Below are 132,139 nucleotides of genomic sequence, written 5' to 3'. Positions count from 1 at the left end.
TTTGTTGAATGACATCTTTAATTTTTTTCCACATAACTATCATCCCTTAACAACGAATTATTGAATTTCCAGTAACCTCGACCTACCATACAATGATTTAAATTCAAAGATAGCTTGACCAGGGAATGATCGGTTCTGTACCCAGGTAAAATTTCTATTTTATTAACGAGTGACAGTAGTTCAGTGGAGACCAAAAAATAATCCAATCTAGCCGCCTTAAAGGGAGTAGGTTGCCGCCATGTAAACATTTTTTCCAGGACATGTAATTCTCTTCATGGGTCTATCAAATCTAAATCATTCTTCATTTGATCGACTTTTTTCTTGGCATTAGGATTATTAAGGCGAATATAGTTATATGTATCTTTATCAAAATCTTGAACCAAGTTCCAATCTCCGCATAAAATTGTTAATGGATTATCAAAATCCTAAGCAAGTCTTTCAATATCTGCATAAGAACTAACACTATCGTGATTAGGACCATACAAGGATATTAATGTTATGTCTGGCGGTGGTGGGTCCGGTAGTAGTTCCGGTGAAGTCACTGGTAGTGCCAATGGTAGTGGAACCGGTAGTGGTTTAAGTGGTACAGCCGGTAATTGCTCTGGTGGCATCGGTAGTACTGCTTCTGGTAGTGACGCCGGCAGTTCTACTTGTGGTGATGCCAGAAGTGCTACTGGCAGTGGAGCCCGTAGTGGTTCCCGTGATTGAGCTGGTAGTGGTACTGGTGGTGTAGTCAGCGGCAATGTTGGCGGTGGTGGTGAAAAATACTTAGCAGTCACATCCTGGGAAGAGGGGAAAGTAAGATTAACTAATTAACTACTATTCAATCGCATTTTCAAATAGATTTCTTAACAATTTGATAGTGAAACCATTTCGATATGTTTTGAACTTATTTTACATGAAAATAAGCAAAATCAAAATGAAACCGATGAAAGGAAACAAAGAAGGACAACTAAGATATTATGTTGTTCAATGTTTAAAAATCGTAAAGTTAATGCTTTTAGAAAATACCGATATGCTTACGGCAAAAATGTCGCTGATATAAAGTTCAACCTCTCGATCAAACCTGGCCTCTCGGACGATAGTCTGAAAAACAGAAAACATGATATTATAAAAGGGCTGGTTTACGACAATGAAAAGGAAATTATATACACAAAATATTGTCATTTTAATTAATTTAAATAAAAATGAATTGTACACTGTCGCTCATATAGTTGGAATATTTTTGTTTTTACCTAATTTATGGAATTATTTTAAAATAATGTATTTCTAATTGATCTAGATAATACTATACATTCTCAGATTTTATTAAATAATAATTTGCCAATGTGTGTTTTGCGTGACTGCTAAAGCATGTGTATGCTACTATGCTTATCAACTTGGGGACCTACGCCCTTCAGTCATAAATGATAGTAATTAGGATTCATGCCCCACAAAAGGGCACTAATATAGCACATCGACACGGTTTTGATCATGGGGCCTCACAGTTACGAGGCCATTGCTTTGTCACTGAACCATGACTGTACGCAGCGGGGGCTAGGGTAGGGGGCAGTTTCCATAAAATAAAAAAACAAAGAAAATGCAAGAAATTTTTAATAATTTATTGCATTTTACCACGGTCCCCAACATAAAAAAAATTCTCTGGACGGCCATGCATTATGGCTTAAGGCATGGGCACACAGAGGAATACAAAATCCGGCTAAAGACGGAAGTAAGATCCATCAAAATGCGATACAATTTAAACTTTAAATAATCGACTTTAAAATCTTATAATCAATCAGAAAATGCTGATTTTTTTTTTTTTTTTGCTTACGGAAAATATTCCATTCAGGTTGTCCTTGATATCATGCTCGAGAACTGCATCTTGGGCAATAGTCTGCAGAAATAAAAATATAGGAAAGCTGGTTTATGATAATGAAATAGAGAAGAGTATTCTGATTTAGTTTGGGATACAAGATTGGAAAAGCACAAAAATAAGGATGTAGCTACTTCAATAAACGGCTTGATCTGGTGTTCTTTGCACAGCAATTCATCGATCACATTGTATTAAGGAAGAACAAGATGTGAGCTTTAAATTCCTAAATGAACAATTTTGATCAAATAGTCGCTGTTTTTTGTTGTCAAAATAAAAGTTAAAATTTGAAGACAGAGTTTCAGTATAATTATGCTAAATTCGATATTTACTCAGATTTGGTTATTTATTCAAATTAAAAGGTTGATAATGATTTAAAGTAGAGATTGTAATGAACGATTCCCATGAATATTTAGAGGAGGTATAAATAATTTAAATAATTAAAATCGATAAATCTGCCCCCTCTCGACCTTCCTGCAATAAAGTCCGAAAACAAAATCACACAAAAGATGGAAGTAAGATATATCAAATTGCGATATAATTTACTTTGTTTGAATACTCGAAATTTAAAATCTTGTAATGAAATTCAAAATGTTTTATTTTTGTTTGCTTACGGAACAGATTGTATTGAGGTACTCCTCGATCTCCAGGTCAAGAACTGCGTCTTGGACGATAATCTGTAGAAAAAAAAGAAAATAACAAACCAGCCTTATGGCAATGAACAAAAGTGACAAAAATCCACTCTTTTAGAGATCACTTTGATTTGGAGTGGAAATTAACGGCTCAAAAAGGAGTTCAATCCACCATTAAACGAGTGCTCCAAATTCCTACTTTTAAGTGGATCCCAATATTTTTAGCGTGGATTTCCTCTCCCAAATGAAGCGATCTCTATTATGTCACCCTAAAGAGTGTATTTTCACTCCTCTGCACTTAGATAATTTAGGAGAAGCAAGACTGGTTGAAGTACTTTATGAAAATAAACTGCACAGGGCAATTTAAATTTAAATTTAAAATTCAAAAATAGGCAAAAAGATGAATCAATTATTTGTATATAGATACCTGGATATATTGCTTGACATTAAGTAATGTGTTCAAGTCTCCAGAAACATCCTAAGGGATAAAAGAAACAGTTATTCCACAAAATGGTCTCCATTTCAATCTATTTCATATATAGCTTCAAGTTCTTAATTGTATTTATTAGTTTTACTTTCATGTGTAACATTTAGCAACCAATATGCTTCGTTAAATGTCCCAGTTTTACATTGATTAAATCATAACAGAAGAATACATTCATTCATATTCAGATGTTTACCTTGTTGACGGCTTGAGCTGGGAGTCATCTTTGATTGCTGGTTCAGGGTCTAAAACTGTTTCAAGAACAGCCTCTTGGACGATAGTCTGTAGCAAAGAGAATAATAACAAACCAGCCTTATGACAATGAACAAGAGGCATATTAGAGATTACTTTGCTTTGGAGTGAAAATCAATGGCTCAAAAACAAATGGAATCCATTCTCGAAAGAGTGCTCCAAATCACTACTTTTAAGTAGATCCCAATACTTTAAGCGTGCATTTCCTCTCCCAAATGAAGTGATCTCTATTATGTCACCTTAAAGAGTGAATTTCCGCTCCTCTGCACTAAGATGATTTACGAGAAGCTTATTTGGTTTGGAATCCAAGCATGATACATTTTTAAAATAATAATGCACTATTACTAATACTACTACTACCACTACTACAACTAATAACAATAACGATACAAAAATATTAAAAATAATTGTAATAATTATAATAATGATGAAAATAATTATTAAAAACATAATGAATACAGTTATAATGATAAGCCTACCTCAATGTAAGGCTTGACTTGATTATGTTCTTTTTTGAGCAAATCTTCAGTCACAGTCTGAAATAAAAAGAAAGAAAAACATTATAATGAAAGTTCTTTACTTAAATGTGTATTTCCTATTCATTGCTAATTGTGTTTGGGTGGAAAACAATTATGAATGAGCTCGGAGCTTGACTTGACGTACCGCTGTACTTTCGATTTCATGAGGATTCCGACATATAACAATTTTGTTTTAAAGGGATCCGGTAACTTTGTCTCAGATTCTGAAACAAAATTTTGGATTTAGCTCACGATGCAATGATAATTATAAACCTTTAGGTCAGTCAGGAACCCCATGACTTTTACAAGCCGATAGCCTGTCTGGTAATCAAGATATTTATGATTGGAATTACAGATTTTGAAAACCGTTCGCCTGACGGTTTTCATAACACTACAGTCTATTGGGGAAAACGAGTATGGTAAAACCGGTCACTCAAAGATTTTTACTTTATTGAGGCACTTCTTGATCATTTTGAAGCGCAATTTTTTTAGGGCTTCAATATTACACCATATCACAGACACTGATAACACGTAGGGCCGTGTATCTCAGATTTAACATTGTTAAACGATCCCTTTAAATTTTATTATATATTTATTGATGAATTCGAAAGCATGTGGCAAATTGCCTACAAGTATTTATACAAAATAAACTGGATACTTTTTTTTAGACAAGATTGATTTATTAGTACTATAACAACTACTTAGATTAAGACTTACACTGTAAATAATATCACAAAGATGTTAAGAGGCTTACATCGAAGATGTCATTGATGAAATTATCAATTTCCTGCTCGTAAGCTACGCCATGGACTAGGGTCTGAAAAAAAAACATTTTATTCATTCAATTTCATTTCATTTCCTGTTTATTTATACATAGACGGAAATAGGATATAAACCATTGATACATGTTTTTAAAAACGAAATAATATACACAAGAACTAGTTCCTGTTTTCTGTTTGGCTTATTTTGTTACCCTACACTAAACAAAAATATGTAATTTAACTGTATACCTATAAATACCATGAGGCCATAAACATAGAAATTTCAAGTCCTAAACTATACTGATTTAAATCAGAATCAATAAATCCATAAGATAAACATGAAAATGCTGAATTTTTGTTTAGCTCGTGTGATTGGCAAAAGTCAATAGCAAGGCTGGTTGAACTAATTTATGAAAATGAAATGCACAGGGTCATTTAAGACTGTCACAAATAAAGGCAAAAAGGAATGAATTGTTTTTATATAGATACCTGGATATATTGCTTGACATTAAGTAATGTGTTCAATTCTCCGGAAACATCCTAAGGGATAAAAGAAACAGTTATTCCACAAAATCCATTTCAATCTATTTCGAATATAGCTTCAATTTCTTAATTGCATTTTAATTAGTTTTACATTCATACATGTATGTAACATGAAGCAACCACTATGCTTTGTTAAATGTCATTGATTCATTGATTAAGTCATAACAGAGGAATGCATTCATTGATATTCAGATGTTTACCTTTTTGACGGCTTGAGCTTGGGAGACATCTTTGATTGCTGGTTCAGGGTCTGTGACTGTTTCCTTAAGAAACATAATATATTATAATGGTCAATTACCCACGGTTATCAACACAAAGAGCATGCATTTAACAATAAAAAGAAAAAACATGCAACCTCGCTCTAACAATTTATAATATTACAGCCATTTATTTAGTTTGCAAACAATATTATTAGCAAAAGAGGGATCGCTTTGCCATTATAGAATTTCATGATAATTTCGGTGCGAAAAGAAGATTAGATGGAAAATTTTAAGATGAATAAAAAGAAAGGACAACAAAAGTAAAAGAAAAGAAAATTTTACATATCTGATCAATGAATTCAAAGATAATTGAACTTTGAAAGAAGTAACAAAAGCAAAAATAAACGTTTGACTTACTTTGAGGGTTTCTGGCTGAGAACGAATCTCAACTTTGCATCTGCGAACACCAAAACAAAAGTACAAAAATGTTAGATCAATGATGACGTTTAAATATAACTGAACGTAGGAGGAAACAATAGATATTTTCTAATGCCTTTAGGAAAAGTATATGTTAAATTATTTCAATGTTGAAAATCAAAATTGAGGAAATTGTGAGGCATTTTTGTAGAAAATTTTTTCTCTTTAATTCCGAATCAAATAAGAGTAGGATTATCAAATAGTGGACATGGTGCAGGAAAATCAAATTTGATAAATAAATGGATTCAATGTAAAGACAGCTTATATCATTTTTATATAAAGTAAACGTACTCATCATCTAAGGTAATAGAATACGCATAGTCATCTGTGTCTGTGTCGGGTTGTGTTCTTAATCCCTTGTTCACGAAGGAAGGGAAGAAACAAACAAAAAATAGAAATACATGTATTATTACTATTCATGTGTATAAAGTAATATGATTTGTTACTTTTATTACAACATGCAATTAAATCATTAATACCCTTATCAAGTTGTGTAACTTTTTGTTTAGTTTCCGGTAACTATGTTCAAAATTAATTATTCATGATAAAAGTCTCTTGAAAATGGTAAAGCTTATATCTAAAAGTATCCAACAAAGGCCCTAATTCAACCAGTTCGCCTATCATGCTCAAGTTACGAAAAACACCAAAAAACATCCAATTGATAAGGGGTATGAATAATTTAGTTCCTAACTTTATAAGGAAAAATAAGACTAGATCTACAAATCATAACAACAACAAACATTATCGCAATAGCAATAGGTTGAATAGAAGAAATCAACATTTACACATCACATGAAAGAAACACTTTCACTTCTGAGAAGCTCTATTCCAGTTCATCCACCTTTCACAGAGACTGGTTGTTCCACTTAGGCTAGAGAATATTTAAAACAAAGAGCCATATACCGGTAGCTACTTATTTAAATAGTGAAAGTGTAGATATTTTACCTTTTTGTGAACGGCAACAGCACAAAGGGCTTACTTTCGTAAGAAGATTTCCCATTTTACGTTCGTAGTTTCTAAGTCTACGAAAAGTATGGTAAGGTTTGGTTAGAACCGCTATGATTATGGTGCATCGCGAAGAGGCAAGATAGAGGTCGGGGTCAAAGCATTGTGACGTAACGACGCGCAATTCATTTTTGTTCTGATAGGTTGAAAATTACTCGTGATGCGCACATGCATTGCAGCTAGCATGCATTAGGCGGTGTCACACAAGGCGATGTCACACAGAGGCCAAAAATCCGAATTTTTGTTATCCGGATTATTCGTAGCCTGTCTGTCACCAGTCTGTCACCGACGTACATGAAAAAACTAGATTGTTAAAATGTGTTTTTTTTTTCAAGATGGGAAGGGATTTTTCTGTGTAACACCGCCTATTCTGGATCAGCAAACGGTTAGACGGCATATTTTGTTTTCCACATTATTTTCATTTGTGGGGATCTTGAAGGTGGATGGGATATGTGACTGCAATGTCAATATTAGAATGTTACACATCAAAATACATAAAATGTCAACATCACTCAACACTCCCGGGATGTTGGGTTGGGGGCCCGGGGGTTGGGGGCGTGGAATTGAGAATTTACATTCAAGTTTTGTTTGGATATCGCAAGAATCTTAACTGCTTTAAAACTTATTTTGGATTTGTAATGTAACGTTCAATGTATATTAAAAAAATAATGTATTTACGTAATATGATTGTGCAGAATGTTACACCCCCCCCCCCCCGACCCTAAGACATACGAAATGCCCCAAACCATTCAAACCTGTCTATTGAGGCTACTCAAGTGAAACCGAGAAAGTGGCCACTGCTGATAGGTGGCCAGGCTACACATCTAAACAAAAAGAGTGGGTGCAGTGGCGCACAGGAAGGGACACTCGATCGATCGAGAGAGAGAGAGAGAGAGAGAAAGAGAGAGAGAGAGAGAGAGAGAGAGAGGGGCATAATGGAATAAAAACAAGAAGAGAAATCGAAACACAGAGAGGGAGAGAGATGGCTAAAGTGACTGATGAAAACCCCGAATGAAAACAAAATGAGGGGCGCAGTGATACCTATTAAAGGCTTTCCTGAGAACTCTGCTTATTATCCAATCATATTTTATCTTTCTATCCTCCATTTAATACGTTGATTAAGCAAAACAAGGTTCACCACCTACTCCTCTCTCCCTCAATCGTCCTCCCTACAAGTAAGTTGTTTTCTCACTTTTGCCATTACGGTGGATGATATAATTAGTATCGAGGCACTTCACTGAGACGTATGCATTAAACTTGGTTCAATTAGGAGGATGGCCTATTGAGAAAGGTACTTATTTACTAGTGTTGCAATTCGCACTCTGACTACTGAAATGCAAGTATTCATAACAGGTGGATGAAATAATTCGTATCGAGTCACTTCACAAAGACGTATGCCATAAACTTGGTTCAAATACGAAGACGGCCTATTGAGCAAGAAAGGCACTTATATGTAATGCAGTATCCACCAAAGCCTTACAAAGATTCTTGAAGAAGAGATTCTTGTTCTATTTTTACCACTGTATACGAAATGAAGGATAACAATAGCATGAAATAACTTTTTCGGTTTTAAATGTTAGAGGAAAAGATAATGGCAATTCTATTTATATCTACAAATCAATCCAATTACATATTCTAAAATCATGAAAATTATAGATGTAAATCGAATAACATATGAAGATAAAATATATGAGAGAGGATACCCGTGATTGACAACAGTAGTGGAGGGTCTGATTTTGTTAAAGTCAATCGTATAATACTATGATATCAGCTGTCATAGACCTATGAAAAGTTTAAATATATATTTTCCCCGTCTATTTAACAACTTTTCAAATTATCATCGCCCATAGAAAAACCTTTAAAAGAAAGGCTGTATGCCTCGGTCGTAAGTGACAAAGCGTGTATGAATACTTCTTAAATTTTGAAGACAGATGATTAGTTCAGGCACTTCCATTAGCACTTAGAGATCAATTCCAATTTTGCGTGGGCATTAGAAAATCTTAAGTATTCGATGTAATTGTCATAAAAGCTATATCATGTCTATTGATTGCCCAGCCAAAGAAGAAAGTTCCAAAAAAATTACCACCGTTGAAAAGACCTTGAAAACAAGGTGATGCTTTACAATGTATGAGTATTTCATAACAGGCCTGTGTTTAATACATGCGAAGGTTGTATCATTGCAACTTTTCAATAGAAAGCATGTGAATAATTCCGCTTTGTGTTGAATAATTTGAGGCATAAAGAGGTTTTTGACCTTGCGGTTCAGCCATTGAAATTTATTTAATGGTCTGTAAGTAATATATACGAGAGGGGAAAAGATGCCTTCAAGGTTAACAATTAACAAAAAAAAGTTTACATAATTTATTGGGGAAAGAGGATCATCCGCACGCTCTGCTGATATATATCACTAATTGTAGCTGGTGAGTTATATCGAACTTTTCCAAGATGATGTAAAGCGCTAATTGTATTTTTTTATTTTTTTATTTGCTGGACGGCCGGACGGCGGTCTGAATCTCGCGACTGCTGCCGATTGACTTGTATATATATATATATATATATATATATATATATATATATAGGTCTATACGCCAACATTTATTTTATATTTATATTACTTCATGTTCTCTCTCTCGGAGAAGAAGGAAGGGATTAAACTTTGTATTAATACTCGGACTCTGTTCGAGGTCGACACATAAATAATTGCGCACACCATCGATTGAACGTTCACAACGAACGATAGGAAGCTGTGAAACTCAGTGACGACCATTCGAGGAGCAATAGTGAAGAAAATAAAACACTAATATGACTGAATCAATATTTGAGTCAGAGAAAAAGAAACAGCGCTATCTATAATCCTCATTGATGAATAACTCGAAGAACAGTATAGCCAGGCGGAAATAATATTTTCAGATGGGACAACCTTAAATCCCAACAACAGCAACAAGCTACGCATTTAAGGGTGGGGAGTCTTTCACGCGGGCCGCTCGATATTTTGGCCTGCGGCCCGTTTGAATTGTACATGTATGATGATAGGGTCCGTACAAAATTTTCCAACCGAATTTCATTCTCACTCTGCCCTTGGTTGCAACCGTAGGTTATTGACTATATTATTTTAGATTTCTGAATTTAAAATAAATTTGATCCTTGGAAAATTATTTTCCCCCCCATTTAATAGCTCATATACTTTATTATTGGACTTTGGAGGTGGCTGTTCACTTGTAACGTTATTATAACGATTACTATTACTTTATCTGTCATATTGTTCTTTGAAATAACTGTTTTGATGTTACGAATCATTAAGGTGTTAAAGCCTGTAGTGTAGGATCTGCCTCTTTTATAAAATAAATTCCTACACCAGTTATAACTGATATTTTCCCCCTATTATGAGGGGGGGGGGGTTAAGAATGAATGTAATTTAATTAGGATAATGGCCATGTAGAATGTATTTTTGATGATAGTTGATGCATGTGCCGTTTCTTTGGGCAATTAGTTTTGGCGCGCCTAATAGGTCCCTATTGTATCAACAGCTCTAGCTTCAACGCTTGATTGCTTTATTCATATTCATGGTCACGAACGGGGAGACATTTCGCAAACGACAACTATCAATTACATTTCCCTTTGAGTCGCTTTCTTTCTCTATACCCATCACTCTCTCTCCTTTATGGAAATTAAAAAAAAAAAAAATCCGCATGAAACGTAGTACGTATTTTAGAGGTATAATTATGTCCCACTTGGAGCCAACATCAAATTCCTTAAAATTTAGCAGGAATTATGAATATGTCATGTATGTCCTATCTGTGAAATGTACACGTTAGCAGTGTCCTAGAAATATTGTTCAAATTATACAAAGAAACCCGTTTACCTTCTAGACTTCACTGTCAGACACTATTGAGTGACTGACTGACCCTTTTTTCCTTTTGAAATATCATACACAAAAAGAGCTGTAAAGGTACATAAGCATTTGTCTACATCAATAACCCACTTCTTGTAATAGCCACAATTTAACTGAATGAATCTTTGCGCAGCACAAAACGTACGACCATTCGGTACAAGGGTGTGATAATCAGACTATTACTAAAATGATTGCAATCACTAAAGTCGATTAAACAGCTAATGCTCGTTATTTTCCCACTAAAAGACATTTTCAAGCACTTTCGTTTTGAGGGAAGTTCTAAATAAGTATTATCTTTCAAATGCCGTTGGAATATAACCTATCCATTTTTATGGCCTGCTAATGGGACATGGGACAGAATATATCATGGAAGACGACGTAAATATTATGTGGATCAATAAGAAGCAAAATATAAAATGGAAGTGTAGCCTATCACAATCTGATATCTAATCGTCAAACTAAATTACTTCTTGCATAATCAAATAATTACTTCTACAGACTTATTAACTACTTGCATAATGAAAAAAAAACCGCCAAAATTAAAGAGATGTCACAATATTTAGTTTCAGAGAGTTTTGGAAAACCGTTTTACATATGCGATGCAGGCGAGAAAAGACTCATTTGAGAAATGTATTTTAATTAGAAATGCCACGATTACCATAGGTCAAGCTTTCTCTTGCCATTGGTTTGAGTCGAGAAAAAAATACACCGTTCATCATTATAAATAGGTGTCCATCAACAAGTAGTCCATCAACTCTTCTTTTGATTACAAGATGCACTAATAGGTCAGTTTCGAATAAATAACCATTACAAATATTATATAATTACTAGAACTGTCAATCAGTCAACAATCCAGAGCCTCGGGGAGAGGAAAGGTGCATTTGGACTTTTATTTTGTTAACAAGTCACAAACGACCAATCGATTTGTGATATCTCTTTAGCAAGGTTTGGGCCAATACTTGAGAAATAGCCATTAAAACTTTTGGCTATAGCATAATTATTCTCATTATGAAACCGCATTGTTAATTTCCATTTGAGCTCATGCTATTGCGATTTTTATTTTTTATTTAAAACGTTGTTTATTATTTTCAAAGTTTCCCTTATATTCGCTTTATTCAAATCAACGTGGGAACAGTAAAACCTCTTTTTTCCAAATCTTAAAAGGGTTGTTAAAATGCTTTTATATTTGACGCATTCACACATATCCCACCCGTTGTTCAACAAATTATCACTTAGAAAATCCTAAAATAATTTTAGCCCAAAAGTCAGCAAGACATCATGGGCCAGATGTTTGGAACTCCTTACCAAATTCAATGAGGCATTGTTCATCTCTCTATTCTTTTAAAGCATCTCTTAAAAATCTCTTATATCGAAATACCTACATAATTGATTTCAACATGCAGTAGGCAATTATCATACATATCTCAAATATTGGTCACATTATTTGCAACTCATGTTTGCAAATTTCGTATTCTATTTCGTATTCTTGGTTTCCTTTATTGAAAAGGCTACATTTTGTTTCCACTCCACCATCCAACAGAGAGTTACGTGCACATTCACTATTCGCAACACATACCAACACGCACGCTTGCGCGCATAGGCACACACACACACACACACACGCGCGCGCGCGCGCGCGCACGCGATCACACACACACACACACACACACACACAATACACACTCGCACAGCACACTCACAAACTCATACACAAAGAACGTTTAAACACTTTTTCATTTTAAGTTTTACCTTAAGATTATTTTTTTTTTCTTTTTGAGGCCGCCATCCTAGTCAAGCTTCGCTGATTGCGGTCTCCTGCACTTTTTCAACTGATAGTTTGGATAATACTTTAAATTTATAATAATATGTTATAGAAATATTAAGTTTCGTTATTATATGTACATATGTAAACAAAAAAAATTATAATTGGAAAAATGCAGAAATAAAATCAAATAAAAAAAATATATATATATATATTAGTCGGATTTGATCGATACTTTGATCGATAACAAAGATTAGTTTTTATATTAATGGATCTTAAAAGTGATCTACTAACCCAAGGATTGCCGGGTTGCTGTTTGTGATTGAGTTTAAAATGTTCAAGAAGGATACATTCATTCAATATACATACAGTTGTTGTAGGATATATTAGCATCGCTCTCAGCTAAAACTTCTGCCCAGCTAAATGAATTAAGTTTATTCTTTAATCTTCTAATTTTATCAGGAGTGATTTTCCTCACCATCCTAACTTGGGGAGGATGGGAATTAGCACCAATGTAAGATGTTATTTTGGCGAATATTGAACAACGATCAGAAATATCAGAAAGAATGTGCCCCCCCCCCCCCCCCGTCCTCTCGGGATCGCCGCCCCTGGTATTCATTCCGATGCTTGTCCCTGACAGGCTGACCACCAGTCAACGACCGGGAAAATAATTAGCGTGACTGGGAGACAATACGGGGCTTATTATGTGACAAACGGAATGTTAAATCTTAAGTTGGTTTCAATAGAAGAAGAAAAATGAGAGAAAGTGGTCAGTGAAAGTTTGAGCAAACATCGCTTAAAATAAAAAAAAGTTATGATATTTTTGAAGGCTCGATCAACCAAACCACAAATCGACAAGTCTGTGACGTATCTTGCGAGGTCTCCTCCCATTTCCCCTGTACTAAAAATCTTTCAATCATACAATCACCCTCAATATATTTATTGCGAATATTTTGTTTGCGTGTATACAATCCCTGTATGAGAAAGTCTATTCCGTCATCTATAACTAAGAAAAAGAAAGTTTATGATAGTTTCTGTACAGAGCAAATTGGAGATGTGGTCGCAAGATACGTCACAGTGTTGCAAATTTTTGTGTTTCAATGATGATAACTTAAGAAATGTACAACTTTCCTATTTTTAATCAGCTATTGCTCAAAATTTCACTTGTTTATCTCATTTTCTGCCTTCATTTAACCCAAGATATTATCTGGGTGTACTTCCCCTTTCATCGTGATAGACGAAAAAATATTCGGCGTTATACATTCACCAAATCCAGAGAATGAGGTCAAGCGTTTGGGTCAGAACATTACGAATTTTGTATATATTATATAATTTCCCAAAGTTGGTTAGATATAATTATGACTGAGACTATGTTGGGAATTTTCCTACCCAGTATTTTTTTTTAAAGTCTTCATTAAAGCGGTGGATCAAGGATTCTCTGACCGCTGGGGGGGGGGGGGGTACAGGCCTAACAAATGGAAGACAATCAAAAGGAAGGTAAGGGGGGTCACATAACCCAGTTCTCTCTGGAACGACATGCATATCTATGGCACTCATATTAAGTTTGGACGTCTGGTCTGCACCCCTGTCCCCTTAACTGAAAGCCCTGGCCCCGCCAAAGAAATTATGTACACCCAACATTATCAAAACCGTCAATGTCAGTGTAAATTTACTTCATTGACCATAATGAGACATCCACCGAACACCTGATGCAGTCCTATCAATCAGTAAGAAATTGAAATTAGTTCATTGATTTTTTTTGTTGACGTTGTTGCTTGGTTACATATGTTTTCCTTGTGTGTGTAATCATTTTTGCTCTCACCCGTGCTCTCCACGATGCATTTAGCAATTTGGTATCGCAATTCAAGATGACGTGCAATTTCAAGGCGTTATCCGTCCGTTACTAGTAGTCCAGTATACTATATATAGGACTACAAATATATTTGAAAGTTCACTTTCCATCGTTTCATTTCTTTGAGAGCTTTTCATTACGACTGATCATAGATGATGACTGTTATCAACAAGATGAATCTTGTATTGATATATGCTGTTATTGGTGCAACGATTTATCATTTGGTCGACGGGGATGCCTCAGAGCAAAATTCTAACCTCAATTCTTGCACCGCTAGCGAAGGTAAGGAACAATTAAGAATATATAGAAATATTAATTCATCAAGTCAGGTTTTTAAATATTTTTTTTTTAAATACTAATTTGGAACAATCCTCGTTTTTTCTACTTTTCACACAGGACATTTTCAAAATAGTCCATAGTCTAATTTCGCATTTATATAGAGAAGAGAAGTTAAATATTTGTAGCAAACGAAATTGGGATTAATTTGACAAACAGTTTCGATGGACGTTCACCATCTGATAAAAGGGTTTTTTAACAATTTCTATCTGACAAAATCCAGGACCAAGTCCCTCCCCGATATATAAGGTATCCTATTTTATCTTAAAATATACAACTCCTATACAATACTTTACATCGTAAACATTATATTGTGTGTGATATCGATTCCGTTGTATTTTTTTTTTCATTGAAAACGTTTGCATCCTCTTGTCTGCATCGGAAACCTTGGGAATTACAGGCTTTATAAGACAACTACCGATTGCAAAAATATTTGTGATACATTATTTCCCATTCCTTTCTTCTCAATTTGTTTGGTCTCCTAAAAACGTTTTTAAAGTCTTTATAAGAAAAAACATGTTTATCTTTTAATCATTCAAACATATTTGGCGTTACCGATTTATGTTTAAGAAATTCAGTGTACATTTTTTTGGATACAATATCATTCATTGATATAAAGTTTTTTTTTAGTACAAACGCAATTCCTTTTACACCATGAACCATATCACTGTCTTTTCTCATATTTTTTTTCCAGCTATTAAACTGGAAGCGTTTCATAAATTTTTTGTATTATTCATAAATCAATTATATTTAATCCCATCTGTTGAAAATATGCAAAGGATCTTAAAGAGAAGGTTGAGTGATGGGAAGAGGTGAAACATAATTGTGAGCGTTATCATTGTTATTATGCAAGTGTGGAAGAACATCGGATAAAAAATGTTCCCTAAAAAGCATGGCTCTTCAAATGCTTTCATATTTTAAATAAGGGATGTAACAACATCAAAATCGGGACGGATTTTTATGCCACATGTCCGTTTAGCCCCATATACATATTTCTATGTACAGTGCTTGTAAGTTTTACGTTTCATTAAATTATTAGAGAAAGAAGACGATTCGTTGTACCGTTCTCGACTCTTAATCCTTGCGTAAATTCAGTTTCTTTTGACGTTTCATTAAATTATCAGAGAAAGAAGTCGATTCGTTGTACCATTTTCGACTCTTAATCCTTGCGTAAATTCAGTTTCTTTTGACGTTTCATTAAATTATTAGAGAAAGAAGACGATTCGTTGTACCGTCCTCGACTCTTAATCCTTGTTTGAATCAAGTTCCCCCATCCTCCGCGCCTATCGCGGAAGCTCTGACGTTTCATTGAAATATTAAAGAAAGAAGACGATTTGTTGTACCATTCTCGACTCATAATCCTTGTCTGACTTCAGTTTCCCCCCCCCCCCCTCCCGCGCGAAGCACGATAGTTTTGACGATTTTTTATGAATTATTACAGAAAGAAGACGATACGTTGTACCGTTCTCGACTCTTAATCCTTGTCTAAAATCAGTTTCTTTTCACATTTCATTTAATTATTAGAGACAGAAGACGATTTGTTGTACCGTTCTCGACTCTTAATCCTTTTTTCTTCCTATGTCCTCTTCCTTTCTTCTTTCTCTCTCTTTTTTTTTGGGGGGGGGGGGCACCGCCCCGCCCCCTGTGTACGCGCCTGTATCCTCTCTGTCTCTCATTATCTCTCTCTCCCACTCTCTACCTCTCTTTTTGCACTTTTGCGCTTCGCGCTTAACATTTAGCTCGTTGCTTTTTAACGCTGCGGCTTTGCATTTGGCGCACTGCATTTCTATGATGCTGTTGATTGAATAAATTGAATAAATTCATCATTTCCTTATAAAGCCATTTGAGCGAGAATTCAATTTATTCTTGTCTCATATACGGTTGTCTTATTTACTTCGTTTTTTATTTATATATGTATGTATTATGAAAATGACATAGCAAAATGTGTATATTGATGGTCATCTTGTGAGTAATAACCATTAACTACTCTTATCGGGCTCTCATCATTAATTTTTCTCTTTATTTTTTTTATTTTTTGACGGTGACTTATTGGGGGGGGTGGGGTAATTGTACAGGTCACCCCCTCCCCATCCCCCCGGGATCGACACCCATGCTTGTAACTTTACCAAGACTGGGCAAAGTTTCTTATTATTTTGATGATTCCAGAACCTTGCAGGACACACCAATACTTATATGCTAGATGATCAACCGTTTCTGATCGATTCCACACCGTTTCTTTCACAATGCAATTGCATGACCAGAACTCAACTTTATCCTTAAGTTTCCACTTTGGTCTATATTATGTTTTATTTTATATATATTTTTATCGAATAAGTTTTTGTAAAATATGCACTTCCTTTTTACTTGTATGAATCTCTTATTAAAAATTATCTCATTTCCTTTATATGGTTCATATTTCATCTGAAAATCTCTCGTATCCATCCAAACTTCCAATAAATTAATATAAAATTGTGGCAACGTTACCTTCAATAGTCCAAGGATAAAGTCACATGAAAATATGAACTTACCTCCTAAGTGTTCTGGGGCATAATTGAAAAACTGCTTCCATTTCATTTCATTATGTTATCAAAAATCTCATTTCATTCTAACCCATAACCCTCTGTGCTTTAAACAACTATTCAAAATTCATATTACATTTTGGGCATACATCGTCATTGGATATTCCCCATTTGAAAAGATTACTTCTTACTGGCAATAGTAATTTCAAGTTAAACTCTAGTAATTTGCTTTCTCGTGCAAGATTACGCTTGAATACCGTAGACCAATCAATATCTACATTAAGTTGTTTTTTTCCCAATAAAGGCAACCTGTATTAGTTAATACAGTTCTCGAAGGAATAACTTTATAAAAAACGATTGCTACTTATATCAGTAACATGTTTTACCTTATTTGCAACCAACAGATAAAGAACTTTGTTTTCATTTTCTTGTCTATGCATAAATTCTTCATTTAAACTATTGACCCATACAGGTGGTATCGCTCGTTTAAGTGTTGCATAGTCAAACATTGAATCGCATTTTCATCTGGAATGCACCTGCAATTTAATATATTCTGTTGACCGAAAGCCATCTCTCGTAAAAAGGTCTCCTAAAAATACTAGACCACTGTCGTACCAGCCTTTATTATACCCCATTCACAGTGGTTTTGAAATTTGTAGCGGCGTTGTAGCGGAGCGGCGACACCGCCATAACACCGCCACAAATGCATTCACAGTAGAAAAGTTATCCCGCTGCAGCAGCGGGATAAATATCATGTACCCATTCACGCTGCAGCGGGTGATTTTTATTACCTCCGTAACAAACACGTGTATGCATGGCTCATGACCCGCGAGTGACCCCGATATGACCGGAAATACTTCAGCGCGGGGTTTTCGATTGCTTGAAATTGCGCGCGCTAGCTGTACTTTACAAAAGGTAAACATGTCAAGTTGCTTTTTGTATCCTCGATCATATTACTTTTTAAAAACTAGCATTTTTATTGCTTCCAGTCAGAATATTTTAATTTTTTAAAGTGTGAAATATTTTTATTTGGATAATTATAATATCTACATAATAATAAAATCAATTTGAATCCACTGGTTACTTTATTTCTATTTCACTTTATGTTCCCCATTGCTGGAGAAAAGAGGTCAGTGATAGGTAAGTAAACAAATCACACGTGTTTGTCGCGGTGTTATAGCGGAGAGCCTTCACACTGAGTAAACACCGCGACAGCAGCGGGACTGTCCCGCTGCTGTAGCTAGGCGAACCTAGCGATAGTTTGTCGCGGCGTTATCGCGAGGCGGTGTTATCCCGCGATAGTTTATAACGGGTCCGAGTCTTCACACTGAAGACAACGCCGCGACAGCAGCGGGACAGTCCCGCTGCTGTCGCGGTGTTTGAGGCCACTGTGAATGGGGTATCGAGCGACTGATTATCATAGTATTTCTTTATGATTAAATTTGTCCTTAACTTCTACATTCAAGTGTCATAGCATCTGCATACATAACCTGCTTTACTTCAACCTCTCCAAAACCTATTCCTTTGACACCCTTATACCCCATTCACAGTGGTTTTGAAATTTGTAGCGGCGTTGTAGCGGAGCGGCGACACCGCCATAACACCGCTACAAATGCATTCACAGTAGAAAAGTTATCCCGCTGCAGCAGCGGGATAAATATCATGTACCCATTCACGCTGCAGCGGGTGATTTTTATTACCTCCGTAACAAACACGTGTATGCATGGCTCATGACCCGCGAGTGACCCCGATATGACCGGAAATACTTCAGCGCGGGGTTTTATCATATTACTTTTTAAAAAAACTAGCATTTTTATTGCTTCCAGTCAGAATATTTTAATTTTTTGAAGTGTGAAATATTTTTATTTGGATAATTATAATATCTACATAATAATAAAATCAATTTGAATCCACTGGTTACTTTATTTCTATTTCACTTTATGTTCCCCATTGCTGGAGAAAAGAGGTCAGTGATAGGTAAGTAAACAAATCACACGTGTTTGTCGCGGTGTTATAGCGGAGAGCCTTCACACTGAGTAAACACCGCGACAGCAGCGGGACTGTCCCGCTGCTGTAGCTAGGCGAACCTAGCGATAGTTTGTCGCGGCGTTATCGCGAGGCGGTGTTATCCCGCGATAGTTTATAACGGGTCCGAGCCTTCACACTGAAGACAACACCGCGACAGCAGCGGGACAGTCCCGCTGCTGTCGCGGTGTTTGAGGCCACTGTGAATGGGGTATTATTGTATCGTTTATTATGTGTCAAAGGCTTTTTTTCTCAAAGTCAATAGCTATGAGATACCCTGGCATGTTATTATGAGACGTATGAAAAACAACATCGTCAATTATTCTAATCGCTACTCCTACAGTTCTTCCCTTCATAAACCCTATTTGATCTGAACAATATCTTCCCAAGACCTCTTTTATTCTTGTGTCCATTACTTTAGAAACATTTTTATAGTCGATATTTAATAAGGATATTGACTTATAGTATTTTAGTAAATGTGGATCTCTCCCTTCTGTAGCTATTAAGATAATAATGGCCTGTTTCTGTGATGCCGAAAGCTGTTTCAAGACATAGGCTCCATTGAAGGCACTTATCAATATATCTTTTATGTCTGACCAAAATGTACTGTAAAATTCAAATGTTAGCCCATCATTCCCTGGTGACTTATTTTGTGTAATATCTTTCAGAGCCGCAAAACATTCCCTTTCAAAAATCTCACCTTCCCAATTTTCTATACACTCTTAAAAAGTTGGGTAAATTTAGTTGGGTAATTGTTGGTTGGTTAAAAAAATTCGTTATTCTGGGCTATTATTACCCATTTAAGCATTTAAGTGTTTTAACCAATATTGGGCAATTATTTTTACTTAATTATTGGGCGGATATTTACCAACAGTATTGGTAAATGAGGGTTGGGAACCAGTTGCCCCGTAGTTGTGTAATTTTGCCACATTTCCTTTGCGAGTTGGGTAAATTTTGTTGGGCAACTGATGGTTGGGTAGAAATTCGCCTAGAAATTTACCAACATTATTTTGCAAATTAGGATCGAGTAATTTTTGCCTGTAGTTGTGTAATTTTGGCACATTCCCACTGCGAGTTGGGTAAATTTCGTTGGGCAACTGATGGTTGGTCGAGAAATCGTTTCCAAAGTTGGGTAATTTTTATCCCAATCTATTTCAGGGCATTATATTTACCCAATTATTATACATTTAGCAACAACATCGTTCCAAGGAGTTGAGAGCAATTTACCAAGTAGTTGGGTAATTGTTAGATGCTGAGGAATATTACTCATCACCACTTACCCAATTTGACTTTGCTCAAATTTTGTTTGCTCATATTTGGGTAATAATTGACCACCGCCTCTTACCCAATTTTACTTTGCTCAAATTTTTGTTTGCTCATATATTGGGTAATAAATGACCACCGCCTCTTACCCAATTTTACTTTGCTCAAATTTTTGTTTGCTCATATATTGGGTAATATTTGACCACCGCCTCTTACCCAATTTTTCTTTGCTCAAATTTTTGTTTGCTCATAATTATGCTGAGTAATAATTACCCATCACCACTTACCCAATTTTACTTTGCTCAAATTTTTGTTTGCTCATATATTGGGTAATAAATGACCACCGCCTCTTACCCAATTTTACTTTGCCCAAATTTTTGTTTGCTCTTATGCTGAGTAATAATTACCCATCACCACTTACCCGATTTTACTTTGCTCAAATTTTTGTTTGCTCATATATTGGGTAATAAATGACCACCGCCTCTTACCCAATTTTACTTTGCCCAAATTTTTGTTTGCTCATATGCTGAGTAATAATTACCCATCACCACTTACCCGATTTTACTTTGCTCAAATTTTTGTTTGCTCATAATTGGGTAATAATTGACCACCGCCCCTTACCCAATTTATTTTGCCCATATTTGTGTTTGCTCATATGCTGAGTAATAATTACCCATCACCACTTACCGAATTTTACTTTGCTCAATTTTTGTTTGCTCATACATTGGGTACTATTTGACCAACGCCTGTTACCCAATTTCACTTTGCGCCTTTTTTTGTTTGCTTATATAGGGTAGTAATTGACCACCGCCTTTTACCAAATATATTTAGCTCAATTTTCTTTAGCTCACAATATGCTGTGTAAATATTGCTATGAAAAATTGAAATTATCTCTCCTGTAATTGTAACCATTTACTTCTATTTTAAAATTATAATAACAGAGTGTTGAAGCGACGATGAATTTGTGCGAGTTTGATGCTGAAAGAGTCCAAGATTTATCTTTTGTGAAAACTGAGCCATCTTAACCATGTAGGCCTATAGAGTTACATAATCTACGTTAATAATATTAATGGAACGTACACGCTATCATCGTCAATTATGCGCATGCGTAAATGGCAGTGGAAACCTTCGATGGGGACTAGACTTACGTTTAACCAGACTTGGGTAAAGTTTGCCTGGTATTGGTCTTGGGGTAGCGCGCACATGGCCTGGTCGCTCGCGATCAGCATGCCATGCGCAGTACTATTTCTATTTACTCGGTATAGCCGGCGCGGCCGTCCCGGCCCGGGAGCTCGAGCTATATGATACACCAACGTAACTAGCAGCCTGTACGTACGTACGTATACGCATCATATCGGAGTCTTGCATGCTAGAGCCTGAGGGTCTAAAAATGGAGCTCGACAACTGCTGCGGAGATAGTTCAAGTGAAGATGGGTTCATAGACCCTCTCACCAAAATCGTTCAAAGGTGGGGATGTCCGTCAGTGTTAAAGATACTAGAAGGTACGTTCACATCTTATTGAGATTAGAAGTTTAGAACATGATCAACAGGTACTTGCTGTAGACTTGTTCCCATATCCATAACACATGGGCAACATGTAGACTAGTTCTATATGCCTCAGCAATGGTTAATGAATACGCTTCAATTCAATTGGTCTATTAAACTTTGCCTCAAATTTGCTCTTTTAATGCATGTGTTACTAATCCAAACTAATATTTGATTGATATAGATATCAAATTCAAATTGTACTGTTTCCATGAATTTTAGATCACAAATGAATATTTAAAAATATTTTGTTCAAGATTTTACAAAACCCAAAGGCCAAAACCCGGATTTCTGTGCTGTTTCCTGCTACAATACATACATAACACAATACCCTCCATTTTCTATGGATCATGGGCTGTATGGGGTCCAATCACAGAACTCTTAAATACGTATTTAAGAGTTCTGTGGGTCCAATACATTGGACCACATACTTGTAGGTGTGTACCCAGATAGTATTACAGTACGTGGGACTGGTGTAATTTTGAACAATTATCTCTGTTATCTGAAATTGGTATTACTATTACTAGATCTAGTCTAGGTCTAGATCTAGATCTAGGCCTACTTATATTTAATAATCAACACTGAACTGAATGATTCATCAGAAAATTGAAGTTGTCAAATAATGTACAATTTTATGAACATTATTTTGTGGAAGATCATCTTTCATTTTCCTGTAGATCTAGAAGTCTAGATTTCAAAAAGTGAGACAATTTTTCTTGCCCATTGCCATGTTAAGGATTTTGCCCTTTCATTTTCTACAGGACTTTGAAATCCAAACACTCTAAAAAAATGTTGGGCAAGTGCCCAATTTTTACCCAACATGAGGGCACTTATGTGTCCGACTAACTATTGGGTAAATTAAAGATTTTGCATGATTTACCCAGTGTTGGATGAAAAGAAAATACCCAACTTTTAACCAACAAAATTTACCCCAATAGGAAATTCACCCAATTCTCACCATAATGTGTAGTATATTCGACACTAGTTGGGCAAATTATTTCATCAGTAATGTGACAGGTCGAAATGTTTCTTAATTCCATTTGTTGAGGAGGTCCCTGAATGAAGGGATCCATGTCTCTGAATAAGGAGATCCCTTTAAGTGTACTTCTGAGGTGGTCCCTAAAAGGGAACGTTCACTTTGACCTGAAGTCTGAGAGGGGTGATATGGGGTGATTTGGAGAGAAGAATGGTGGTCCCTGAAAGGGGAAGTTAACTTTGACCTTAAGTCAGAGAGGGTATGGGGTGATTTGGAGAGAAGAATAGATTTTTTGCCACATCATAGGGGAAGTGCACTTTGACCTTGAGTCAGAGAGGGTATAGGGTAAGGAGAGAAAGGATATTTTGCCAGATCACAGATTGAGAGGGATGAGCATAGACCATGCATCCACTCAGGACTTAGGAGGTTGGATTTGACAGAGAAGCTAACTCTGAGTAGAACTTCATACTTACCGTAATAGTATTTCTGCAGCATCTATGGTAAGTTCTAAGTGGAATTATAATATATTTGACATGCATCATTAGATTGAAACCGTATAGAGGAAACTTGATTTCATGTATAGTTGACAACTCTTGAGTGTCTTATTGAGTTGTGAGTTGTATCTCACATTCCTTTGCTGTTATTATGTGATACTACTAGAAGAATCTATAGAGAAACACTCTGTGTAGTACCCAAGTGAAATTATGTCAATATTTGGAGGCCTATCATTAATTGCTGTTCATAATGAGTTGGTTTAGAAAACCAAATATGATACGATCTGTGCTTCTCTGTATAAAGTATTGTGTATGCAAAAGAAGACCTGGTATACAGTAATAACTAGGTAAAGAGATAATTTGTATCATTAGTATTGGATATTTTGTTAAAGTAAAATATTTGTTATATATCAAAAGCTTGCAAGTTGCATGTCACTTTCTAAGAATTTGAAAGTTATAGAAGTTATCATTTAAGTTACCATTTATGTTACAGAGGTCTTACTTCATCACTTGGTTGGAGATGGCAGTTAGTTGGAGATGGTGCACTATCTACATGTAGTTGGTCTAATTCTAGTCTCGTTGTCTCGTTAGGAGTCTCTCCTCGAGAGCTCAAGAGGGGTGAGTCATTGTAATAGTAAAGAGAACTATACAAAAAGACAATTTATATTTCTGTACTCATGATTACTTATGCATATTTGGGCATTTTATTGTTATACCTTGCTTATTGCTCTTGGATGTTACAATGTTAACTATAAACCATATATGGAAAAGTATCCAAAATGTATAGTATTTCTATGGTGTGGGGAAAATGCCAAGTAGGGCAATAGTTATTATTGATGTATCTATTCCTATGAATGATCATAATAGTTATTGATGTATCTATTTCTATGAATGATCGTATAGTTTTGCTGATGTTCAATATGTGAAAGAAACAAAAACTAATCTGTTTGCCTGTTTCTTTTTGTCTCATTAAGGGTTGATTCATCCTCAAAATAAATACCACTTACAACTCTAAATGACTTCGTCGAGTGTCATATGTGCCTGCTGTTACAAAATGGCGTAATCGGCAGGATGTGGTTTTGAGAGTGGATAACCTGATTTTGCATTAGAACCCCCTCTTGAGGATGTCTTCACGTATTACTGGTGACAGATGAGACTGGTGACAGAGGAGACTGGACTACAGGTGAAGCATGCACGTACTACACTACAGTTGAAGCACGCACATACTACACTACAGGTGAAGCACTGATGGAGAAGGCATCTTCAGGGATTTCTGGCGCCCATACCATCCGGATGATATAACTTTCAGAAATGAACATTTAGGACTCTAGATCATTTTGAAGTAGTGGTGTAGTTTGTGAATATATTTTACTGTTTGTATTCAGTTCTGCATATATTTTTTTTCTAGTCAATAACCGAATCATGGCTGAGAGTGAAGGAAGTATTGAGGACAGCACTGCAAGACCTAGTAAGGACTCACTAGAGGTAGAACTTCAAAAACTACAGGAGGAGCTGCAGAAACTGAAATTACAGGGAGCAAGTCAAGCGTGCCACAATGAGAAGGTGCCACCAGTATTGTATGTGTCCGCAGATCGTCAGATAAGGAGATTTGGGGGGGACGATGGGATTGATGAATGGATATCAGACGTCCAGAGTTTGTTGGCAGACCGGGCCCACCAAACACCCAGGGAGAAGCTTCAAACAGTGATCAAATATACCAATGGGGCAGCCCGAATGGAGCTCGTCAGCCGGGAAGATATTGAGACTGCAGAGGACGCATTCCAAGTCCTGAGGGGTGTTTTTGGAGATGTGGGGAGTCAGGCGTCCCAAAAACGAAAATTCTTCAGCCGTGTTCAGAAAGGAGGGGAATCTTTAATAGAATATTCTCACGAACTCATTCGGTTGTTGCAAACGTGGAAGGGATTAGGGAAGACCGATAAGCAAGAGACCCTCATATCCCAATTCATTGAAGGGGTTGGGGATGTAGATCTGCGGCGGGAACTTCATCGCCGATCTCGTGAAGTCCCTGAGACGTTTGTATCCCTTCGTGACTGGGCAGTGCGATGGGAAAGACAGGGCACCAGCGGGAGGAAGACCGATAGCAGAGCTCAGAGGGCAGAGGTCCATGAACAGGGGGCGAGCGCTGCTAACAGCCCGAGCCTGTCATTAATCTTGGAAGCATTGCACAAACAAGGACAGCTGGTGACAACCCTCTTAACCCAGCAGGAAGAGCAGAACCGCACATTAAATAGGCTACTAGACAACCAAAGTCGCTCAGGACCACAGAGCCGCCAGCGCTGGTCTCCAGGTTGTTTTGTGTGCGGAGCTACAGACCATTTCAAAAGGAACTGCCCCCAGCTACAACGCCATTTAAACGAATAGAGCCCGCTACTAACCAAGAAGTAGTGGGCCAGACACCAATTTTCAGTCCAGAAAGAATCCTAAAAAAGGCAATAGGGAAATGCACTTATAGTGAGGTGCTGGTGCAAGGTGTAGCCATATCTTGTTTGATGGATTCAGGTTCGCAGGTTTCCACCATCACGGAGAGTTTCTTCCGTAAGAATTATGGCAGTCAGTGGCAAGATGTTCCATTCCTAAGGTTGACTGCAGCTAACGGACTTTCTATTCCATATTGTGGGTATGTGGAGCTAAACGTCACGATAGGTGAACACTGCCTGCCTGACATGGGATTACTGGTGGTTAGGGATTCAGAGGACAAAGAAACTCGCCGTAGGAAAGAGAAGCATCCGGGTGTTATAGGAAGCAATATAATAGATGTTTTGCGAGACTCCGTCCAATCAAGTCCAGTCAAGCCAAGTCACTTACAGAACCTTTTATCAACCCTGTCATACTATACAGAGGTAAATATGGCAGCTACAACCGCAACAGAGAGCCATTTTCAGGGACATACACGAGTATTGGGAAAGCAGCCTATACTTATTCCCAAAGAGAGTACGCGAACGATTGCAGCCTCGGCCCGAGGGCATGGGGAGACCATGCTAGTTGAAGAACTGGAAGGAGGCCCTGTTCCAAGCGGAATAAGGGTGCTGCCTGCAGTAGTGCGTTCAATGAATGGACAGATCCCAGTCAGAGTTACTAACTTTTCTAAAGAAGACAAATATTTGTACCCTCGCACCCTGATAGCTGGAGTTAGCTTTCCTCAAGTCGTTCAGAGTTTTCCGAAGCACAGAATTGAAACAGTCTCGGCTGAAGAAGTCATAGTACAGCCAGGTCGTATTCCGGACCCTGTAAAGCCAGAGGACTCTACAGAAATCTTCTCCAGGCTGGACATAGGGGACATAAGTGCAGAAGAGAGGAACCGGTTACAGTCGCTCATTACTCAGCATGATGAAGTGTTCAGTAGGGGAGATCATGACATGGGGTACTGTGACAAAATCAGACATTCGATTAAGACGGTGGACGACATTCCAATCAAGCTGCCTTACAGACGAGTTCCACCCAGCCAATGGGAAGAAGTTAAGAATTTCTTAGAAACGCAGTGTTCCATCGGAGTAATTCGTCCCAGTATTTCCCCTTATGCTGCTGCCATGGTTTTGGTAAAGAAGCCGAACGGAAAGATAAGAGTTTGTGGTGACTTCCGACTGTTGAATGCCAAGACCATCAAGGACGCTCACCCACTTCCAAGAGTAGATGAAGCATTGGAAGCTTTGAAGGGAGCCAAGTACTTTGCCACTGTAGATCTGGCACATGGGTTCTGGCAGTGTGCTATTGAAGAGACAGACATACCCAAAACGGCGTTTCGAGCTGGTCCTTGGGGTTTATTTGAATACACCAGAATGCCTATGGGTTTGTGCAATGCCCCAGCAACCTTTTCCAGGTTAATGCAAGCGTGTCTGGGAGATGTAAACTTGCAGAGTGTAATAGTCTACCTGGATGATGTTCTTGTGTTTGGCAGCACTTTTGAAGAAACTTTGGAGAGACTGGATATGGTCTTGCATCGCCTGCATGAATTTGGACTGAAGATAAAGCCTGAAAAATGTCACCTGATGAAGAGAGAAGTAAAGTACTTGGGCCATATCGTTTCTGAAGCTGGAATAAGCACTGATCCTGACAAGATAGCTGCTGTACAGTCGTGGAAAATCCCGGAGACTGAAACTCAGCTGAGGTCATTTCTTGGGCTGGCAAGCTATTATCGTCGCTTCATACAGGGATTTGCCTCTATCGCAAGGCCATTGCATGCCCTCCTAGGACCCACCAAAAAGCAAATGACCAAGAAGAAAAAGAAGCAACCAAAGACCCATGATAGCCGGCCATTCCAGGATAAGTGGACAGATGAGTGTACCGCGGCCTTCAAAGAAATGAAACGCTGCCTGACGTCTAGTCCCCTGTTAGGATACCCGGACTTCAAATCTCCCTTCATCATTGAGACTGATGCCAGTTTTAAGGGGCTTGGTGCTATTCTGTCGCAGAAACAGAACAACAGGACAGTAGTTGTAGCATATGCCAGCCGCTCCCTCCGTCCAGCAGAACGCAATGATGCCAATTACAGTGCCATGAAGTTAGAAATGTTGGGATTGAAATGGGCTGTCACTGAGAAGTTTCGGGATTACCTCCTGGGAAACGCTTTCACCGTGCTAACGGACAATAACCCCCTCGCCTACCTAGACACTGCCAAATTGGGAGCAACTGAAATGCGGTGGGTGGCCCAGCTAGCCCAGTTCAACTTCAAGGTGAAATATCGTTCTGGACGAACCAATCGCCATGCCGATGCTCTTAGCCGAAACCCTATTCCATTCAATGACAATGCAGTGGAACAAGACGAGATGGATGTCTTCTCTCATATAACCCTAAGCAGCGAGTTACCAACCGAGTTGAAGGTTAGGGTTGAAGAATTGATGACGGAAGCTACATCAACACAGATACATTCTACCGTGACAGTTGATGAAGTGAGAACCAGATCTTGCAACATCAACCCCGTGGGATGCTCATCCTCTCTTCCAGGTTTCAGTCAGGCAGATATCTGTCTGTTACAGGAAACTGATTCAGACATCAGTCACTTTCTTCAACTAAAGAAGTCAATGCAGAAACCAGGTGGGAAAGTTCTACATTCACTTTCAAGGAATGTAAAGCACTATGTTCGAGAGTGGGACCGCATTGTTTGCATTGGTAATGTGTGGTTTCGAGAGGTTCAGTTCCGGGAACAATTTGTTCAGCAACTTTTGCTGCCTACATCTCTTAAAGGAAGAGTCTTAGGAGAGTTACATGATAATCTTGGCCATCAGGGAGTAGACCGAACACTGTCCCTATGCAGGAGCCGCTTCTTCTGGCCAGGTATGTCAACAGATGTAGAGAGATACTGCCAAAACTGCCATCGTTGTCTGGTAGCCAAAACCAAGCCCAAGGTCCGCCCCACTATGGGGAGTATCATCGCCCAAAAGCCACAAGAGGTGGTGGCTATCGACTTCACTGTATTGGAGCGCTCATCCAATGGGTTTGAGAATGTCCTAGTGATTACAGACGTCTTCACTAAATTCTCTCAAGCCATACCAACTCGAGATCAAAAAGCACGGACGGTGGCTGAGGTTCTGGTGAAGGAATGGTTCGTGCGTTATGGGGTCCCACGACGCCTCCACAGTGACCAAGGGCGGTGTTTCGAAGCCGACATCGTAAAGGAACTCAGTCACATGTATGGAATCCGGAAAAGTCGCACAACTCCATACCACCCTGCCGGTAATGGACAAGCTGAACGTTTTAATAGGACCATGCATAATCTTCTCAGAACCTTGGAAGTAGACGAGAAGCGGAGATGGAATCAGCATATTGCAGAACTTGTCTTTGCCTACAATGCAACACCTCATGCCAGCACAGGTTATACCCCTTACTTCTTGTTCTTTGGTCGAGAGCCGCTACTGCCTGTTGACCAGCTCTTTAAACCACCAAGCGAAGGGGATAATTCCTCCAACCTAGATGAGTGGGTATCCAAGCATCACACTCAGTTAGTAGATGCCTGGGAGAGAGCTACCCGAAACTTAGAGAAGGAGGCGCGCCGACGTCAAGATGCCCAAAAGACAAGTCGAGATGTTGACTTGGAAGTAGGTCAGAGAGTGTTACTACGTCAGCAGGCTTGGACGGGAAGACACAAAATCCAAGACATCTGGCAAGGAAGGCCATACCTCATCAGGAAAAGAATGAGCCCAACAGGACATGTATATCAAATCGAACCGGTTGATGGTTCAAGGAAATTCAAAACGGTGAACCGAGCTGACTTGTTATTAGTTCCAGAGTCAATTCCGGAGTCAACTCCAGAGCCACCTAGTTCCGAGACTGGAACTCTTCATACTTCAAGGGGCAAGCAAGATAGATTTCAAGATGATGTATCTAATGCACAATGGGAGGCACGTGACATTGCCCAGGCACTAAACCAGCTAGAGGTAGAGAGTGTGCCATCAGCCCCACACGCATTGTCAGATAATGATGAAACCAACGATGGTAGGGAGGAGCACGTGTTGGAAAACGAAAATGAACTGTCACAGATGGAACATGAGGAGTTATCTTTAACTCCTGGCCCTCACACATTGCCGGACAATGAGGAGACCAATGATATGGAGGAACACATGATGGCCGGCGAGAATGAACTGCCCCAGATGGAACAAGAGGATATAGGGATTCCTGGACCTCGGAGGTCAACTCGACCGACTGCGGGAAGGAATACTAATCCATATAATTTACCAAAATCTGTGTTGAGTGAAGGGATGGATATGTCATTACAGGGTTCCCACCTGTTCAATGTATTTTGGTAGCTGGTAATATTTCACTAATGTCAAAATTACCTGAATTTATATATATGTTTCTGTAGGAAATACGAGTATAATACCTGAATTTATATATGTTTCTGTAGGAAATATGAGTATAATACACGATAAATATATGTATACATATCTAGATATTTGTTGCTGAGACAGCAACTATTTAGCATGGGAGAATGTGACAGGTCGAAATGTTTCTTAATATTTGTTGCTGAGACAGCAACTATTTAACATGGGAGAATGTGACAGGTCGAAATGTTTCTTAATTCCATTTGTTGAGGAGGTCCCTGAATGAAGGGATCCATGTCTCTGAATAAGGAGATCCCTTTAAGTGTACTTCTGAGGTGGTCCCTAAAAGGGAACGTTCACTTTGACCTGAAGTCTGAGAGGGGTGATATGGGGTGATTTGGAGAGAAGAATGGTGGTCCCTGAAAGGGGAAGTTAACTTTGACCTTAAGTCAGAGAGGGTATGGGGTGATTTGGAGAGAAGAATAGATTTTTTGCCACATCATAGGGGAAGTGCACTTTGACCTTGAGTCAGAGAGGGTATAGGGTAAGGAGAGAAAGGATATTTTGCCAGATCACAGATTGAGAGGGATGAGCATAGACCATGCATCCACTCAGGACTTAGGAGGTTGGATTTGACAGAGAAGCTAACTCTGAGTAGAACTTCATACTTACCGTAATAGTATTTCTGCAGCATCTATGGTAAGTTCTAAGTGGAATTATAATATATTTGACATGCATCATTAGATTGAAACCGTATAGAGGAAACTTGATTTCATGTATAGTTGACAACTCTTGAGTGTCTTATTGAGTTGTGAGTTGTATCTCACATTCCTTTGCTGTTATTATGTGATACTACTAGAAGAATCTATAGAGAAACACTCTGTGTAGTACCCAAGTGAAATTATGTCAATATTTGGAGGCCTATCATTAATTGCTGTTCATAATGAGTTGGTTTAGAAAACCAAATATGATACGATCTGTGCTTCTCTGTATAAAGTATTGTGTATGCAAAAGAAGACCTGGTATACAGTAATAACTAGGTAAAGAGATAATTTGTATCATTAGTATTGGATATTTTGTTAAAGTAAAATATTTGTTATATATCAAAAGCTTGCAAGTTGCATGTCACTTTCTAAGAATTTGAAAGTTATAGAAGTTATCATTTAAGTTACCATTTATGTTACAGAGGTCTTACTTCATCACTTGGTTGGAGATGGCAGTTAGTTGGAGATGGTGCACTATCTACATGTAGTTGGTCTAATTCTAGTCTCGTTGTCTCGTTAGGAGTCTCTCCTCGAGAGCTCAAGAGGGGTGAGTCATTGTAATAGTAAAGAGAACTATACAAAAAGACAATTTATATTTCTGTACTCATGATTACTTATGCATATTTGGGCATTTTATTGTTATACCTTGCTTATTGCTCTTGGATGTTACAATGTTACAATGTTACAATGTTAACTATAAACCATATATATATCTATTCCTATGAATGATCATAATAGTTATTGATGTATCTATTTCTATGAATGATCGTATAGTTTTGCTGATGTTCAATATGTGAAAGAAACAAAAACTAATCTGTTTGCCTGTTTCTTTTTGTCTCATTAAGGGTTGATTCATCCTCAAAATAAATACCACTTACAACTCTAAATGACTTCGTCGAGTGTCATATGTGCCTGCTGTTACAGTAACTACATGGTTGGTAGAAAATAACCCAATTATTGGACAAAAATGACCAACTTTAATTTGCCCAAAAATATTACCCAATTATTTCATCGGTAACTACATGGTTGGTAGAAAATAACCCAATTGTTGGACAAAATTTGCCCAACATCAGTTTTACCAAGTAACACCTACCCAACTTATTTCTGACCTTTTATTAGGTAACTTCATACAGTAAATGGTTGGGAGAAATTATTTGACAAAAACGCGCCAAACTTTGATTTGCCCAGTAACATCTGCCTAACTTTGTTTTACAGAGCATAGACTCTACATCCTCTTGGTTTTAAATGGGGCTATTAATTATGTGCTATTGCGATATTCCTTGTCACAACTAAAAGGCAGTTGACCCACATTTTAGCCCATATTAATAGCCTAATTCAAAACCAAGAGGCTGTGGTGGTTTTCGAAATTGCAGTGACCTCGCTGTAGTACACGAATGGGCACAATTTTTAACATGGGTACATTTTTTCTCATTTAAACAAATCTTTTTCTGAAAATAATTTTTAAATATGGAAAAATTACAGATGCTTAAGCCACCAAATTATGCCCACAAAATTGTACACTATTTTACTACATGTCCAGATTTCAATGAAATCATTAGAACCGATGGACGGATTACCATCCAAACTTGGGACATGTACATGTATCTTGCAAGTTGCAAAGCCAACGAACCGATTCGATTTTGGGATGGAGGTGCACATGGAGGAAGGACATTCGTTAGTACAGGATTAACTGTCCTATTTTGCTTCATATCAGTGAAATGTTCCAGCACATGCATTTTTTTTAATGTTTCACACCACTGAACAATAAGCTGTACAAAAGAATTATTAAACACCACAAATTATCTTTTCTAGGATAAACAATTGTCAGTTGCCTCTATTCAAGGTAACACACTATAATTTATATATGGTTGTATGGTACTGTAAGTGGCCTGTGAAAGGCTTGAGTGCTAGACTTTTTGAGAAACCCTGGTCAGATATAGCTAGGTTATTTGTCATACTAAAGCTGAGAAACATGGCTACTAATGCAGACAATATCATGGCAGCCGCAAAAGGTTGAAAAAAACAATTACCGGTATGGCAGTTTAAAGTTGAAGTAATAGGCATGACAGTGCACATGGAGAAGACACATATGATTATCAATGAATTAGTAATGTTAATTAACCAATCAGCATACATTGACCTCTATGCTAACTCTCAAATCATTCTGATTCATTTGGTAAGTTGAATGACTTTCTTTGAAATCAAATTCATTGCTGATGCAACTAATCTTTATACTTTAAATAGGCCCCTACATTGTTAAAAATTAGGCACAATTTGACTAAACTAAGGTGATTACTAGTATGACTTTAGAAAAGGTTTCCATTCTTAATTTGATTGTGTGGATGTTAATAACATCACCTGAAAATAAATAGCAATTAGTTGATACAATTCGCTAGTATGATCTAAAAGTAAGTTTTCTATACGAAGACCAAATTTTCGAGAAAATCGCATTTGAAAATTCAGATTTTCATAGACCCTTGTGGAATAAGAAAACATTGATTATGCGATTTATTCAAAATGGAAGATATTTTAGCTGGAACATGAGCAAATGTTTACAGCTTATCATTATCTAAAACATATACTTTTGTTTAATTTGCGCAACCATACGTGTGTTTGTGGTATTATATGAAAACAATCAGTTTATGCTGCACTAAGCCTTATTTATCAATCTCTCCCTCTTCTTCTCCAGAAAATGAAGTTGATGTGGAAACCCTTCCCCTTCTAAGTGAAAGTATAATCACATCCTTCATACCCAAGATTGGACCTCGATTGAAGTTTCTCGCTGGGTGGCGTGCAGAGGTAGGCCCTAGATGTGGCACAATATCTCACTATGGATAGTTACAGATGCTTTCAGTGTCTTGATTTAATTAGGGGGGATATTTCTTGCCTATTCCATCATTTAAAATACACACATACAACAACCAGGGGAAAAAATGTAAGTATAACATGCATGCAAGGGGCATGTAGACTAACATTTCGTACATTATCGGGATATAGAAAACATCTCATTTCAAAGCACGCTGCACGGATAAAGACGTCAAGCACAACTACAAAAGCAGTTCCAGATCACCAAAGTGAAACCTGTTATGAAGGATCTGTTCTAGGAAAGAATAACAACACTGAAGGGAATTTGGAACAACTGCACCAGGAAAAGGCATTGTTTGTTGGAGAAAGCAGTGAGCAGGAAGATGTCTCTTTTGAAACGCAAACAGAGAGACTACCTGATATTGCAGCAAAGTTTGTAGCAGAACTCAGGGCAAGGACTAATGTGCCTGCTTCACACACCAACAAGGTCATTCAAACCGCACAAGATTTGGTTATTTCTGTGTTACAAACTGTGCAACAGGATGTGATGGATATCTTAAGTGAGCCACAATATGCAGCTAACAGTGAGCTGAGATCTGATATACAAGATGTATTCGAGAATTCAAAGAATCCATTTTCAGAGCTCATGTCAGATACTCAACAGAAAAAATATTTCTCTGAGAAAGGTGATTTCATTCAGCCTTGTGAGGTGTTGTTGGGAACTTGCTTAAAACCAAAAATTGATCAAAAGACAGGTGATCCACTGCAAAGCACACAAAAAGAAACCTTTCAATATATACCACTAGCTGACACTATTAAACAATACTTAGAGCGACCAGGAGTAATGAACGCCATACTGTCTCAAAAAGGATCAAAAGATAATGATGTTTTGTATTCATTCAAAGATGGTCACTATTATAAAAGGCAGGAAGCTACTGCTAGACAAGACTGTGAATTCTTAGTGCCTCTGTTGTTGTACAATGATGAGTTTGAGACAGCCAATCCGCTTGGGTCAAAACGCGGCAAACACAAGGTAAGTGCCTTTTATACAAGTGCGTTATCCCTTCCCAGGAAATACCAGGCTAGGCTGGAAAATATCATGCTCACAGCTATGATCACATCTCCGCTTTTGAGTAAATATGGCATCTCAGAAGTTTTGAAGGTAATCAAGGATGATCTGCAGCAGATGTGGACTGATGGACTCACTATCAAGTGCAAAGAGTTTGAGGGTAGGGTCAAACCCTACTTATTCCAAGTTGTAGGGGACAATCTTGGCATTCATGCCATGCTGGGATGTACAACCTGTTTCCGTGCCAACTATTACTGTAGATTCTGTAGAGGCCATCGCTCGTTGCTTCAGAAACAGCCAAAAGAGGATGCCCAATATCTCCGTGATGAAATAAACTATGATACAGATCTTCAAAAGCCCTTGTCAGAATCTGGCTTGAAGCATGCAACAGTTTTGAATGAATTGCCTTACTACCATTCCACCCAAAACTTATGTCCAGATGTAATGCATGATTTTACAGAGGGAGTCTTGCCCCTGGAAATGCACCTTGTTTTGAGTAAACTTGTTCAGAAGGGTTTCATAACACTGGATGAGGTGAACAGTAGAATATCCTCATTCAATTTTGGCTTTGTGGACCGCAAAAACAGACCAAGCCCAATCAGGCAGGCATCACTGAAGAATCCATATTCTGCCAGTGGACAGACATCAGCACAGATGACGTGCCTTGCATACAACATCCCTCTCATGTTAGGAGACAAGATTGATGAGATGTGTGATGAGTGGGAACTCTTACTGTCAATCATTGACATCTTCAAAATCGTTATGAGTCCCAGTATCAGTAAGTCTGCCATCTATGTCCTGAAGGCAATGATTGATGATCACCACAGGCTCTTCATGCAGCTCTTCCCTGAAGCTAGTCTAACTCCGAAGCAGCACTTTCTTGTGCATTACCCACGTGCACTGAAACACCTTGGGCCACTGACCCAGTATTCAGCATTGCGTTTTGAAGCAATGCACAGACCTTTCAAGCAGATTGCCAGTGTATCTTGCAACTACCAAAACATTGTCAAAACATTGGCTAACAGATACCAAATGGCACGGTGCTACAGGTCAGTATCAAATCAGTCACTGGATAGCCAAGATATCAATGTGTCACAGCAAGCTGCAGCAATGCTTGGTGATCTACTTGATGATGAGGCACTTTGCAAAAAAATTAACTGTGGAAGGGGAACCGAAGTTACAGTTGCTGGGAAAGTGGACATTCATGGATATGAGTTCCGGGCAGGTGTTGATGTACTTCTATATTGGACTGATGATGATGGACCCACGTTTGGACGTGTTCAGCATATTGTAGTGGTGCAAGAAAAGTTGTATCTGCTCCTTCGGCTGTATCAGACCTTGTACTTCAACAGACATGTTGAAGCATTTGCAGTACAGGTGGGCAGAGAGGAAGCACAAGCTGCTGTTGAATGGTGTGACCTGTTTGATCACAGGCCAGTCAATGCTGTCCAGTCCTATAGTGGAAGAGGGCGCTGCTTGTATATTGTGGTGCACCATTCATTCATCTAGGAACAAGAAGGTACGTGTAGGCAACCCGTTGCAAGCAAGTGATATATTTTTACAACTAGACATTACAGGTGCACTTGCAAATTTTGTCTTAGAGAACAGAACCAAAACAAAGCAAAAGAAAGAAACTGTTATTCCAATTACAATTATATCTATGAATCAGTTCTTAGTGTATCATTCTACACATTTTGATTGAAAAAATAGCTAAGAAGCTAACCTTGATCGATCTGTACTGACTTGCTAACAAATTTTGATTATTCCAATGAAAATTTTACAGTAAATATCTGGTTTGAATTTTTTAACTCGTTATTAACTTCATTGTTTCTGTATCTGAAAATGTGTCTGTTATATTTGCATTCATTCATATTATGTTGTAATTTCTTAAATGTACCATGACTCATGCCAAGTTTTTCTAGCATATGTACTTCATTGAGGCCCCGGAAATGTGCTATTTTTTACCAATGCATGTTCCTGCCTAAAGTGAAAGTTCCTAACTGGATATTATTATATTATAGATGTACTGAAGAAGCTTCGGCTCATGAGTGACCACTTTTCAATTATGGGTTTGCTTTAAATAGGACAAGGGTACAGAAACAGTGAGAATGATTTTCCCCTTCAAGGAATAAACTTGATACTAAAGTCTAACCTGGGGCTGTTTGTGTCATTAATAATGTAAAAAATAATCAGTCATTTACATGTACATTGAAAGTTCAATTATTTTTCATTTATTTATTGTAGTATCATGCTGCAAATCAACAAAGCATGGAACAAGCATCAACGTCGACAAGAAGCCCATCAGTGTTCTCCTTAGATGACTGCTCAGATCTCTCTTGTGTAACAGGAAGTGAGTGGAGTCCCAGACAAAGCCCTTCCCAGCCCAGTTTGGATACGCCACTTTACGACTCCCCAGAATCCAAGAGTCCTGATCAACATCCTCCCCTGAAACGGGTCAAGAAAGTGCATTTCGTAAGTTTATGTATATAGTGGGCTGATACAATTGAAGAGTGGGCATGTCGAGTCACCATCATTCATCAGTTTTTATGCCTCCAACACATAAGGGTGCCGGAGGCATTATGTCTTGGAGTTATCTGTCTGTCAGTATTTCTGACAAGCAGCAGGGCTCAAAGGTGAAAGGTCAGTTCAAAGGTTATTCAAGTTTTTACTAAAAATACCATTTTATTTCTACATCTGCAGAATGGCTAGTGATATGATTTGGTAGGTACATTTTGGTATGAATGAATAAAGGAATGTTATGGAAAATGTTTGGTTGGGGTTATGGGTTTTAAGCTAGTCTAAGGTCAGTTTCAAGGTTTCATTGAAATTTTTTATCAGAACAAAGTTTGCAAGGAATGCCCAGTGAGTGATTTATGATGGGCTTATTGTAGGAGGTCGGACAGCCAGAGATATACCCACCGACTGCATGCTGTCACATTTCACTTGTTTATTCTGAATTTACTGATCTTTAAAAAAAAAATCCTTTATCTGTTGCAGAACATTGCTTGTATATTGAGAGAGACCACCATGGGAAGAGCAGCATTAAGGAACATCAATGCTACAAATCTCTGCAGCAAAAGGGACCGGCATACTGTTGTGGATATGTTGACTCAGTACCTGATACGGGAGTATGGTACCAAGCCAAGCTCATTTGTGAAGGCATCAATGGCCCATGCCATTGTGACAAGCTTTCCTTTCTTAAAAGATCCAGAATCTCCACTTGGCTATGTAAGTCCTGTCCATGAATTGCTTTCCTTAATATATGTGACCTCAGGTATGGCTCAGATCACCACTTTTTTCTGGACTGATTTATGGATTGATTCTTACCACAGCGGGCATTTATTACTTGGAGGTGCCTTAATTCTTAGGTTGTCCATCCATACCTCCATCTGTCCCTACCCCATAGACCCCATTTACAAGAAAGTGAAATTTTATGAGAAGTTTCTGTTTGAGCCAGAAGCAATAAGCTACTTTAAGGTCTAAATCAAATAAATTATGTGTTTATGCAATAACTTTTGGAATACTGGATCATATTATTTTGTGTAACTTGCTATGAAGCTTCCTCAATTTTGTTATTCTTGTATTTATTATATTGGAGATGCTCAATCAATTGCATGTTGTATCACATTATCACAAGCATTATAAGAGCATCTTTGGCAATAGTAAATTTGACAGTAGACAGGCCTGAAAAGCTTACAAATAATGAAAAGCTAATATGGCATCAATCACTAAATCGTGCAATATTTTTGTTTATTTTTACCACTTGTTTATAAGTTATATTATCCAGTAATGACACATCTCTTAATATTTAGACTTTTGTCTGCATGCCATTGAGTAATGGATATTCACAGAATTATCCATCATTCACTTTGTTTTTGCAATGACTTGATGACATTGCTGGAATATAACAGTGTGCAGTTAGAAATAGGTACTTAAGAGGACAAACCTTGTTATTGCAAACACTGACATATGTAACAAAATATGTAAATGTACAGTTTACACTGGAATTTTATTGTGCTTTTATTTGATTATTATTAATGTTTAACAAATGTTGTTGAGCATTACTGTTTTTGAAGTTGAATTATGAAGGAATTTTAATTTATTTGAGCAGGAGGCCTGGTACTGCGTGGGGGCCAAGGGACGGCCAGCAACAGGCTACCTGGAGGAGCATCTGAGGTATGTCAGAAAAAAGGAGAAGTCCCTGAGGGTACCAGTAGCTGAAGACGAGGCAGAGTCTCAAAAGCAAGGTATTCTGGCTACTTTTTCATATAGTTAAAGTTATGAGTTATTCAGATCCGTCTGATGAAGTCATGCTGTGCCATAACAAACTGGTGGGGCATGAGCAATGCCAACTAAAACCCCCCTTCCAATACAATCATCAAAAACTTGTTGATACATGCTAATTGTTGATTGTTCTGTTGCATTATATCCAGGAGATACTGATCTTGAGTCTGTGAACGATGATAACATCACGACAATGGAAGAATGGCTGCGTAACAACAAGGAGCCAGAGGACATGGTGAAGGACTACATGAAACAAACAGCAACAAAAAGACATGACTGGATCAAGAGAAGTGACTGTTGTGTGAAGAACATTCTTACCACATATCCCAGACTTCTCGATGCTGGAATGGTATGTGGACCTTGATTTTTCTTCTGCATGTGACAAGAAAGGACATTAAATTAAACTAGAGTCGCATGTTTTGAGAAGTAACTTTTTTGTTTTTTGGTTGCATGGGCAGGTTTACTTTAGCAGTCTCCTTAAAGGGATCGTTTAACAATCTGAGATACACGGTCCTACAGAAATCGTGCATCCCTATTGAACCGATAATTGTTAGTGTGTACCATTCAAATCCTTGCAAAATGGTAAAGAGAAGATGCAAATGAAAGATATCCTACCTTTCATCTGGCTTCTATAACTATCCTAACAATTACAGATTGAAGGAGATTTTGCAGAATTGTTCCCAGAGAAAGCAAACGCACTGTACCAGAAGTGGCCCACATTCTGTAACAAAGTAGTGGACTTCACCGAGAAAACTGGCAACTGGAGAAGTGCAAGAGCCGAATTCGAAAACATTCATGACCCTGGGAAACTCAGTCTTGGTATGTGGTGTCAGAATACACATTTGACAGTATTAGTGAAAATGACTTGAGAGAAAGTCAAAAGAATTTATTTCAATTACACTATATGATGTTTATTTTTGTGGCCAGGACCAAACATTGAGTCTAATATCCCCCCTGTAAGGAATTGAACTGAAATAAATAAAAGTGCTCTGAAACATATAATACATGTACAACATATGATAAAAACATGATTCCATGACAAAGGTTTAGCATACTTTTACTTGCTTGTTTTGTTTGTTTGCTTTTTGGGGTGGGGATGGTGGTTTAAAGCTCATTGGGAAGGCTATGCTGAAGTTTGTGCAATTTTGATTTCTTTACTAAGAAAGCTGAGCTCCAAATTACTGACTGACATTTACGTTGAGTGATTTTACCCATATTTGTAGAAAATAATTGTTGTATTCGACCGTTTTTTTTTAATTTGCTGTATATAACTGTACATTTTGTAAGATGTTCCATAATTGACCTGTTTGCTGTTGCACCTTTTCTTCATATGTAATTGGGACTTAATTACTTAACTCTTTCATTGTTTCCCTCTTTTTAGAGGAAAAGAGCAATCTTGGATTCTACATGCTCCCAGTCTTGTTCCGAGGAAGGAAAGATTCCAAGAGAGGAACGTACACCACTGCAGAAACATTGTCGTCCTTCATTGACGTTCAACCAGTAAGTATATGTGCTGGGGAGGTGGTAAAGTAATGACATGTAAGGCATATATTTTGGTTTGTGTTTAAAATCTTGCCATAGTAATCATATTTCATTACAAACAAATTCAATAGTTAATTTGTTAAGAGTTTCAAACCTAGGACAACTGATGAAATTGAGGTTGAAATGCAATACCTATGTTCTTACCAGATAAGGCATTGCCATAACATTTTATTTGTGTAAAACTTGAAAAGCAACCATTTTCAAGTTCCTAGTAATGGGCACGCTGGTCCCCAAGGAGGCCCTGCAGGGGCAACACTAGGCGCTTTAATCTTAATAAGTCAGTTCGTCATTATCTGTGGTACAACTACAAATGGCCTCAGATTTGTCATCACATCGCATTTCACTCATGAATGCAAGCAAGTCCTTTAACTTGCAAATGACATGTGAAAAATGCATGCTTATATTAACAGGCTGTATATGCCTTCCAGCTTAGTTGATGTAATGCTCTGAACGTGACCAGTTTGGGTACAGTTGACCTTTGCCGCAGGGATATTTAAGAATACCCAGTAATGTTTTGATGGGACAGGGATGAACATGCATAAACAAATTTGGGTGTCCTGTAGGTGATTGTGGATTCATAAGCAGAAGCATTCGACAAGCATCAAATATATATATATCAATCCATATAATTACAAATGATTTCTTCTTGATTTCTCTTTGGACTACAGGAGGTTCTCGACATCCAGACTTATGTTGATAACATTGATGAAGCAGTCAGGTCACAGCCATTTGTTGTTGTGCGTGGGAACATTCTCACACCAATACAGACGTACGTCGTAGTAGAGAGGAGGATACTTCCTGCCGCAACACTGCTTAAAGCAGTCGACTTGTGCTTTAAGGCACTTTATGTGATGGATATCGAATATCAGCCGCAAAGCTGTTCTGTTTGGAAATTTCTCCAGATTGTGGTGTTCCAGTTTACCGATGGGGAGCATCTTACACCAAAGCTGCGGGAGGTCCGAGCCTTCATGAACATGCCATAAGCCATCATGATGTGTTCACGCCAAGGATGATTACTGGTGATATATTTCCTACAGATGAAACTGACACATCATCGTTTAGCACATTTTGGCTACTTGAACCAGTTTATTTTGGGAGAAAAAAAACTGGAAAAAAGTATTATTTTGGACAAAATAACCTTAAAGACAAACTGTTATGAGTTGGATTCAGCACATTATTTTACATAATTTATACATGTTTGTGTAAGACTGAAGATTTGAGGGTGGGGTGAGGATCGCTGAATAATATTAAAAAAAGAGTGAATTTATACACAGCAGAAGTCTTTGTGTACATTTTAAAAATGATAAAGGCCTAATTGTTTTATCCCAATCATTGCTTAACATCCCCACCTTGAAAGTTTAAGAAAACAAATGAATATATGCCAAGTATAAATACAAAACATATTATTGGCTATAAATCTTTTGCACTGGCGTATACAAATGCTTATCGTGTTTGGTTTTAATCCCAAGAGTACTGTTTCATAACTCGTACATCAAAATGATATATTTCTTCATAAAACATGAGCTATGATATTTTCTGCGTTTAAAACAGCAAGTGGGGTATATGATTGTAAATTACATATACCATTAATTTTCATGTAATGTGTATCGTCCATTGACCCTACGCTGAACTCTCTGCTGAATGGACTGCATGCATTAATTTACATCGCGCAAAGCAGAAGTAGAGAAGTCAACATTTTCATCTACATTTTGCAAAATTGTATTGATATTATTGATAATATCAATAAAATCAATCAAACTGAGTATAGCAGGTAGGGTCAATTGATTTTTGTTGTCTTTAATCTAATCAAAAAGTTATAGTAGGCAGTGTGTATCCTTGTTATTTGATCAGTACCTGTTCACCATCACAGATAGCCAAACTTTCATGTGGTACTTCTGCACATGTAAAATAATCTAGAGGGATTTGAATTTATTTCCTCTTTTGTTTTCACTTCAAAAAAATGTGTGCATGTGTAACACTCTAAGGCAGAGTATTGGTGTGTCAGGATAAATGAACACTATGCCACACCCACAAAATATATATGATGCACATATTCATGTATGAAATCAAAGTACATGGGATACATACAGTGTACATCAAAGTTGTCATGCTGCACCAAAAGGGGCTATATTTGCATTTACTTTTTTTAAAAGATTGTATTTTTTTCACCAAAAATTGTAATGTTGTAGTTGATGTTAACAAGTTTTGTTTTTACGTTTCTGATGAAAACAACAACATGTGTTTACTGTGTATGTTATTTGTGTTTCAGTTAAGCAATTATTACCCTTTAGATGAGAAAAAGAGTTGAGCAAATAGATGTTATGGAAAAAATGTTGAGCAATGATTATCCAACAGACGAATTAAAGAGTTGGGCAAATGGATATTGTGGAGAAATAGTTGAGCAATTATTACCCAATAGATGGTTGTTTTGATAGTTGGGCAAATGGATATTGTGGAGAAATAGTTGAGCAATTATTACCCAATAGATGGGTGTTTTGATAGTTGGGCAAATGGATATTGTGGAGAAATAGTTGAGCAATTATTACCCAATAGATGGGTGTTTTGAGAGTTGGGCAAATGGATATTGCGGAGAAATTGTTGAGCAATTATTATCCAATAGATGGTTGTTTTGAGAGTTGGGCAAATGGATATTGCGGAGAAATTGTTGAGCAATTATTACCCAATAGATGGGTGTTTTGAGAGTTGGGCAACTGGATATTGCGAAGAAATTGTTGAGCAATTATTACCCAATAGATGGGTGTTTTGAGAGTTGGGCAAATGGATATTGTGGAGAAATAGTTGAGCAATTATTACCCAATAGATGGGTGTTTTGATAGTTGGGCAAATGGATATTGTGGAGAAATGTTGAGCAATTATTACCCAATAGATGGGTGTTTTGATAGTTGGGCAAATGGATATTGTGGAGAAATTGTTGAGCAATTATTACTCAATAGATGGGTGTTTTGAGAGTTGGGCAAATGGATGTTGCAGAGAAATTGTTGAGCAATTATTACCCAATAGATGGGTGTTTTGATAGTTGGGCAAACTGGGAGTTGGGTAAAAACTGGTTGGGCATTTAATTAACCAACATTAAACTTACTCAAAAGTTGGGCAAATAGAAGGTTGGGCAATATCTAACTGGGTAAAATTGGTTGGGCAAGAAATTACCCAACTGAAAATATAACCAACTGTTAGGCAATTGTAGAGTTGGGTAAAATATGATGGGTCACCAACTGATGGGCAATTTAATTTGCCCAACCACATAGCAAACTGATTACCCAACATCAGTTGGGCAGATTTTAACCAATAGTTGTGTGGACCGTATGTTGCTCAGTGTTGGTTAAAAGTTGGGCATTTTTTTGCCCAACTATTTTAAGTGTGTACTTTCCCTTTTTAATGTTGGTAGATCATCGAAAAAATCTCTATCGAATGCAAAGTTTTCTTCAAAATCTTCCTTGGAGTAAGGTTTGGTGTAAAACGTTTTTATTTGGTTTAGAATGTCTTTCTCAATATCGATAATTTCTCCTCCCTCATTGACTAATCTCTGAATGGTGCTTTTCCTTTTTATTTGCATGCAACAGCTGACTAAAGTATCTTGTGTCTTTTTCCCCACTTTCATTATATGATGCTGGGGATCGCATTAGTATGTCTTAATGAATATATTTATATCTGTCTGCGAGCTTTTTTTAAAAATAAAATTCCTTAACTTTTTTTCAGTTACTCCTTGAATAATATTATGTTCTAGCTTTTCAATTTCTTTTTCAAGAAATTCTCTTTACTCTCTTCGATCTCTGGCTAATCTTTTTGAAAAGGCTTATGAAAAGTTCCTTATTTTCATTTTTAATTCATACAGTCCCAGAGCACTCTCTTATCTTTAATTTCTAACTTTAGTTCCTCCTTTAATCGGATTATCTCTTCTTTCATGTGTTTAACATATTCTACGTTTGCACAAAGACTGTTGTTAGATTTGCAATAAGATCCTTTCTTCTTTTCTATATTCTTTTCTGTTTTATCATAGAGAACCTGAAAAATTGCTAAGTGGTCGGGTGCTAAATAAAGTATTACGTCGCACTTAATAACCCGCCCTTCCAGATCTTCAGATATAAGCCAATGATCTAAACGACTTTGTTTTTTCGTTGGGTTTCTTTCTCTCCAAATGTCTATCAAATGTAACTTTTCCATAATATTAGAAGATAGATTGCTCAAAAATGCTCTTCAAAGATTACAATATTATGTGACTCGGTAACGTGGTGACAACATAATACATCTTAAATCAAATCTGTTGTAAGAGGTGCATTAAACGATTCTCGAGAACTATTTTGGGGGGGATCCAATCTGCGTCCTTCGTGTCAGTGTAGCGTACAGCTGGAAAAATAAATGGACATAGGAGTGATAGATAGAAGACATATGGGGAAAACGACAGAGTGAATATTTATGTGTGTCCGTTCACTTAAAAATGCAAAAGTTTTCCCACTCTAAAAGGGCAAGGGATAAATCTTCTCCCAGCCTAGTCAATCCGCCCCTCAATTTTTACCATCCATTACAGCGTTTTCAACCGGGAGTCGCGAGGTTATTTTAGTTACAATAAAAATATATTTTGGAATGACGATATCGTAAAACTTAGAAACGGGATAATTTCAGGATGCGATGTCCATAAACATCCCCATATGATGATATCACGATACTCGGACATGTCGCTGCCCTAACATCATATCATGATTCCTGCAGATCGATGGCGCCCGAATATACTTTATATTGAAATAATGAAAATATAATGTGTGATTTATGAGACGCGGAATCCACTTGATTGGGTCGTTGTGGCATGCGCCTGTAATCCAGCTTATAATAAAAGTTACAAACTGATTCAGCTGAGGACGCAGGTGCGAAACTGAGTCGCGGCTTTAGGATGGTGACGTTAAAAGTCGGTCCTCACACGTAAATAATCATTCTGATTGATTGATTGATACACGTCTTTAAAAAAAAATCAATTACACAATTCAAATTCTCAAGGCGCACTTGTGAAAAAAGAGAGAGCATAAAAGTATCTGCATTATAAACGAAGGAGCAGAAGTAAGGTTGAACATACAAAAAACACAGAATAATTAATTAAATTCCGAATTAAACAGATACGCTTTAAGACAATTTTTAAACAATTCAACTAATCTGCTCTTACGAATCTCTCAAGGTAGATGATTCAACAGCAAAGCCGTGCATGAACAAATGTTCTCTCCCCATTTAAAGGTAATACAAAGTTTTGGGAATTTTGAAAATCGGATGGATAGTAATACTTAAAAATGTTGATATATTTGAATGCCCCTGTAGATGTGATATAAGCACCTAAAACGCTTTCGAGAAATTGAATAATCAAAAATTTACCGGTGCTCCCGGTAAATCTGAAATATTTCGAATAGCGCCTAAGGCCATTCCATGGTAGCTTCGACCATGTAAATCTCAGAATATGCAGTTCTGGTAAATAATTTCCAAACGGGAATAGCAAATTATCAGTCTTGAGAGGGAGTTATAAAACATAAAGAATTTATTATTCACAATTTCATCACTTTAGACTCGATTTCAACAGCGACAAGGATCATTGAATATTGTAAAATCGCATCCAATTTGTTAATTTGGATCAAATCCATGACCCCATACCAAAACTTTGTATTACCGTTAAGATGTCCGGAGCTTTAATTTCTTTATATAATTTTTTCATTCCTTATACTTCACAGTTCACGTATTGGCTTATATTTTGTATCAGACTGAAATGATGAGTCAATGCTCCCGAGGAAGACGAAGGGAAACGTCGAAAATTTGAGCTCTGACACTAAACCATGATTGGCTAAAATGCATTAAACCCAGTATTTTGCGACGTGACATTGCCGCCGAAAAAAAATAATTGAAAATATATCTACAATTTATGAGATTGTAAGGTCAATTTCATGGTCATTTACATTGCAATATGTCCTTGACGTGACATTGCCGTCGAGAAAAAAATTCAGAAAAAATATCTACAATTTATAAGATTGTAAGGTCAATTTCACGGTCATTTAACTTGCAATATTTATCACCCTAATTAAAATCTCTGGTGTTTTTTCTTTGCTGAAAATTTATCAGGGGGCACACTGCTCATTTCCACTTTTAATTACGCTAGTGACAGCCATTAAAGCGGCCTCGTAAAGCGAGTGCAGATGTGTCCCGTTCATTTGGGTAATCAGTTGTGCCTAGTTGCATTACCACCCTTGGCTAAAACCGTTGATTGCTTAACCTCATCATCGCCCTAACTCGATTAAAGGAATGCGGTTGTCAAGTTACACGAATCTCATAAGGAGCATTTACACTGTCTTCCAAACACGCCAAAAAATGCCAAACCGGAGCCTGGCCGCGATGTTACCAAGGGCAACTACGCTTTACCGGCAGAAACGCCAAGCCCCAAACATTCCAAAACGAAGTGTGATCTTTTGGCGTGTTTTGGCGTGTTTTGGCGTGTTTGGCAAGTATTAAACGCTCGCAGTTGTAACATCGCGATGTTACAGTAAAGTGACTTGAGGAGCGGGGCTAGATGTCGTCCTTTTGAAGACAATGATAGAACGATTAATACAAAGAATAACATAAGAGAAGGTGACAGAAGGAAGAAACTAAGAATAACATAAGGATAGACAGAAAGAGAAAGTGATAGAAGGAAGAAACAAAGAATAACATAAGGATAGACAGAAAGAGAAAGTAATAGAAGGAAGAAACAAAGAATAACATAATGAAAGACAGGAAGAGAAGGTGATAGAAGGAAGAAATAAAGAATAAAATAAGGAAAGACAGAAAGAGAAAGTGATAGAAGGAAGAAATAAAGAATAACATAAGGAAAGACAGAAAGAGAAAGTGATAGAAGGAAGAAACAAAGAATAACATAAGGAAAGACAGAAAGAGAAAGTAATAGAAGGACGAAATAAAGAATAACATAAGGAAAGACAGAAAGAGAAAGTGATAGAAGGAAGAAATAAAGAATAACATAAGGAAAGTGATAAAAGGAAGAAATAAAGAATAACATAAGGAAAGACAGAAAGAGAAAGTGATATAAGGAAGAAACAAAGAATAACATAAGACAAGGTGATAGAAGGAAGAAACGAAGAATAACATAAGGAAGGACAGAAAGCGAAGGTGATAGAAGGAAGAAACAAAGAATAACATAAGGAAAGACAGAAAGAGAAGGTGATAGAAGGAAGAAACAAAGAATAACATAAGGAAACACAGAAAGAGGAATTGATAGAATGATAAAAAAAACAAAGAATAACATAAGAGAAGGTGATAGAAGGAAGAAACAAAGAATAACATAAGGAAAGACAGAAAGAGAAAGTAATAGAAGGACGAAATAAAGAATAACATAAGGAAAGACAGAAAGAGAAAGTGATAGAAGGAAGAAATAAAGAATAACATAAGGAAAGTGATAAAAGGAAGAAATAAACAATAACATAAGGAAACACAGAAAGAGAAAGTGATAGAAGGAAGTGATAAAGAATAACATAAGAGAAGGTGATAGAAGGAAAAACAAAGAATAACAAGGAAAGATAGAAAGAGGAAAGTGTTTGCATCGGAGTGCCGCGCATGCGCATTACCAACTGAAACACGCCAAAACATCACTGAGCTTTTCAGTCGGTGATGTTTCCGCACAAGTGTAAACGGCTGCGCGAAACATCGCGACTTTTCAAAATGAGGTATTTGACAGTATAAATGCACCTTATTTTCTATTTAAGAATCGTCAGAAACTTTTCCAAAAACTTCAGGACTTTTTACAAAATGTCGACAGGAGGCTCCGGAGGAAATGCCAGCTTTGATATTTGATAAGATAAGCAAAGAATTAAAAAGTACCGAATTATACGACTTAAAGCTTGGCAACACATATCACACCCTAATCCCCCAAAGTAATTTACGTCTTGCATAATAAACGGCCTGTCAAATTTAAGAGATTTCTAAATATCTCAGATTTGTTTTGCCCTGGCGCGTTTAAAATTACTCATACACAGATCTCTCTTTGTAAATTCATGAGTTTTATACATCAAACCATCAATCACCTTTTAATTAAAAAAAATATAAATATATTTCTATCTCAATTATCATCAACAGTATTATCAGGTTGTAATAAACTGCCAACTCTGGATTAGCAAGTCAATAATTGAGAGAAATCGGAATTTACTTTTGGTTAATGAATCAGGTGTTGAATATATGTACTTTTCTTTGCTTTTCTTTACGTAAAAATGAGATAAACATTGTCAAAATGTAATACCTTTTATTCCTCTGAATGCTAAGAATCGAGTGTTGATCAACATAAGATTTGCAGAAAATGGTTTTCCCGATGTTAAGAAACAATATATTGAGACCTAATTCCAAACATCAAACTAAAGCCCCCATCACACCAAACTATAGTTCTCACTACGTTCTGGTAAAACTAGTTAATAACGGGTTTAAACTGATTACGAACTGGCTTGGACTGCTTGGAAATGAAATATTTACCCAATCTGAACTTGAGATGAACTGACTGTGGACGGGGTACAGACAAGATGGACGTATTGAAGACTATTTATGAACATACTAGAATCGTATTATAGACATTTTTTACACAATATACCCCGACCATTACCCGTTTTTATGATTTTCTAGGACGGTTCCAGAACGTAGTGCGAACTAGTTTGGTGTGATTGGGGTTTAGCTGCTGCTAATTGATGCTCGACCACAGCACGTTGTAAAACGTTCCTAGTAGGATCGAAGTACGGTAATTCGGTTCATAGTACGGCAATCAGTCCGTTTGTAGTACGTCCTCCTCGTTTTAAGTACGTTCTCACTCCGTCTAATTGCAGGACGGGGAAAATTTTGAACAGGCTCAAAGTTCTAGAGCACCCTTCCATATAGCCAGTCCGAGCCCGTCCCTGAAGTTCTAATACAGATCGTAAACAGTTGCTATTACGTTCAACTCCGTTCGACACATTTTGAGCTCGTTTGGCAACATTCCCGGCCCCCCCCCCCCACTCAGTGTCATTTAGGGTACGCATATGCTCGTACCCTCTTTTTGAAAGCACCCCCTATCTGAGGACTGCCAATATTTCCGACCCCCCCCCCCCCTTTCGCGGGCTTTTCGCGGGCTTTTCCTGCCTTGGAGACCCCCCTAAATCAGGAAAAATGCTCAATGTACCCCCCTAAATTCGGAATAATTTCTCAGGAGTCCAAAGATATGAGAGAAAAAAAGAAAAACACCCCCTTTTTAAAGAAATCTCCGGGTGAAAAGTCAAATACACCCCTTTTTTTCAATTCTCGGGCCGGACTTTGTCGCACAAAAAGTACCCCTTTACCGGACATTTTGGCAACACGCATGCGGTCATTCCGACCTCTGAGTGGGGGGCCGGGGCAACATTACAGGTCGTAGTGAGAACTAGTCCGGTGTGATGGAGGCTTAATCCGTGAATCCGACTTTTATTCTTATTTATTCATTTTATTACAGATAGGACCGTACGATTGGTAAACGGGACCGACTCGTCAGAAGGGATCGTAGAGGTTTGTGTAAACGGGACCCGGGGACACGTGTGCGGTTTCTCCTGGGACATTCCGGATGCCAATGTCGTCTGCACAAATCTTGGTTTTATCAGAGCGGTTCGATCATTTACTAGAAGACAAAGCGAACTAGGCTACAATGAGACAGTTCTCTATAAGCCGTTTTGCGAAGGGGACGAAGCCAGTCTGTTTAACTGCCCACATGACGTCACAGGTGATTGCATCATGGAAGAAGCGGGAGGAGTGGAGTGTTCAAATGGTAAATTTACACCCTTCCATCATGAAAATAAAAATTCATTGTGTAAAATCATCTAACCGTTCACTTCTGTAATGTTAATACCCCAGAGACACCTAACGAAACCGACTCAATGCCGATTACAGATGAAAGAAAAGCAGTACATTGATAGATATTTATCATTATGTGTGTCCGTTCACTTAAAAATGCAATAATGCAAGAATGGGTTCGATCTAGAGTAGATTTGAAGAAAATTTGCGTGTGTGACTAAAGTATACTGTGTTAAAATGACCTTATAAAAACACACGCCTGAAAAAAAACACTTAAAAGATAATCGTAATAACTAAAGCTTTTATAGCAACTGATATCATGAATGAATTTTAAACAATGATGATTTCACATACAGCCCAGTGGGAGAGTGACCATTTTCATTCCTTCCAGCCTCTTGCGATTGTATTCTTTTTATTCTCACAATAAATTGAAATAAAGAAAGATTAACTCAACTGAATATATCAATTTTAACGTCAAACAGTGATTCCATTAAAAAAAAAAATTTCAATGATTTTGAATGACTTCATCCGTCTATGGTGAAGGCAAATATCGGTTATGAGGTGAATAAAACGATTTATTCATAAATTTGATTTTTCTTTGGTTTCAGACGAGATCTGTATTCCGGGCGTGTGTGAAGGAGACCCAGAAATCGAAGGTATGTATAATGATTTCCTCTCGTACTTCACAAAGAGCAGCCATTTATTTCAAGGTACAATAATCAACTCATATTATTCAAATTGTCCGTAATCAAAGCATACGATTCGTCTTTTAAAAGTACCAGTCCGTAAAAAAAATACAGACAGTGAATGGTGGTAATATTATATGGGGACACTAAGGAATTCCCCTTGAAATTTTTCTTGCACTTATAATGGCTACATATGACTTTAGAGTTATTCCTTCCTCGATACAGATTCAAATTCCCATCAATCTTATACAAGTTCTTAGTTTCTTTCCATTACTACACATCAACCCCTTTTCTATACTTTTTAAAGAGTTTTCTCACACTTTCACCTTAAAAAAAATTCAACTAACTTTCTATGGAGTTTCGAATTGCTTTTAAGAGTCAGCCATTGAAAGGAAACCTCACTCCAAAAATAAATGTAAGTATCCTGAAAATGAGATGTATTCCAGCCCTTTGATGTACAATATTCCTTACGAAAGTGAACAAGAGATAAATGAAGATGTTCTCGGCATGAAATAATATCTTTTAGCATGACATGCGTGCGACCATTTTCTTGAAAATGTGACCTACTAGGCAATCCTCTACATGTATCATGTACCAAGCTTTAGTTGGAAAGACTTCTTAATTCAATCGGTGAAACTTTACTTTTCAATGAGGAAAAATAATAGCTGAGAAGCTAAAAAAATTATTTGGGGAAAAATATATAACAGGGGAACAATTGTGAATCATTTATTTAAAAATACTAAAACAAAGCACTTTACAAATTATCTAATTCATGCGAAACTTTCAGCCCAGAACAGCACAAACTTACTTATGAAACTATCGTTCTGACGATTGTAGTACAAAGGATACTAGCAGGAAAATGAAATGCTGATTCGCCACACACACCTGGGAAGGAAGCATTTATAAATTTGAATACATTTAGTCAAGTTATCAATAAAATGGCGATGCCCGTGTCTTGCATGCTGAGAACTGTATATTATTCTTGCTTTACACCTCTCTCATACACTTTGGTAGGGAATGTTGTGGAATAATTGGCAGGAATACAATAAATCTCTCAGATAACTAAACCTATTTCTTGGGGTGAGGTTTCTTTTAAGTTTCAATTCCCATCTGCAACTATAAAGGCATTATTTTTTATAATATTTGTTAAATGTTTTTTTTTACAGAACCTATTTGTGAACCGCTGACAAAACACTGTATTATCCTATTCTGGAATGGTAAGATTTTTTTTATCAGTATCATAACATGGATCCTGCCATTAAGGGGGAGCATGGACCTCTCGTAGGTCCATGGGAGGAGGTACTGACTACTGAACAGATTTAATGGGATGTGACTACAATTACGAAACAGAGGAAAGAAAGACTCACAGATATTGGTACATGGGGCTATACACACATGCGGTATCAATGTTTGGTCCAAAGCTTGAAGCTATTTCTCTTTGAGGGTATTTTAAGAGCAAACCTTCTCATATTGGCCATAACTTATTCCACACAAATATAGAAGAATCAGAAGCTCACAAATCATTTTGCATCTTTACCAACAAAAAAATCAACAATCTCTTTAAAGATACAATTTGCCTTTCCCCCTTTTTTTCTTCATTTTCCTTATTTAGTATTTCAGCCTGTGATCTTCTGCAAGACAATAAACTTTTGATTTTCACTTTCCATTAACGCAAAATCATACACATACACATACACACACGCACACACACACACACACACACACACAAACACAAACACATATAAAATAAAATGTTGTTCAGAAAGTGACAAACGCAAAGACCTATATAAATGGATTTCAATCATTTTAAAATATTTTCTCCCTCTTTCAGATAGGCTTCATTGTTCTAACCTGCACCTAGAACTGTTCTCTCTGACGTGTCTGTAAGTATCATGTTGCAAGAATCTGTTTACAGAAGTCCTTCTTCATCATTAACAGTAGGGTTTGAAGCGTAAAAACGTTTAGATTCGCAAATGCCGGGGTATACAATGGTAATCAGTAGGAGGTTTAGGGTTTTACGGCAAGGATCATAAGTCCGAAAAATGTTGTGGGCAGAAAAAACTAAACCAAACCAAACCAAACAAGACAAAAGGTTATCCTTTTCGGTGTGCCGTTTTGGCTAAAAAATACTCTGATAAGCCGCACAAAAAAGGGGGAAAAAAGTTCACCAGTCCATGATTATTCTTTTCTTCAATCTTAATACCCCTTTTATTAGGGGGGGGGGGTCTTACGCTATGTCGAGTTGTTAATTTTGTGTGAGGAAATTAAGCTAGTTGAAAATAATTTTTTTTTCCTCGAAATTAAAGCGTTTTTGGGCCTATAATAATACATATTAACACTCATTTTCAGATCTGTACATCGCTTAATTCTACGTTATGCGGTGGTCACATCCCGCCGTACTTGCAAGTGCGTGCTGTCTAAGTGCAAAAACGTGAGCAAAATTTGGGTATCCGTACGTGATGAGTACCGCTTCCGTACGGATTTGGGAGCACGCAGACACACCGTAGCACTTTTAGTGCACGAGGAACTTTCGCTGCGTTCGGGCTGCGTTCGGGCTACCGATTCACCCCAGTGCGTGTGACGTGGGTGCCCGGTACTGCCAACGAGCGCACAACGCACTGACTCCGTGCGTCTTTTAAAGGCGCACGTGATAAGTGCGTAATCCGTGCTTACTCGCCACTTCCCCAGTTCAGCTATCCAATGAGTACGCAGAACTCACGTGGACCGTACCGAGCAAGCACTTACAACGCACGTTGTTCGCACTGATTTATGCAGTATATAGTCTCTTCGGTGGAATGGGCGGCATCTTGAGGCAGCAACAGCTGGGACTTCTGGAGAACATCGGAATGTCGTCCTATATAAACATCACTTAAGCACGCACTTACAACATGCGAGTGAGTAAGGACACCGTACGTGAGCAGCATTTGTAAGTACGGCCTCCGTACGATAACGTGGCAACCGCACGGAGACCGTACGTTGTAAGCACGTTGTAAGCACGTTGTAAGCACGTACAACGCACTTACCACGTGCGCAACGTACGATGCACGCAACCGTTCACGGCCAGGCGTAGCGTGCGGGTCACGTACTTACACAGTGCGTGTGACGCGCGTTGCCGGTACTCCCTCCCTGCCTTTGTCACTCCCTCCCTATGTTTTCAGAAAATCGTGGCGGAACGGTGGTCCCCCCAAAACCGTACGGACTAAAAACACGCACGGTGGGATGTGACCAACGCTTAACTTGCAGTTATCATCGTATCCTAACACCTACCCCCTGGGCATCCACCCCGGCTAACCACCCCTAGTCAACTATACCCCCTAGGACAACTACCCCCAGTCAACTAGCTCCTAGGACAACTACCCCCTAGGATAACTACCCCCTAGGGCAACCACCCTCTAGGATGACTACCCCTATGACAACTACCCCCGGGACAACTACTCCCGGACATCTACCCCCTAGGACAACTACCCCGTAGGACAACTACCCCGGACAACTACCCCTTGGACAACTACCTCCAGGACAACAACTCCCCGGACAACTACCCCCTAGACAATTGACAGGGTGAGTTGTCCTAGAGGATGGTTGTAGAGAGTAGTTGTCTAGGGGGTTGTTGTCCGGGTGTTAGTTGTCCTAGGGAGTAGTTGTCCAAGGGCTAGTTGTCCGGGGGTAGTTGTCCTAGGGGGTATTTGTCCTAGGGTGTAGTTCTCCGGGGGTAGTTGTCCTACGAGGTAGTTGTCCTAGGGGGTAGATGTCCGGGAGTAGTTGTCCCGGGGGTAGTTGTCATAGGGGTAGTCATCCTAGGGGGTAGTTGTCCTAGGATGTAGTTGACTGGGGGTGGTTATCCGGGGGTGGATGTCCAGGGGTTAGGTGTCCTAGAACCAGTTATCATATAATATCCCGGTCATGATATTCAATTGCTTTTCCGCATAATAGTGTATCAAATTTGCATTCCATTTATTTATTATTCGGTCCTTCGAGGTACTGGCAGTCTTTTTGATTTCTCATTAACTTCAAAATAACTCTAATAGATGAGAGAGCTTATGGAGGAGAACGTGGATAGAAGAACTTTTTTTTTACTGTTGAAGGAAAAATTTGCAGAGCACATGGGAAATACAGCTACGTTATCGCGCAAAGATCTAGGAAAATTCAACCAACGGCAATTTTGATAGCCTTGTGCATCACTTAAATATGTGAACAATACTTTGACGTTATTTTATGTAATTAGAAAATAATTTCTACAGAATGTACATAGGGTAAAGAAAAGGCCCAGTTGATTTCTCGTGTTTGTGGTGTTCCAAAGCCGAGATCCTTAGACACGTTTGCGTTGTCTGGTGCACGTGTTATTCTCCCATTTTCTGTAATAATTATCATAATTTTTATATTAAATAAGCAAATAATGTTTTGAGAAACGAAAATAAGTACTTTAAAATTGATGTGAGACAAAGATGAATGCCTTTAACAGAGTTTCTTTTATATTTAAAACAATGTTATGTAATACTCAAAACCGTTCTTTATCGTAACAGGAGTTGGCAATTCGCTATCACGAAATGGCTCAGAATATACGGTGAAGTAGATATTGAACTGGTGTAAGTATTTATCCTTCGTAACTGAATATCTATAGATGAACTAGCACCTCCCAAATTCCTGTAAAAGTGTAGACATTTTGGTAGTTTTTTCCTTCACAAATGTTTATTCAATTTGAAAATTATTTGTGTTATATATTTGCTGACAAATAAGATAGGTTTAATGTCATGCACCTTTATTTTAGCAGACGGGGGAAGGGGTGGGGGTGGGGGGGGGGGAGGGGTTGGAAGAAAAAAAAGAAATGAAAATCTATTATTGAACTACCGGAGCCCCGAGCTCTTTTTGCGATACTTACCTCGCATTTTTTTCTTTCCCCTTTAAATAATACTTGGTGTAATCTCTATAAACTTCATTCAAATGGTTTTTCACCATGCACTATGCTGAAATTACACTCACAAACCCCCCATCCACACAAAAAAATTAATAAAGACGCATATTCTAAATATATTTCCAATCGACTGCAAAGTTCGCCTGCAAGATGTCTGTATATAGTCAAACCTGATTTAGCAGCCACCTGTTTAGAAATACCACCTGTTTAGAAAAGACTACATTTTTCATTTCCCTTGAAAATGGATTCTCAACGAAATCAGTACTAAAGGAACCTGTAGATTAAGACCTCCTACCTATGAAGATCACTTTTCTTGTCTCCCTTGAGCGGTCTTTAAATACATTGAATTAAAACAAGCCGAAGAAATCCTCAAACGAGTATATAAATATATATTTGTCTCCATTCATATTCAGATCTTGCAATACGTCTTTCCTACTGGTAAAACATAAACGTTTTTTTAATATTTTTATATATTTGTTTAGTTAACAACTAAAACATTAACCCTTGTATTTAATAAATTTGATTGTTTGGGTGTTTTTTGTAAGTGAATACTTTAGATGTAAGCTTTACATGTCACATTCACAAGGAACATAAATATTGGGACAATTCAATGTTTCACATACTTGAACAATTACAAAACTTAGTAAGGGTATGAATAGATTATTTGTTAACTTTAACTATCATGCCCTTCTCTCGTTGGCCAGGGCATTCAACCATGGTACTCTTCTCTCAATGGAACCGGGATTTTTCAGAGGCTTCTCAAACTGTCACTTTCTGTAAGTTCTTCATCATCCTTGTTCATTCTCTTTCACTTGATAGAAAGAAGAAGATTGCTTCATTTCCACTATGACAGCATTTTCACTTTCTCACATGTAAAACAGCAAAATCTAAGAGAGTTAGTACGTATAGTATTGATCAATCCAAAGATTAATATCGCATTCTGGTTTGGAAATGACATGTCCAGGAAGACGTTCTAGAACACCTATCCCCTGGACATCCACCCCCAGATAACCAATCTCCGGCCAACTACCACCAAGGATAATTACCCTCTAGGGCAACCACCCTCTTGGACGACTACCCCCGGGACAACTAACCCCGGACAACTACCCCAGACAACTACCCCCTAGGACAACTACCCCCGGACAACTACCCCCGGAACACTACCCCCTAGGACAAATACCCCCGGAAAACTCCCACCGGTCAACTACCCCCTACAACCATCCTCAAGGACACCTAACCACCGGACAACTCTCCTAGTGGGTAGTTGTCCGGGGGTAGTCGTCCTAGGGGGTAGTTGTCTGGGGGTTAGTTTCCCAGGGGTAGTCGTCCTAGGGGAAGTTGTCATTGGGGAAGTTGTCTGGGGGGGTAGTTGCCCTAGGGGGTAGTTGACTGGGGGTGGTTATCCTCCTCCTCCTTATTATTCCTTGATTATCCGGACAACTACCCCCTGGACATCCAGGGGGTAGGTGTCCGGATACGCAAGGAAGAATGAGGAGAACGAGGAAGATGAGCAGGAGGAGAAGAAGAAGAAGAAAGAGGAACAAAAAAGGAAGGGGGACGAAAGAGGAAGAAGGAAAAGAAGAGGAAGCACCTCAATTGAATTAAATAATATCTGAATTGTTCTCCATCAAAAATCAAATTTGCATCAAAATTAATGAGACCACGTGTTATAAGTGTTGGAATTACTAGCATAATATAATGACTTTGCCAGCCCGTTAGTTAAATTATACACATTTGTTTTCCAAATCGTTGTCATATAGTACATGTTAATAGTCTCGTACTTTCAATTTTAGTTCTATTCTTTGTTACTTTTAGTCCTTGCGAGAACTCAAGATTATGTTTTTAACGTGTATTTCCATATTTTGTCTAACTTGAATACGTTTACAGAACACAATCGCAAAGAATTTCCGAAAATCAACCTAAGTTAATTTCGATGACCTTTTGTATGATTTTTATGGGATCTAGAATCAGGCATCAAAATCGCCGTTAAATTCTTGAAGTCTTTGCGATTTCTCAAGATGACTACATATCTGCTGAAAAAATGTCAAATATGATTATTTATGTTTTAAGAATGAGATGAATATTCATTGGTGAACATGTTTATGCAGCTATCTCGAGGGCCTGAACATTACCGAAATACAGGAAGGTACTTTTCAAGGGTTATCATCTTTACGGATTTTGTAAGTTTACACATTTTGTATATTAAACAATTACAAGTATTCATTCACTTGAATAATATAATTGTTATTGTTTATACTTGACTAGTTTGTATGCATGTGGTTAAACATCATTTGTTATTATAAGCAATGGACCCGGTACAATGGCTACTTTCTGACAATTACGTGTCAAGTGATTGTTATTTCTTTTCTCAAATCATCTTGACTTCAATTATGTAATCTTGTTTATCGATCATAATTCTTTTGAATAAAGAATTCTATAAAACTGACGTTGATTATTCGGTGTTTGATATATTCATGTCATAATCGCTCTTAATATGATTGTTCTGTATCGATTCGTATTTAATCGAAGGCATGTGTCCCTTTTGATGTATGCATGCATTACTTCATTGATTTCGATATCATGCGAGAAACTACACATCTTAAGTAATCCTTTTTAGATTTCATCTTCTATTTACCATCTAACGTCTATTCCGTCTTTGTGAAAGTTATTCCATTGTTATTTGCTCTGTCTCTTTAAAGGTAAAGACCAGTTATGGTCATGTGATTGCATTGTGAAAGAAACGTTGTGGAATCGATCAGAAAAGGTTGATCATCTAGCATCTAGCATTTGCAAGGTTCTGGAATCATCAAAATGATATGAAATTTGGCCCATTCTTTGTAAAGTTACAAGCACTATACACAGAAAGATGTATATGGGACTACCCTATATCTCTCACTGTCAAATAGATATAATAATTTACCAAATATATCAATTAGTAGGCGGTTTCCCGGCAAATTTTTTATCATCATGTATTAGTCAAAACATATTCTTTCACATGATTGGTAATGAGAGCTTCCATTTCATTTTTTGAAATTGGGGCGTTTCCAATACTGATCTTTACCTTTAACAAAACGCCATATGTTTTAATTATGATATTGCATATGAATGGAAAACCTGAGCAAATTTTTATTTTTATGTCATGATGGTGGGGTATAAAATATATACGATTTTTGTACTAATATGAAATGTAAAATTGTCTCTCGCTCTTCTTCCAACTGAACAGAAATCTGACATCGAATTTCATCAGCTATATACCTCTTTGGGCTTTTGATGGACTGGAGAGCCTACGGATGTTGTTAGTATAAACCCGATGTTAATTTATATATTTTATGAATGAAGGAAAAAAATCAAGGACCATAGAGAGAAAACTGTATGATTAAAAAAGTAATTCAGCTGTTCATTAGAATGTTAAACGCAAACAAGTCATGATGATGGTGATGAGACGATTATGACGATGCTAATGATAATGATAATTACTATAATAATAATGAATATAATAATTATAATAATGATGATAATAATAATGATAATGATGATAAAATAATAATAGCATTAATGATGATGATAATAAATAGTAATACAAGTGTAGTTATGAAAAAATATGATGATAATAACAATAATAATAATAATAATAATAATAATAATAATAATAATAATAAGAAGAAGAAGAATATTTATAAAAATGATATTGATGATTATGATAAGAATTTTAAGGATGCTAATTTAATGACTGAGAAGAATGAATAATATGATGACTGCTATATTTTTGATAAAATGATCTGGTATTTATAATACCTGTATATTTACAATAAGAATTGATAATTTTTTTGATTAACAGTAATTTCCTCTACCTATACAGAAATAATAATTCAGGATGTATATAGTATTTTTTTAAATAGATATTAAACTAGGAAAATATTTTGAAATAACACGAAAATTTAGCAAACGCTTAGAGTTCTGTATTAATTTTTATTTCAAAGAGATCTGAGTTACAACCCCTTACTACGAATAGACGAAAACGCATTCGCTAATTTCCGGAACCTGGAATATCTGTAAGTAGCAGCAATATATTTTTAATTTTCGTTTTTTTTTAAATAGAAAGTAGTTCTGTTTTTCTTTAATTTATATTTATCCTCAGAGAAAACACACTTTCATATTTCCGAATAGGCGACTCATACTATCCCATCGATAATACCATTACCATTCAAAGGAGGTGTAAGAGCTCAGTGGTAGAGCAGTGGTCCCGTAACCGGGATGTCCCTGGTTCGAAACCAAGTCAATTTGCTTGTGCCCTTTGACAAATTTCAAATCTAATGGCAATTTTTCAATGTAACTGGCATGACGCATCGGATTCTATAAATAATGGTTTAAACGGTTTTCCCTTTCAGATTCCTTGTCGATGTATACCTTCCAACTATAGAACCAGAAATGGCCCAAAACCTATCCTCTCTCACAGCTGTGTAAGTACATTTACTTTTCTAGAAATTAGTAAAGTTGTGATAATGTGTGACAGAAATAACATGCATCAGTGATGGCGCTATTAAGAACTATCCAGCCAAGCCACCTTTGGAATAGTCGAGGCAATAGTCGAAGGTACCTACAGTGGATAATTATATACTCATGTCCAAAAAGGATACGGTCAATTATTTCTTTTTCTTTTACGCTTACGATCATCCTTGTCATTTGATAAATTACATAACCCTAAATTTCGCAGATGTACTGTCGATTGACTTCAGGTTTAGACGAGTAACCGGCCGGTTGTAAGAAAATGATATGGACCGGTCATTCACCCATTCTAATGTTCGGTTACGCATCAGGAAATGTAACTGGGCGGCCACGTGTCCACTTCCAATCGATCAACTGATTTAGGTCCAATTCATCACTTAACAAAAAAAATTATAACTTCACCGAGATTTTGTTGATATTTTAAAACCCAGTGCAGGAGTTTTAAACATTTATCTCACTATTACCTCGAAATAGTAATTGATTAAACTTTGCCTCATTCTTTTAGGTCTACATCTGACAGCAGGATATGTTGTCTTGTAGGTCATAAAGAGAACGTAAGCTGCGCCAGAACATCTCCTCAAAATCCATTGGACACGTGCGGCCGACTCTATCCAAGCCTCCTACTTAGAATCTTTGGCTGGATCATAGGTGTAACTTCTCTGGTTGGAAACATCATGGTACTTGCTCTACGATTTCGTCAGGAGGAGAAAACGAGTGTTCAAACCCTCCTAATTATTAATCTAGCTATCGCGGACTGTATTATGGGCGTCTACATGCTCATCATAACATCAGCTGATGTTTTTTTTGGTGATGCCTTCTTCTTAAGTGCGCCATGGTGGCGCAATTCAACTGTCTGCAAAGTGGCCGGCGTTCTGGCGTTCCTGTCAAGTGAACTGTCTGTTCTAACACTAACATTAATCACTCTTGACCGAACGATCTGCATAGTCTTTCCTTTTGGGAAAAATCGGTTGAGTATCAAAGTGACCGGTGTACTTCTGATCCTGATGTGGGTGGTTGTTTTTGTTGTTGCTCTTGTGCCGTTTGTGCTCGACTCAGTTCTGTCTGGCGCTTATGGCCTTTCCGATGTGTGTCTCGGTTTGCCACTTCACGTAGATTCGGGAGAAACTGGCATCCTGCGATTTCTTAAAGATTCTGCAGCGGCTGAAGATTTTGTTGTTGCCTATGAGACCGTCAGTAGTGACATTCGTCCCTCATGGATATACTCCGTTATCATCTTCATCGCTATTAACATGGTATTGTACATGTTTATGTTGGTTTGCTATACGTCGATGTTCATACAAGTAAAGAAATCCTCTCGATCTGTTGGAAACACAGAAATGAGAGGGAGAGATATTAAGGTAGCAAGGAAAATGGCGTTTATCGTAGGAACCGATTTCGCCTGCTGGATGCCCATCATTGTTATGGGTATTCTTACCCAAACAGGACTGGTTGTCTTGCCCAGTTCTTTGTACGCTTGGACCGTGATCTTCATCTTACCAATCAACTCCTCCTTAAACCCAGTCCTTTATACTTTCCTTAATATCAAAGAAAAGAAAAAAAAGCCTGAGAAAGGTAAGTCAAAGCTTCAACCCATCTCAAAGAACCCCAAGATGACCATACCTCAAGGAGACCAGGACAGCTCTAGTAAGTCCACAAAGGATACTTCTGCCTGAAAAAGAATCTGAATGATTTAAGAGCAATTTGGGGCAATAAAAACATAATGCTCCATTAAAGTCACGCAAATTTTTGCGAATATCAAACAGATTTAAATATCACGTCGTTGGCAATAGGGTTTAAGTGAGGAGTTCGTTGAATGTAAGATATTGACCGTGAAACACTTATTGTCTGAGGATCGTTGTACAGTCATTGAGAATAGGGCAGACTTTAAGCCTCGTAATCAGATTTGTAGATCTGAAATGTATATACTTTCTCGACATTTGGTTGCATGAACTTAATTTGTAAATGACGAACATAATTACAAATGTTGTAACTGGTTTCTCATTATTAATCAAGCGTGCTGTTGTAGATAATACATCAATGTAAAAGTGATTGTGACACACACTGTTTATTATTATTTTAAAAAGCTATGCAAAACTATGATGATATTGCCATATTCTATTTAAACCCACGACAGCCACATCATCATTAAATGCCTTCACCAATATACCACAGAACTAACTTTACATACTATTTAAAATAAATCTTTCTCTGATGAAGAGCCTTCGCATTACATTGTATATAATACATTCGAAGAATTTGTATGACCTGTTACTAAGTATCGATTACGATTACATGAGTATGTCTACAACACGATCTCAAAGGCCCGAATTCACAAAGCAAGGTTTGAGCTCAGACCAAGGTTTGAGCTCAAAACTCCTTTTGTTGTTTACAAACCTGGTTTGTAAAAAACACGTAAAACGCGTCATATGACGTACGAAAACCAAGGTTTGTCGACAAACCTCCTTTGTGAATTCGGGCCAAAGAGTTTCAAATCAAGCCAAAGGTCATACCATTACGCTATTGTATTGCCGATCGAAATCATGTTTCGGATTATATATAACAAGTCATTTCCATCATGTTTGCACATTTAAACAGCTGACGGACAAGGCTAGTGAACTTACTCCAAATTGAGTTCTCAAAAACTTAAAGGTAAAGACCAGTTATGGTCATGCGATTGCATTGTGAAAGAAACGTTGTGAAATCGACCAGAAAAGGTTGATCATCTAGCATCTAGCATTATGCAAGGTTCTGGAATCATCAAAATGATAAGAAATTTGGCCCATTCTTCGTAAAGTTACAAGCACTATACACAGAAAGATGTATATGGGACTACCCTATATCTCTCACAGACCATGAGAGAAACAAATTTACCAAATATATGAATTAGTAGGCGGTTTCCCGGCAAATTTTTTATCATCATGTATTAGTCAAAACATATTCTTTCACATGATTGGTAATGAGAGCTTCCATTTCATTTTTTGAAATTGGGGCGTTTCCAATACTGGTCTTTACCTTTAAGGGTTTTTGTTCGACATTCATTTTGAAGCACGAAAGAACTGAATGAAATGTATAACTAGTTACACCGTGTGGTATGATAAACGCTTTCTTTGATGTTTTAAAGATATAATCAGTATTTGATTTTCTGTGCAGTCTTGATCTTCTGATAAACAGTGATTAAACTACCAGTCACCAAAAAAAACCTCTCTATTCACCTCTACTCCTGTGTCTGTTGACTGAAACTTCTTTAGTTTTATCAAATTAAGGAGTAATATCTCTAATGAGTAATATCTTTTGTAGAATAAGAAAAGGATATTAACAGACAGAAGATAAGGAGTCCTATAGACTTAGGTGGAACGCAGTAGGACCGTAGATATGATGTGTTACTAAATCTTTTTGAATGTTATGAAGACCTTTCGTCCTCAAACTGCATAAAGCTAATGTCGAGATGTCGAAAGCGTATGTCGAGAGAACATGGCTATAATTGATTCTATGATTAAAAGAAATCTTTCTTTGATAAAGAGCATTCACATCAGATTGTACATAATAATCAGGAGTGTGGTGGTCGAGTGGTTTAAGGCGCTTGACTGTAGATGCGAAGGTCGAGGGTTCGAATCCCGACACGGCACTAATATCCTTTGGCAAGATATTAACCTGCACTTGCTACTCTCCACCCAGGTGTTAAATGGGTACCCGGTAGGATGCGAACGTTCATGTGGTTGAACGAGCAAGTGTGCGCTTGTAAAATGGCGACTGGCAGGAATGCTCCCCAGGGAATGGAAAATGTGCACACATTGTGTGCGGGTAAGCCTGAATCCGATGACCGGGGTAATAATATATCTGTAAAGCACTTAGGCACATCGTTGGATCGGTGTATTGAGCGCTATATAAAAAACGGATTATTATTATAATTATTATAATAATTTCGTCGAATTTGTATGACCTGTAACTAAGTATCGATTATGATTACATAAGCATGTCTGATCGCAAAGAGTTTCAAATCAAGCCAAAGGTCATACCATTACGCTATTATATTGCCGATCGAAATCATGTTTCGGATTATAACAAGTCATTTCCATGTTCGCACATTTAAACAGCTGACGGACAAGGCTAGTGAACTTACTCCAAATTGGGATATCAAAAACTTTAGGGTTTTTGTTCGACATTAATTTTGAATCACGAAAGAACTAAATGAAATGTAAAACTAGTTGCACCGCATGGTATGATATGCGCTTTGTTTGATTCGTTAAAAATATATTCGATATTTGATGTTCCGTGCAGTCTTGTTCTTCTGATAAATAGTGATTAAACTATCAGTCGTCACAAAACACTCTCTATTCATCTCTACTCTTTTGTTTGTTGACTGAAACTTCTTTTGTTATATTAAGTTACGGAGTAATAGCTTAATACGAATAGGATATAAACAGACAGAAGATAAGGAGCGATATAATATGTACTAAATCTTGATGAATGTTATGAAGATCTTTCGTCTTCAAACTGCATAAAGCTAATTGTGAGCTCTGGTATGGAAATTGTATGTTGAGAGAACATGGCTGTAATTGATTCGGGATTGTTTATCTTGCAGTAGTTTTGTTTGAGCCAGTAAAATAAAAACAGACTCATAAAAACTTGTTGGAAATCACCGTCAATATAAACCACGCCTCTCATGTGCTCATAGTGACATGTTTAAAGCACATGGTGTCGGGCCTACTTGCCTCGAGCCTCTTATATTTCTATGCTCATTACTCAGCCCCTATACATTCTCTTCCGAAATTGTTCGGCACATGTTATTTATTTGTAATCTTGAGAATTCAGTTTTGTTGGATTATGTGAGAACATATTTTACCAGAACTCAATAATATCCTTAAACTCGACGGCAACGCTGTGTTTAAAGGGACGTTTCTCAGCGCGTATTCGTTGTAGGGGGGGGGGGGGCTAAATTATGCACATGCCTTGTCCTGTTGCGCGTCCTTTTGGAACCAGATGAAATAGTTGTAGTGCCCGTGGTAGGCCTGCATCAGTGCTGTGTCAAGTTTATTCAACATGCCCTTATACATAAAGACTCATGTCTATGGCGCTCTCATTACATACTCCAGGGTATGTGAGTTAAAGTCTCACCTCCCTGCATACTCTATGCGTGATATGGAAAATAACATGTATATGGCCGACGGATATAACAAGAGAGTTAGGGGCAGAAAAGGCGAGAGAGAGAGAGAGAGAGAGAGAGAAAGAGAGAGAGAGAGAGAGAGAGAGAAAGAGAGAGAGAAAAAGAGAGAGAGAGAGTGTGAGAGAGAGAAAGAAAGAGAGAGAGAGAGAGAGAGAGAGAGAGAGAGAATTACTGGGAAAGGGGGAGTGCATGCGGGAAGGAGTAGATGTAAGCGATGCATGGGTGAAGGAAGGGAAGAGAAGACCGTAGTGACCATTCTTAAATTGCATTAGAAATTAGTTCAAAATTCGAGAATGTCAAAATCTGAGTCACTTTGCCTTCACGCACAAATTATGTTGCTTCAGGATTTCGTAATTATTTAGCGCCCCAATGTTTGATATACTTTACAAATGATATGTAAATGGTTCAACAGAGGAAAGTGCAATTCTCGTTGCTGTGCTCCCAATTATAAATATCATGATCATCTTAAATATTGTGCCTCGAATAAACAAGCTTAATAATAGCATTTGCCAAGGTTCAAATAGAAAACGTATCAACTTTCGGCTGCCTATATAGTTTCCGACAAGACTTTGCTTAGGTTATTTGTAAAATAAAAAATAAATGAAAACCATTTATCAATGTTAAAATTTTTATTTTAAATTCTTCCACTTTACCGCCTTGCTCCTTTGTGTATAATGCCGAAAATTGCCCTTTAATGGTTAAAAATGTAAATAAAAATATCTACCACTCGGTCAATATGTTCCCCTCGCCTTGAAAGTAATTAAGAGTAGATGAAATTGCGTGAGTGGGTGGCTATTTCATTTTTTTTGCCTAGGATGCCATAACACCTTGATATGCCATTTCTTTCGTAAAACGCTTCAAACCCACAATAGCTTCAAGACTCCTTATTAATTGGAATTATTAACAGACCGGCAGCCCTCCAGTCACGATAACAATCTATTGGAAAATGCTCAATTGCAAAACAAATCCAAAAAACGCAACATTGTATGAAACAAACAAATTTAAACATCATAAAAAGTAGGAATACCTCAAATAAACCTGAGCTTGTGATGAGGAGGGCTTCCCTTAAAATAGATACATTAAAAAAAAATAAAGTTCTCAGATCTGACATTCTTCAACGTGACAATGTTTCAGTTTTCTATGGAAGCTTAAAAGTGCCACCCAGATGTTGAGATAATTATCTTCGGAAGTCGACATCTTGCTAGCGAAAAGATCAGATGACGAGATCTCGGATCTCATCATGTCGACATCCTGTAGAAGAGATGATCAGATGACAAGATCCCGGATCTCATCATGTCGACATCCTGTAGAAGAAATGATCAGATGACAAGATCCCAGATCTCATCATGTCGACATCTTTTAGAAGAGATGATCAGATGACAAGATCACGGATCTCATCATGTCGACATCATTTAGAAGAGATGATCAGATGACAAGATCCCAGATCTCATCATGTCGACATCATTTTAGAAGAGACGATCAGATGACAAGATCCCGGATCTCATCATGTCGACATCCTGTAGAAGAAATGATCAGATGACAAGATCCCGGATCTCATCATGTCGACATCTTTTAGAAGAGATGATCAGATAACAAGATCCTGGGCTCATCATGTCGACATCCTGTAGAAGAGATGATCAGATAACAAGATCCTGGATCTCATCATGTCGACATCCTTTTGAAGAGATGATCAGATGACAAGATCCCGAATCTCATCATGTCGACATCCTTCAGAAGAGATGATCAGTTAAAAAGATCCCGGATCTCATCATGTTGACATCCTTTTGAAGAGATGATCAGATGACAAGATCCCGGATCTCATCATGTCGACATCCATTAGAAGAGATGATCAGATGACAAGATCCCAGATCTCATCTGCTACTCTCACTGCCTTCACTTTCCTTCTGTATAACAGTACAAAATCATAACAATAAAATTAAAACAAAAAACAAAAAACAGCAATGTATGTTGACGTACAACGCAATTGTATCCCCAGACCCCCATGAAATAATATCTTTTGTGTCAAAAAGAGTTGTCAAAGTTTAATAAACTTGCAATGTTTGGTACAGTACAAGCAAAAGGGTAAAAACAAAATCATGATTATTAAAATTAAAATGTTTGCAAGCTAGTGTACATGACCTGACCATTATGCATTTTAAAAAGATTCATTTATGGTGTGAACGTATCTTATTGCTGGGAAAGATTATTGAGTTAAGTGCTTTTCAGGAAAGTTCACTGAAATTTGACCTTGGTCCGTATTGATGAAAAAAAACAACAACAGAGGCATTAATCAGGTCTTACAGTGATATATACCTCCATACAAATTTGAACAAAATCATGAAATGTGTGTATCGCACACACAAGTGATTGGGCAGGCTGGCAGTGATGGTATTGCGGGAGAAATGCAACTAAATTACTTTTCATTAAATTGTGGACAATTTGATGGTTCAATTATGAAGAGGAACTGAAATAATACCCTATTAGTATATATTTTGTATCATCCAAAAAAAATCTGTGTTTAGTAACTTTGTATTATGGAAAATATTTACAGAATAATTTGTCTTTGGAAGGCCCATTCTGACTTTTGCAAGCCAATTGAAATTTGCTCAAAAATGTTTCTGAGATATTCAAAAGGATGTCGACATGATGAGATCCAGGATCTTGTTATCTGATCATCTCTTCTAAAAGATGTCGACATGATGAGATCCGGGATCTTGTCATCTGATCATCTCTGCTACAGGATGTCGACATATGAGATCCGGGATCTTCTCATCTGATCATCTCTTCTAAAAGATGTCGACATGATGAGATCCGGGATCTTGTCATCTGATCATCTATTCTAAAAGATGTCGACATGATGAGATCCAGGATCTTGTCATCTGATCATCTCTTCTACAGGATGTCGACATGATGAGATCCGGGATCTTCTCATCTGATCATCTATTCTAAAAGATGTCGACATGATGAGATCCGGGATCTTGTCATCTGATCATCTATACTAAAAGATGTCGACATGATGAGATCCAGGATCTTGTCATCTGATCATCTCTTCTACAGGATGTCGACATGATGAGATCCAGGATCTTGTCATCTGATCATCTCTTCTAAAAGATGTCGACATGATGAGATCCGGAACTTGTCATCTGATCATCTCTTCTACAGGATGTCGACATGATGAGATCCGAGATCTCGTCATCTGATCTTTTCGCTAGCAAGATGTCGACTTCCGAAGATAATTATCTCAACATCTGATCTTTTCGCTAGCAAGATGTCGACTTCCGAAGATAATTATCTCAACATCTGGGTGGCACTTTTAAGCTTCCATAGTTTTCCCTCATAATCTTTCTTGAACACAATCGACATAATCGACACGAGAGGGCAGCAACAAATTATCATTATGGTGCAATGACTTTCGAGACGAACGAACGTGGACTTCCCCACCCCACTGTGGCCGCGCCGTTGACTACCTTGTTTATATCGTTAATGCATATGAAGTGAATTTTTGTAATTATATTCTCGAGGAGATATATACTGAGAGTATTGAAACATTTGGTGAGTTTTCGATGATTTTTTTTGCTCTATAATGTCACATTGACACGTTTCATAGCAGTCGCCTAGTTGCTTATCTGTGCGTAAGTTCACTGAATTACACCCCGACGGCTCACCGTACGATTTCACAGGTGTGCCGCTGTTTGCCGGTCGTGTGCTGCTAGCTGCTGCGAGCTCTGGCTCAAGCCTTCTTCATTGAACGTTTACTCCTCTTCTTCTTCTTCTTTCTTTTGAGTACAGACCTCTTTAGAGAGAGTATTATCATACTACACCAGGGTTTCCCCTACTCTATATGAATAGTGCAGTGGGTTCTTAACGTGCAAAGGAGGTGACTCTTCTCTACATGGGGCCTCCATTTAACGTCATATCCGATGGACAGAGTGTTTTCCACTTAACATAACCTGCGTCTATGAACAAGGGAAGGGGAACGTTAACACACAACGCAGGCTTCAGTCATCAGTCTGGGTGGGAGTCGAACCCGGACTTTACTTCTTTAGTTCGACGGACGCTTTACCGACTGAGCCCGATGGACTTGTGTATTTCCTGTAATTCCTTGACAAATTTTACAGTAGTGACTAATCCCCCTCTTTCTTTCTTCTGTTCGAGGGGTTTACTGGCTATTTCATGACATCTAATTAATACATGGGATGTCCATGAATGATTCATCAGTTCATGAACAATAAAGTTAAACTTTTGACTGTATCACTCAGTGATGGAGTTTTAAACATGCAAGAATTGCAAAAAGATTAGTAGTAATATAATAGAGAAGTGGAGGAACAAGAGATGTAGACCGAAAGCTTGAGTCCCTGATATCGATTGTGGTCAGTATTTATTAAAGAATTTCCCATATCACATTGCTGCTAGCTGCCATCATTGCATTGGAAACCAGTTGATAGTGAGATTATACGAGAAGCGTTAGCGAAGCGACCCAGCCCAACCGAGCGCAGCAAGGGAGTGGGTGAGGGTGGGGAGCTTATTATCATGTGTAGTGTATTCGTTTTCAACTATCATCTCATAAATTTCATGCCTTTTTCTTCTCCCTTTTTATCCAGGAATACTGTGCGGAAAAAAAATGTCAGTGTCGCCTTCTCTTGTAACATGGTGTTCAGAAGAACTGAGTCTTCTGCTTGCATCCGAGACGACTGATGAGTTTGTGAGGTGTGTATTGACAACAATTTTCTTTTTTCTTTCTTCACAGCATTGTTGCAAATGCTTGGACTTGAAGAGGTCTGAATAATTGAAAAGAAATGAGCAATATACAAGCATCTCTTTGTTGTCTTTTAAATCCTACTTGTGTCTGTTTATCGTTATGTCCATCTTTCTGTCTGTCTGTACAGTTATCTCCTTGCTATCAGGGATGATCAGGAGCTCAGAGAATACCTCAGTCAACTGCTGGATAGCTCCAGCAAAAAAAATGCAGAATTTGTTGAAGAATTGATGAGAAGGAGAAACAGTGGACCGGCTCTCCCACAGAACTTCACTGTAAGTGCCCAAGATTATAATAGAGCAGAAGGTGTACCGTGAATCTCTGTGTATAAGGCGCACCTGTGTATAAGGCGCACACCCATTTTGGGGAGGGGAAAAAAAAAAAAAAAAAAAATCTGTTTTGTTTTGTTGTTGTTGTTTTGTTTCCGAAAATCCATGCGGGGAAAGACCTTCATTAAAGGTAACGTTCAATGTAACGTTTTTAGAAGAATGTGTAAGATCATTAATGTAAATTAAAAACAATAGAGTACCTATGTCCTAGGATAGAACCTTGTGGTACACCATTTGTTATATTAAAAAAAATCAAGGAATTATTATTATAAACTACATATTGAGATCTATTAGAAAGATTACTTTCAAACAAAGATGACAGACAAATTTAAGTGTTTTTGTAGTTTCCGAGTGGTGAGTCAACACACTGATTACTGAGCTGGGAGACATTGCCAGGCATAGCGCCATAAATCGAAACTTTCCTGTACCTGTGTATAAGGCGCACCCCCGACTTTCAATTTTTTTCGGCGGCAAAAAAGTGCGCCTTATACACGGAGATTTACGGTAATGCAAAGTTCTCAATTATACAATGATTATTAGAAAGAGAAGAGGAAATCAATGATGTAAGTTAATGGAGTTAATTAATTTGATTGACAACGAACAAGTTCAGTCACCAACTGACTCCGGTCTAAGGTCATTGTTATGGTCTACACTTAAGATGAGAAGTTCCCTAGAATCACTCACAGGATATGTATAACTGTTGATTTCTGAAAATGACATCATGTATAATTTCTCTAGATTAACAATCAATATGCAAATAGCTCATGTTTGGGAGTCCATTTAATAGTGATCATTCGTTGCACATGGGTCAAGTCACTAATGGATAATGAACAAGACTTACTGAGTTCATTATTCATCTCAATGGTACTTCACTGAGTGCAGTGTACATCACTAATGCACAAGCTTCAAAACATGAATAATTTGTTTTATAAAACAGGTCTATAGACTACAGTATGATCTTAAAGTCAAGAAATAAGCAACAGAGTGAGAACAGACCCGATCAAAACGCCAAGAGTTACATAGTCATGGAGTTTGCTTTGTTAAATGGCATCACATAAGCGCAGCCAAACAGTAAATTGCGCATCTCTTTATGCTCATCTACGTCTTATGTGCATTCTAACTTTGTATAATGCATGCCAGAGACACACATGCACACATCTTTGTCGTGCATGATCAATTTTTGATGAACTTATTGCACGGTAGGCGTGGTATGAAAGAATAATGCACGGTCATGTGGCATCATTTGAACAATAAGATTTCCTACATACTAAATAGAACCCTTTAATTAATAAAATATGATTTTATATTTAAGATTTAAGAAATTTGAGAAATTAATTTAAAATAATTTTCCTATTATCCATTAATTCTTTTGTGCAGTCTTAAACATGGTCTCCACATTTTGTTTTCTTCTCTAATCAGGTCTACAGAAAGTCTACAACTCAAGAAGAATCTAAGAAGGATGTATCAAAACACAAGGGCAAATCAAAAAGCAAGGAGAAAAAATCTAGCCAAGAGACAATTTCACCATCAAACCAAAAATCTAATACATCACCTCAATTACAACCACAAGTGCAACCAAATCAGGTAATACATATTCCCCACTCTTCTTTAATGAGAATATGCCGCATGTTCCTGTAGATGTTCAACTATCTGTATTTCATCTTTGCAGAATTAATTAACTTGCTACTCCATAGCAAAAAGAGCAATTTCATAATGCTAACATAAACTGTTTTATATTTATTTATTTCTATAAAAAAATATGCCAATTGAAAAAATCATTTATAAAGAACAGGGAAAACCTTCATTTATAATCTCTCTGTGCTAAATGAGCAATGCTTTTCATATTTGCAATAGCATTTTTATTAACTTGTAATGTATTTGTCAGTCGACACTAATATCATCTGTGTTACTCGATAAATCTTCACTCGGTATGTTCACTAGATGTCAAAATTACAGAATTTATGAATGGATGGTGATAAAAAAAATTGGAAATATGCAGTGATTGACTCATTTAAAGGGATTGGGTATCTTTGTCTCAGATTTTGAAACAAAATCGTGGATTTAGCTCATGCTGCAATGATAATTATAAACGTTTAGGTCAGTCAGGAATCCCATGACTTTTACCAGCCGATCGCCTATCTGATTAACAAGATATTTATGATTGGAAATTGAAATTTCGAAAACCGTTTTCCTAACAGTTTTTATAACACTACAGTGTAATGGGGAAAATGAGAAAAACCAGTCACTCCGAGATTATTACTTTTTTGAGGCACTCCATGATCATTTTGAAGCCCAATTTTTTAGGGCTTCAATATTACACCATATCACAGACACTAATAACAGGTAGGGTCAGATTTAACATTGTTAAACAATGCCTTTAATGTTACAGCTCCAGCAGCAGCCAACTCGCAATGGTCTCTCACCGGAGGACGAGCAGAGCCTAGCCCTTCAGCAAGGAGCACGTCGCAAGACCAAGTTTGTTCCGCTCTACAGTCAAGAGGGACAGGTCCGTAGCACCATCCACCTTCCAGGACGCCATCCTTGCGAGTGCCAGGCCCACAAGCATGCCTTGGTCTCCAACTGTCTGGAGTGTGGGAGAGTGGTCTGCAGCCAGGAAGGTTCCGGTCCGTGTATATTCTGCGGTGCTTTGGTAAGTAAGCAGGGTTGATGTTTTAGAGGGGTGCTTGTAGTTGGTACTCGGTTTAAAAGTGTTGTAGGGGTTTCAATAGCATATGAGTAGATATTGAAAAGAGTTGAAGTGATGCTTCACTATGAATATATAATATTTGTCTTCCTCTGTCTTTCTCCCATTCTCTTGCTCTATCTTTTCTTTTCACACTCATTATTTTTCTCTCTTATTCTTTCCATCTTGTTATATTTATGTCCTCTGAAGCTGTCTATTTCTTTTCTCATGTTCTCTTCTATTTCTTATTCTCTATCTCTCTCTCTCTCTCACTCACCATCATTCTTGTATTTCTATTTGTCTTGTATATGGTGGCTCAGTCGTTTGAGCGCCCGCCTCATGAACGGGAGGTCGTGGGTTCGAACCCCGGCCGAGTCATACCAAAGACTTATAACAATGGGAGCTTCTGCCTTCTAGCTAGGCGCTCAGCATATTAGATTGGAGAAGGGTAGTAATAACATATTATGTTATGCAGGGCCCGCTGGAAGAACAGTTTCATAACTGAAGTGGCTACCCTGGGTAAATAAAAGTTATTATTTGCTCCCTCTATCTCTTTTTTACCTTAAATACTGTAATCTATCTGTCCTTTCCTGCTCCCACTTTTTCTTGTTCTTCACCTTTTGTTATGTCTGCCTATCTATCTCTCTACATCTGTGTTACTTCCATTTTTTTCTTTTTACAATCATACCATCTATTTTTTGTCTTCTCTACCTGTTTCAGGTGTGCAATAAAGAGGAGCAGGAGATCCTCGCCAGAAATTCCAAGAAGAGTGAAAAGTTACGGAAGAAACTGATGGGAGAGGGCCATGCCAACAGTGATGCATCAGGCAACAAGCCAAACAGTATAGACCGAGCCATAGCACACAAAGACAAGCTCATTGAGTATGATAAAACAAGGTTAGTGCCATTGAGAAAACAGGGGAGTGTTTCACAAAGACTAAGATCGACTTTAAGTTGGACTTAACTGTGGCTGGCCGTTTAATGCCACTGTTTGCTTTCACCATTTACTGGCATTGGTCTCTCGAGGGACGTACAAATCGTGGTCACAATTCTACAGAATTTACCTTTTTTGATGTTTCATTATTGAAGGAATTAAAAAAAAATATAGATCATAATTAAGAGACCAATGGTGAGAGCAACCAGTGCCATGAATAGTCTGCCATAGTTAAGTCCAACTTAAATTCGATCTTATTCTTTGTGAAACACCCCCCAGGATTACTATATGGTTTCACTCAGAGTTAAACTATCTGACCATCCAGACTGCATGTCACGAAACCTGTCATTGGTCTAAAGTTCACCAATATCCCATTGAAAGTTGTGATGTAAAATTATAGGGAAATCTTAACTTAATTTGCACAAAAATCAGAGAAACACACTAGTGAAAGTTTGAAGGAAGTCAGACATAAGAAAGAAATGGGGATTTCATTGGCTGAATCAGTATTGTCACTATAAGTGTTACCTAGTGGCAGACAACTTTCCCATTTGTTCCAACACACAAAATGACTAAAATGTCTTTTTTTTTCTTCAAAACGTATAACTCTGGAAGGCCTTTTCCTTTTAGAGGACCAGGGGGGGTGTTTCACAAAGATTAAGATTGAACTATGGCAGGCCATTCATACCAATGGTTGCTCTCACCATTCCTGGCATTGGTCTCTCAAGGGACGTACAAATCGTGGTCACAAATCTACAGAATTTACATTTTTTTATAGTTCATTATTGAAGGAAAAAATAGTTGTCTAAAGATCATAATTTCTAAGGTTTTTCCCTCTAATTTTACATCTGGTTCAAGAATTTTTAAGGGTAAAAATTGCATACCATAATATAACTCCAAGTCTTAAATAAAACTTAAGTTTACAACGTAAGTAGCCTTTCTGCTTCAACAATGAACTACCAAAAATGTAAATTCTGTAGAATTGTGAAGTCCCTTTTGAGACCTGTGGTGAGAGCAACCAGTGGCATGAATGGCCTGCCATAGTTCAAGTCAAACTTAAGTCGATCTTTATATAGTCTTTTTGAAACACTCCCCTGTAATGATATGCTATTCAATTTATTTATGTTGAGTAGTGCCCAAACGGAGAAAGTGCTTCAGAGAAAAACAGAAATTAATTATATTTTTGTACACAATAAACAGGAGAGGATTCTGTGCATACATCACAGTCCACTGACCAATTAGCCAATTTGAGATTCGCGTAGATGATCTATAATGATCTCCTATTTCAAACACTTATAACATTCTAATTATTGGCCAGATTTATATCAAACTTTCACCATTCTGGTTCTCCTATTTTTTCACTTTCATACAAATTAACAGGAGAGGCTTCTGTGCCTACGTCACAATCCACTGACCAAATTGCCAATTTGAGATTCGCATAGATGATCTATAGTGATCTCATATTTCAAACACATAAAACTTTTTATTATTGGTCGTATTTATATCAAAAAATCGCCATTCTGGTTCTCCTATTTTTGGTTGGATTGCCTTTAACATATGTTTCCATGGGATTACTTGACTTTAGACACATGACAGGCTTCATGCTCTGCCGCCCCAACTTCCAGCAGCACAGTCAATGTGGGAAGATTAGAACTTCTCATCTTAGTCAAGACATAAAATCGCCTTGTGCCTCAAGTAAACTTCAACTGTTAAAAAATGGCCTGGGCCCTAATTGTTACTAATTGTGTGCAGTCTCCTTGTATAGGCTTAAGGGGAGATTTCTGAAACACTGTGTGGTGTGTCTGGTACACCATGTGATAGACATGGGAGGACCTTTTGTTCTCTTTTCTTGAATCTTTGAATCTACAAAGAGGAATAGGTGAGAGTCTAGAGAAATTTGTATGCCTCCGTAACAAAGTAGCCAAAGACATTGGCCCGAATTCACAGAGGAGGTTTGTCGACAAACCTTGGTTTTCGTACGTCATATGACACGTTTTACACATTTTTTACAAACCTGGTTTGTAAAGAACAAAAGGAGGTTTGAGCTCAAACCTTGGTCTGAGCTCAAACCTTGCTTTGTGAATTCGGGCCATTATGTTTTCGGGTTGTCCGTCCTTCCGTCTGTACGCCCCGTTCTCGTGATCCCGTTATCTCAAGAACCAACTGATGGATTACAGCCAAACTTGGGTCATGTATGTATCTTGCAGAGCCAATGAACTGACAAGATTTTGGGGTCATGAGATTCAAGGTCAAAGGTCACAGGGCTTATTATGTATGCAAAAATAGCTCGTGATCATGTTATCTCAAGAACCCATCAATGGTTTCCCGCCAAACTTGGGTCATGTATGTATCTTGCAGAGCCAATGAACTGATTAGATTTTGGGGTCACAAGGTCAAATGTCAAAGGATATGGGGCTCATTTTGTATGAAAAATAGCTTGTGAACGTATTATCATTAGAACCAATGGATGGATTACTATCAAACACACAACATGTATCTTGCAGAGCCAATGAAGTGATTAGATTTTAGGCTCATGATGTCAAAGATCGAAGGGTCAAACATGTATATAAAAAATAGCTTGTAATCACATTATCCTGAGAATCTTTTAGTGGATTACAATCAAACTTGAATTTTAAAAATTGCTTCTGTTTTGGTTTGTAAAATTGCTCCATGGCGGAGGCATCAATGACAAAATATTATCCAGTCCTTGTCTGGATTCCAAGGATGGAAGAAAGAATATCCAACAGGCCTTCATATTTACCACACAGTTTTACCATAAACTCAACTTATGTATCTTTATCTTTAATAATGAAGAAATGCATTTTCATAGAACAGCCCCCAAAAATCCCCAGTTCAAGTAAAACTCATGCACTCATTGACACAGTATGGTACTTGTGCATATTAGTGCTACATTCAATTCAATTCAATTTATTTTAAATCTCTTTTAAAACACATTAGAAGATTTGCAAACAAATCAGTATAAATTAATCAATATAAATATAAAAAACAATCAAACAAGCCGATAATATAACATAGCATAATCACATAAAACACAACATAAATATTTACATAAATCTCATAAAAGGCAATTAGATCAAATAAACTACTCACTATTAAGAAGACACTATTTATATTTTTTCCTGAATGCGAGAACAGTTGATATTTCTTTTAGTACATCTGGCAACTCATTCCAAAGCTGTGGGTGTACATCATACCGGGGTATTCCTTTTGTTTTTTACAGTGTAAGGAGAACCAAAGTCCATGACGACCAGTCTGACTACTTCTCCAGCGACACCAACCAATGGCTGAACACCACGGAGCGGGGCGAGCTGAAGAAGAGGGAGGGGGAGCTGAGGGAGCAGAGGCACGGGTCCAGACTCAACAAGAAGTTCAACCTGGACTTTGCGGGCAGGAAGGTCGTTGAGCAGGAGGCGGAAGAGATGTACAACAGCAACGATGAGGTGGTGCAGAGGGTTGTCTTTGGGAATAAAGCGAGAGGCGAGCAGGAGGCGTCGTCGAAGGGAGGCCTCCATGATGCAACGATATTGAACCCCGGCATTACAAGAGAGGCCCCTAAGGTAGGGGTGCTAGATACTCTGCTCAAAGAAACTTGGGGGTGTTTTTGTTGTGAAAATCACTTTATTATTATTATTTTGTATTTTGTTATTTTTCTTACAAAAGAATGCTTGTCTTTAATTCTGGAATTGAAAAAATGGGGTTATGTAAAGTGAAATTAGATATCAAGGACTAAAGTGTGTTTGTATCAACTTAAACTTTTAGATTATCATTAAAGGTAAAGACCAGTATTGGAAACGCCCCAATTTCAAAAAATGAAATGGAAGCTCTCATTACCAATCATGTGAAAGAATATGTTTTGACTAATACATGATGATAACAAATTTGCAGGGAAACCGCGCCTACTAATTCATATATTTGGTAAATTTGTTTCTCTCATGGTCTGTGAGAGATATAGGGTAGTCCCATATACATCTTTCTGTGTATAGTGCTTGTAACTTTACAAAGAAAGGGCCAAATTTCTTATCATTTTGATGATTCCAGAACCTTGCAGATGCTAGATGCTAGATGATCAATCTTTTCTGATCGATTCCACAACGTTTCTTTCACAATGCAATCGCATGACCATAACTGGTCTTTACCTTTAATTGTACATCTATCATTGACCTCACTACCTTAGCAGCATTTTTCTCTCATCTGAACAATGTTATGGGTAGTCCCTTTAAGCAAGATGGGGTAAGAAATATGTCTCAAATTTAGTATTTAAATGCAAGGAAAACATTTCTTCGGAAAGTATTACCCGTGGACCCCCAATTAATCTTCCTCCTTTTGGGGAATCCCTCTGTCTCTTCCTTGCTCTCTGATTTGTCTGCTTTCTTTGAGAGTAGTTTACTATTCAATTCAATTACAATTCAATTCATTTATTTTTCCTCTATCAATCGTTTATATTTACAATGATGGTACATTTTAACATATTCACATATTTATATACATATAGATCAATTTGCAGAATACAATACATTAAAAAAATAAACATGAAATTGAAAGGGAAGGAGGGCCGACTAAAAAGCAGAGCTTGTAGGGTGTAAGCCCCTGTAAAAGTAATTATCATGAATTATTATTTTATGAGGAAAAAAAACACAACAAAAACAACTGATTCAGTAATACAAAAAATCACTTTTAAACGCAAAACATTGATAAATACATACATGTTTATAAAAAGAAACAATCAAAGTTGCGTAAAGTCACACTACAAATTATATTTGATTGGGGAGTGCAATAGCCTAGTAACTATTCAGAAGAAAGCTTTTAAGTCTCCTTTTGAAAATTTGTATCAAATTACACTGTATAATATCATTTGAAAGAGAATTCCACAGTTTTGGACCTGTAAAAACAAATGTCTTTTGTGCAAAAGATGTTCTATTTAATGGTAGATGAAAAGAGCTCGCCTGGCGAGTGAGGTAACTATGAATCAAATCATTTCTTACGAACATATCATTAAAAGGCAAAGGTAATTGTTTAGTGTTGAGCTTGTACATTAACTGTCCAAGCTGAAAAATATACAAGTTAAGGATAGATTTAAGCAATAACTATCAAAAAACAACTTATTTACTTGTTTCTCATTGCAGTTTGTTTCCAATACACCCACCAACACGAAGCCAGGATCCAGCAATCTGACATCATCAAGAAGAGACGGTTCCTCCAAGACCAACCCTCGCGTGCAAGACAGAGAGCTGATGGAGATGTCAGACCAAGGACAGTGTCTCAGCATGCATCAACCGTGGGCGTCGTTACTTGTGGCTGGTATCAAGAAGTGAGTCTGATCTTCTATTCAATTTTGCTATGCCTTTGCTGTTAAATGTGTTCCCATCGAAAGTTATGCTGTTTAATACACTGTAACTGTCCTTGCCAACTATATTTCAGGTTGCCTTTGAATAGACATTGCATGTTCTAGGCCTGTTGCATAACACTTGCCATTGATGGTAACTTTGCCATCGATGGCAACTAGCATGGTAACAGGGCTCAACAGCCAATCAAAATCAAGGTTTCCATGGTAGTTACCATTGATGGCAAAGTTACCATCAATGGAAAGTTTTGTGCAACAGGGTCCTGGTCTGTCTTGCTGTGTCCACATACGTAGCGAATACTTATATTTGCTGTTGTGCATCGGTAAGCAATTTTTCTAGGTAACCCTCGATATGAGCATATCCATGAAGTGTTCTGCTATTTTAGATGGCTAGGTTGATAGTGGCAGATATGCACTGAGTGTCTGCCTGTCTTTGAAACATGTTTTCACATTTTAGGTATGGACAAATCATGAGTGTACGTGTAAGAGTGGCTGTAATAAATATGTTGCAAAATAATTCCATCAAAAAAAAAATCTTTCTAAATCATCAATTTTTCCAAATCTTGTGCTCATTGTATTCTATGAATATGTAGGTCTTTTATTGTCATTTAAGTGTTGCACTTTCCTTCCATATTAGTTTTTCTGAGTCTTATTCTACCTTAATTTGAATGTATGTTCATGTGTTGTTCATCATTTTATTGATAATTAAACAATATGGGAACAGAAAATTCCATCTTGAGAGCAGAAATGTAAGAAGAACAAAACAGATTTTGCAAATCCCAGGGCAATAATGAAGTAATAATAATAATAATATTCAGCTTTTATATAGCACTTAATACATCTCAGACATCTCTAAGCGCTTTACAGATATACTATTACCCTGGTCATTGGATTCAGTGCTTGCCCGCACACACTGTGTGCACAATCTCCACTCCCTGGGGAGCATTCCAGCCAGGTGTGACATGACGCTCAAAAACTGGGTGGAGAGTAGCAAGTGTTGGTTAATATCTTGCCCAAGGATATTAGTGCCGTGTCGGGATTTGAACCCTCGACCTTCGCATCTCCAGTCAAGCACCTTAAAGGGATCCGGTAACTTTGTCTCAGATTTTGGATTTGGCTCATGATGCAATGATAATTTTAATCCTTTAGGTCGGTCAGGAACCCCATGACTTTTACAAGCCGATCGTCTGTCTGATTATCAAGATATTTATGATTGGAATTACAAATTTTGAAAACCGTTCGCCTGACGGTTTTCATAACACTACAGTCTATTGGGGAAAACGAGTATGGTAAAACCGGTCACTCAAAGATTTTTTACTTTTTTGAGGCACTTCTTGATCATTTTGAAGCGCAATTTTTTTAGGGCTTCAATATTACACCATATCACAGACACTGATAACATGTAGGGCCGTGTATCTCAGATTTAACATTGTTAAACGATCCCTTTAAACCAATCGACCACGACCAGAGCAAATGGAATAAAGATTACCTACATGTATCACTGAAAAAAAAACTCTTAGTGAATTATTTACCTAGACATATCAACTTATCTGGTCATCACATGCGTTTCTTTACACGTTTCTCTTGTGTGAATGAACCCTACCATGGTATTGTGTGAGTGTGAACATGCCGTGGGGTCAAATAATACTCACAAATGAATTTCTGCTCATGCTTGATGCTACCACTACCTTGAAAATGTACATATACTGAAAGGTGCAGTTTACACGATGAATTATTCATAGAACTTTATAAAGCCTCCTAATGGGACGGGATGAAATAGTGTCCTACCTGTTGGTAGTAGCTAGGTTTATACAACAGACCATATCCTTTTAGTTTAGCTTGTGGTTTTGAACTTCATGGTTATCTTATCCTTAAGGACCTTGCAGATGCCCACTTGGTTTCAGAAACTTACAATTTAATTTAAATTTGAAACCATCAGCCTGTTTCTGGTTAACGCAAAAACAACAAGCTTTGGATGTTTTTCACTCAAAGGCTTTATGAGCCATGCAGACACATTTAATTTACAGGCCTCAACAGCTACCTAAGTAGTTACATTGACTGCTTGCCCATCTTGCAGCTTGAACCTTAAACAATCATTGTTTGCTAATCCGTTTGATTAGTTACTCCTTGTTTAAAACGTTGGGTTCCGCTTGTGAGTTTAGACTACAATGGTGCTGTGTGAACATATCTAATGCCCCTGTCTGAGTCAGGCGCCGATCCAGGATTTCTTAGGGGAGGGGGCCCAACTTTTTTTTTTTTTTGCTCCCAAAAATTTGAAAATCGCGCCGGCCGAAAAGTCGCTCAGTGGAGGGGGGGTGGTACAGAGCACAATTTTTTTTTTTTTTTTTTTTTTTTTTTTTGCTCCCGAAAATTTGAAAAACGCGCCGGCCAAAAATTCGCTCAGTGGGGGGGGGGGGGGGGGGGGGGGGGGGGATAGTGAGCACATTTTTTTTTTTTTTTGATCCTCAAAAAAATTTCAATTTGCACCCCCCCCCCCCCCCTTGAGCGCCAGGGGGGGGGGGCCCAACCCCCCCCAAAAAAGGTAAAAATCACGTGATTTTACATGATTTTTTTCTCAAGGGGGGGGGGGGCCCGGGCCCCCGGGCCCCCCCCCCCTGGATCCGCCACTAGTCTGAGTGCTACTGGGTGTTCAGTATTCTCAAAATGGAAGAAATATCATATATGGATTAAATTTGCTCTTAATAATAATAATAATAATATTTAATTTTTATATAGCGCTTAATACAAATGTCTCTAAGCACTTTACAAATATACTATTACCCCGGTTATTGGATTCAATGCTCGCCCGCACAGACTGTGTGCACGATCTACACTCCCTGGGGAGCATTCCAGCCAGGTGTTACATGACGCTCAAAAACTGTTTGACCAACAATGACGGTCGCATCCTACCGGGTACCCATTTAACACCTGGGTGGAGAGCAGCAAGTGCAGGTTAATATCTTGCCAAAGGATATTAGTGCCGGTGTCGGGATTCGAACCCTCGACCTTCGCATCTCCAAGTCAAGCGCCTTAAACCACTCGACCACGATACTCCCGCTTGTGTAAAATGAGTTGTTTACAATGTGAGAAGGAAGTCGGCCCTCATAGTGACATAACCGGACATGGAATAGGAAACTTTAAACATTAAAACTTTCAAATGTGAAAGTCAAGAGCATGTGTGGCATAAGGAATGAACCCTTCATAAAAAGAAACAACTGGAGAAGAAGAAAAAAAACCCAGATTGGCAAAGGTTTGACAATAACCAGCTTTAATGAGAGTCGAGAGCATACATGTATGTATATGTATGTGCCCAGTGTGTACTGTGTTTACACACGTGCAGCTTTGGCCTATATCATTGATCAGCAGCATGCCTATTATTAACTGCCAGTGTAACTTTTCTGGAGATATTGTAGTTGAGTGGTTTAATCCCTTAACTAGGCATGCAAAGGTCATGGGTTTGAGCCCCAGTTAATAATAATAATAATAATAATAATAACCTAGACTTATATAGCGCATTTCATCTTCGAAGAAAATAGCAATGCGCTTTACAATATTAATACAACAAAATTACACATAACAACTAATTCATGAACTAAAGATATATATCAAAATAAGGAAAAGATTAATAATCAAACATTATATACATCCATAACACAGAAATGAAGGCAAATTATATAAGAGTACAGTAATGTAATTAAATTTTGATGAATACAATAATACAGTTTAAATGACATTAGAAAGCGTTTTTAAACAGGTAGGTTTTTAGTTGAGATTGAAAGAAAGCTAAGTCTGTGATGGTTCGGAAAGTAGTGGGGAGAGAGTTCCAGAGATGCGAAGCTGCAGATGAGAATCTTCTGGATCCGTATGACTTGGTCCTGTCTTTCGTGGGTTCAATTAGGTGTTGAGATGCAGAGCGGAGGGATCGAGTGGGTATGTAAGGTGTAACAAGTTCAGATATGTAGCTGGGAGTGAGTTGATGAAGTGCTTTGAAAGTTAGAGTGATACTGGATTCTCTGGGATCCGGGCAGCCAATGGAGTTCCTGAAGAGTGGGAGTGATGTGCTCTTGCCTTGGTAATTTGGAAACTAGTCTGGCAGCTGAATTTTGAATTCGCTGAAGCTTGGCGATGTCTTTATTGGGGAGATTTATGAGGAGACAATTACAAGAATCGAGAAGAGAGGTGACGAAGGAGTGGACAAGGATCTCAGTTGTGTGATTGTCGAGGAGATTTCTTATCTTTCCGATTTTGTAGAAAGATAGTGATGCATTCCGACAGATGGAGTTCACATTTTGACGTAGAGTTAAGTGATTATCTAGCACAACTCCAAGGTCTCGAACAGTTGTGCTGCTAGAAATGCTGGTGTCACCAACCGTGAGTGGAGACAGTTCCTGATTTGAGCCACGCTTCCTGGATGATGTTAGATGAAGCATTTCAGTTTTGCCATCATTGATAACAAGCATGTTATCCTTCATCCAATTGCGAATCTCCGTGGTACATAACTCTAGTCTTTCTTTTGACTCGTGTCTCGTAGCAGGATTCATAGCTGTGTACAACTGCAAGTCGTCAGCATACATCATGCACTCAACGTTGTGCTGCTCTGCAATACTCTGAAGAAGAGTTGTATAACAGATGAATAACAGTGGGCCTATCACTGACCCCTGTGGTACTCCCCATCTAATCACTTCAGAGCTGGACGTCTTACCGTCAATGAGTACTCGTTGTTCCCTTCCCTCCAGGTAAGAGGCAAGCCATGTTTTTACAGCACCGGTGATGCCAAAGGAGGCTGAGAGCCTCTTCAGCAAGATGCTGTGATCAACAGTTTCAAAAGCTGAGCTAAGATCAAGGAGAACCAGAACCAGCATTGCTTCATTGCCGTCATCATTGATTTTCAATAGGTCATCTTGCACTCTTGTCAGAGCTGTTTCAACACTAAATGATGGTCTGTAAGCTGACTGTCTTGAAGCAAGCAGAGCGTTGTCCCTCAGATAGGTCATAAGTTGCTGACATACAACTCGTTCGATGATCTTGCTGAGGTAGGGAAGATTTGAGATAGGCCGATAGTTTCGAAGACAATCAGGATCAAGGCTAGGTTTCTTAAGAGTTGGTATAATCAAAGAAGACTTGAGAGCTTCAGGAAAGACTCCTGACTGCAGAGACTGATTTGTAATGTCTGTAATGGCTGGTAGAAGTTCCTCCATGCATTGCCTAAAGACTTGTGCTGGTATCGGATCAGACATACATGATTTTACTTTAGAAGATAGCACTTGAATCAATATGTGTGCACCCCGTAAAAACGCTGACTAGCTGGAATGTTCCCCAGGAAGTAGAGAATGTGCACTGCAAAGTGTGGAATAATTGAATCTAGTGACCAGGGTAATGATAACACTGTCAGTGCAGTGGTTGGATGTAACTGGTAAACGGACACTTATGTATCCCAAGCTTGCAGAATAGATAAGTAGGGCAGCTTTGTAAACTTTGTAAACTGTGAGAATGTCAAGTTGGTTTGTTTTTCCTTCATGTAACATTTGAAATTTTCTTTAAAACTTCTTTGAAATTCAGTCGGATCAGCTTTTTATAGCCTTAGAATATACATGTGTAATTCGACAAGGGAACAATTTCTACCTGCTGCGTTGTTACAAAATAAAATTGAAGGAGGTTTTTGTTTCAGAGAGGGAAGTTCCCTAATTCAAAACGGATTTTCAAGAAGAAAAAAAGAAATCGCCAGGGTAGAGAGTACAAGTAGAACAAACCCTCTGGGAATACAAAATGTGAAATGAAAATATCATGGAAATCCAGTGGGAAATACTTACTCAGTACACATAAGCGTAATTAATTCTTTGCCGGAACTTGTATAACTCGGCTTGTTCTTTAATTGTTTTGGGGCAGCCTGAAAATTAATACTGTAAATTGTTGAAAAATTATGTCTCATTCTCCTAAATTCACTTTGTAATGAACAATTCTTAGTAGCTTTAGTAAAGAAAATGTTATACAATAATTACATCTTGTTCTTATATAACATTTTAATTAATAAATTTATTAGTAAATTACATTAGTATAATTTTGTCAGCTGTAATTTGTTGAAAAACTATGTCTTGTTCTCCAAAACTCACTTTGTAATGAACAATTCTTAGTAGCTTTAGTTAAAAAATGTTATACAATCATTACATCTTGTTCTAATATAAAAACATTTCAATCAATAAATTTATAAGGAAATTATATTAGTATAGTCTTTTTAATTTTAAATTGTTGAAAAACTATGTCTTGTTCTCCTAACACTCACTTTGTAATGAACAATTCTTAGAGGCTTTAGTTAAAAAATGTTATACAATCATTGCATCTTGTTCTTATATAACATTTTAATCAATAAATTTATTAGTAAATTACATTAGTATAGTTTTACCAGCCAGAAATTTAATACTGTAAATTGTTGAAAAACTATGTCTTGTTCTCCTAGCACTCACTTTGTAATGAACAATTCTTAGAGGCTTTAGTTAAAAAATGTTATACAATCATTGCATCTTGTTCTTATATAACATTTTAATCAATAAATTTATTAGTAAATTACATTAGTATAGTTTTTCCAGCCAGAAATTTAATACTGTAAATTGTTGAAAAACTATGTCTTGTTCTCCCAGCACTCACTTTGTATTGAACAATTCTTAGTAGCTTTAGTTAAAAAAAAAATGTTATACCACCATTACATCTTGTTCTTATATAACATTTTAATCAATAAGTTTATAAGTTAATTAGATAAGTATAGTTTTTCCAAGTACCCTAGAAGCAGTTATTGATTTTCCCTAAATTTTCCCCTTTTGAAGCATTATATGCCCTGTGGCTTGTCATTTATCTAACATTAGTGACTAAGTGTTAAAATCTTGCATCAAATATATTTCTTGATAACATTTCATCAATTGTAAATGTCCAGAAAAAGAAAAAAAATCATTATAACAAAATATTGGGAAAAGAGAGGAAAGGAATGTTCATACACATGTCCATGTATGACGATTGTTAATTGAATTTCATCACGTCATATGTGAAGTTGTGAACAGAGCCATCAGGAAAGAAACGAATGTTCATATGACAAGCGTTAATAGAATTCATCAAGTCATATGTGAACAGACCCATTAGGAAAGAAATCAATGTTCATATGACAAGCGATGATAGAATTCATCAAGTCATATGTGAACAGACCCATTAGGAAAGAAATGAATGTTCATATGAATAGAGTGCATCAAGTCAAATGTGAACAGAGCCATTAGAATAGAAATTTTGTATGTTCATATGACCAGCCTTAATTGAATGTTATCACGTCATATGTGAACACAGTCATTAGGAAAGAAATGAATGCTCCTTCCTATGACAAGCATTAATTGAAATTTCATCACATCATATGTGAGCAGTGCCACTAGGAAAGAAATGAATGCTCCTATGACAAGCATTAATTGAAATTTCATCACTTCATATGTGAGCAGTGCCACTAGGAAAGAAATTAATGTTCATATGACAAGCATTAATTGAATGTTACCACATCATATGTGACCCGGCACCACAAAACCACCAAAAAGTCGCAAAAAATTATTTTCCTGATTTCATCTGATTATGAAAGAAGAAGTTCTCCTCATTAAAATGGTATATTACTTGTCCAAATTGAAGCTTCCTAACCCTTTCAATTTAGTGAATGAAAAGAGCTGGTGAGGGAGGTTACTGGTATTAAATTGTGAGAAAGAGAGCTTTAAAGTTTGGGGCTATTCAAGCATGCGGAGCAAGCAAACCACAGGGAAATCAATAGAAGGGTGAATCAAAAGGCCATAGCAACCACTATGAAGAGATTTTCAGATTAGGCTGAAATTTGGCCTGATGGTCAAACATAGTCTGTTCATTATGTTTCTGAGGTTTCAATGTGTGGACTTAAGTCTTTCAAAAGTTATTATGTTGTAAATGTATAGAGTTGTAATTGGACAGATTAAGTGAACTGCAACATAGTGCCGAGACACCTGCACTAGACAATGCCTATTCATGGTGGACCCGGAGTCTTTTTGTTCCCCCTTACATAACACTGCTTGTCACCTATCTTGTTTTGTATACATCTGGGCAATTATTTGTAACCACATTATGAACTTGCTTTATACTTAATTCCCATACTGTTTTCTTTCTCACAGGAGGTTCAAAGTATTTTTACTATGACTTGCTCTTTCATTTCCAGTAGCCATCCTGATGATAATTAATGGAAGCAATTCATAAATACCAGCCAGAAAGTGGTATAAAAATAAAGAAAGGCAGGAGACACACAGTAAAGACACCAACATAGAATAACGAAAAATAGAAAGAATGAGAGAGAGAGACAGAGAGGGAAAAGAAGGGGGAGAATTATGATAGCTGTAAGCAAAATGATGATATCAAGAGTGTGAATGTGTGTTTACAATAAGAACTTGATTTCAAAACTCTTATGGGAGATTTTGGAAGCACATCCCACGGCTCTGCTCACGTACACAACATGGCATTGTAACGACGTTGTAGACTTTTTCGCAACTTGTCACTCTCAAATGTATAAAATATAATAATGTTCTTACTCTTGATCAACAAATTCTGGATATGTGATGTACAATCAAGCTACTCGAAGTCGTTAACGGAGAATATAAGACGAACGCAAATCTGGAACTCGGATGTGAAAGCGGATACAAACAAAATGGCGCGCCGCACTGATTGCTATAACGGACCAATCACAGCCCGCGTAGCACGACCCGTTAGCAACGACCGACCATTTCCGGACTACGATAATTTCGCTCGGGAAAAGTGATCAAATTTTGGAAGAGACCGAAGGCTGTGCGAAAAAAAACTGGTCTAGAAAAACCGTTTAAAACACATCTTCTACTATGTTTTAGACTTCCAAATTTTGATACTAGGTACAGAAAAGACCACTCTTTCAGAAAATGCAAAAAAACAAAAATCTATTTTTTTCACCTAAATTGACATTTTAGCTGATTAGGGAGAATCGCTGGTTGCGACTTTTTGTTGGTTTTGTGGTGCCGGGTCACATATGTGAACAGAAACATTAGGAAAGAAATGAACGTTCACATGACAATCCTTAATTGAATGTTATCACATCATATGTGAACAGAGCCATTGGAATGGAAAAGAATGTTCATATGACAAGCGCTAATTGAATTTCATCAACGTTTCTGCTCTTTCTTTCTCTTCCTTTCTCCGGCTGGCAGGCACGAGGGAAGGACCTGGTATTCCCCTCACAGGGGAAGACTATGGATAGCCGCAGCGGCTAAATTAGCCAGCCAAGAGGAAATTGAAGCGGTCGAGGCACCTTACAGGCATATTAATGACGGTAAGAGACTCTTAAATCCATGCTTTCATTCAAATTCCCATGATGATATATGTTGAGTACTTCATATTTTCTTTTCTCCCTTTCTTTTTCTACCTTAAGTACCTTTTCTGTCTTTCTCTCTCACTTTTACTCTACCTTTCTTTTCCTTTCTGTTTCCTCTCCTTTCTATTTCCTCTCTACTGCATGGTTTTATTTGTAGGCCCACAATGATAGATATACGTAGAGTTCTTCATCATACATGTATATTCTCTTCTCTTTGTTCGTAATTTGTATTTTTTCCAACCATTTCCTTGTTATCTCTCTTTCTCTTACCGTTTCTTTCCTCTCCTCAAACTCATTGTATAGTTTGATTTAAGAATGCTTTATAGAAACTCCCATAGTTTGTACCCTTATCCTGTCATTATCCTTTCTCTTTCACTTTCTTCCTTTCTATTTATTTTCTTGTTTTTGCTCTCTTTTCACTCGTTCTGTGCTGTATGCTTTCATTGGTAACCCCATGATGATATATAAAGTGCTTCTTTTTTTTTTCTTCACCTTTAGAAAGAAAAAAATGTATATATATATGTTTTTTCTGTTTTTCTGTCTCTCTTACTTGCTGTTCCCTCTAATTTTCACTCAATCATTTGAGTATGCTTTATATTGCAGTCCCATGTTGTTAATAGCATGCCTCACTCTCCAAGGTTTTTTTGTTTACATTTTAATTTTAGGTATTTCTTTCTCTCTGACAGTCTCTCTCTATCTCTCTCTCTCTCTCCCTCATACTTTCTCCTATCTTCCTCTTATAAACTATTTCCTGTCCAGGATGATTTCATGTTAGTAGTCCCATGATGATATGTTGAGTGCTTTAGTATTCACCTTTTTTTTCTTCCCATTTGTGTTATTCATCTCCTCTTTTTTTTTTCTCAATCAGTCTCTTTCTTTCTCTCTCTCTCTCTCTCTCTTTCTCTTACCCTTTTCTCTCACCCTTTTTTCTGCTCGTTCTCTACAATATGCATTCATGTGAAGTCCCCTGATAATATTTAAAGTGCTTCATTGTATGACTCTTTCTCATTAATTTTTGTTATATTCTATCTTACATCCAATATTACCCCCTCTCTCTCTCCCTCCCTCTCTCTCTCTAACTCTCCATCTCTCTCTCCCTCTTAATAATAATAATAATAATAGTATTGATAGTGGACATTTTTAATGTGCCATGTCTATCGAAATTAACACTCCTGGCACAATCGTGATAATATTGGCCTGCATACATCTAGCAAATAACCTACAAAAAGAAAGCAAATAAACATAATAGCCACATAATTCAGGACATAATATTGCGATAATAGAATTAAAACTTCATTTCAACATCAAAGCAAGGTTGCATCTGCTTATAATATCCATGCATAAACTGAAATGAATTTGAGAAAAAGTTAAAGGTAATTAACTGTCTCCCTCCTGCTTTCCTCTCTCCCTTTCACTCATTCTATACATTATTTCATTTGTAGTCTTTAGTGTGTCACTGTATGTCTTTTCTGCTCTTTTTTCTTCAACTTATCCTCTCTCTGTCACTCTCTTCTTCCCTCTCTCTTATTATCTCCTCTTCCCTCTCTCTTACTATCTTCTCTTCTCTTACTATCTTCTCTTCTCTTACTATCTTCTCTTCTCTTACTTTGATATGTACATTGTAGTCTCATGACAATATAGAGTCCTTCAGTATCATCTGTTTTTAAAGGTTGTATGTTCCTCTGAGATGTAAAGGATTGTTGTTAGAATTCATTCTATATTTAGCTTATTTTGTTTACGATATCTGCACGACGTTGTTTGTGGTATCATGCCTGATTTTTAATTTGTTGAGTGTGTGAAAACAGCCCCAAAGCTCGGCAAAGAACTTTTTTTATGCACACCAAGTGTACCCTCCAGTTCTTTGCCCTGTTTTTTCAAACATGGCTCCACTCACAAAATTGGTAATTACTTCCAAACTCCATCACACTTCATGAGCCTGAAAAGCGAAAGGAAACAGTTAGAGGCAGAACTAAGTTAAAAATTAAACACCTTAATGGCATCGCTTCCAAATGAACCCTTTGAGCGAAGAATGATACCCCCAGAGAATTGCTTCCTTGTTTTTGCGAATGTGTTGAAACAGGTTCGGAATTCCAGAAGAAAATCTGCTTGGTCTGGATTGCACTGACTTGTTTCATTAATCAAATTCACTCAGCCTGGATGGGCTTGTTATTATAAAGTATATCTAGGGACTTTAATAACCGATTGAATGATCTTCGAAGAGGGACAGAAGAGGCTCTTCCTATTCGGGTGAATAACACATGGTCTACTTTCTGGTGCATTATGAAAGAAACCATCTCCTTTAATCTTTTAATTTCTTGTTCAGTCACCTGTTGATTGCAATATCAAATCAACTATATTGATAGAAAATGTGATCTTAATTTTATATTGAATAGAACTGACTTCAGTGACTTGTAGAATTATTGCTTGGATATATTGATTTGGCAAGATATGTGGTCTAGTATTGAAACATTCTCACTTATATCCACCAAAGAATATCAACAGGTTTTTGGTAAATTTTGTGTTCATTCTCTCCTCACTGTAGCACCAAATATTGCTTTATTTGATACTGGTCTTGAATATTTTTTCAGCCTGAACATTTGCCACTGTTATGTGTTTGTACTGAATCTGATTTTATGCTATTACCCTGTATGAAGCATAAATATTGTTCACAAGTTAGATGCTTCCAATATGAAGCTGGAATTGTTGAAGTGATAATCCACGAATGATTTTGTGTATCATCGTCATTTATTATTTGGATGAATAATTTTTTGTAATGGATTGAATGTACATGTAAGTGCACTGCTGAAAATTTCTAGATCTATCCTCATGATTAGAGGTACATGTACTGTCATTGTGCAGTAAACCACATGAAATTATATGTAAAAAGTAGGATCGCAGCCGCAAAATGAGAAAAAAAATTATGTCAGTGAATGAAAAAAAGAATTGTTTAGGGAAAATCCATAGATGTGTGCAACAATGCCCCTACATGATTGGGTACCAGGGGATTTGTTTGTTATACAGTAGGATATAGAAATATCTCAGCTTTTTTTTAGACCATTCACCATCTCATGTGATGTCTGATTGGGGCCTAAGAAGAAGTAGCGGAAACTCCGCAGAGGTGAAATCGCAAATCGATGCATGGATGTTGCATGAGTAGATTGTATAATTCGGAAAGGTGAAGCCTGCATCATACATGGTTTGTCAGGTTTCATGTGGGAAATTCCCTCTGTTTGAAAGCTAACCTTTAAAAGAAACCTCACCCCAAAGGATAAGTGTACATGTAGGTATTCAGAAAACAGAGATTTATTTTTGCCCTTCGATGTACAATATTCCTTTCAAAAGGAAATTCCCTCTGTTTGAAATGCTAACCTTTAAAAGAAACCTCAGCCCAAAGGATAAGTGTAGGTATTTAGAAAAATGAGATGTACTCCTGCCCTTCGATTTACAATATTCCTTTCAAAGGGAAATTCCCTCTTTTTGAAGCACTAACCTTTAAAAGAACCTCAGCCTAAAGGATAAGTGTAGGTATTCAGAAAAAAGAGACGTATTACTGCCCTTTGATACAATATTCCTTTCGAAAGTGTACGAGAGAAACATTTGAAGATATTCTTGGCATGATGTAAAGTCTTTTAGCATGACATGGGCGCATCCATTTTCTTAAGATATGTGACCTACCAGGCAAAGGTGAACATGTATCATGCACCAAACTTTAGTTGGAAAGACTTTTTAATTCAATAATAGAAAAAGATGATGTTCATGTCGCGCTAAGAAACTGTTCATTATTCTTGCTTTATGCCTGCCTCATACACTTTGGTGGAGGATCTTGTAAATTAATGGGCAAGAATACAGTAAGTCTCTGAGAATCACTGAAGTTACGTCTTTGAGTTAGGGGTCCTTTGAGTCAAAAGAAGAAACTGAATTCCTAATGTCCTAGAAATCACAACCTACATGTATGTGTGTAATCGCCTGTCTAGCCATTCAATGAAACAGCAGTATCTGAGATTGAATATTCATTGGTGATTGATATCGTTGCGTGATATGAAACTCTGGACAGTGTGGATGAGTATTAAAGAAGAGACAGAAATCTTTGCGAAAAGAGATTGAGTGAATTTATGGGAAGCTAAGATAGAGAGGGGTAAAAAGGGGAAGGTTAGAACTTGGAAGAGTGGTTTTGAAATTGGAAGAGAGAAAGAGATAATGTATATACTTTTAGCGAGTAGTACATGAAGAGAGAGAGAGAGAGAGACATACAGGCAGAATTACAGAGGGAGGACAGATAATTGCTTTACTTTGCTTTTTCCATGGAAAGTTTTATGAAGGTTGTAAATTTTGTTATTTTTCTTTATGCAGCGGTTACAAAGGTTCGTACGAACGATTATTTCGTACAAATCTCCGTTTTTCCATTGTCTTCCCGAATTTCCATTGTCTCAAAATCGTTCGTACGGCGTTCGTAGCAGTTTGTAATGGCATTTGTGACCGAGGCTTAAATTAAGGTGTCTCTTTATTTTATTTTTTTTTATTTTCATTTATTTATTTTTTTTTATTGGGGGGGGGGGATATTTTCATAATTCAAAAAACTTATTAATCTTTAATAAAGACCTCCATGGGTCATTTTCTCCAGGTACCATCTCTCAATGGATAGTCCAGGGCCCCGTCTTACAAAGAGTTGATATCAATCGCAACTATGTATATAAGAGATAGGACACTGCAAACTTGCGATTGATTGGAGGACTTGCGATTGATTTGGATCGCATCTCTTTGTAAGACGGGGCCCAGGTGACTTATACCATCCTACCCCACCAGATACGCGCCCATAGGGTGTACATGTAGCTTCGTCCTGGGCCCTCTTCCAGGGAATCCCTCTTGAAGACATTTTGAAGACCGTGTATTGTCATAACCCTAACACATTCACATCTTGCTAGCTACCTGATGGTATTTCCAGTGAGGCTGCCTTTGCCTCAGCAATTCTATCTTGCCCAAATAAGAAGTAATCATGGCCCTGCTTCTCCTAGACACATGTTGCCATTGCAGCAGATCTTGCTCCATGTTTGCGTGTCTCAGGGTATTTTTATACATGTAGTACTATTGGTACATATGTTAGGAAGTAGGTTTATCCAGTCAAGGCCCACTCCACAGACCCACCATCCATTAATTTGTAGGAATCTGTCAATTAAAAAATAGATGGGTAGGGAAAGCGAAATGAAGTACAATGTATGTTCATGACTGAGCACACATAGTTACCATTAAATATTCATGCCAGTTTCTGCGGTTCAGAATTTTTAATTTGTATTATTGATTGTACAGTCGAACCTGCTTTAGTGACCACTTGTCTACAAAGAACACCTGTCCACAAAGACCACCTGTCTACAAAGACCACATTTTTTGTTTCCCTGGCAAATGGTTTCTCATTGAAACAAGAACTTAAGGAACCGTTACATAAAGACCACCTGCCTATTAAGACCACTTTTCTTGTCTCCCTTGGGTGGTCTTTAGAGGCAGGTTTCACTGTACCATGTAACTTACACCACTACTTCCAAAACAAATTTGCCTCCTTTTTTTTGTCATCCAGATGCGGATTTTCCAGAGCACTATCCTACCAGTTGCCTCCTGGGTTGTGTTGACATGGTGGACTGCTTGGCCCAAGAAGACTACAGATCCAAGGTAAGCAAGAGAGGATCTTGTTGTACATATTCTATTGAGAATAGAGAATTAAAGCTCGTTCAGACCTGATGCAGCAAAACCACAGCAGTTTTTGTTATGATGACAAAAAGTTAAATGCACTTCGCATTTCACATTTCACAACAGAGAGCTCAGTGATTATTAGTAGAACCAATGGACGGATTACCATCAAACTCAGGACATGTATGTATCTTGTAGAGTTGGATTTTGGGGTCATGAGGTCAAAATCAAAGGGTCATACGAGTATATGAAAAATAGCTTGTAATCACAATATTCTGAGAACCTGTTCAATTTTAAAATTGCTTCTGTTTCGGTTTGTACAAACGCTCTATGGCGGAGACATCATTTTCGACTGCACTCAGTCAAAGATTGATCTAGATTTTTAATGAGTTTGCCTAGACTTATCTTGGGCTTGGTATTCAACTTGTTAAGTTTTTCATGATTGCTGTTCCCTTCCCAACAATGTCTACTCAACCTCAACTCCTGGTGCCCCTACGTCAAAAACTTGGTATGATGTTCCTTTTTGAATAGCTGCTCTAATTTCCCAAGGGCATGTTTCCTTAGTAATGCTTCTCGTCCATCTTGCTCGTTTGTCTCTATCTCTCTTCATCTTTTATTTGAACCATTTCCTGTCATGATGGTGGGCTAGGTTCCTTCCTCAAAATGCTAAGGATCATTAAAAAATGGTGATATCAATGATACATGTAAAATAACAACCGATTCCAAGAATTTTCAGGCTCCCATTCCACATTAATGAAATGCTCATGGTCCACCAGTGGAAAAAATGAAATCACCTAAAAGCACTTAAACAAAAGTACATTATGAGTAGGATAGATCATACAAAATGAAGAGCACATATTAAAGGGGTTGTAGCATGGCAAATACTGGTTAACGCCATCTACGACTTCTTTTAGACAACTGCACGCAAACGAATCATATTATACCCGATTAGCCCGAGTCAGGCCACAGGAAAGACACGTAGTCTCGTCATGCTACACCCCCTTCAAACAACGAAAAAATTGTAAGGAGGTAATACCAACCATGGTGGTATTCCGAAAGCTTTGTCATCAACCATGTCGACTAAAACAGATAATTTGATTATTTTATTTGTTATAGTTTCCAGAGGGAGAATCATCATCCCCGTATGTTTTCATCTGCGAGAACCCACAGGAGTTATTCATCAAATTTCCAGTCAAGGGAAAACATAAAATATGTAAGTATTATTTATTCATTCATGTTTTCTTTATAAAAAGCAGAGTAGTCCCATTCAAGCCGCAAGGCCTGCTTTACAAGGGAGCCCTGCTGTACACAAACAAATTACATTTTTTCTTTGCTTTCTTAACACCCCAGTCAAACCAGTGAGACAGATACCAGACCTAGAGGAGACTGAATATAAAATTACATTTTCCTGAGTGGCTACAAAATTGTAAGAATTGGTCGGTTAGGAGTCGGTTTGGCAGTATGCGTGAGATATTAGGAATTTAATTGGTAAAATAAGGTATAAAACATGAAGAATTCCCTCACTTACAGGTATGGAGTAGGTAAAATTGGCAAGCGAAATGTATGAAATTGTGTCTACCGGTATTATTTTGCTTTTTATCTAACACCTCGCAGCTGCCTTTACAGCTATTTTCAAGAAGTCCTTTTCAGTTTTTCTATCATATTAGAGCTACTTTCAGCCAAGAATCACAGAAAAACAGATTTAGAAATTTATGCCGCATGATCGTTAGAGTCAGGAATATTATGAAACATCTTCTCCTCTTTATTGCATCTGTAGTTTTTAAGAACACATCACTGATTTCAAAACATCACGTTTTTATGATCATTATGAAAGCACACACATAATGTTTTTCAAAAAGCCTATTGCATGTGAATAATGTTAATATATATTTTAAATATTGGTAATTTGAATATTTGTTGATACATTTGTAAATCCTTTTCTTGTTCTCATTTCTTACAGGGAGATTAGATGGAGCCATGCATAAAGCAGCCAAAAAGGGCCTTAGACAGATTCTTCAACACTCATGATAGGACGGATAGAGACAGAACTTTATAGCATACATACATACATGTATCAAAGTCTCTATCACTTGCAAAATAAAAACAAATATACCCACTCCGCCTAAATTCTCAGCTTTTTGATATATTAAATGGAATATCAGACATGAAAGTACGAGAAGTAGAAACTTTAGACAGAGACAGGACTAGTCTGTGATCAAAAACTCTCATCTCCAAATATCTTACCCGGTTTATTCTTAGCAGTCCCCTCTCTTTGTGGGAGATCAGGTACGGAGACTTACCAATCGGAAGGAGTCTATGTAGACACAATCAGCATGACTGCATATTAATTGTAATTAATTTGAATGGCCCTCACAGTCCTCGCATTTACAGTCTCTTTACCGCAACATCAGATCCAAAGACTTGAGAACCAGGAGCTTCAGAGACAGCACTAAGCTCTTACCAAAGACTATAATCTACATGTTCAAATGGTTGGTTTGCTGAGCCTACACGAAGAACTTCACCACATTATTGCCTACAGCATTGGAAATGAAGGACTACAAATCAGAAACTCCATTCATAGATAGAATTTAGTACGCTTATCTTCTGCAGAAAAAACTTTTAGTATCATCACCATCATCTTCAGGTTAAACTTCTCTCTGCACGGAACCTGAAACATGACTTGACAACTAGAAGCTTCAGTCAGAGACACAACCAGGAACCTTTCATGGACTTGCGTCTCCAAACATGTAAAACGAATTTCCTGCAGTCTAAAGTTGAAATTCTCTTGGCATGGACCAAGAGATGTGTGGACTTAAAAAAAAGGATAATTCATAGACAGAACTATACCCTGATCAAAATCTCCTGTGTGCAAACACCCTAGATGGTGGGACCAGTCTTCACATCATACTCCTTTCTACATGGAACATGAAAAGTTCGTCTAATAATTATAGAAACTATCAGAAAGTTCAGCACACAGTCTGAGTATATATAGAAATCCTTGATTTGCTGAGGGGAACGAATATTAGATAGACGGATAAGTATTCCAGGGGTACGGAAGCAACTTTGATTGACAATCAACTTCATGCAACAGCCAAGTCTGTGGTGTTAAAAAACACGACATTAACTTTCTTTTGAAACATTACTACGATAAAAGCCTTCACTGTATACAATGTTAGTGGCAGTGATAAAGTTACTTTAATATGTGTAAAATTCAGACATTTCCCGATATTATTCAGACAAATTGTAGTTCATTTAGGTTTTGACTATCAATTTTTATTTTTGCCTTGCACTATTGAGTCATGAGTAATTACCCTGCAACTTACTTACCGGTAGTATTTATCCTGACAAATGTAATCAATTGCAAAAAAGAAAATTATGACCATCTGAACTGAAGTTCTTTTAAAGCGATTCTGAACTGATGAACTTTCTACCCTAGTGTACTGTTTATTGCACAGCGCCATCTCATGGTCAACTTGCCAACAGTGCGTAGCCCGATAAGTAGTTCCTACTCGCAGACAGAGGACTAGATGCGAGAACCAACAGTGCGGTTAGGGAAGCAGCAGGTTATGGGACCATACTGCTACAGCTGACCTGAGATGGTGTTAGAGGGTATTTTGCAGTAGTGCTTCTAGCTCAGAGATGCCCTTGGGGTTTCAGCCGTTTTTGGAAGGGTGACTTCAATTTCATGTATTCACTTGTAGATTCATATTAAAATAATCAAAGATGTGATGTTGTGATTCTATTGACATGTGAAGATTATGCAAATCACTGAAACTAATCATTGCATTGTTAATTACATTCAATATTTTATCAGGATTTAACACAACCGCCGCGAATGGCCCGAGAATTTAAAGCAGTATAGTAGATGGCTTTGCCATGTTTAGTTATACATTCCTCCACCAAGCATTTTAAGTATTTAAAAAATGGGTAGTGTTTTGTTTTGGAAAGTCAATGCAGATGTTTTACAAGACTATTGTTCATGTGTGTCTAAATGAATGCAACAAATGTATAACATGATTTTGTACTGGTAGTACAAAAATAAAATCATGCTTTTTGTTATTCAATTGATTTTACTCAGTAAACTTTTGTTCAGTGACCAATGAAGTATCCTTTAAAGCCCCACTGCACTAGTTATAGATACTTGCGCCCTCTATATAGCAAACTAATCAGTAACCTATGGGCCCCCATGGCCTCCTTTTTCTTATGTTAATTGAGAGCTGATTTGATGAGATAACCACCTGTCAGTGACCATGCAGGGAGGTCTAATCCCTCCTGGCCAAACTAGTGCAGGTAGGCTTTAAAGGCCATTCAATTACCTATAATTTGTCTAATGGACAACCTATTCTGTCATGCCTTGCCTAGATAAAGAGGTAAAATGAAAATCAGGGATTCTTATTCTTGGAGAACAGCAAAAGTTTAAGGTCCTGTCAATGCTTTGCATACACCAGAACGAAATGTACTGAAGAACTATGCATATTTCATGGTAGGAACGCACTAGTTTGTTTTATCTGACGGGTGTATATTTTAAATCACTCCTTACCAGTTTTCAGTTCGTTTCGTTTGTGCAATTTCTTTTAACATTCAGGATCACTTTTGAGTTTTAGTATATTCAGCATGAAGACAGGAGGCTATGGTGAACCTGTGACTTCAGGGGGGTGTTTCACAAAGATTTTAAGTTGAACTTATCACTAAGTTGGTCTTAACAATTATGAAAAGCAGTTGGCGTCTATAAAAATGTTCGTAAAAGTTATTCTCAAATGTTGATTCTAATCATATTTTCTATTATTAAGGAGATTTCGTGTTCTTGATGTGGAATTTATGAAAAGTATGAAATACTTGAAGTTTTGCTTTTTAATATATTTATTTTAAGGCTACAAATGGCTCTCCATGATATTTAAGTCCAACTTAGAGTTAAGTTCGACTTGGGATCTTTGTGAAACACCCCCAGGTCATTTTCATTGCCGCCCCAACAGCCTCTTAGCTATTGGACATGATAGATAGATAGATATTTAGCAGTTTTATGCTTCAACTCTCTAACATGAGTAGTTTACATGTACATGTACGTTACAGTCATTGCATGTTGCGATGCCAAGATAAGATGCACATTGAGAATCAGATTCTCAGTGCTGCTTTATGGAGTAATAAAATATATACTTATTGCGATACTCAACTCTAATGTGTCATTAGTGCTGTAATTATGGATGGCCAGTGCTTAAGAATGATCATAATGTGCTTCTGCATGGAACCTTGCCGATACGATGCAATAGCTGATTTCAAATGATGTGCAGGTGTGTGCCCTCCCCCTTTTCCATCTGCAATACTTGTAGTATATTTCCCTACATGTATATGATTTTGTGTACCCCTTCATTTTGAGAAAAATGTAAGTTGGTATAGTGGTTGGTTCTTTGATCTATTATCAATACAAGGTTCCCAAATCCCTTCTTTAGATTGAAATTGTGTCACAACTGCAGAGCTGCCAAGCATTCCGTTTTTGCCGGAATACTCCGTTTTTTCCTCCAAATTACGGTACTACGTTTTTTCTTCATAAAATACGTTTTTTAATAATTTTTTTTTTTTTTTTTTTTTAATTTAATTTTTTTTTTTTTTTTTTTTAAATTACTTATTTATTTTTTATTTATTTTTGTATTTTTTTTTTTTTTTTTACATACCACACGTCAAACAACTGCCCTTAAATGGTGATTTGATCACGAATTAAATAGAAAACTTATTTTAAAACATACTTGAAGAGAAAAATATTCTCAAAAGAAAATAAATGCCGATAATACCAAAATAACCACAAAAAAAAAAATACCTGCTTGTATGGAAAAAACAGCATAATGAATGAACATTTCTGCATTGGAAGTGTGTCGCGCGTGGTTGTAAGGTTCTTTTTATGAATTCCTTTTTTTGGCTTTTTTTTTTGTCCCACAAGGTTGGCAGCTCTGCAACTGTACCGTAAATGATCAGGGCCCTGTTTCATAAACTTTTCAATAACAAATGCTAAATTTCTTTGACAAATTTGCTCTCAGCCAATCAAATGCCACGATTTCAGTAGCTTATAACAGTTATTGTAACTTGTCATTGATAACAAGTTTTATGAAACTGGGCCCAGATCATATTGATTTTACATTTCCAAAAACTTGATTGTACACACTCCTTTCAGTGTCAATTCCATTGAGAATGCAAGGATGAAATGTGGCACAAAGTTTCTTAGTAACCCCACTATTTATGAATCCTTGATCTTACACTGTGAATGGAGGTTGTGAAGTCGATGACCTCTGCTAAAAGGTCATTCTACATTTTGAGATATATACTAATGGGGCGTTGCAAGAAAGTTGCAATCAAATGCAAATCCCCAAAAGCAAGCTTAAGTCTTGCGATTAAATGCAAAATAATTTGCAATTGATCGCAACTGAACCTTCTTGCAACGCCCCATTAGTGAGAGGGCGAGAGAGGGGGGGGGGATAACAGCTAGATCTAGTTAACTTAATTTAATTTTTATAACTTTAATCTTAACAAAATCCTAGGGAATTTAGGAGACTAATGGGGCGTTGCAAGAAAGTTGAGTTGCAATCGATTGCAAATATCAGTTGCAACTTGCAATCAATCGCAACTGTTTTGCAACGCCGCATTATACCAGACCAGTTAGTTTTATACGATGAGGTCTAAATTGTCGTAGCGCACTGCCGGTAGACACGACTTTGTATTACTCCCACAGACCCAAATAATGTATCATAAACACTTTATGACAATTTACCTATAAACTAAAGCTCTCCTATCATTCTTTGTTTTTGTTGCCGTAGGTCAAGTTATTTTTGTGTGGTTCTTGTAATAATTAAGACGTCCTTCCGTTTTTAATAAAGTAATGTCTACAACTTTGGCTCTTGGCCTCGTCTTTGATACAAAGAGTTGAGATTGATCCAAATCATTCGCAAGGCCTCTAATCAATCGCAAGTTTGCAGTCTCCTTTCTCTTTGCAAATAATTTGCGATTGGTATCAACTCTTTGCAAATAATTTGCGATTGAAATCAACTCTTTGCAAATAATTTGCGATTGGTATCAACTCTTTGCAAATAATTTGCGATTGAAATCAACTCTTTGCAAATAATTTGCGATTGATATCAACTCTTTGCAAATAATTTGCGATTGATATCAACTCTTTGCAATTAAGTCGCGATTGACATCAACTCTTTGCAATTATCTTGCGATTGATATCAACTCTTTGTATGATCAACATTATTTTAGTCAGATGGGTGAAGTAGGTCACGTGTATCTGGACTTGAACTCTTTCCTTGAAAGTGACGCTGGATAGCTCTAAAAGTTGACAGCACGGGTGCATGAATTCCCCCACGCTTCACCCGAGCCCCATCTGTCCATCTGATACACTGTCAGGACAGGTACATGTATATTCTTACACTGAAAGTGATTAGTCTATAGGGGTAAGTCTTCTTACTCCCCGTACCCCCTTTGCGTCATTTATGCCCACACTGTGCCGTTCAGAATGGATTACTGAGTGTAATAAGAGATGGGTGTAAGGCACCGATAAATTCAAGAGGGGCAGAACCGACTCAATATGTTTGTTTCTAAAAAGACACAATATACTGTACTCTTTCCAATTTTTAGGGTCAACAGTGAAAATTGTGAGGCGTTTTTTTTATAGAACCATTTGATGATTATTTGTTGTGTTTGTTGTTAGTTTGGAGAGGTGACACGACATTTGCTCCTGCGACAATTGCTCCGGGCTTTATTTCGTCTAAGATGTAGGGTTAGGGTTAGGGTTTCAATAGGGTTTTATGTTAGGTTTAGGGTTAGGTTTAGGGTAGGGTATAGTGTTGAATCCAGGGTTGAAGTTAGCCATTCGATTAGTGTATGAAATTTACAGCGGAGCAATTGTCGCCGGAGCAAATGTCATGGAATCTTTGGAGAGTATGCCTCCCTTAACCTCAATGCAGAACGATTTAACAAGATGATTAGACTAAACACAACTTGGTCTGCAAGAATCTCTCATTTCCTAGCATGCACAGCACCTAAAAGAGATAAAGATTATACAAAAGTGGTCAAGCAAATTTATTACATTTATCATTTACATCTCTAACTCGTCCACTCGCGCGCTCACACAATCATGTACACCAGCGCTCAAAATACACGGGGGCGGTGGGCGATTCACCCCCGTGAGCTCAATAATCGCCCCCGTCATGTTGCTCACAGGGACGATTGCAAAATTAAAAATCGCCCCCGTGGAATTATGAAATAAAGATTATCTTTTCTGATTTTCAATTTTCAAGCTTAGACCAATGAAATGGAACTTAGATGGCGCTTTCTCTACCATCTCTACTCTACGAGTATTACCGATACAAACAACGGAAGCTCGCGGTGGGGCCGTCAGCACAGTGGCTATAGGTAGTACCGTACGTGTGTGCACACTGACGCCCAATATCTGCTGGAGCTGGATATCGACGATCGCGCAAGGACTGAAACATGGAGAAGTTTTTCCCTGCCCCCCCCCCCCCCCAGGGGTCGGAATGACCGCATGCGTGTTGCCAAAATGTCAGGTAAAGGGGTACTTTTCGTGCGACAAAGTCCGGCCCGAGATTGTAAAAAAAAAAGGGGTGTATTTGACTTTTCACCCGGAGATTTCTTTAAAAAGGGGGTGTTTTTTCTTTTTTTCTCTCATCTCTTTGGACTCCTGAGAAATTATTCCGAGTTTAGGGGGGTACATTGAGCATTTTTCCTGATTTAGGGGGGTCTCCAAGGCAGGAAAAGCCCGCGAAAAGCCCGCGAAAGGGGGGTTCGGAAATGTTGGCAGTCCTCAGATAGGGGGTGCTTTCAAAAAGAGGGAACGAGCATATGCGTACCCTCAATAACACTGAGTGGGGTGGGGGGGGGGGGGCGGGAGTTTTGTGAAAAGTTTGAAACCTCTGAAATCTGGTGATTCTTAAAGACCAGCAAATAATGTAACTCGACCAGTAAATCAATATTGAGAAAAAGAAAAAGGCATAAGATGTTGCAGGGGCGGATCTAGACGGTTTAGGGGGTTTAATCCCCCCCCCCCCCCCTCCCCCTTGGGCTGCCAAGGAAAAATGTGGCCGCATGTTAGTAGATGCCAGGAAAAACACCACTTACGGGGGTTCAAAATAGCAACAACAAAAATCGCCTCGCCGCTACGCGGCTCGTGAACGATGCTCCACATCGTATTTGGGGTGGCCCCCCACCCTTAGCAAAAAGCTTGATCCGCCCCTGTGTTTTAGAAGGATATGGTAAAGACTAAAAGTAAAGAAAGAATGTAAATAAGGTTGCCCTGAATAATGAGGAGGAAATTATGTGCAGAACGGGAAGAAATGGAGAAAATGTCCTCACAGGGATAAAAGTCAATAACAGCTATGTAACAAGTAAATTTCCAAGAGGGAAAATACCGACTTAAATAAATGATATTGATAAAATACCAAGGAATTTCTCGGGTACCAATTCAATGGAAATTTGTATGAAAATAAGAGCCCCCGTCAGCACTAAAAGAGCCCCCGTGAGAAGGCTCACGGGGGCTCTTTCTTTTTGGAAGAGCCCCCGTGGGCAAAAAATTAATTTGAGCCCTGATGTACACACACCCACACATACAAAACGATAGGTATAAATTGCATATATATATTTTTCTTACTCACTCTATCCCCTCTCTCCCTCTCTCTCATCCATTCTTTCTCTCTTTCTCTATCCCTATTTCCCCCACTCTCTCCCTTTCACCCCTCCCCCCCCCCCCCCTCATGACTTATCTTTCTTGAATCCTTCTGTAAGATCTATCCACAGCGCCGCTTTCGTTCGCCGATATTCACATAATACCAGAAAGCATTCTGCAACATGTAGTGCACGTTTTTGTTCGTCAATATTGATATCAATATCATAATATAATAGTCTTCCGATTTTGGGACAAGATGAACAGTTACCGAGCCTTCCATCACAAATTATGGCTCTAAAAAGGAGGGTCGCCTTGAGTTATCTTATATTTCATCAACATTAAGTGCATTACAAAAGGGATCAGCTGGGTGTGGTAATTAATTTCCCCTAATTACCTACAAATACATTGATTGCAGAAACGGCCGCATCTGTGTTAGATATAGTTCAATGACAACAAGGACGATGCCATTAAATGATCGAGAAGACTCACTCGAGGCTTTTAAAGATGAGTTACTGGTTTGAAAGATGAAGGACGCGCGGGTAAATCTACACCGAATGCCGATCATTATTGTAACCGCTAACGGCTTTTAATTTAGGTTACCCGCCAATTATTCATTCGATCTAGGCCAGTCTCGTATGTTGTGGAACGTCTGCGAAAAAAAAAAGAATCGGACCCTTCAGGGCGCAGTATAAAATGACTTGTTGGGTTTTATATATCTGTATCTAAATGGTGATATTGGGGACTTTTAGATGTACATGTGACGTCCATTCAAGTCAGTGCATTAAAAGGACGAATCTAAAAGTCCCTATTATTTGCAGACGACATGAGTATGTTCATAACGCACGAATAGGCATTTAATTATTCAAAAAATACGTGTGATTTGTTTTGTATCTCCCTAACCGTGGTGGCGTATTCAAAGACATTTTATATATATTTTTGTTGTTGTATCTATCTTTATCACACTCACAACCACAGACGCAACCACACATTTTCTCTTTCGGTATCTTTCTTCTCTCTCTCTCTCTCTCTCTCTCTCTCTTTCACAACACACACACACACACATACAACTCACGCGTTCCGACCATGCCCCTATTTTTCATGTGCAGAATTGGTAAAAGTGGGAAAAAAGCTTTCTCTATTTTTGTTATTTGTGTTACTTTTTAGCACTTATCAGTCACTGAACAATAGCTGGTCAGACCTGGGGGGCGTTTCACAAAACTTGTCATCAGTGACAAATGACAGTCTTTGTTATAAGCTACTGAAATCTTTGCTTCTGATTGGTTATCAGCAGATTTGTCACTGATTTTTGTCATTTGTCATTGAAAAAAGGCTTTGTGAAACGGGTCCCTAGTCTTACAGCTGATTAACATAATAATAAGTTCTCACAGAATGATGAAAATGTTTCTAAACTTGAAATGCGATGATGAGGTTCTGTTTAGACAATTTATCTCAAGTAAAACGAAAATAGGGAATTTACACAGAGAGAAAATTAAATCCTTTAAAAATAGTTTGCCCAAGATGAATAATCCTGAAATATGTTGTCCTCTATTGAATGAAGAAAATCAATCATATTAAACCAGCTAACGACACTTATACCACAGTCACATCAAAGAGACTGATACCAGATGAACTACGGACCGAACAAAAAAAAATCACATTTCCCACAAAAATTGGTCGGTTTAGAGTCGGTCTTGAGTCGGTTTGGCGATGTAACTGATGTATTGAGAAACGAAAGTATTACCAAATTCATGTCCTTGTCCGACATTATGTGTTATTAACCATACACGAGTCGATGATGTGTCCCCAAAATGACCTATGAGAAATCAATCAATTAATACATCATTCACATCAGATAGATATTATCACGCAATACTTTCAACTCCATAATAATAGTGGGTTCTTGTATAGCGCTCATGTCAGTCAGATTTGACCCTTTAAAGTTTAATCCGAGCTGTCTACTTTGTGTCAGTTATTAAAAATTAATACAACAATGTTGACATTTCTTGTAACATCGTAATGTAACGCTTTTGTATTTATTTAGCTCTATCTTGATTTTACTTCAATATATATGTACTTCCTTTTTCTGTGTTTGTGCTCCTTCATGTCCATAGTATAGACTTTTAGATTGAGTGGACGAGAACGGCGTGAACGTCTACTGATCATGCGTGTCTATGGCAAGCCGTTTTAACACTTATTCCTGTTTCTTGATATCAAGAATTCATTTCTTGATAATTATCAAGAATTACTATTGCTTTACAACGGAAAATCATTTAAAACGGCTTGCCATAGACAAGCATAATTAGTGGACGTTCACGCCTTTCTCGTCCACTCAATCTAAAAGTCCCTAATGCCTACAGGTCAATACATTAAGAAACAATAATTTAACAGTATTCATTACAGCCGAATATCTAACATTTAGAACCTTGTCCATAGAGGCTAACTTCGAATCATCGCGTCCGGTCGGGTGGTCGCGTTACGCGATCTTTCGTGAAACGAAAGCGGAAGATCATGTGAAGACGCACCCTAAGGACGCGACCTTTCGTAGATTTGCCGTAGGGTTTTCACAAAGTGTCGAGTACATTGGACCAGACAATTTGTAGATGAGAGGGGTTTATTTAATGGACATTACCCCGACGTTTCGTGAATAAAGGAAAAAAAAAATTTTTTCAAAAAGGTCGGGTAACGCGACCACCCGACCCGACGCTATAAAACCCGATAATTGGCAGTAATCCTTCAAATTTGGGTAGAAAGTAAAAGTCGTAAGAAAAAGCGGACAGATTTTAGAAGTGGGGTACTCATTGTGAGGAAACTGATAAAACAGCGCATCTCTGCAGGTGCGTCAATCCGCTTCTTTGTAAAGTGTGTGTGTTTGTGTTTGTGCGTGAGGGGGGTGGTTTGATTCTTGGAGCCCTTCCCCGTTCCTTCATGTATGAGAGTATATTTTTTTCCAACGTCAAAAGTTGGTAAGCTCTACTTTTGGACGGTTGAAGTTTAGACTCGAGACAAACCGGACGACAGGCTTTAAGTAAAGGTTATAATCTCGAAGAAACATATTTTCAACAATTATACGAATTCTATTAGGAATGGTAATAATTATCATCTTATATTAGGTTTATACAGCGCTTAAAAATTCTACGATGTCTGTAAGATATTTACATAAAGTTACCCCAGTCATCAGATTTAGGCTTGGCCGCCCAAAATTGAAGAGCTGTTCACTTGTCCCTTGGGGGGTATCCAGGTGGGTGTCATTTTACGGACCTTGATAATTTTGAAAGCACCAACGATGACTTACGCATCTTACTGAAAACCAATTTATTCCGTGGGTGGAGATAAACAATCTGGATTCCTTATTCAGGGATGTCATTCTTACACTGGTTAGCACTGACATTTGCAAACGTTGCCTATTTATAGACCCCCCCCCCCTTGGTCATGTTGGTTTATAACTGCACCATCACATCATTGGTTACGGAGCCATGGGTCATGGATTAAGGGGAGGAAATCTGCCTCAAACAATCTGATACAAACTAATTCAAATTAATACCACTTCTTCGGTTTTGTCTGGACTTCCCTTGAATGAAACTGGTGCTATAAATTTCATTTTATAACACATCAAGAAGTTTGTTAGTCGTTCCGCTTGGAACAATTAAAAAATATATATACAGGCTATATAAAAAGCAGTGCATTACTGAAACATTTTGATTTTTCTAGGCCAAAGATGGCGTCATTCCACTTTAAGAAGAAATATATAATGCTCTCGCTTTTTAAAAGAAGATTTCATGAACAAGAAGATGTATATCCATCAGGGATGTGGGTGCGTGTAAGAATATGGTTTCCCGCTTTGAAAACATTTATGAAAAATTGCATTCTTCGAAAGCGAGTTACAAATGGATGCATATCTCTTATAAGAAAGAAAACTGATCCCACTCCCACCCTCCTTAAACAAAAAATGTATCTCCATACTTGCTAATTTTGCATTTGCTGCAGACAAATTAAAAAGGCTCTTGATATTTATATATTCGCATAGAACAGTTAAATATTTCTCGACCAAATTTGAATTTGGTAATGCACGTACTTATAGGTGCTCTATTGCTAGAACTCTCGTAAATCATTTCTAGATGCACCTCCTCCTCACTTCTCCCTGTCTATTTAAAGTGCTGGAGACTTTAGTTGATGAAGTTATCCCGGTCTGACCTATGGCGAGTCACGAAACATGCTGTAAAGACTGGTTCTTGGTCTAGTAGTAGTAGCGATCTGTTCAGCAAAAAAAGACTGAAAGCGTTCAGACACGTTCAGAAAGTTACAATATTCTTCACCCAGGGGAGCCTCATCGGCATCAATGCAGTTCATCCAGAGCAGCAATTATCATTACCCCTAACATTTTGCAGGTACCATTTTATAGTTGGGTGGAGAGTGATAGAATGGGCACTGGTACCGGGCAGGGATTTGAACCCTAAATCATTGGATTAAGAGTCAAGTGAATGAACCACTCTACCACCATGGGTGGAGAGGGACAAATGTTCATTGATACCTTGTCAGGGGCGGAAAGAAGTCTCTGATAAGTACTAAGAAAAATGTATATTTCGAGTTACTCGGTATGTACCTTTAATCCAACTATAGCAATAAAGTGTACCATAATCTCGAAGGCACATATCATAAAAACACTTTGCTCTGTTGGCTTAAGGCTATCAGCCTCAGACAAAATGTTCAATCCGATCCTGATAAATAACTTGCAATATTGAAACTTGGCAACATCTTGGACGTAACTGGACTCATTCAAATTTCAATAAAAACCCAAAAAGCTTTTAGTCGTCTAGGAAACGTGGAAGAATGATTTATCTTGTTAAAAATCATGACAGGGACTGCGACGTGAGTCGTGTGAAGTATTATTTTTGAGGAAGCAAAACCTAATCCATATCGTTCATGATGGATTTGTCAAATTTTCATGATTGTAATAAAACTCATAATCGTTCCTGTATTTTTGTTATTTAACAAAACTGTTACCATAACCAAACTCTTATTTGACGTCACCAAACTTCGATTTTTCACAAAGTGATGTGTAGTACTATTTCATAATTTACTACCAGTAGGCCTACATGCAGTATGGAATGATGGAAAATGAATATTCATTGGCCGTGGGTCGTACAAGTTATGGTCAAGATGTAGATCTACATCTTACCATCATTACACGCGCCGCTGCATGTCCTATGTCATCGCATCTTTGTTTATGTGTCGACAGATATTCTGAAAGATAATCCAGCCCCCTCGATCATAGGTAACTTAATTCATGTTCGATTGATTAACTCTTACGTCAAGTGTCATATGTGATTCGTTATCATCCAATATTAATTCACATACATTCTACTTATGTTACAACGCTACGCACTCTTTTTGTGACGTATTTCCCTTGACAAAAAATTTGTGTTGATGAATATCAATTGAAAGATGATTGTACTTTATAAGTGGCATATGTATTCCCAATTCTCCAAACTACATTAACGTCTACCCTCTATTTCCGCTTTGTACTTATCGTTTCCTCAGTTCTTTTTATACACATGCACGAACTCTCTTCCACATATTTACCCCCTCACCCACACATCGTAGCTTCTCCCCCTCTCTCTTTCCCCTATTTTATGTTACACTCTCGTTCTCTCTCTCCCTCTCTTACGCACAAACGCACTTACACCCTTTCTTTCTTTCTCTTTTACTCTCGCTCTCTCTCTCTCTCTCTCTCTTCCTCTCACTATCTCTAGTACATACTCTCACCCTACTCTCTCTCTCTCTCTGTTTTTCGCTACCTCTCTTCCATCATATCTCGCTCTCTCTCTCTCTCTCTCTCTCTCTTTAATACTCTCGTTCTATCTCTCTCTTTAATAACAATCGCACTCTGCCTGTCTCTCTCTCTCTGTCACTCTACGTTAGGTGTATAATCACCATTCCCTCTTGTATTTCATCAGGATACTCTATAGTGCCGACCTCACATTCAATGCAACAAAGGTACGTCTGCAAATAGCTATCTGACAGTTGTGGTATTACATTTTCTTTTTGTTGTAATGCATTCCTTCATAATCTCGAGATAAGTCTTTCTGATTTTGTCTGGTTATACTTTTTTCGACGTGATGCGGTGGTCGTCATATTTTTACTTTTTACAGTATTCCACACCACCGTGACTACATTGATGCTGATTACTAATTACTGAGCAACCACTAGTAAGGTTTGATCATGAACCGTGAAGGGATATTGTCATGTTAATTATCAATTTCGAGCCTGAAGGTTTGAATACATCAAGTATAGAAATAACGTTTGTGTGATGAAACCTTTTCTTCCCACAAGAGAACTGTTAGGAAATCAAATGTTGCGGTACACTGGTTTCGAGTGAGATAGCACTACAATTGAAAAAGTAGAGGAGATGTGTTTAATAATTAATGTAATCTCGTCATATCGGTTTAATGAATATATCCATCTTAAACCTGGTGAATTTCGATAGCTTTAATTGAATGCATTTAAGAAATCGAATAAAGAAAACATTGAAACCATCAATAGTTGATTGTTAATTTGGATTAAAGTGCCATCAACCATGACTGAGAATTGAACACTCGTAGGTATTTGTTTAATTTGTTAAATGAGTTAAATTTTGGAGACAAAGAAAACAAATAGAAAGTCAGTAAGCAACACTGGAAATCATTCTCCCCGAACGTTGTTAAGTTATGACCTTCACAGATAATCCTGCTTTGTTAAATACATAATTTCATTTTGTGGTTTCCTGCAGTGCAATTTGCTTCAATAATGCTTATTAATTGAAATTAATGAAAGTTGCCATTATAATTGTCATTTGATCACTTTTATTTGAATTTAAATGTTGATTGCCTAGACCGTTTTAATATACTATTGTATAAATGCTTTTATCATGTATATATATTGTAAACTTTTGTAACCATTGCAATTCAGTCTTTGGACTGCGAGAATGGATAATTATCAATAAAATCCTTCAATCAAATCAATAATGTAGCCAATTTTATTTCGGCTTAAAACTACAAAGCACAACATTGTGTGCGTGTTTTGTGAGCGTGCGTGTGTGCGCGTGTGCATGTGTGTGTGATTGGTGTATGAGTATGCGTGTAATGACCGCTCTCCTGGAAACGCCAATTTCTATCAAGTGTTTGTTTTTGTGTGTATGTTCCTAATCTTTATTGAGAATATCTTCAGCTGAAATCTCGCCCCGTCCTCCCCTTTATTTAATATCTAACATTGCTTGCCATTAAATGTTGACATTGACATTCTATCAATGTTAAAGTTCTGAGTGCTAATATTACTCGGTGTCCTTGCCTGCTAGAGAAACAAAAATATATTGCCGATGTACAGTGACGATTTCATGGTCCAAGCTTATATGAACGCTGTTATATCGTGATTGAAATGTGCTGTAAATGATACTTTAATCAGATTTTACTCCCGCTGTCCAACCCCGAAATTTGGGCTTGATTTATTTTCCGTGCTTGTGTTAAATTTCAGACCGTTACATTGTAAAGTTTTTTTTCCTAACATTGTTATTTTCGGGTGACGTTACAGTTCGTCTAGCGAAATCAAGTTCAAGGGCTCGGAATTCCGCAGAGTGTAGATGATTAACGGAGAGGGAATGAACGATAGACTGCATTTGAAGACGATGAAAAGAGAAGAGAGAAGATGGAAGAGAGGAAGAGAGAAAGAAATGGGTTAAATAAAACAATAAAAACAAAGTGAACAGAAGAGAGATAGAGAGGATGGCATGGAAGAGTGAATACGGGGAAGGGGAGGAAGATACAAGAAAATCTTTTCTTTTTTTTAATTTCAAATTAATCAATACTTACTAGTTTAATGTAAGCGAGCAAAAACACATATTCATTAAAACATAACACTGGAAAAAGAATCGATCAATCATAAAAATGCTATTATATCTATTAAAGAAACGTATCCGGACATCTACCTCCCTGGACATCCACCCCCGGATAACCAGTCCCAGTCAACTACCCCTTAGGACAACTACCCTCTAGGACAACTATCCCCTAGGGCAACCACCCTCCAGGACGATAACCCCCCCCCCCGGGACAACTACCCCTAGGACAACTACCTCCCGGAAAACTACCCCCGGAAAACTACCCCCATGACAACTACCCCCTAGGATATTTTTCCAGGGGGAGTTGTCCGAGATGATGGGAGACCAGTTGTAAATCCGAGCATTTGGGACAGATGGGCAGGTCTATTGTGGCACTAGGAGAGAAACACCCCATCCCCATTTCCAGACCAATGTACCATCACTTAACACTTTGCTCCTTTGCATTTTGCTCTCCCGATCAATGATTTAACCAACCTTTCCGAAAGCCCAACGGAGTAAAAAAAAAACTTGTTCTTCGTTTACAGACTGTTAATTGCAATCCGTAACATTCAAGATGATTACGTTGTTTTGAATTTCCAATGCTGCTTCAAAACCGTCTTATATATAATTAAAGAAATTCAAGATCTTAAAGCGGAGCCGTTCGTCTCTCCGATAAATGTCTTAAACCCCCAAAGAGTAGATCATGCCTTCGCTTGGGCCTTGAAAATTTTCGTCTATTGACAAACATGATAAAATGTAGTGGGTAGCCTATCTTACCTACAAAAATAAGCTATTTTGCTTCCCGAAAAATAATCCCCCTTTCCGGAACCCCAATAGAGTCAAACATGCAATTTCATTTACAGACTGGTAAATGCAATCCATTACATTTGAGATAGTTAAGTTGTTTCGACTTTCCAAAGCTTTAATATCCTATTTATAAACGTGATATATTAACAGCAACAAATATATAGATGATAAATCCTCAAAAACCTTGAACCGAGGCCGGGGATTGGGGAAAGGAGGTTGTTATAAAGGACAGCTGACAAAACGCATTTAATCTCAGGTTCGGAGACATCTTTTGCCTCGTGATGTGGGAGTTATTTTGGGCGGTGAAGTGTGTGTATACATAACAATGAACGTCAATTGGTCTCAAATCTTAGCCATTAAAGCCAACGATGAGATTCTATCTCACGCCAGCTGCCACAGAGGTGGAGTATATCACGAATCCCTCAATTCCTTACATTTAAAGAAACGTAATCGAATATGCTCACAGTAGAGCAATGATCCAGGACATGAACATCGGAAAACTGTCAGTTTTCGCTTTTTGTTTTACTTTACTCTCTTCTGCTTTTGAAAATGAATCAATGTAGGCCCTTTTCATTAGGTAAATCTCTCCCCTGCCTTTTATTTACATAATAATTTAAAAACAGAATATTGTTTTTGTTACATTGCATTGTGAATTGATTTATATGTTTATAAACAGATTATTGATGTATAGCAATGTCAAAATATTTCAACCCGGATTTCAGTGGTTCTTTCAGGCAAACAATTAGCGTTGATTTTAGAGTCCCCCAAAATTCATTGAAATCATGACCAGCAAATAATAATCAAATAGAATGTAATTTCTGTAAAAAAGAATATTGATCTAAATCTGAATTTACAGAGAGAGCGCGCAATACTAATGTCCTTTGCACTTTACAGATTATCCGTTCGTTCGATTCATTGACACATAAGATGTTTGCACCATCGTTGGCCCTCTCCATGTGTATTATTCATATAATGTGTCATCCTGAAGGCTTATGCCACTTTCATTCAGAAAAGTTTTCGTCACAATTCTTCGTGGGTGTGAAATAGGACATTTGTAACAGAAAATGTCAGGCCACGATATTTTACAATTATATACAAAAAAAGTCATGTACAACAAACTAGTTTTTGACCGGTAGAGAAGATTCATCAAACATATTTTGATCCACTTTTGCAAGTGCAGGTTTGCAGGTGCAGTCTCATATCACTAGAGACAAGACACGTGTATGATATGCTTTTCACATTGATAATACCAACATTACAACCACCCCCCCCCCCTTCATGCCCTTGTATAAGGCAACATTTTTATGTAGAAATGTTGAAGGGAGGAAGGGAGGAAGGGAGGGAGGAAGGAAAAAAAAGGGAGAAGGGTGCGAAGTCATGCTGTATGTTCCAGGTTTTAAAAAAGAGGGGGCATCCCCAAACCTTAGATACGTCAGAGGTTTTCTCCTCAGCTTAGCTATAGGTTATGTGAATTTCGTGGCCGGGTAAGCCAGTGGGTTATACGAAGGGGCGGGGGGTTGGGGGGAGAGGTTATCTTAAAATGTGCATCCTATATGGAAGTCGCCCTAAACACAACAGGGAAAACGCATCTCTTGAATGTATTTCACCTGGAGCCGCCACCACACCACACTGCAAACCAGGCATTGACAAAGAAAAAATGCTAAAAATGTTTTGGTGAAATATTTTGTAAAAACATGAATATTTCCTAATTCATACGTCACGTCGGGGCACAAGCAAAAACAATTATTGTTTATCTTGTTTACGGGTGTATACAATGTAAGTACTAATTAAGGCCAAGCTACTTTTACCCATTCGTCACATACCACATTGAGGTTTTAGGTATATCTGATGATTTCGCATCCTTTCGTCATCTCTACTAGAATTGGATGTGATTTATATATATATACATCTGATGGCAATATACTTGGAGAAACCAAATGACCAGATACTGGTACCTTGAAATTGCCAAGAAACTATTTTTGTGTGACTTATTATCTTTCGTGTCCCCTTTAATAGCATATTCCGAAATAGGTTTGGGTTCTCTCGTTTCATGTAAAATGAAATCCATTGAAAAAAATCAGAATTGTAATTTGTAACCCTTAGCTGCGACCCCATTCTCCCATATCCTTCCCACATCATTGATGTATCGGTGTTTAGAATATTTTTGATTTCTTTCTACAAAGCTTTTGTCCGGTAAAGGCAATGATGATACAAGACAATCAGTTGTATCTCTTAACACAAATACATTTCTACCAACGTTTTCATCGGTGTGGTATTAATGCGTTCTGTCACTCTAATACCTTCCTGGAGAATAATTCTGCAAATTCTGTACATTCCCTGATATACAAAATGTCACATCTACCTCAAAATGTGAGAAATCATTGAAGTAAAGATACAAACAGCCGGAGGCAACGTACTCACCATTTTTCATTATTTTCTTGAAGAAAGTTGAAACGTATATTTGTTTGGACTTCGCTGCTGATTTTTTTCTCGGGTAATCATGAATAATTATGATGTTTTTCTCGACAACATGGCAGGAATCTTTAGAAAGTGGTTCGCTCACCTGATCTTGCGATGTATCCAAGGGTAGAAAAATATCGACTGCATTATAACTCTTCCTTCATCGTAACAATGACCAAGCACTCACCTTGTCCATAGATTACCATTTAAAGACAAAATCGAATTCTGGGTTTTCAAAAAAAGGGAAAATAGCTCATGAGTTTTAGCGATCGTTTTATTCCCATATCATAATAAAAATGATAATAACAATGCCATTCGAAAGGGATTTCGGCTGAGATGCTTTCATAATTCAAATATAACAAGAAATAGTTCGCATCGATGATAGAAAAAACTTTTGAGTCATACGTTTTGGGTTCAATCAGGATTAATTTCGATTATTGCAAAACTCATTGTATGCAGTTTTATCTATTTATAAGACATGTACATATACACAAAAAAGTCACTAGAAATAGGAGAAAATGTTGAAATGGGTAAAAAGAAAAACACGAAGAAGGTCGAAGAAGAAAGTGAAGATTAATGTTTTTACCGTTTTCTAAGTAATGTTTATCTCATTCCAGTAAAAATACAATGAATAGAAGTAGTAGACATAATAGTAGTAGTTGATGTAGTAGAAGTGTTAGCAGAAGAAGAAGAAGTACTATAGTAGTAGTAGGCCTAGTAACAGTAGTAGAAGTAGTAGTAGTAGTAGTAGTAGTAGTAGTAGTAGTAGTAGTAGTAGTAGTAGTAGTAGTAGTAGTAGTGGTAGTAATAATAGAAGTAGAAGTAGAAGTAATACTATTAGTAGTAGAAGTAGTAATTGTAGTAGTTGTTGTATTAGGCTTAGTAGCAGCAGCAGCATTAGTATTAGTAGCAGAAAAAGAAGTAGAAGTAGCAACAATATGAGTAGTAGTAAAAGTAAGGGGACAATCGTGAAGCTTGATGTGAGAAAAACCAAAACAGTTTTAAAGATTTGTAAACTGCAAAAGAGAGATACACATAGAGGACTTTTGACGTGTGAACCAAGTATCCAAGCTTACTCAACCGCATTTGTCATGATCATCAGACCCTTTCACTTTCATTGATCTCTTTCTTTATTCATTACGCCATGCTGCTGAAAAAAAAAATTGAAGAGTCACAAACGTCAGATAGCTATAGTATCAAAATATTTTTTTTCTGCATGGGTTGAGTTTGCGCCATGATTACCCTCTATGAGTTGTATCAGAACAGATCAGCTGGATAATTATACAGGCAATTTTACTTTACTTTTGGGGATTCCTGGTTTCATAGTCTGATCGCAGCTTCCTTATTCAAAGAGTATCGTAAAATGATATATTAAAAGTCATACGATATCAATAATGTTCACAACATTAATTTAAATTGGGATTTGTCTTTGTTTAGTTGCAAATCGTTGATTCGTGCCATACAGCAAAAACAATATTTTACTTCCAGTCACCCTCACCCCTCTCTCTCTCTCTCTCTCTCTCTATCTCTCTATCTCTCTCTCTCTCTCTCTCTCTCTCTCTCTCTCTCTCTCTCTCTCTCTCTCTTTCTGTCATTCTATGTTCTCTGCCGTTTCATTTGTTCTCATCGCTCTCATTCTTTACCCATTTGTTCTTTCTTCCTGTTTCTCTGTTTAGCTGGTTCCCGGTTCGCATTTGCTTCTCTCTGTTTCTCTTTCTTTAGCACTCTCTGTCACTTACAAAAACACACACCGACCCACAACCACACGCCCACGCACCGCCTCGTCATGAGCCCCCCCCCCCCCCCCCCCCCCCCCCCCCCCCATCTCTCTCTCTCTCTCTCTCTCTCTCTCTCCCTCATTCTCTCTCTCTCTCTCTCTCTCTCTCTCTCTCTCTCTCTCCCTGTCTCTCTGTCTCTATGTCTCTCGTTCCCTCTCTTCTATCTCACTAGATGTACAATTTGGTATGGTATATTTTATTTATTCACGGTTAAAAACAAAAAAATACAATTGTGCCCGCATTAAGCAAAAGCTGTTTTTCAGCGAGGCCGTGATTACATATAATTATTTCAGAATATAAAACAATGAAAATAGAATTTACAAACAAATATGCAAGCTATAATAAGTGAACTTATATACAGAAATTTAATTACAAAATAGAATCATAGTGACAAAGTGAGGGGGGAATTATCTATGAGATGATATTTTGGATATCAAGAAATTATAGTATCCTATATAGGGTGCAGAATCTCATGTATATACAAAGGGCAACAGCTTCAATATTAAACGTAATTAAATCATTGGTCTGGAAAACGTTAATGCCCATTGTTGTATATTATACAACATTTTCCATAACGATGAATATACATTGTATAATGCAATTTTAAGGAAAACCATACTTGTCATTACTGTTATATTTAATATATGATACTAAAGCAAATCGTTTCGCTTATTGATAAGATAAATCAATGTGAAGTACGTGTCAAATAATGAAATCATTACGTGCTATTTTTAACCGGACTAGACATTTGAAATGTATAAAAAATGTATACACTATTGACAGCAAGCAAGTTTTTTAAACAAAGAATTCAGAAATTGAACAACATTGCACATTTTAGTCTACACGGCATGCTCTACACCCTTAGTTGGACTGTAAACAGGTGTCTTCTTTAAGTCTTCCATATAAATATAAATTTAAAGGAGGTTAATAATCATTATGAAAACACCACTTTCGTAAGGTTGACACATCAATATATATTTTGCACACATGTAACAATTTGATAATATTTTTTCTTGGGGGGGGGGGGGGACGGGAGGAGGGCAATCCAAAAAGGGACTGATATGTGCACATTAATATTGATAGATCGCTTCACAAAAGGGGCATACATAGTCCTTTTTTGTGGATAGTTTTTTTAGCAAAACACAAAATAGGTGGAGCCAACGTCCACACAGGTCACATCGCACCCATGGAGGTTTTGGCCCGAATTTACAAAGGAGGTTTGTCGACAAATCTAGGTTTATGTGCTTCATATGACGCGTTTCGATGCGTTTCAGACCAAGGTTTAGACAAACCTTTGTCTGAAACGCGTCATATAATTATGACGCACATAAACATAGGTTTGTCTACAAACCTCCTTTGTGAACTCGGGCCTTTGTGAATTCGAGCCTTTGTGTCTGTGTCCTTCCCTGGCTTTTCACACGACACATTTTTTTCCCCCATGTCTTTTGCGAGATGCCCCACATTCCGAGAATTTATTCTCTTGGACACAGCTAGACCGTTCTGCAATTGAAAGCGAAATGTGCGAGTCAGGGGCGGCGATCCCGGGGGAAGGACGGGGTACACGTTTTCCCTCAATTTTCTGAGGGGGATCGTCCCCCATGGATAATTTGAAAAAGTGCACACCAACAAAATGTATAGCAAATACTGACTAAAGACTGCAACACGCTTTAAGGCTCTGGTGGGCCCAAGGGTACAGCGTTTAGACTAATAGAAATGTTAAAATCTTTTTCCACGAGCTCCCGGGGGCTCGACCCCCTGGAACTCACCAAGGGCCCTAAGGCGGGCCCCTGTTTGCTCATCTGGCCGTAATTAAATGCCTAAAGTCATTGAGCTTTCGGGGGCTCTGCCCTCTGGACTCAACCAAGGGGCCTAAGGCGGGTCCCTAGATGCGTAATTTGGTGCCTAAAAGCCCTTCCGTTATGTATTTCTTTGTCTTTCTTTCTCCATATCCTCTGCACTCTCCTTATGTATTTTTTTGTTTTCCCTTTTCTATTACCTTCCCTTCCCTGGGTATACGTGCTTGCACATGTACTATATATGGCTAAACAGTTTTGTAAACAAAAATATGCGCGAACGGTCAAGGAGTAAGAAGAAGGCAAAAAGAGAACAAAGACGGCAACCATGGAAGCCATGTGAGAGTGTCCACTTTTTTCGCTTTTACTTTCACCCTTGCATTCTTTCCTGAATCAGAGTTTTCTCACACCTTGTAGACTCGTGCAGGTTATGATCTTGTGTGTGTGTGTGTGTGTGTGTGTGTGTGCGTGTGCGCGTGTGTGTATGTGTGTGTGCGTGTGTGTGCGTGTGTGTGCGTGTGTTTGTGTGTGTGCGTGTAACGAAATAATGTATACAATAGCTTGGCAATTCTCATGGTTATGAGATACAATGTGAAAGGAAATGAGAGAATAAGAGGTGTAAGAGGTGTAGCGCCAGAAGAAAGAAGAAGAAGAAGAAAAGAAACGGGTGAAGAAGGAGATCGGGGGGGGGGGGCGAAAGGGCCTTGCCTCCCAGGCTGTTGCACCCCCCCCCCCTCCAATCAAAAAATAAGAGAGAAGGAAGGAAGGAAAGGGAAAGGGTAAGAGGAGATAAAGGGAAGGAAAAAGAGGAAGAAGGAAAATAAAGAAAGGGGATATTTTCCCGCCGGTGGATCGAGGAGGGGCAGAAGGCCCTTACCCCCCACTGCCCCCGCTATAACAAAGAGAGAAAGAAGGAAAAGGGAATGAGGAGAGCTAAAAGGGAACAAAAAATAGGAAGAAGAAAAGAAAAGGGTGAAAAGAACGAGAGATCAGTTCCGGTTAATCCTGCCAACAACGAGTGGATCGGGGTGGGGGCCAAAAGGCCCTTGCCCCCCCCCACCCCCCCCTCGACAAACCTTAAGGAGGAGAGAAAGGGAAAGAAGAAAAAAAGAGAAAGAAGAAAAGGGGGCAATGGCGTACTGATAGGGGGGGGGGGGCTTGGGGGAATTCAAATTCAAACGTGGTTTATTTCTAATTCCATAACGGTGGCTTACAAATAATGCTGAGTTCTTTCCGAGATTTGTCCTCAGTTTTTACTAAATTATACTCCACTTTTTTGAAAAGGTATAGTAAAGAGAAATAGAAATAAAGAGAGCAAGAAAGAAAAAATAGTTAACTAGCTGCTCATCTGACCGAAATTAAACGCTTAAAAACCCCTGAGCTTCCGGGGTTCCGTCCCTTGCACCCCGTCTTGGGCCCTAGACTCCCCTGGATGCTAAACCCACGGAAATGTAATGCCTAAAACCCTGTTTTCTGGGGGCTTCGCCCGCTGGACCTCACGCCAATTAGTGTCCTGCCAGTGTCACAAATAAGGTTTAAAAATATGTTCATCTGACCGTAATCAAATGCCTAAAACCCCTGAGCTTCCCGGGTCGGACAAGGTATCAAATTTATTCCAACACCTCAGGGCAAGAACCGAACGTCTTCACCAAACTGCAGTTCACAGATTTCCCATTATTTGGGAGAGTCTTCCCTCACATGTCAAAGACGAAATTGTTTCTGGAAATATTTCAAAGCTTCTCACTCTTCTTCGTCAGGAAATTTTCTCTGTTCTTTAAATTTCATTACAATCTTTTCTATACCACCTAACAGCTGACATGATTTTGTTTAGTATACCCATCTGGCATTACTTTCACTTTCATTAGGTCATTCGGTTCTTGCCCTTGTCCTTACTCTATGTTATTAATGCAACTCATAATTTTATTTGTATAATTGCAAGGATATTCTTGATCTTGACATTCTTGATGTCATCTGGCATTACTTTCTTTACTTTCTTTTTCATTTGGTCATTCGATTCTGGTCTATGTCATACTCTGAACATGTAATTAATTTAATTCATAATTTTTATTTTGTATAAATATAAGAATATTCTTGATCTCAATTATTATAGTCTCACTATGTATTTGTCTCCACAACTATTTAAGAATCATTGTCTAATAGTTGTTTTTTAATTAATTAATAATGAAAACCGACTCTTTTTACGAATTAATTGAATTACTAAGTACAGTCGATGGCAGACAAATTAGATAATAATTATTGGTAAGTTTTGTCAATCTGTTTATAATTCAATCATATATTTGAATTATTATACATGTTTAAATGATCAGTTTGAATGTTATATTGCTTGAGACATTCATGTTACATTTATTACACCAAGTGTGTTGCCAGTTTCCAGTTATACACTGTTAATTTATATAATATGTTTTCTTTGGATTTTCTTATCCTGACCTGGATGGAGTTGAAGGGGTGTGGAAGGAAGACCTGTGGGTCATGGTAATTTAGTTAACCTTTTCCAAACCCAGGCAGCCCCATCATCTCTGATTCAGGTCATTTCTTTATCATGTATATATATATGTTCCTGTAATTGCTGTAATTTGCATATTACTCTGTATTGTTCTTGTATTTTGAAATGCCGAATAAATAATAATAATAATAAAAAAATTGTTTATCTGACCGCAGGCGCGTAGCCAGGGGGGGGGGGGAGGGAATAGAAAAAAAATAGAGAGGAGAGGAAAGGAAGAGGACGTAGGGAGAAAAAGGAGCAGACAAAAAAAACATCTTTGAAATTCAGACAAGAATTAAGAGGATAGAGAACGGTACAACGAGTCGTCTTCTATCTCTAATAATTTAATGAAACGTCAAAGCTTCCGCGCTTCGCGGAGGGGGGGCTGAATTAAGACAAGGATTAAGAGTCGAGAACGATACAACGAATCGTTTTCTTTCTCCAATGATTTAATGAAACGTAAAAGCTTCCGCGCTTCGCGTGAGAGGGGGGGAGGGGGGCTGAATTAAGACAAGGATTAAGAGTCGAGAACGGTACAACGAATCGTCTTCTTTCACTAATAGTTTAATGAAACGTCAAAGCTTCCGCGCTGCGCGGAGGGGGGGGGGGCTGAATTTAGACAAGGATTAAGAGTCGAGAACGGTACAACGAATTGTCTTCTTTCTCTAATACTTTAATGAAACGTCATATATAGCTTCCGCGCTTTGCAGAGGAGGGAGGGGGAAAGTCGCCCCTCCCTACATCCCCCTGCATTACGTCACTGCTGGTCACCATTACGTACCAATATTTGGCTCGCATAATTTCGAATTTGGGCCCCCCCCCCCCCCTAAGAAATCTTGGATCCGCGCCTGATCTCCACCACTGTAATCCCCAGGCTTCGTCCACTCCGAGTCATACCATCACCCATATTCGATCATGTTATCCAAGCCAACCTTGGGGCACGACTCCATTCGATTTCAGCGGAAATAATAAAATCAATGGATGACATGTTTATTTCTTCAGCCGAAGAGTACGCGGTATCAGTTTCTCGGCAACCGTATATACAACCACCTTGTGGATGTATCATAGATTTAATCATCAACAACAAAAGGGACATGTGAATTTTCTTACATTTAAAGGTACTACGTCTGATTTCCACGCCAAAAAATGAAAAGGTTAAACTCCAACGGCATTTGAAAGACAATGCTTATTTAGAACTTCCCTAAAAAAACGAAAGGGTTGGAATGGGTTTTAGTGGGAAAATAATGACCATTAGTTGTCCAATCGACTTAAAACATTGCAATTACCTAAGCAATAGTCTGATTTTCAGACCCTTTTACCGAATGGCCGTACGTCTTGGGCTGCACAAAGATTCAATCAGTTTAATTTTGGCCATTCCATGAAGTGGGTTATTGATGTAGACAAATGCTCTTGTACTTGTTAGAGCTTATTTTATGTATGTTATTACCAAGGGAAAAATGTCAGTCAGTTACTCAATCGTGTCTGACAGTGAAGTCTAGCAAGTAAACAGGTTTCCTTGCATAATTTGAATACTAGGACACTGTTAATAGTTAAATTTCACAGATAGGACATACATGGCATATTCATAGCTCTTGCAACGTTCCACAGAATTTGATGTTGGCTGCAAAAGGAACATAGTATCTTTAACGTAGTAGAGTAGACACAATTATAAGAAGCAGTAGATATGCAGATGAAAATTACATTTGTATATTGTAGACATTAAACGTTACTCCAAGAAAGATTTGATATTATTTTTTTCTAATTTTGGTACCGTCGTAAACCAATCCCTTGGTATATGGATTTGAAAATTAAGAAATAAATTTCAGTCAGTGGCATACCATGGCAATTTTAGAGTGTGATTGACGACGCTATGGGGCTATTACAAATGTACATAATTTCACTTTTAAAGTCCAGAGAGACACATTGCTATATTAGGGAAGTACACGAATTGAGTATTACAAATTTTAGTATTAATAAATGGCTATTTTTATCAATTGTATTTGTTTAAATTTAATTGTTCAATAAACGTGAAAGAATAAAGAAATAAAGGAATAAAACAGAAGATTAAAACAAATCTATTTCAATGCCACTTTCCTTCGAAACACAAATGATCGCCTGGGGTCTGATTGAAGTTAGGCTACAAGCAACTGAATTGGTCTCATGTGGAATATCTTTTAATTTTCAAAACACTTTTGCTCACAGCAGAGCTTTTATTGAAAAGATGACGCTTTCCTTTTATATAAAAGGGTATATTCAGATTGGAAAGAAAATGTCTGACGAACAGATGGAAAATAGGATTGTCGGGGAGGTGGGGGGGGGGGGTGGTGAAATTGTTTCTAACGTTGATTTTATTCAAGAATATTGTTGATGGAAGGCTCTCAGTCCTCTTCAGGCGCTCCAAGTTGGGTTGGATGAATCATGGAGCAATGAAGATTTCTACCCAGGGGCGGATCCAGCCGGCGGCAAGTGGGGGCCCTGATCCATGAGAAAATATTTAGCGACGACCCAGCCAGCCGGTGAATAAGCGGGGGGGGGAGGGATTAGAGAATAATATAATAATTCTTTTTATATTATTTGTATTATTTTCAGGGGACCGGGCTCATGGGTCCCCCCGGAAAATGTTGTCCTGTGTTATTAAAGGCTGCAGGCTTTTCATCTGGAGTGTAAAGGTATTTTTTCTCACTTAAACATATTTTCTTCCTAACCCTCAGACCATTGAATTATCTTATTCTTATACATTTAATACAGTAACCACCCGGATCAGGGAGGCAATGGGTTAATTGGATCATAGAGTCATAGAAAAGAATAAAGGGTAGGGTCAATGGAATAAGTCCGCTTCAGCCACACTCTATATATGTGAAATGGCTCTTAAAATGTTTAAAACAAATGGTTTAAAAAAATCAAGAATCACCCGACCTGCCTTGTTTTTGTCTGTGAGTTTCTTTGTAAGTTCAAGCACTCTTATACTTTAGGTGAATATTTACGTCCGTTCTTTTGTGAGGGAGGGGAGGCAAATCTGAACCGCGCTCCTTTAAAAATCCAACCTGACAAATACCCACAGTACACAGGGAAATGTGGTCCCTAATTGTGTTCTTGTGCCTCTTTAAAATATAAGATCCTAAGGTGAGCAAGGAAAATGTGGAACCTTTAATTTTTGCTTGTTTTGTCAGAGATTGGAAGGTATTGTTACCTCAAAAAAACAGAAATAAACCAAAAAAAGTTTTCAAAAAAAATCCGAGATCCTAAATTCATTTGTAACACACGAGGAGTGGAAAGGGAAGGAGAAAGAATTATCCTCATCTACATTCTGGTTTTAAGGAGCAGCAATATAATATGTAAGACTTTGAATCAGTAAAGGTAATTTCATTGAGAGAGTTGATTATTGTTAAATTTTCATTTTTACGAGAGATAAAGGATGTTGAGATGGCAATAAAATGGAAAACAAGAGACAGATACAGGTAAAGTGTGTCCGTACATGTATGTCTCTTTTTGTGGGAGAGAGAGAGGGACAGAGAGTCAGGGAGAGAAATATGGTTGTTAGTGGTATGCTTTAAGAAGGAAGGCGAAACTATATCTAATGTAGAGAATCAAAGAGCTTACATAAGTACGGGATTGAAGGGGACAAAAAAGAAGAAATAAAGGTAAGTCAACAAGAGAGAGATATAGATAAATAGAAGGAGGAATAGAGATAGAGAAGGAGATGAGAGATGATGTGAATGAAATAGGATAGGAAAGGGAAAAGTACGAACAGACACCGGAACAGGAAACGAACAGTATATAAGAAAGCATTATGAATATAAAAATGTTCAAAACGACTCTCTTCATGAATTATTTGAAACGTACTTTTTATTTATGAAATAAATTCCTTTTTGCTTATGAATCTTTCATGGTCCCTGAAGCTTTTTTATTTTCTTCTGCAGGGCATGGATGCACCATGAAAATATAAAATACGTTCGTTGTTGAGTGCAAACAATGAGAAAAGAGAAGGCCCCAGTTTTATTCAACCCGTCTTTGGGGGCTGGTCATTATCACGCTTGTGGGAGTATCCATTGATAGGTATTACCCCTTTTGCTGGTTTTATTATTCAATAGAAAAAGAACGGTGTGGCGCGATCCGTATACGATTTCTTTCGTGGGCCAAAGACTGCCCTTTAAAGTGTGAACAATCTTAAAATCCAAAAACAAATCCTGTCTCATGTACTGAGAGATAAATAAAGATACATATATATATATATATATATATATATATATATGTGTGTGTGTGTGTGTGTGTGGGTGTGGGTGTGGGTGTGTTCGTGTGAGGGAGGGGGCAGGGAGGAGCAGGCATTGTTCCAGTAAAATTACCTCCAGATTTGTTTAAGTTGTTTTTGATATACGTGAATAACATTTACAATTGACATGTATATTATACATGTACTTGTACATTATACAAGTTATACATGTGTATACTGCAGATAACATTTTGTTTAATTATTTTCATGTACAAGAAATCAATATTGAAAACGTTTATTTTATTCAATTGTCTGTCATTCTTTGTATTACACATTTGGAGAAATAAAACAATTTTTTTAAAGTGTGTTGTGGTCTACTGCACAAGTCATCGCACTGCATGTTATAAGGTACGGGGTTCAAGTCCTAATCACATCACATTAACGTTCATTTGATACCCTCCATCCAGGTGAGGCTAATCAACTTATTTTTCAAACGCAGTTACGTGTGATTCATTTTGGTGGTGGTTATTTTACCTGACTGCTAAGAATGCATTATTTCTTTTATGTAAGCAACCAGACGACCGACGGCTTTAGGTTCTCTCTGAGGGACCTGGTAATGAGGATTAATGCCTTACCAAAGGGCACTAGCGCATCGCCTTGGTTTCGAACCGGGTCACTGGATTATGAGACCACTGCTCTACCGACTGAGCCATCGCGCCTCCTCTTTACTGAGATTAAAAGATGCTAGAGCGGATCCTAATCAAATTATTGGTTGAGAGCGAACACGTGACCAGGCATTTGTTTTGCCTTACACGTAATTTTACTAATGACCAGTCATTAGTAAAATAATGTCATAAAACATCATTTTATAAAAAAATAATACAAATCATTTTGCTCGGGCATTGGTAAAATTACCCATACTCCTTCGAAACAGTCCAAACTCGGGCGTGTACGTTAGACTGTTAAAATATTGCGGACTTGTGAGCATACCTTTACATAAAATTTTGTCAATTGATTCCAAATTATGTCTGTTCGATGCTCCAGTACCACTATAAACTTAATAAATACACACAATCTTAGACTACGATCTTAGTTGTGGTAAGTTACCTGTTGCCGGTTGATGGAATATGTTACTCCCAGGGCCAGCATGGAAAAGAATAGAAAAGAAGAAAAAAAAACAGCCATCCTCTGCTCTGGAGATTGCCAAAGTTTAGATATTCATTTCCTTCAATTAAGAGTAGATTTGCTTTGTTTTTATTTCCTTCAATAAACGTTGGTTTGTAATTTCAAACGGGGGGATTTTGAAGAGTCTGGAGCGCTTCAAATGCGTGTCGCCAAATTTGAAACGAAATCTTGGCGACCTTCCCCTCAATCGCGTGCGTTATTTGTCGGTTAATACGACTCTGTGATGAGTAGCACGATATGATACGATGGAAGCGCACATGCAGAGGTAAACCTTTCACGAATCTCATCTGTCTGCTAGGACATTTCAGATAGATACAAAAGACAGAGATACATGGGTAGAGATAGACGAATAAAGACGTCATAGAGAGAGAGAGAAATATATATATATAGCAAGTGAAAGAGATTGGACAAAATCACAAGGAATACATGTATGATGCAAAGGCAGAAAGGAGACACATTTTAAATAGGGGGGGGGGGGTTCTTTGATATTAAAGGTAAACTTATTCTTGTCATTTTCAAGCATCGGTATGCTAGAGACTCCTTTGTAGCTTTTATCATTAACATCTCGATTTACCTTTCTTCACAATTGTTTCATCTCCAATCTAAAATTCCAATTCTTAAATTCCTTGAAAGGTACTGAATAAAGCTTTTAATTTTCTTTTTCTTTTGCTACATTTTCTATGCATCAATACACTTTGTAAAGTTTGAATGAATACAAATCTTTATAATACGGGTTCTAATTAGTCTAATGACTACACGTGACCGTGCATCTTTTTTTCCTACCACGCCGACCGTGCAAAAAAAGTAAATTTCAAGAAGTACTAAACTACGGCAAGAAGTAATATTGCAGGTCTCATTTACGCGCGCGCGCGTTTGTGTATGTGTGTGTGCGCGCGTGTGCGTGTTCATGTGTGTGTGTATCTCTGGCGCTTACAAAATTAAGAAGCGATGACGTGCACGTAATTTTAGATGGCAATGACAATAGGTGATGTCAGACAGAGGCCAATTTTCTAGAAAATAGCTATCTAGATAATAGTTATCCCAGGAAAAATCCCGCGAAAAAATCCTACAACGAATCAAAAAAATTCTCCCTTTACGATATTTTTCACGGGATTTTTCTGTGTGTCAGCAATGTTGAAATTTCTCGCGAGAAATTCGTTGAAAGTCAATGTAAGGCCAACTTTTAATTTAATAATTGGCTGGCATATGATTTTTAAAGCGCTATCATAACCTGTGCACTATTATATTAGCGCGCATTAACTTAATTGTATAATATCTAGATCGCTTTTATCTAGGTATCTCAAGATAGATCAAGAAAATTGTGTCTGACACCGTCCATTGATGTGTAATGTTTGGATGCGCTTATGCGATGTCATTTATAAAAGGAAATGGCGGCCTCCATGACTGTGTAAAAACTTGGCATTTTGATCATGTGTATTGCTTATTTCTCGACTTTATATTCATATTGCCTACCAGTTTTTATGAAACAAATAATTTATGTTTTGAAGCTTGTTCATTTGTGATTTGCGTGGCACTCAGTCACGCCGCCGAACCGACTCCACACCGAAAGATTCTTTACCATTATTGGAGGTACGATGGGGTGTCCAAAGTTCGCAGACATTTGAAAAATAATTAGGAATGTTATATACGATCCATGTTTACTCATATAATTCTACAATAATTTATTTACATCATTAAACACCAAATGAACAGCAAACTTATGGCCCACAAATGGTGCGACAAGGAAATTGATTTTCAAAAGAATTCAGGCGACATCGCGATCTCGAAATTCTATGTCGGATCGGCGTGCGCTACAACTGAAGAAAAAGTCACAAATATATCGAGTCCTTAGTTCGCGCACGAGAGTTTCCAAGTGAGTTATCAACAACAACAAAAGTGATCCATCAACGCTAAGTTAATGACATAAATTGCAAATCAAAATATCCTAAAATCGGTTGGAATCACTTTATAGTTACAATTTTGATGATATAGCAATATTTTGTATAAGCTTGCATCCAATTCTAAATAAATTGACGTCTCCAGGTAATTTTATATTCCCCTTTTCTTTAGTTATATCATATTTTCGATATCTCACCGAATTTTCGAGGTATGGAACTGTTTTTGAAATAAGGTAACACCACCGTAATGGATTGTTTTGTTCGGTCTCGACTCCCGTGTCGGTCTCGTGTGGGGTCTCCTCAGCAGGCACGTAGCCACGGGGGGGGGGGGGCACGGAGGGGCACGTGCCCCCCTAAAATTTCCAAGATCGGTTGAACTTTTTTAGACCCCTTTTTTTTACCTCGATCGACTACGTGTAGGTGCCCCCCCCCCCCCCCTCCCACAAACATCGAAGTCTGGCTACGTGCCTGCTCCTCAGTGGGACTGAGGTATAAGTTAAGTCACAAGGAGAAGAAAATGAACTCTATAAGTCTTGCTCATTATCCGACTGACTTAACCTGCGTGTAGTGCATATTCAATATTTGCACTCGCAAACATGAATTACTTGTAAACCGAGAGTGGCTCCCCTTCAAATAGCTCTACTTGTTTTGGTTGTTGGTGTTGTTGGGTTTATAAGGCTGTCCAATCTGAAATATCAACCTTTATATATACTACCTTTATACCATATCGGTTTGTTAAACGAATGTATTACGTAAATAGAAACTGTTGCAACTGTTTCCAATACCTTTCACATGTTATCATTATTTACTCCCTTTTTGCATTACTTCGAAAACGCATCTCGGGCGCTTAATGAAGGGGAATTGCTATCCAACCCAATGGAAGACTACTTCGCAACAAACGGTTAGACAATTTGTCGACAAATTATGTTTCCCCCCCCCCTTCGTTCTCGCCCCTTCCCTTGCAACGCCCCCGCATTGGGGGAGAATAGTTTGCTCTGAATTGATTAACTGATTGGTAAGAAAAGTTATCCATGTCGATGAACCTCTCTGAGGTCTCACAAGAAGACACATTACCGAGCCAGTTGGAGAAAGTAATCGAGTCGTGAAACCCGAGATCGGTTTCCATTGAATTCGAGGAGTTGATAGTCCGTTTCTTTTACATATTAGAGAAAGAGATAGGGAGGGGAGAGGGGGAGAGGGTGACGCGTGAGAAAGATGGAAGAATGAGAGAGAGAGAGAGAGAGAGAGAGAGAGAAATAGAGAGAACGAGACACAGAGAGAGAACGAGAGAAAGAGAATAACATTATTTAAAAACAGCATTATAACCCCGTCTTCAACTTTGCTCGTTCGAGAAACTCAAGGCCCAAAGCAATCAATTTGTGATTGTATTTACCCAAGATGATACCTTTTGTAAAAAAAACATCTACATTCCTTTTTGATCTAGTTCACATTTGATAGAATACCTGAATAAGGAGCTCATTATAATCAACCTACATTTTTAACGATTTATATCGATAATTTTTGTTTCTTCCATATTCAACCCTCATCAATAATAGAGAATTTGTTATATACGTACCTATACGTCGCTATATAAATTACAAAATTCGAAATCCAAAATGGTTGAAAAATATTGCATATTTATGTTTAGTCGCTATAATTATGTTAACCTGATGGACAGCCGATAGCTACCAAAATTTATAATGAATTAATGAAATATTAAAATGACAATCTTTTTTGGAAATGATTCCAATTTCAAGTGAAGCATTGATTAACTTTGCACCATGGATATAATACAACCCACACACTCCCACTCACGCACACACAAACACACATACACATGCTGCAAAAATGTCGGAAGGGAGACGCAACCCTTTGTAAAATAGGGGTAAGAAGGCAAACAGAAAAAAATTCTATAAAAGTAAATTTAAAAGTCGACTAATAATGCATTTTAACATGTCGACTGATAATATCTATTTAAATCAAGATTCATACAACTTGTCAGGTCTAGCTTTTACTATGGAACATCCTCACATAATTTGAATATAGTATATGGCACGTTAATCCAGTGATGATATTTTGTCGGATCGATATCAAATTCTAAATAGGACAAAATGTTTACTGGAGAGAACATTGGCGCCATTGAGATCGGGTCAACGCCACGCACAGTGTAGTCACAACTGTCAGTTTTAATTCGAGACGTCGTTGCGAATTCAAAGCAATAATGTTGCCCCAAGCTTAACTCTCGCCTTAATACCATTTAGTTCCATTTCCCGAGTTATGAGATTTTTCGCTCCTGACGATATTTTATTTCTTACCAAGAGGCCCAAGTATGTACTGTATACACTATGGTAGGGAACTTGGATATGCCACGGACTTGGTTAACGTACAATATGTTAATGTGCTGAATGCAAGTTGAATGTGAGATGAACATCAGTTCTCGAAAAGAAATAACTAAAAATTAATTTAACGTGAGATCAGCAGATTTGTGTGGTTCTTTCTTTACCAAAAACTTACTTAAATCCTCGAAGTACATGGATAACTACACTGTTGCTCATAAAATTGAAATGGATTTTTCCTTACCTCTTTTAATAAAATGATTGTGACAATTTGAGATTGTTTTTTAGATAAACTTTCTATCTTCTAAGAACTTGATTGATCAATCTGGAAGCTTCAAATAAGTGCGGTTATGGCAAAGGTATATATATATTTGTTGGTATCACGTGACGATTATTTCTATTAAACTGAGAAAAATCTTTTACAAAAAAGTATCTAATTATATTCTTATTCGGGCGAGCACACCATGGGTTAACAGTTCTCGTATTAGTATACCTCAGTCTTGTATTCATAGGCTTTTCTTAGACTCACACATCATCTTTCAAACACCAACATCAAATAATTGACAATAAAAAGACAACGTGTAGCTCATAAATTAATTTCTTTCGTACTTTAATCTCAAAGAAGAAGAAACTGAAAGGAAGCAATTGGTGAGTTGTAATGATGTAATATATTAAATGGCAATAGTGCATTAAACTCGGTGAAATGTCATAAGAGTTAGAAGGGAACGAACAAATCACTGCAATATATATAATAACAATAATATGTGACAATAGTTCTTTAAAAAGTTTCGATTTGTCTCTGCAATTCTAAAGCCTCTTTAGTTTGAAC

General features: G+C 37.7%; 3 protein-coding genes and 1 long non-coding RNA gene across 5 annotated transcripts; all 4 read left to right on the top strand.

Moving 5' to 3' along the window:
* Positions 1–21,058: 21,058 nt before the first annotated feature.
* On the top strand, positions 21,059–42,441 carry LOC115920507. Of its 2 annotated transcripts, XM_030976320.1 has the most exons (9): positions 21,059–21,875; positions 33,618–33,727; positions 37,047–37,274; positions 37,800–38,030; positions 38,914–39,049; positions 39,236–39,435; positions 39,740–39,905; positions 40,468–40,586; positions 41,297–42,441. In XM_030976320.1, the coding sequence occupies exons 1-9, from the start codon at positions 21,740–21,742 to the stop codon at positions 41,609–41,611; spliced, it is 1,641 nt and encodes a 546-aa protein (XP_030832180.1). In that variant the 5' UTR covers positions 21,059–21,739; the 3' UTR covers positions 41,612–42,441. The 2 variants fall into 2 exon arrangements, with proteins under 2 accessions (XP_030832180.1, XP_030832181.1); XM_030976321.1 differs by lacking the exon at positions 21,059–21,875 and having other exon boundaries at positions 31,856–36,321.
* A 7,701-nt stretch (positions 42,442–50,142) lies between these two features.
* Positions 50,143–53,274, top strand: LOC115920500. The gene is made up of 4 exons (XR_004062383.1): positions 50,143–50,418; positions 51,053–51,100; positions 52,297–52,347; positions 52,962–53,274. It is a non-coding gene; the product is annotated as an uncharacterized LOC115920500 (long non-coding RNA).
* Positions 53,275–60,019: 6,745 nt separating this feature from the next.
* On the top strand, positions 60,020–62,905 carry LOC105446704 (G-protein coupled receptor GRL101-like). Its single transcript, XM_030976459.1, has 3 exons — positions 60,020–60,091; positions 60,428–60,499; positions 61,051–62,905. The coding sequence occupies exons 2-3, from the start codon at positions 60,468–60,470 to the stop codon at positions 62,216–62,218; spliced, it is 1,200 nt and encodes a 399-aa protein (XP_030832319.1). The 5' UTR covers positions 60,020–60,091; positions 60,428–60,467; the 3' UTR covers positions 62,219–62,905.
* A 5,931-nt stretch (positions 62,906–68,836) lies between these two features.
* On the top strand, positions 68,837–99,992 carry LOC581973 (activating signal cointegrator 1). The gene is made up of 12 exons (XM_030976745.1): positions 68,837–69,261; positions 70,311–70,416; positions 70,596–70,740; positions 72,214–72,378; positions 73,184–73,444; positions 74,198–74,373; positions 77,649–77,985; positions 79,552–79,736; positions 88,985–89,106; positions 94,718–94,809; positions 95,944–96,040; positions 96,788–99,992. Exons 2-12 carry the CDS (start codon positions 70,331–70,333, stop codon positions 96,853–96,855), a joined length of 1,734 nt encoding a protein of 577 aa, XP_030832605.1. The 5' UTR covers positions 68,837–69,261; positions 70,311–70,330; the 3' UTR covers positions 96,856–99,992.
* The last annotated feature ends 32,147 nt before the right edge of the window (positions 99,993–132,139 follow it).

Source organism: Strongylocentrotus purpuratus, unplaced genomic scaffold (assembly GCF_000002235.5).
Source record: "Strongylocentrotus purpuratus isolate Spur 01 unplaced genomic scaffold, Spur_5.0 spur5_scaffold_9, whole genome shotgun sequence".
NCBI classification, from domain to species: domain Eukaryota; kingdom Metazoa; phylum Echinodermata; class Echinoidea; order Camarodonta; family Strongylocentrotidae; genus Strongylocentrotus; species Strongylocentrotus purpuratus.
This window is presented reverse-complemented; position numbering and strand designations above follow the sequence as displayed.

Excerpts from the sequence above, each read along its gene's own strand:
- LOC105446704 (XM_030976459.1), top strand. The coding sequence starts at position 60,468 with ATGGCCCAAAACCTATCCTCTCTCACAGCTGT. Across the intron at positions 60,500-61,050 it reads CTATCCTCTCTCACAGCTGT|GTCTACATCTGACAGCAGGA; the intron begins GTAAGTACATTT and ends TCATTCTTTTAG.
- LOC115920507 (XM_030976320.1), top strand. The coding sequence starts at position 21,740 with ATGCTAGAGCCTGAGGGTCTAAAAATGGAGCTCGACAACTGCTGCGGA. Across the intron at positions 33,728-37,046 it reads TCGCTGGGTGGCGTGCAGAG|TATCATGCTGCAAATCAACA; the intron begins GTAGGCCCTAGA and ends TATTTATTGTAG. Across the intron at positions 39,436-39,739 it reads GACTTCTCGATGCTGGAATG|ATTGAAGGAGATTTTGCAGA; the intron begins GTATGTGGACCT and ends TAACAATTACAG.
- LOC581973 (XM_030976745.1), top strand. The coding sequence starts at position 70,331 with ATGTCAGTGTCGCCTTCTCTTGTAACATGGTGTTCAGAAGAACTGAGT. Across the intron at positions 70,741-72,213 it reads CTCTCCCACAGAACTTCACT|GTCTACAGAAAGTCTACAAC; the intron begins GTAAGTGCCCAA and ends TTCTCTAATCAG. Across the intron at positions 74,374-77,648 it reads ATTGAGTATGATAAAACAAG|TGTAAGGAGAACCAAAGTCC; the intron begins GTTAGTGCCATT and ends TGTTTTTTACAG.